The 102,341-nt window shown below is 43.4% G+C and overlaps 5 protein-coding genes and 4 long non-coding RNA genes across 14 annotated transcripts; 7 read left to right on the forward strand and 2 right to left on the reverse strand.

Annotated features, from left to right (window-relative positions):
- Window positions 1-1,163: 1,163 nt before the first annotated feature.
- Window positions 1,164-15,350, forward strand: LOC110490357 (store-operated calcium entry regulator STIMATE). Of its 2 annotated transcripts, none has more exons than XM_021563703.3 (8): window positions 1,164-1,663; window positions 3,129-3,177; window positions 3,375-3,470; window positions 3,812-3,933; window positions 4,951-5,063; window positions 5,835-5,918; window positions 7,587-7,709; window positions 13,852-15,350. In XM_021563703.3, exons 1-8 carry the CDS (start codon window positions 1,474-1,476, stop codon window positions 13,924-13,926), a joined length of 852 nt encoding a protein of 283 aa, XP_021419378.1. In that variant the 5' UTR covers window positions 1,164-1,473; the 3' UTR covers window positions 13,927-15,350. The 2 variants fall into 2 exon arrangements, with proteins under 2 accessions (XP_021419378.1, XP_090056597.1); XM_090200471.1 differs by having other exon boundaries at window positions 1,203-1,663; window positions 3,037-3,177.
- A 722-nt stretch (window positions 15,351-16,072) lies between these two features.
- LOC110490354 (inter-alpha-trypsin inhibitor heavy chain 5) lies at window positions 16,073-36,028 on the reverse strand. 4 transcript variants are annotated; one of them, XM_090200470.1, is made up of 14 exons: window positions 35,938-36,028; window positions 29,060-29,104; window positions 28,297-28,460; window positions 27,570-27,680; window positions 26,290-26,561; window positions 24,607-24,776; window positions 24,095-24,211; window positions 22,585-22,756; window positions 21,974-22,286; window positions 20,219-20,901; window positions 20,015-20,068; window positions 17,689-17,805; window positions 17,196-17,573; window positions 16,073-17,053 (listed from the first exon to the last, which is right to left on the reverse strand). In XM_090200470.1, the coding sequence occupies exons 1-14, from the start codon at window positions 35,938-35,940 to the stop codon at window positions 16,773-16,775; spliced, it is 2,880 nt and encodes a 959-aa protein (XP_090056596.1). In that variant the 5' UTR covers window positions 35,941-36,028; the 3' UTR covers window positions 16,073-16,772. The 4 variants fall into 4 exon arrangements, with proteins under 4 accessions (XP_090056596.1, XP_021419374.2, XP_021419373.2 ...); XM_021563699.3 differs by having other exon boundaries at window positions 26,290-26,564; window positions 35,938-36,027; XM_021563698.3 differs by lacking the exon at window positions 35,938-36,028 and adding an exon at window positions 29,214-29,574.
- A 910-nt stretch (window positions 36,029-36,938) lies between these two features.
- LOC110490758 (inter-alpha-trypsin inhibitor heavy chain H2) lies at window positions 36,939-49,320 on the forward strand. The gene is made up of 20 exons (XM_036944691.2): window positions 36,939-37,053; window positions 37,331-37,360; window positions 37,941-37,979; window positions 38,941-39,113; window positions 39,234-39,338; window positions 39,564-39,726; window positions 39,965-40,201; window positions 40,319-40,435; window positions 40,656-40,824; window positions 41,027-41,152; window positions 41,333-41,514; window positions 41,734-41,919; window positions 44,708-44,847; window positions 45,019-45,191; window positions 45,442-45,576; window positions 47,606-47,719; window positions 47,803-48,004; window positions 48,133-48,305; window positions 48,467-48,578; window positions 48,795-49,320. The coding sequence occupies exons 1-20, from the start codon at window positions 36,961-36,963 to the stop codon at window positions 48,943-48,945; spliced, it is 2,820 nt and encodes a 939-aa protein (XP_036800586.2). The 5' UTR covers window positions 36,939-36,960; the 3' UTR covers window positions 48,946-49,320.
- On the reverse strand, window positions 49,167-55,242 carry LOC110490355 (DNA/RNA-binding protein KIN17). Its single transcript, XM_021563700.3, has 12 exons — window positions 54,988-55,242; window positions 54,603-54,697; window positions 54,384-54,427; window positions 54,132-54,254; window positions 53,851-54,035; window positions 52,483-52,531; window positions 52,314-52,371; window positions 52,074-52,191; window positions 51,839-51,958; window positions 50,049-50,148; window positions 49,806-49,906; window positions 49,167-49,662 (listed from the first exon to the last, which is right to left on the reverse strand). Exons 1-12 carry the CDS (start codon window positions 55,099-55,101, stop codon window positions 49,600-49,602), a joined length of 1,170 nt encoding a protein of 389 aa, XP_021419375.1. The 5' UTR covers window positions 55,102-55,242; the 3' UTR covers window positions 49,167-49,599.
- Window positions 55,243-55,315: 73 nt separating this feature from the next.
- LOC110490356 (ATP synthase F(1) complex subunit gamma, mitochondrial) lies at window positions 55,316-60,582 on the forward strand. Of its 2 annotated transcripts, XM_021563701.3 has the most exons (9): window positions 55,316-55,373; window positions 55,939-55,973; window positions 56,161-56,292; window positions 56,709-56,916; window positions 57,052-57,195; window positions 57,393-57,457; window positions 58,380-58,535; window positions 59,692-59,788; window positions 60,368-60,582. In XM_021563701.3, the coding sequence occupies exons 1-9, from the start codon at window positions 55,333-55,335 to the stop codon at window positions 60,369-60,371; spliced, it is 882 nt and encodes a 293-aa protein (XP_021419376.3). In that variant the 5' UTR covers window positions 55,316-55,332; the 3' UTR covers window positions 60,372-60,582. The 2 variants fall into 2 exon arrangements, with proteins under 2 accessions (XP_021419376.3, XP_021419377.3); XM_021563702.3 differs by lacking the exon at window positions 60,368-60,582 and having other exon boundaries at window positions 59,692-59,792.
- Window positions 60,583-63,503: 2,921 nt separating this feature from the next.
- Window positions 63,504-64,395, forward strand: LOC149978125 (uncharacterized). The gene is made up of 2 exons (XR_016486800.1): window positions 63,504-63,603; window positions 64,181-64,395. It is a non-coding gene; the product is annotated as an uncharacterized LOC149978125 (long non-coding RNA).
- Window positions 64,396-67,316: 2,921 nt separating this feature from the next.
- LOC149978126 (uncharacterized) lies at window positions 67,317-68,208 on the forward strand. The gene is made up of 2 exons (XR_016486801.1): window positions 67,317-67,416; window positions 67,994-68,208. It is a non-coding gene; the product is annotated as an uncharacterized LOC149978126 (long non-coding RNA).
- Window positions 68,209-71,129: 2,921 nt separating this feature from the next.
- LOC149978127 (uncharacterized) lies at window positions 71,130-72,021 on the forward strand. Its single transcript, XR_016486802.1, has 2 exons — window positions 71,130-71,229; window positions 71,807-72,021. It is a non-coding gene; the product is annotated as an uncharacterized LOC149978127 (long non-coding RNA).
- Window positions 72,022-74,927: 2,906 nt separating this feature from the next.
- LOC149978128 (uncharacterized) lies at window positions 74,928-75,862 on the forward strand. The gene is made up of 2 exons (XR_016486803.1): window positions 74,928-75,027; window positions 75,605-75,862. It is a non-coding gene; the product is annotated as an uncharacterized LOC149978128 (long non-coding RNA).
- The last annotated feature ends 26,479 nt before the right edge of the window (window positions 75,863-102,341 follow it).

The following is a 102,341-nucleotide window of genomic DNA, read 5'->3' on the forward strand; positions in this document are numbered from 1 at the left end:
AGTAATTAATTAGATTCCAATTCCCTCCTCATTCCATAACTGGACAATAGTGGCTTGATGACTAGGACCTGGCCATTCAAAGTCGTTTTTGCTTATTAACACTATAAAGGCCGTGAGGGATCCCGCTTTGAGCCAATGAGCAGTTATTCTGACTGCAAAATAAAACTGTCTTATAAATATATTTCATATACTATTGCAAAAATAATCATTTGGTTGTGTGTTATGAAGGCTTGGGTAACATTAGAATATGTTACCCAATCAAACAAATCAAAGATCATTTTCATTGGTTTATGTTAGTGTAGGATATCAGTGTTGCACATTGGACAGTTATTCTTGGAAAAGGTGATATTTTGAAATAGAGCTAATCTCTTCAATTTTTAGAGTTATTCGGCAAAGGTAAGCGCTTTGGAAACCTCAGAATCGACTCTTTCTAATACTATATAGAAGTCAGAAGGTTTTACCTGCATACAACTCTGTAGGAGCCTCAGAGGATTTGAAAAAGTCATTTTCTGGTGCTCTGTTTCCCTGCCTCTGTGTCAATTCCAACTGAACTGCATAAACTGCACTGTCTCTTCATAATCAATTTGACAATTGACAATATGTTTATCCATCAGACTATTGTCAATTTAATATTGTTTTTAGGCTAAATCTGTTATTGTATTTGTGAAATTATTTTCAATATAGTTTAGGTGTAGTTTAGATCATCATCACCTAAGCAGGCTGACTGCTGGTGAATGACTGGCGTTGAATGAGCGGAAGAAAGAAATACATGTCCTTTTAAAACCGGATATAACACAAATTCTGTTTCTGAAATCGAAATTCTAAACACAAATGTATGCGATAAATAGACTTATTTAGGCATTAGTTTAAAAATGGAAGAAACATTTAAATGTAATTCATATGAAGTCAAAATGACTGCCTCGAGGCTTAGTGTTAAAGCCACTATTGTTATCTCTCATCATGTGTAGGACACATCATCTGACTGCTGTATTATAGATAATTCATATAACAAAGGTCGTCCATTTAGATTAAATTATAGGCTAAACTCTATACATGTGATTAGAACGTGGTAACTGTTAAAGAGCATTTCAAATGGCGCTCGGGACATTGATGGCCCCCTACTGCGGAGACTGGAGCGCGTGACCGCAATTAACAAAAGGAACAAAGACCGCCTGCGCTCGCAGAGATCCAAGGAATTCAACAGCAGGAGGTGACGTCAGAATCCCGTATTTTGCAGTTGATATGGAGTAGAACATTTAACCATGTTCCCGACTTTAGTTTTGGCATTTTCGGTGGCTTCCCCCCAGCAAAATACCTTTGTTTTAACTTCGCGAGAGAGTCATTGAGCAGTGATAGCATGACAAATTCGTTTTGTTTTTCTTGAGATTGGAAGGCTCCTAGATTTCTCCTCGCAAACAACAGGGGAAGTGCCCCTGTCCTTTGTCTGCTTCGGGTGTTTTTAAAGTATTCGACATGGACATTTACGGATACAATGGTGTTTTTCTGGTCAAAAGACCGTTTAATAATGCCGTTTTTGAGATTTCGAATATGTCAGACATTACGAAGGCGAACCCTCAGGGATGCGATAACGGGGCTTTGACAAACAGATTCGGAGTCTTGATTCAAGGGTTGCTGGCCATAGTTGCCTTCAGCACATTGATGGGTGAGTATCTTTCAGACGTGAACGTAACAATGTTTCAAGGGCTGAGCAGTATAATTGTATAGGATAACTTATTGTTTCGAAATAGCAGATCATGTTTAAAATAAAATACTTAGAAATCACTTTTAAAGGGAAAATCAAGGGTCTACTCAGCCAAGCACTGCTCTGGTATCCACTGCAGAGCTCCTCTCCATCTGTGAGCACGTGGCAGTTTGTTTGTTTATGCTATTTGACGTTTCATTCCGATAGGCTGCTGTTGCACTTTATAAGGCTGATAATAAATATAGAATTATATTATAATTCCATTTAAATAGTCTATTATAAGAATGTTTCCCATATCCTTTTATGTGCTAAGTTTTAAATATTCAGCGCCACGCTTAGCCATATGTCATCCGTGGCCCATCAACACAAATGTAAACGATCTCGAATGTATCCTATAACTACTAGACTATTGTATATTTATAAACTATCCCTAAACGATAAACTACTGGTAAACTATCTATAAACCCATTTAATTTATATTATTCTTATTATTGAAAATCCTCTTCAAGACCGGGGTGAACGTTTATGGTCTATGATGGAGCAAACTACTTTGAGAGGGTGGTCATAAAATCCTACAGAATACATAAATGCCTTTTTGAATATAAGAGAAGAGGCTCTGTCTATATCTCTATCTACAGCGAGAGGACATTTTGTAGTCATGTACTTTACAACAGAGTGATTTATGACAGAAAGGGGTCAGACTCTAAAGGTGAGTGGAGGATCAAATAGCTTTGACCTTCTCACAGTTACTTATTAGTAAGAATATCAATATTTAGCTGTGTGTGTGTGTGTGTGTGTGTGTGTATGTGTGCGTGTACTGCGTCAGCCAGAGTACCCAAGTATGTTAATATACTGCTGAAAATCAAGGGTCTACTCAGCCAAGCGCTGCACTGGTATGCACGGCAGAGCTACCCTGTCCATCTCAATGCCTCTCCTCCGCTTGCCAAGATGCAGCCATCTTTATTTAGAGTCCTCTTCCTCTTGGCTATTTTGGTGACTTCCTCCCATTGACAGACCACTGGCCCCACCTTTTGCGTGCCAGAGTTCTTAGATACAGTTGCTATCATTTTATGCCAGGCACCAATTCTGGCTTTGCATTCTAACCTTCAGATAGTTTTTGGGTGATAATGAGTCAAACTGCAGCCACAACATGATGATTGGTATGTGAACAGTCACACACTCAGACCTTGTGTTAGATGGGGAGAGAGGAACAGTGGGTTCCTGTTAGACACGTGGCCCTGAGCTACCAGTGTCCTGATGGGGATGGGTGGACTGAGGGAGCATGTGGTTCTGACTTGTTCCATTCTTTATCCATCTCTCCTGGACCCACAAAGGACATGTACACTCACAGAGATAGGAATTTTTCACTCTTCTATGGATGTCTCTCTCTCTCTCTCTCCCTGCGTTTCTCCATCTCTATCTACAGTGAAGAGGTTCCGTGAACCCGTAGGGATCAGAAGACCGTGGAGGATCTGGTGAGAGACCAGTGTTTTTTATCAGAGACTGTATCAAACCCCCAGGGAAGAACAGGAGACCGTTGGTTGATCACATGGCTGAGAATCAAAGATTCTATTAGATTTAGAGATGTTAATGTTTGTTGCTTGACTTATATATTTGGCTATTACAAGTCACCATGGTGATGACCATCCTACATTTCACCCCATCTCTACAGGTTTTACGACATGTCCAAGCAGGCCATTGGCGCTCTCTTTATCCACTTCGCCAATGTGTTCCTCTCCAACCTCACAGAAATGGACCCCTGTTCCCTGTGAGTCCATAGCTGTGATTGGACAGGTTCGCAGAAACCACCTTCCAATCTAAAGCCTCAACCAATCATTATGATAAATAAATAAGATGTTCTATTGTGACATACAGCAGACAGGTGCAGTGAAATGTGTTGTTTTACACTGTCATCCATAGTAGTATGGTAGCACTAGTGCAAATTAGGTGATAAGTCCCTTGCACAAGCACACATTGACAGATTTTGCACCTTGTCGGCTCGTGTATTCCAACCAATGGCCTTTCAGTTACTGGCCCAACACTCTAACCGCTAGGCTACCTGCTGCCCCATGTCAAATCACTGACTCACTTCCTGGTGGGTTTCCACAGGTATTTGATCAATTTCCTGCTCGATGCCACGCTAGGCATGCTGGTCATCTGGGCAGGGGTCAAGGTTGTCTCCAGGATCGTGGATTACAAGCAGTTCGCACTGCTCACCTTTGGAGAATACGGTGAGTCTCCTAGACATCTGTTTATGCTGTGTCAAATGTTTGGAGGTTGACCAAAGTTCAGACATCTACTGTTCTGTGTCGTTGGAGAGGGTTGTGCCAGTTAATTTTCAGAATATTTCAGGAAGGTTGACACTTCTTCCTTTCACCACTGGAGGCCACTGTAGGCTCATGAGAATATTGCATGAAAAACATCCTCCGATGGGCGATGATGACTTGTGGGATTAAGTTCTAGCCAATTGCTGCACTCGCTCTGTCCATAAGTCTTAATGGGGGAAAAAATAACCAAAATAAGATTTCAAATGTCAGTCTGTTAATCTACGGTTTTCCACAAAGTCATATTCTACTGTATCTGCACTTGGTTCTGTTTCATGTTTTTTTCCCCATTGATTATTATGATCCACCGGATTGTAAATGCAGCTGTGCCATGACCACTATTTTAGTGGGCTTTAGTTTCCATCCGATCTGTATCATTCTCTCTCTGTGTGGGGACCTTTCCCCCAAAAGCCTGCTACAAATACTGTCCCTCTGTCATAACTATTGGTCCTGAAAACTAAACAAATAGTAATAATTTTAGCCGTTTGTGTAGAGTTAGTTGTAAATCCTCTCTGTCCCTCTTAAAGAGCTGAACAACATGCAGTTTCTCTCTTATACCTTTCTCTCCGCTGTCTCACTTCTCTCTATGTCTCTGTCTCGCTGTCTGTGGCTCTCGTCTGTCTCTCTCTTGTCTTTCTCTCTGCTGTGTTCCCAGGTGCAGAGTGTTTGTTAATGACAGAGACATGTTCCTGTCTGTGTACACTGAGATGACCGAGAGATGCAAATAGTATTTAGACGTGTTTAGACCAGCGCACTGAGTTTGTGGGTGCTTGTCTGTGTGTATGAATGCCTCTATGGGGTCAATGTGCAGTGTGCTGTCGTCCTCTCTATCGCTGATCTTCCCTAGGTGACGATCTGAGTCCGTTGGTCAGTGCATGTGGTTTCAGTGTGGTCATTAAGTAATGGTCTGTTCTGTCTGACCAGGTGACCCTCCCCAGGCCGCAGCGTGGCTTGGTCAGTGTGGTGTCTACCTTCTCATCATGGTCCTGGAGAAGAGTGTAGTCAGCTTGGTGCTGCTCATTCCAGGATGGACCAACGTGAGTAGGCCCACAGTACCCACAACCACCTGCTCCAGGGACATGGGCTAACCCAGATCCTGAGAGAACTGAGAGACTCTACCCACTCGAGGGAGAGAGCGGAAGTGTCAATCATGTTCTTTCTTCTCGGTTCTGTGTTTGAAATCTCTGGTGACAATTTAAAGTCAACAGAAAGTCAAGGCTGAAAAAGAAAGGGAGGATGAAAGGTTTTGGAGAGAACAAAGAGAAAGCGTTGTCCTTTGAACAGAATGGGAACATTGACCTTCAGCCAAATGAATATCATCTAGCCCCTGGGATTAGGGTCTTTAGACAATTTGTTTGGTTGGTTATTTGACTGAGGCTGTGGATCTCCTGCTCAAACCTTCTTTGTGTTTTAGGGTCGTTGTTGCTCTGTTCACTGCTGCTCTCTTGAAGAGGGTCATTTAGTTTTTTTCAGTACACATTGCTTTAGGACACTGTGGCTTTTTCACAGGGAGAAGGCGGGGGGGGCACACAAACTGTCATTAACATACCGTAGCTCATTCCAGACAAATCGAATACTTTGAGATTTTTTTCTCTCTCTTTGACATGGTGAATATCACATTAGCTCCAATCTCACACATGTTCCACAGCAGAGAGCCAAAGAGATACTCGCTCTATTATAGTGCAAAATATTGACGATCTAAATGTCATTGGATGACAGTCTTTTGTGTAACGCGCCTGTTATTTTGCCCTGCCCAAATTGAAAGTGTGTGTTGTGACGCTGTGTTTCTCTGTACGCTACTGTTCCAGCTGCAGTCTGTGTTGCTGGACTACATCCCTAACCCTCAGGTGGACCTTGTGTTGGTCATGCTCGTCGTGCCCGTCATTGTCAACGTGAGTCTCAACCAGCCTGCAATAACACTCTACATAATGTTGTGTATATGTCAGAGGAGGCCGCTGAGGGGAGGATGGCTCATAATAATGGCTGGAATGGAAACCATGTGTTTGAGTCTGATACTGTCCTATTCATTCCATTCCAGCCATTACTATGAGCCGTCCTCCCCAATTAAGGTACCACCAACCTCCTGTGGTATATGTAAACGTGCCCCCAACTGTGTTTATTTTCAGCAAACTTAACATGTGTAAATATTTGTATAAATGTAAGATTCAACAACTGAGACATAAACTGAACAAGTGCCACAGACATGTGACTAACAGAAATGGAATAATGTGTCCCTGAACAAAGGGGGGGGGGGTCAAAATCAAAAGTAACAGTCAGTATCTGGTGTGGCCACCAGCTGCATTAAGTACTGCAGTGCATTTCCTCCTCATGGACTGCACCAGATTTGCCCGTTCTTGCTGTGAGATGTTACCCCGCTCTTCCACCAAGTCACCTGCATGTTCTCGGACATTTCTAGGGGGAATAGCCCTAGTCCTCACCCTCCGATCCAACAGGTCCCAGACGTGCTCAATGGGATTGAGATCCGGGCTCTTCGGTGGCCATGGCAGAACACTGACATTCCTGTCTTGCAGGAAATCATGCACAGAACGAGCAGTATGGCTGGTGGCATTGTCATGCTGGAGGGCCATGTCAGGATGAGCCTGCAGGAAGGGTACCACGTGAGGTAGGAGGATGTCTTCCCTGTAACGCACAGCGTTGAGATTGCCTGCAATGACAACAAGCTCAGTCCGATGATGCTGTGACACACCGCCCCAGACCATGACAAAACCGCCAGCTCCAAATCGATCCCGCTCGAGAGTACAGGCCTCTGTGTAACTCTCATTCCTTCGACGATAAATGCGAATTCGACAATCACCCCTGGTAAGACAAAACCGCGACTCGTCAGTGAAGAGCACTTTTTGCCAGTCTTGTCTGGTCCAGCTGTTGCTGGTGATGTCTGGTGAGGACCTGCCTTACAACAGGCCTACAAGCCCTCAATCCAGCCTCTCTCAGCCTATTGCGGACAGTCTGAGCACTGATGGAGGGATTGTGCGTTCCTGGTGTAACTCGGGCAGTTATTGTTGCCATCCTGTACCTGTCCCGCAGGGGTGATGTTCGGATGTTCTGATCCTGTGCAGGTCTTGTTACACGTGGTCTGCCACTGCGAGGACGATCAGCTGTCCATCCTGTCTCCCTGTAGCGCTGTCTTAGGCATCTCACAAGAAAGGCCTTTTTTTAGTTAGTTTTTAGTAAGTTTTCATAACTGTGACCTTAATTGCCTACCGTCTGCAAGCTGTTGGTGTCTTAACGGCCGTTCTACAGGTGCATGTTCATTAATTGTTTATGGTTCATTGAACAAGCATGGGAAACAGTGTTTAAACCCTTTACAATGAAGATCTGTGTTTTTTTTACAAATGATCTTTGAAAGACCGTTTCTTTTTTTGCTGAGTTTTGTATCCCAGACAGTGCACTACGCTTGTATTTTTGGATAGGAAACGTGCATAAAGTTTACAGAATGTAGGCTTACTAGGCTACACTGATTATACATTACATGGCCATTCTGCATCCACCACTACACCAGTTGTACTGACTGAGTTTGTTTTCTGTGTGACCCTCTGTAGTCCATCATGTTCTGGGTGGTGGACAGTCTGATGATGAGGAAGTACAAGAGCCTGGACGACTCCTGTGACCCCTCGACCAAGGTCGTCTCCACGGTGCCGTGGGTTACTGGCGACGAGTCACAGGTGAGTGTCGGTTAACTAGAGATGTCCCCGACAAAAAAAAAAAGCGAAAGGCGTCTGTTCTTTCGACCAATCATTGGTCAAATTTAAAACATATTTTTATTTTTTTACTTTTATATATATGTATATATATATATGATGCTTTAAGCTCACCGTTTGATGAAATAAGGCACAAATGACTGAAGAGGGAGACAGAGATCAAGATCACCAGAAGAAAAAGTTCACCTCCTCCTGCTCCTAATGGTTTTTCCAGATTCTGCCGTTACTCTCCTGAAGTTGCCGGTAATAGGCTACACAAGGAGTTTGCAAATTTCTCATGTGGAATGACCATTTATCTTACCATTTCTACCGATCTGCGTGCCAGTTATAGTTTTCATATGCATATTTTTATAATAACATCTTCGTACCTCAAAATCATTGTCATGTGGTTAATCAAAATTCTATTCAAATCTAAATGAAAATAATACAAACCTAAAAAGTAACTTATATTGCCATTTCCAACTATAGAAAAATAGCCTATAAAGCCAACAAATAAAAACAATGCTGCCTGCAGGTAGAAAATGTCCTGATAAAAGTATATCCAATAAAACACATTGGCCTGCCTGCAGCGAACGTTGAAACATTGTATCAACTATTTACTTGGGTCTGGCCTGAAACTCCTTGCAACGTTGTATAAAATATCTTGGGCCCTCAGTTGTCCATGCTAATGAGCTCGGGACAAACACAGCTGTAGGCTATTTGCTTAAGGGATAAGAAGTAATCAGTTTGGCTTATTTTATGTTTCCACTGGATCAGAGCATACCATTTATCCTGAGTGGTTATTGAAAGGGAGAGTGGTTATTGAAAGGGAGAGAGCTGGAAAGATTGTTTTTTAAATACATTGAGGAATTGTCATTTTCAATGGATGTGAAAACCTACTTTGTTTGAGGTGAAGAAAACATTACTTTGAGAAGCTCTACAGCTCATTAGTGATCGTGCATTAAGCCAATCAGAAATACTACCATATCCCCAAATGGGCACATTTATATGCCTACATTTGCACTCAGGCAAGGTAGCCTATAGGCCTACTTCTATGCTTAATCAGGTGCATGTCCTTACTCAACCTCGACAGGAACGCTCCAAACAAAAGACAGACTAAATGAACAAAACTCATAAATGGAATGAAATTAACCAAAACTTGTTTCTCTCAAGTGTAGCATAGGTTATGCGCTCTGCAAACAACAAACAACTCCAACAATAAGAATGGTAAAAATCTGAAATAATATATTTAATGCATTAAAAGACATTACCCGTAACCAACCAAACTTTTGTAGATTAGATATTATAGGAATGAACTGTAAATGTACTACTGGTGATAAACGGATGTAATGGGAAATTGATATCAACTAACAGTCAAATGCAAACAATTCACACAATGAATTTATGAAACAATGAATGTACACAAATTGTCAGGAAGGAGCCCATTCTGGAGGGAGACGTGCAGCCACACTCCTCTTCTTCTTGGACTGTGCCACCCCCACGGCCTCCGCAATGGATTAGTTCACTGAGATGGGCGCAAATAAGATGAGTGTCTCGTGTGCCACACCTGCTGCTGACCATTGTATAAAATCGAGCACACAGCCATGCAATCTTCATAGACAAACATTGGCAGTAGATTGGCCCATAGCGTAAAGCTCAGTGACTTTCAACGTGGCGCCGTCATAGGATGCCACCTTTCCAACAAGTCAGTTTGTTAAATTTTTGCCCTGCTAGAGCTGCCCTGGTCAACTGTAAGTGCGGTTATTGTGAAGTGGAAACGTCTAGGAGCCACAACAGCTCAGCCGCAAAGTGGTAGGCCACCCAAGCTCACAGAACGTGGACCGCCAAGTGCAGAAGTCATAGCACATAAAAATCATCTGTCCTCTGTTGCAACACTCACTACCAAGTTCAAAACAGCCCTTTGAAGCAATGTCAGCATAAGAACTGTTAGTCGGAAGCTTCATGAAATGGGTTTCCATGTCAGAGCAGCCGCACACAAGCCTGGAATCACGTTGCGCAATGCCAAGCGTCGGCTGGAGTGGTGTAAAGCTCGCTGCCATTGGACTCCATCTTGTAGTGTGACGGATGAATCTGGGTTTGGCGGATGCAAGGAGAAATCTACCTGCCCCAATGCATAGTGCCAAATATAAAGTTTGGTGGAGGAGGAATAATGGTCTGGGGCTGTTTTTCATGGTTCAGACTAGGCTCCTTAGTTCCAGTGAAGGGAAATCTTAGCGCTACAACATACAATGATATTCTAGACGATTCTGTGCTTCCAACTTTCCAACAATTCTGTGCTTCCAACCAAGTGAGGTCCATACAGAAATGGTTTATTGAGATCAGTGTGGAAGAACTTGACTGGCCTGCACAGAGCGCTGTCCTCAACTACCTTTGGGATGATTTGGAACGCTGGCTGCGAGCCAGGCCTAATCGCCCAATGTCAGTGCCCGACCTCACTAATGCTCTTTTGGCTGAATGGAAGCAAGTCCCCGCAGCAATGTTCCAACAGCTAGTGGAAAGCCTTCCCAGAAGAGAGGAGGCTGTTACAGCAGCTACTGCTCTGTGGCATCATGAAGGGACATCGTTTGATGATACAACATTAAGGCCCATGGGTGCCAAAGAGACTTTCCCACCAAACATCACCGTGACACTACATATCCCAATAGGACACTGGCTAAAGACGTGTGTTTGTTGAGAAAGACAAGAAACGAGATGGCTGTGAGAGTTATGATAGATGTTTGCCACAGTGAAGGGGGGGGCTTCTCCCCCCCCCCCCCCCCCCCCCCCCCTACACACACACCTACACACACACTGCTCTCTGGGTTGGTCTAAAGGGCAACTGGCCCACAGTTACTGTCAAGGAAAGACTTAAGTCAGGGAAAATCCCCCTTTCTCTCCATTTTTGTTTCTCTCTCTGTTTTCGCCCGTCAATTTGTCGTGTTGTTTCTCTGTGGGTCAGTTACCCAAGTTGGATTGTACCGTGTGGAATTGAATCAATGTCTGTCTTGTCCCGGCTGTTCTGGAAAATATGAGTGTCATAGCAATGTTATTGACATTCCTTGTTTGGTAAGACACGAGTGATGGATGGATGGCGCTAGATCGGACTGCCAGCTGTCACGTCGTTGAGTCAAGTGTCTTCTGTGTTTCATGTTGTAGAGTTGCTCCTAATCTGTTGAGATTGTAGTCCACCGTAAGTGTGTGATCACTTTGTTTCAATGGATCCATTGTGAGAATTGTATTTGGTGAGATAACAGTATGTGGTGAATAGTGATGTCATTATGATATTAGTTAACTGTCTCCAGTGGGTGTATAGTGTTGGTCTATTTGAGTGGGAAATCATGTACGGTATATTGGAGTAGTGAGACTGTCGACAGAAGCTTCCTGTGTTGGGGAATCAGAGAGAATTGACCTCCTACACAGCAGTCAATGAGTTACTGTACACTCTCCTCTCTCTCACTCTGTCCTCTCTCTCTTTCTCACCCTCTCTCTGGAGTCACAATGATTATGACAGACTGGCAGTGTTGCCCTCTCTCCCTCCTCGTCCCTGGTACTCTGCCAAGCAGCAACAAATCATCCCTTCATCCCGGGAATAAGTGACATTTGGAATTAATTTCCATTCAGTGATGTTATGGAAAGTGGAGTGGAGGAGGAGAAAAAAGAGGGAGAGAACTATGTCCATGGGAGAGAGGAGGGCATTGATTAGGGAGAGCTGTCGGAGTTTGGTTGGTCAATAGTCTGTGTGCAATGAGTTTGAGTTCAGTTCCCGACACGGTCTGTAGGATAGTGTTGGGGAATGGTTTCACCCATGGTCAGCTGTGGCCATATGGTGTTCAGAGAAGGCTGTTTACTTTTATCATAAACAGCCAAACATTTAGTTATTCTAGAGCTGTTAGTTATGGCCTTTCTGGTGTATGCTGTCAAACGGACTAGTTAAATGCCCTAACATCTCCAAACTGTTTCCTTATGGGATGAAACACAGACATAACATCGATAGACATCTTGGTCTGAGTGTACAGTATCTGAATGAAGATTATTTATTTGGGATTGGCCTCATATCGGTGAGAGAGGAAGGCTGGGAAAGCCCCCTTTCTGCTTCTTTCATGACAATAATCTCATCCAAGATGTCTGCATTGCGTGCATGCACACACTACCATAATCTCATCCAAGATGTCTGCATTGCGTGCATGCACACACTACCATAATCTCATCCAAGATGTCTGCATTGCGTGCATGCACACACTATCATAATCTCATCCAAGATGTCTGCATTGCGTGCATGCACACACCACCATAATCTCATTCAAGATGTCTGCATTGTGTGCATGCACACACTATCATAATCTCATCCAAGATGTCTGCATTGCGTGCATGCACACACCACCATAATCTCATTCAAGATGTCTGCATTGCGTGCATGCACTCACCACCATAATCTCATTCAAGATGTCTGCATTGCGTGCATGCACTCACCACCATAATCTCATCCAAGATGTCTGCATTGCGTGCATGCACTCACCACCATAATCTCATTCAAGATGTCTGCATTGCGTGCATGCACTCACCACCATAATCTCATCCAAGATGTCTGCATTGCGTGCATGCACTCACCACCATAATCTCATCCAAGATGTCTGCATTGTGTGCATGCACACACCACCATAATCTCATTCAAGATGTTTGCATTGCGTGCATGTACTACCATAATCTCATCCAAGATGTCTGCGTTGCGTGCATGCACACACTACCATAATCTCATCCAAGATGTCTGCATTGCGTGCATGCACACACTACCATAATCTCATCCAAGATGTCTGCATTGCGTGTATGCACACACTACTATAATCTCATCCAAAATGTCCGAAAAGTTTTTGGATAGCTTGACTTTTTCCACATTTTGTTAAATTACAGCCTTATTCTAAAATTGATGATGGAATTTTTAAAAATCAATCTACACACAATACCCCATAATGACAAAGCAAAGAAGTTTAGATTTTTTTGCAAATGTAATAAAAATAAAATAACAGAAATATTCAGACTCTTTACTCTGTACTTTTTTTTGAAGCACCTTGGATGTGATTACAACCTCAAGTCTTCTTGTGTATGATGCTACAAGCATGGCAAACCTGTATTTTGGAAGTTTCTCCCATTTCTCCTCCACAGATCCTCTCAAGCTCTGTCAGGTTGGATGAGGAGCATGGATGAGGATCCTTTCATCAAGGATCTCTCTGTACTTTGCTCCGTTCATCTTTCCCTCCATCCTGACTAGTCTCCCAATCCCTGCTGCTGAAAAACATCCCACAGCATGATGCTGCCACCACCATGCTTCACCTTAGGGATGGTGCCAGGTTTCCTGGCATTCAGGCCAAAGAGTTCAATCTTGGATTCATCAGAGAATCTTGCTTCTCATGGTCTGAGAGTCCTTTAGTGGCCTTTTGGCAAACTCCAAGCTGGCTGTCGTGCCTTTTACTGAGGAGTGGTTTCCGTCTGGCCACTCTACCATCTGCAGAGATGGTTGTCCTTTTGGAAGGTTCTCCTACCTCAACAGAGGAACTATGGAGTTCTGTCAGAGTGACCATCGAGTTCTTGGTCACCTCCCTGAACGAGGCCCTTCTCCCCCGATTGCTCAGTTTGGCCGAGCGGCCAGCTCTAGGAAGAGTGTTGGTAGGTTCCAAACTACTTACATTTTTAAGAATGACGGCGGCAACCCTGTTCTTGGGGACCTTCAATGCTGCAGACATTTTTTGGTATTGTGTGTAGATTGATTTGGTATTTTTTAAATTGAATCCATTTTTAGAATAAGGCTGTAACATAACAAAATTTGTAAAAAGTCCAGGGGTCTGAATACTTTCTGAATGTAATATGGTGGTTTATTATGCCATAAAAGGCTTTCCATAAAGTGTGTGAGGTTCTGGAATTCCGCTATGTTGTGATTATATATGGTGGAGCAGTGGCCTGGACAATATTCCAGACTGGGAATAAACTGGAATATTATAGCCTTGGGTTGGAAATAACAGCACACCAGACCTGGACACATTACCTCATCCTGGCCGACAGCTGCTCACGTATCTGTGTGACGATGTCTGTATGTTTGTGTATCTGTTCCTTGACGTGTTTCTACCTCATCCAGGTCCTGTTGCCCGTCGACACAGACGCTGAGGAGGAGGATAGTTCAACAATGGATCCGAGGAGGGTCCCACTCTAGCCTCCCAGTAGTGGGCATAATACCTAGCTGGGTGGAGGTGTAGCTCTGGTATCCTTCTCTAAAAGACCCTGACACACACGCTGACCCGCACCACACACAAACAAATCACACGCATTTGCTTTTTTTCATTGTACACATCCCAATGATGTCTTTGATGACTTGGCTGTTAGAGGATGTTGAATGTTATATTAACTATGCTTTATGATGGAGGGGGCTATACGCTTGGTGGGGGCTATAAAGTGTCTCGTAATGGAGATGATTAGAGAGCACAGTGATGATGATGAAAGAGTAAATCTGTCCTCTCTCACGGGGGGATTTTGTGAAAAGGGTGTTTGTTGATCTCCAAAGAGCTCCTTGACATACCGTATCAACTTCTAAAGAGTAGCGGTAAGGTGTCAGTACAATCTCCTCTGTTTTCCTTCATCATACAGATAACTGCTTAGTTCAAACCTCGACATGCATCATCTAATGATCTGTAATTAAATACGTTTTGGACCTGTAGTTTTCAGTAGAATCCCCTACTAGTGTCCTTGTCTCCTTTCCTCCTTTGCCACTAACAAGTGGAAGGGCTGGGTAGTTTCAATCATATGGATTTCAACGTCCACTCATATCAGTTGTCAGACTATTGTAACTCAGCCCGAGCAGTTGGACCTTAAAGTTGGAAATGTTTTATCTGAGTTGGACTGTAGTGGTCTGGTCTGGAACAGTTCTTCACACTTCTCCAGAGGATGTTTAACAAGGTGGAAAATGGACCAGATCATTTTATATTCCTCATGGATGTCCATTTGGGATTGATTTGGATGTATCCAAATATTTGCAATGTTTCTGATATGAAGTAAAGAGCTTTGTGATTTTGAATGTTCTAATGTATTTTCTTATTTTGTCTATTTGACTGTGTTCATATTACTTGTGGTTAAACCTGTAGTAATGGGAGATTTCCAAGTGGTATCCCAGAAATGATCACGGTCAATTCGGAGATTACCCCAGATACCAAAATAGTGTTCCGTTTACAATTGTATGTTCATTCTTATAGATCCCATTTCTCAATCATTGAGCTGTTAACTCTAACATGAAAATACAGTACTGCCATTTTTGTATTCATTGAGTTATGTTCCTGGAACCATTTTAATGTCTTAGTGATGTGAAAGATTCTGATTGTGAGACTGTCATTTCACGTGACCTCAAATGTTTGGAACAGGTACTGTGAGGACCTGCGCCACTACACTGTTTGCATTTATGCTAATTATTCACTGTTTTAGATCATTTTTTAAAATCTTTTTTTATTTAGCGTTGCTCCAGTCCATCATGTATGTGTTTGTGGAAACATCATTTTTAATTGTGACTGAAATAGTTTGAATGTTTAATGGATATCCACTTGAAAGTGCCATGTTGACATAATAAATTCATTTATGATATGAGAAAAATGTCTGTTGTTGGTCTTAACTGTTGTCACTCTTTGTATTATAATCATTTAAAGTGAAATTGTATAATAACAAACACGGGTGTTGAATTCCTTTGTTGGCTTAGTTCAGCCCGGTGGCCCCTGAGCTCGATGACAGACACCTGAGCGGGACGTGGAGTAGTACACCTCTGTGACCCCAAACTGATGACAGGAGGGATGAGGGGGTGGTTAGAGAGGGAGCTAGTCGTTGGGACATGTAGAGGAAAGGGTTAGTTAGGGGTGACCAGGTGTGATCCTAAGCAGTGTCGCAACATGATCGGGTTCACCTGTTTGCTTTCCCAGTTGGCACCTAAACCTAGCATGTAAAGAGCCTGTCTTCCTGCAATGACTAAGGCCTGGATTCAGTCCTAATAGAATTGTAGACAATGCGGCTGTTAAACGCAATTTCCGATTGAGCAGCATTTACCGTGAATGTGAGCCCTGTGAACATGAGGACATTGTCTTTAAAGCCCTTGATGGGATTGACTCGGTAGGATGGAGCACAGTACTAGTTTTGAGTGTGATTCCTGCTTGGGTCACATACAGCACATACTTTATACTGAATGTTTGTGTTAACTGTTAGTTACGTTCATAGAACTGTTTACTTTGTTAGTATTATGTTTCAAGTGTTCTTACAATCTAGAGCTGCTCAGAAAAAAAGTTGATCTTTACCAATAAATCTTGTTTTTACACACAAAAAGTTCATCAGGTTCAATAAGGGTTATATTTACAAGTACAAAATGACAGTATAAAATGATACAAGTCAAACAATGTCCTTATTACATTTATATTAAAAATAGTAAAAAAATATATTGAAGAATATGATGGTTGGTTATTCAGAGCAGGTGCACCTGAGGAAAAAACTGAAGAACAACAGGAAGCAGGCAATACGAAGTGGGTTGAAAGACATGGTTGGAGGGGGATGGGTGGCTGGGGTAGTAGCATAGAGAATGATAGAGGCCTCTAGTGGCCAAAAGGCGGTATTAGCATGGGCTGTGCTATTGAGGGCTTCAACCATTTTAATGGAGTCAACTGGGTCGGACTTCCAACTTCATTGGCTGATCTCTCCTGGTGACCCAGTTGGAGTCATGTCTTACTAGGTCATCAGGAGGGATCAGCCAATTGTGAAGAAGAAAATTGACTACTTTAAAATGGAGATAAACTCAATGACACTGCCCATGATGTCACAGACGCTATGTGGCACAGTTACAAAGATGAGTCCTCTAACACTATGGGTAGTAGAGTAGTGTTTGGAGTGTGAGTATGTGGGGCAAAAAGAAAGATGATTTAGAGGTTTAGTGTCAGAGGATATGAGAAGAGCCTGTTGGCTACTATAGCTGTACCTGGGTTATTGTTCCAGTGTGGGTGGGACATGTACATTGCTGGCTCCTTATTGGCTCCTGTTTCAGGCTCCGTTACTTCCGTGGGGCCAATCGCCCGTGTCAAACAGGTGAGACACCACATAGTCCTCATACTGTCCGTCGATCAGCTTGGCTGCGTTGTTCCTGGCGAACCAGCAGTCCACGCTCTGACGTCCGCTGTAAATACGCCGGGTCTTCTGGACCACCGGCACTGAACGCCCTTTGACCTTCAGGATGGGTGACCGTGCAGACGTGCTGTTGTCTCCTGTTGCTGTAGCATTGCCAGAAAGCTCTGCGAGTCCCACTTCCTCATACAGGAACTGACCTGGAAGTAGAATCAGAGAGGGTCAGAATGGAACAGAACCACAGAGCTATAGGCAAAACAATGGTAATCTTCACTAGGGCCCAATTCCATTTCGGCTCAAGCCCCCTTCCCCGACATCCCACTAGTAGTTTCTGATACCTACCCAGTAGTCCATGACAGTCATGTGACAGCCCTTTGCTGTTGGAGATGTAAAATCCCAGGTGGTTTCTCTGATGGGGAGCAGGGTTCTTGTACTGATGCACCAGTATGACGAAACTAATGGTTCCTCCTATGGTTACGGTCACGGTGGACTTTCCCACTATCGTCACCACAAGCCCGCCACTCTCCACGGAGACTGTGGTGTCGCAGGACAGGACCAGGCGGTCCTGTCCATCCAGGATGACCTTCTTGGGGGTGACCTCGATGTAGGAACGTTTGGGTCGGTTCACCACGATGGTAATGGTGCTGAAGTATGTCCTCTGCTGTTTGTGGCTGCCCGCTGGCGCCGGGGCGCCTATCAGCTTACCGTTTACTGTCACACCTAGACTCACATACACACACGCACGATCACACACACAAATAGACCACACGAATCATGAAAACACATAACCAAACATCAAACATAACGTCAGAATCTCTTGAGAGGACAGTCTTACCAGAGTGCTTGTGGTCAGATACCATTCTGAGAATGTGTCCTGGCTCTCCGTTGATGTTGAAACACACAGTCAGTTTACTGAGGGGGAACTCAACCACAAAGTGGGGATCGCCGTCCGCTGTGGCAAGGGGGTTGGTGTGAGAGAGACGGGTTGGAGAGACACTGGTATTGAATATGAGGGAATAGTACATCTATGCATACCTGGATTCAAATACATGTGTATTGAAGTATTTGTTATTGAAATACTTTTTTCTGTGTATTTGAGTATTTTCAAATACACAGCCAAAACAAGTACTTTTATTTGAGTATCTGAATAGTTATTAAAACCAAATAGTCGACCAAATTGTATTTGAAAGTTGTTGTTTTTTATTTTTTATTATTTAAAATACTGATATAAATGCTATTTTGAAATACCTGGGTTAAATGCATGGGAGTATGTTTGAGTCAGTGTATTTGAGTATCTGAATACTTGTTTGGAAATGTATTGAAAAGTATATGAAATAGTATTTGAACCCAGGTCTGTTAAATACAAGTTTCTGTATATTTCTGTGAATGTGAAGCACAAACGACTACACTGTATGTATGTATAATCAGATATCACCAGATACCAGTGTAGGCAGTTAGTTGTAAGCAGTTAGTTATCGGCAGTTAGCTGTCGGCAGTTAGCTGTCGACAGTCTGGACAAGAGGAATACCTATGTAAGAATGCTGTTCATTGATTACAGCTCAGCATTTAACACCATAGTACCCTCATTAAGCTCGAGACCCTGGGTCTCGACCCCGCCCTGTGCAACTGGGTCCTGGACTTTCTGACGGGCCGTCCCCAGGTGGTGAGGGTAAGAAACAACATCTCCACCCCGCTGATCCTCAACACTGGGGCCCCACAAGGGTGTGTTCTCAGCCCTCTCCTGTACACCCTGTTCACCCATAACTGCGTGGCCATGTACGCCTCCAACTCAATCATCAATTTTGTAGACGATACAACAGTGGTAGGCTTGTTAACCAACAATGATGAGACGTCCTACAGGGAGGAGGTGAGGGCCCTCGGAGTGTGTTGTCAGGAAAATAACCTCACACTCAACATCAATAAAACAAAGGAGATGATCGTGGAGTTCAAGAAACAGCAGAGGGAGCACCTCCCTATCCACATCGACAGGGCAGTAGTGGAGAAGGTGGAAAGTTAAGTTTCTCGGCGTACACATCACGACAAACTGAAACGGTCCACCCACACAGACAGCGTGGTGAAGAAGGCGCAACAGCGCCTCTTCAACCTCAGGAGGCTGAAGAAATTTGGCAAAAACACTCAAACTTTTACAGATGCACAATCGAGAGCATCCTGTCGGGCTGTATCACCGCCTCGTATGGCAACTGCTCTGCCCACAACCGTAAGGCTCTCCAGAGGGTAGTGAGGTCTGCACAACGCATCACCAGGTGCAAACTTCCTGCCCTCCGGGACAACTACACCACCCGATGTCACAGGAAGCCCAAAAAGATCATCAAGGACAACAACCACCCGAGCCATTGCCTGTTCACCCTGCTATCATCCAGAAGGCGAGGTCAGTACAAGTGCATCAAAGCTGAGACTGAGAGACTGAAAAACAGCTTCAATCTCAAGGCCATCAGACTAACATTTAGTGGCCTCTGCCAACATACTGACTCAAATCTAGCCACTTTAATAATTAAAAATTGGATGTAATAAATGTATCACTAGTCAGTTTAAACAATGCCACTTTATATAATGTTTACGAACTCTACGTTACTCATCTCGTATGTATATACCGTACTCTATACCATCTACTGCATCTTTCCTATGCCGTTCGGCCATCGCTCATCCATATATTTATATGTATATATTCCTATTAATTCCTTTACACTTGTGTGTATAAGGTAGTTGTTGTGAAATTGTTAGATTACTTGTTAGATATTACTGCATGGTTGGAACTAGAAGCACAAGCATTTCGCTACACTCGCATTAACATCTGCTAACCATGTGTATGTGACCAATAAAATTTGATTTGATTTGAGTTAGTTGTAGGCAGTTAGTTATTGCCTGGTAGTTATCGCAGTTAGTTGTTTCCTGCTTTGAGTGGGCCTGTGAGAGCTGAGCTAAGTAAAGATTCAGGAGATGAGAAAGCAGCAGCAATGACAGGTTCATTGATGTCTTCTCACGTTTCTTCTTTAGTCTACTGACCTCTCTCTGTCTCAGTCTCAGTCTCTGTGTGTGTGTGTGTGTGTGTGTGTGTGTGTGTGTGTGTGTGTGTGTGTGTGTGTGTGTGTGTGTGTGTGTGTGAGTCCCCCTCCCTCTAACAGAGCCTCAGAACCACTAACCTGATGTTTTGGAGATGGTTATAGATTTTTGGACTGGCCTCTTCACAACTTTACCTATAGACAAAACAGACTTTGATTTTCACAGGTTTTCAGTAGTCCAATACTTCCTCTCAGTTTCTATTTGTTGGCGTTGGCATCGATAACAGGAAGCATTTGATCAAACGGATTAAGTCAGAAACAAAAGCCTCAATCAAGCCTGCTAACCCGTTGTCTTGGTAATTCTGGAACTCTGTCCGCCCGGCTGGTCTTTCTTCAAGTGCAGGCTCTGGGCCGTGTCTTCCTCCCCTTCCGTCTCATCCGACAGCTCATTGGCTGAAGCAGCCTTCTTATTTGTCTCTGTGGTTACAGGGGTGGGGGTGGGTGTGTCCTCGGCCATGGTTCCGTCAGCCAGCATCTGAGGTTTTTCCACCACAAGGGAGGTGAGGGGCGTGAGGAAGTGATAGGTCAGGGAGAGGTCAGTTGCCTGCTGGGTATGTCCCTCTCTCTCCTTGCTGGTCTGGCTCTTCAGCCTGGACCTCAGCCCCTCCTTCACACTCAGGAAACCCCATACGCGCTCCACAAAATCATCCGCCACTGACCCTGTCGTGCCCGCCCCTGTATCCCCTGACCCCACCCCGGCCGCCGCCTCCTTCACGTGCCTCTCCGTCTCCACCTCCCTTTGCCGTAACGCCACGTCTGTCTCCAGGACGATGCTCTTGTCGCTGTTGCTGGCGGTGACCTGGACGTGCAGGGAGTCTGCACTTTGATTGGTCAATTTGCCGGCGATGACGATCTCTGAGCCGTTGAAATAATTGGTGAAGAGGTGCTGGGTGACGTACTGGACCGAGTCCTCTGTGTAATTCACCCTGATGTCAGAGAGCAGTGGAGTGCCTATCTCATCATAAAACCTAGAGGAAGAGAGAGGGAGGGAGGGACATGGAGGGAGGGAGAGAGAGAGATGTGGAAGAGTGAAAGAGGGAAAGTGTTACCATGTTATAACATGTTTTTAATTTAGCACCCAGTAGAGGTCTAGACCTCAGCTACTTCACTGTATCATGGACACAAGAATCAAGACATTGTGTGTACTACTCTCCGATACGCTCTAGGGGCCTCAAATGTCTGTGTGACTGTGTACACACACTCACCCCCCCAGAGATCCGGTTAGGGATGGTGATGTATTACAGAGAGTATGCCTGCGTCCCAAATGTCAACCTGTGGCTCCTGGTCAAACGGAGTGCACTATGTAGGGATTAGGGAATGGGGTGACATTTTGGACACAACCTGTGTGTGTTTGTCATGTGTTGGTTTTCCAGCCAGGCCTTGAACCGTAGCACAGTCAACCTCCTCACCTCTTTAACTGTGTGCTGACTCAGCTGGGTCTCTCCTCTGTTATTATCTCAGGAGGCTATCAATTAAGCCCTCAGACATACCCAGACGGCCCTTTCACAACACACAGTCACACACATTCCTCCCCTCACTCCTAAACAAACACTTCAGAAAAGTGGCCGGTAAGACTGTCGACGAATGTGTGTGTGTTTGGTTTGGTTTGAAAGATTGCAGTTCAAGACTCTGAAGAGCCTTCTCTCAGTATGTGTATCATTTGTTATTATTTCACTAGTTCCTATTCCTTTATCTCACCCCCTGACCTTCTCTATACCATTTGATTATAATGGATTATAAGGAATCAATTCTAACCACTTCTGCTTTCTCTTCTGCACTAGCTGTCTACTGAACATTAGGAACAACTCTCTCTCTATTTCCCTCTCGCTCCCTTTCTCTCTCTCTGTCACACACACATTCCTATATCTCCCCCCCTGACGTTCTCTATACCATTTGATTATAATTCATTATAATGAATAAAGTCTAACCACTTCTGGCTTATCCTCTGTACTAGCTGTCTACTGAACACTTCACACACACACGCACGCACGCACGCACACACACACACACACACACACACACACACACACACACCCGTACCCTTTGAGCATGGTGCTGGCGTCTGAATCCTCATGTATCCTCCTCATCATCCCACAGTTTTCCAGGGCCATGCGTTCCAGAAGCCTGTAGTCCACATCGTTCCCCATCCCAATGGTGAACACACAGAACTGCTCCTTCACCGCCGTCCGCGCGTTGCTGAGGATGCTGGGAGACTGCAGCTCGCCCACCGTGGGCCGCCCGTCTGTCAGGAAGATGATGAGAGACACACTGTGGTGGTTGGCGTCCGGATCTGCGTTCAGATAGTCGCTTAGCAATGAGGAGCCCGTCTGTATGCCACCGTTGATGTCGGTGCCTGGTAGAGGAGGGATGGAGAGTGAGATTGATCTTGGGAAATAGTGATTAGTAACAGATATATATGTAACTATGCCTTTGAGCAAGGCATTTAATGGTGACCCTGACCGTGACCCCACTCCCTAGGGCTGTCACAGGGGGAGTTGGAAACGCAAGAAACACGTTTCCATTACACCCTTGTAGAAGTGTGTAAAAAGGACAAATATAAGCACCCTTAAATGATTCTGATTAGGCCTATCAGTGAAATATCTCATCTTCCTCTATCCCAGAATGCACTGCTGTGTTTCTGTCTCTCTCACCTCCAGTGGGTTGGAGCATATAGATGAACTTCTTGGCGTCTCGGACGTTGAGAGGCGTGACGGGGACCAGGCGGTTGGGCTGCCACACCTTGATACGGTTGGAGAAGCTGACAAAGTTAAACCGGTCGTCTGGACGCAGGTCCCTCAGGATAGTGAACAGGGCATCCTTAGTCTGAGAGAGAGGGAGGGAGAGGGGCGAGAGACAGAGAGAGAGCATTTTTGTTTTGCTTTCATCAATAAATCAAATGATATCATTGTAATACCTTTGTCTTCGTGTAAAATCATTCTATTCAGTTGTGTTCACATGAGTGAACCAAACAGGCCTGGAAAACTTTTCCCGACGGGAAGAGACACCTTGTCACACAAAAGGCTGTAATAACAGCCATGGTCATGGTTTCTGTTAGCACCAATACTGTGGTAATCACCAAGATGTAATGTTTTAGTCATGGTTTTTGGGAGCAGTATTGTTGCCATGCTAACTCTGTAATGGTTGGACTTAACCTGACGCTGCCACTCAAAGACCCGGCCCTTTGGAACAGCTGTGAGATTCCATTTCCTTGGTCCAGAAACTCTGTTTCTCTCACCCCCTCAAACACACACAAATACACGTAAACACACACAGCTATTTACTGTATCCATGCTACAGCTTGTTTCTCGACTGTCCTGGGGTTTAGAAGTTGCACAGAACGAAAAGCCTACTAAATGAATATGAAATCTGGAGTCGAGTGGGTATGATAGAGTTAGAGGGGTTACCAGATGCCTATAGACTGTAGGGGGCAAGGGTCAGAGCCATAGACAGACTGAGGGCTCTATTGTAGGGGGAGATCAAAGCCCACTTGTTCACTACAGAGTGGTCCACTGGGGGTGGAGGGGAACGGGGGAGGGATCAAGGGGTGATGATGCTGCCATCTGGAGTGTTTACATTGCGCCAGAGACAATGACGTCTCTCCTCCATAGCATTCAATTCAATACGACTGCAATAGTGAACTTTGAGCATGTTTCCAGCATTTCAGAGTATACATCAATCAGTTTCTCTTTTCTGTTTTTGCCACTCTAAGTCTTTGGGTTTCTGGATCTGCAGTGGAGCAGCTGCTCAGATGAAGTATCAGATGATACCAGAGGGATTATAACGCAATCTCCCAGAAGGAAGGATCTGATTTTGATATTACCAGACCAGTGTTGGAGTATTGCGCCAGAGACCGGAGAGGGGGCGGACTGGGGGTAATATTCATCCTCCGCTGCTACACTAACTCAGGATCTCTCAGGATCTTAATGGCTTGATCCCAGAAATGTGAAGGACTAAAGTCAAACTAAAGTTGACTCCACCTGGAATTGATTAAAACTCACAGATTCCCCATAAGCTATACAGTATATATTTTTCATCATTGTATTCAGAAGGAAACCATGTTTAATGACAACAACAAAAGGAGAACGAGAGAACAAGATGTCTTGACCCTATCTAAGCATTGGACACTGGTGTGATGAGAAGGGTTTGACCGTAACCGGCTACCTGTCTGATCTTGGTGCCCAGCATAGAGGCGCTGGTGTCGATCACGAACACCACGTTCTTGGGCACCACCGGCAGATCCTTTGGGGCGAAGTAGTGCACAAAATGGCCGTTCAGAACCTGAGAGAGAACCAGAGAAATGTTAGACAGTTCTCAGTAGCCATGAGCAGTTAAACAGAGCCCACCAACACAGTGTCCACAGGGCTGCTGAACTGATTGTAGAGTGACCCGGGAGGGGGTGGATATGGTGCTGGAAAATGAATGTGTTGACGGTGGATGAAGGCTATGGGACCAGGATGTGTGAGAGTGTGTGTGAGAACCAGAGAGATGTGTATTTGTCCTGTTTGATCCTTGATTAATGCATGCAGTTTTCATGTATACTGTGAAGCGGAGATACATAGTTTAACATGTTTATATCTACCATGTCTGGACAGGCCTGGTCACGGCATGACACATTTACACTAATCGCGGGAGCGTTGGATGTGTGTGTGTGTTTTTGGTGTGTGAAATCTGACCTGTATGTCTCCTATCCCCAGCTCTCTCTCCACGTCATAGTGCACCACAAACTCTCCCAGCATGCCACTGGTGGTGATCTTAGCCTGCTGAACGATGTTGGGGCTGAAGGTGATCCTACAGAACGTCTTATTTTGTTTGATCACCGTGGAAACGGGAAGAGCAGGCTTGGCTGGTGGTAGGGAAACATTAAGTGTGTGTGAGAAAAAGCTGGGAAGTGTGTGTGTGTGTGTGTGTGTGTGTGCGCACGTGTGCACACGTATGTGTGTGTGTGTGGGGAGGGGTGTGCTGAACTAGTGATGCTCAACATTGCTCATAGGAAGGTTAAATAGATTGGAATCTGTTGGAATCTGAAAATGATCTAATGTTAGATAGAGTGCATTCGGAAAGTATTCAGACCCCTTGACTTTTTCCACATTTTGTTACATTGCAGCCTTATTCTAACATTTATTAAATAGTTTTTTCCCTCATCAATCTGCACACAATACCCCATAATGACAAAGCAAAAACTGTTTTTTAGAAATGTTTGTAAAGTTATAAAAAATATAAAGCTGAAATATCACATTTACATAAGTATTCAGACCCTTTACTCAGTACTTTGTTGAAGCACCTTTGGCAGCGATTACAGCCTCGAGTCTTCTTGGGTATGACGCTACAAGCTTGGCACACATGTATTTAGGGAGTTTCTCCCATTTTTCTCTGCAGATCCTCTCAAGCTTTGTCAGGTTGGATGGGGAGCGTCGCTGGACCGCTCTTTTCAGGTCTCTCTAGAGATGTGATCAAACAAGTCCGTTGTTCAAGTCCGGGCTCTGGATGGGCCACTCAAGGACATTCAGAGACTTGTCCCAAAGCCACTCCTGCTTTATCTTGGCTGTGTGCTTAGGGTCATATTCCTGTTGGAAGGTGAACCATAGCCCCAGTCTGAGGTCCTGAGAGTTCTGGAGCAGGTTTTCATCAAGAATTCTCTGTACTTTGCTCCATTCATCTTCCCTCGATCCTGACTAGCCTCCCAGTCCCTGCCTCTGAAAACATCTCACACCATGATGCTGCCACCACCATGCTTCACTGTAGGGATGGTGCCAGGTTTCCTTTCTTTTGCTTTCAGGTCAAAGAGTTCAATCTTGGATTCATCAAACCAGAAAATCTAGTTTCTCATGGTCTGAGAGTCCTTTAGGTGCCTTTTGGCAAAGTCTGTCGTGCTGCAGAGATGGTTGTCCATTTGGAAGATTCTCCCATCTCCACAGAGGAACTCCTGAGCTCCTCTTGGTTTTTGCTCTGACATGTACTGTCAACTGTGGGACCTTATATAGACAGGTGTGTGCCTTTCCAAATCATGTCCAATCAATGGAATTCACCACATGTGGACTCCAATCGAGTTGTAGAAACATCTCAAGGATGATCAATGGAAACAGGATGTACCTGAGCTCCGCTTCATAGCAAACGGTCTGAATACATATGTAAATAAGGTATTTGTAAAAACCTGCAAACATTTTTAAAAACCCGTTTTCGCTTTGTCATTATGGGGTATTGTGTGTAGATTGAGGAGGGAAAATATGTATTTAATACATTTTAGAATAAAGCTGTAACAAAATGTGGGGAAAATAAAGGGTTCTGAATACTTTCACACCTAGTATGGACAAAGCACAGACTCAACACATCCCACACATCCCACACTCAAACTGTACCAGGTGTCTTCGCTGCACTGGCACCACTGGCTACTGCCGTGTTGCTCTTGCCGTTGCGCAGTGGCAGCACCTCCAGGTGGGTGATGGTGGAGTGATCCACAATGGTGACGTCCACACTGAGACGGCTGACCAGCTGCAGGGGTCTCAGGCTGGTCACATGCTCATACCTCCCCAGCCTCCGCTGGAGCAGCTCCTCATAGGTCAGCATGAACATGGCCCGGTTACGACCTGGGATACTGGCCCCCATCCTGAACACCTCCACCTCTGGTTCGCTACTGAGGGAGAAGAGAGGAGGAGAGAGAGTTGGGGAGGGGAGAGGGGAGGAATGGAGGGAGAAATAAGAAGAATATAGAGGGAAAAAAAGGGAGAGAAATAGTTGGGGAAAGAGGAGGAGTAGGGAATGAGTCATTCCAAGTAGTGACATCATCAGTGTGGAAGGGCAGTGACTGCCAGGAGCACTCCTCACTGGACTCCGCACTGGACTAACCAATAAGCATTTCCATTCCTCTATCTATCTATCTATCTATCTCTCTCTCTCCTTCTTTATTTTCTCCCTCCCATTCTCCCTTATGCTTTCTATCACTCTCCTTCTCTCCCCTCTCTGTGAAAATGTAATACCCTCTATGTAAATCTGATTTCATTTTACAAGTGGGATTTTATGGACTGGCAAGTAGAAGCACAATGTAATTTCTTCCTGTCAGAGACTGGTCACAGATTTATGTGACAATAGTTCTTCATTTCCAGTCTCTGGAGCTATGATCGAGCCCTGCTGCTCAACTCCAGGCAGGTCAGAAACACATCTTCTGTGGTCAGGTTGGTGTTTGAAGTCGCACTCCAGTCTCCTTTTCACCTCGTTTAACACCTGATTTACTTAACAAAAGGCACAGAAGCTTTTCCTCTTTGGTTCTCCATTGCTCCTCTATTGTTCCCAAAAACCAGGTGGTCATAAAATCAACTCATTAAATGGCCTTACTCCATTAAGTTTTCACTTGTGACAAAATAAGCACTATTTTGTTTTTACCATAAGTGTGTGTAGATTACTGTATTTATATGTGGAGTTTTGTATTTCAACATGAAAAGTTCAAAAATAGCTGGGGTGCGTCTTTAAAATAGGCTTTTATATGGGATATGAACCTGTTTCTACTGGCAGAGTAGTAGCTAGTGACTCCAGAGGACTCTAGAGGTTGTACTGGCAGACAAGGTTAGACACTGGTGATTGGCCACACACACACACACACACACAAGAACACACTCACACACACAAGCACACACACTTTTACCTCTGTTCACCTTTCTCCTTGTTCTTGGGTTTGGCCTCACCCCCCTTCCCTTGTTTGACCTTCTTCTCCTTGGGCCTGACCTCACTGGGGTAGACACGCCCCCCAATGATCCTGTGTTCAGGGTAGAGGTCAGGGGTTAAGAGTGGAGATGATGATAAGGATCACCCTAGTAAGTAAACCTTACAGTTCAAAACTCTGTCTAAGAATCATTGGGGAAATCCTAATGTCATTGTGTTAGGCCTATATTACTGTGATACATAAAAGTAAACAGGCAAGCCTTTCACAGGCTTCTTCCGAGGCTTCTGGACCATGTCTCTCATGGTCCAGTGAACAATCTAGTAAATGGAGATGAATGAAGGCTTGTGACCACAACATAGTAAATTACCTCTGCACCACTGAACAGTCACAGGCCCCACACTAACCTCTCCCAGAGCAACAGAGCCCTCATAAACCAATACAATGATTGACTGGCCACAATGGTATGCCATGGGGAAGAGGGAGAATATGGCAAAGAGGGGTAGTAATCACACAACAATAAAGTGAGAAAATAAATGAGAAATCTAAATAAATTGAGGGGGAAAGATACATTGTAGTTCACTTGCAACACGTGTACACAATCTGAACCATATTAGACTGACATGATCTATTACCCAGAAGCATCTATCTAGGCTACAAGTAAAAATAAATAAAAAATACAATTACGCATCTGTTGCGTTTTGGCGCTTACATGGTAAAGTTCGAGACATAGGCGTTCTTGGGAATCAGGAACTGGAAGACGCCCTCGGCGGCGGCGGAGTGCCGGTTGAGCATGGTGCACGACACCGCGGTGAAAGCGTATCGGGAGATAATGGTGGTCTTCACCGACAGCTCCTGGATATGCGGTTTGGTCTCCTACGCGGTTGGACATCAACATGTTAGGTTCATGTTTATTGCTGATACCTTAGGTTTGATTGGTTTGTAATACATTTGGTTAATTTAAATCTGGCAGTGATTTATGTTTTTCATGTATCGTCGATGGGACAGCACAGCACTGCGTTCACGCACACACACATGCTGCGCACTGGCCACTGTTCCATTCCGTTCATTTCCAGTGGCATATCGTTCTAAACTCCTTATCACCACGTTGGCGGGATATATTTTATATGTTTAATTGTATTTCTGGATAGGATGTCCAGCGATTTCCACGTATCTGCAGTACAGCCCGGTGCGCTTGGCAGGTCTCTGCGTGTCACACCCAATGAGAGTTTTCGAGGATGACAAACTGCAGTGCTGAACTACCCATCCCTCTACTCTGCTTTCACGAAATACTTTTTGTGACATATTCTTCAATTGTTATCAATGAACAACAGTATGAAACATGCAGATCTCTGATAATTAATGCGGGTGATATTTAGTCTACAGTAGCCTAGTCAACACACACAATGACACACAAGAGCGCAAAAGATGCATACGGGCAGAAATGTCAAGACATTCAACTTTGTAATCTTTACCTTAGTAAGCATGGATTTCACCTGGCGAGGCACTCTACGGGGAGACTAAAATGGGAAACAAAGTAGATTTGTTAAATAGGGTTCCAATGACGCTCTCAAAATATATATATCAATGTTGCCAAATTAAATAGTTCAGAGTTGAAATGACACTCACAATATCCACATCAAAGTCGGGAGAAAGATCCTCCTCAATGTTAATATCCTCAAACAGTCCAAAAACATACGGATTGTAACACATCAGTAACGTCAAAAACAGCATGTTGACGTCCATATCCATTTACAGTATTAACGACGCCTGCGGGTCGTTCGGATCAGAGTGACCGAATTGTGAGACGATGGATGACTGAGGACACTTGACTCGCAGCGGCACGCCCACCCGCGGAGTCTTCGACCTCGACTGGATTTGTCGCGTCGGGGCTCGGGGGCCGGGGCTGAGAGAAAAAGCGCCTGACCCGAGTCACACACACAGGCACACAACTATTACAATGTGTACGCCACTCCAAAGCCCATCAATTACCTCTATAGTCTTCGTTCACAGTTGACCCCACTTTCACTTCCACCCCAACAAATCACTTGGACTTCAAGGGCAATGTGGTTCATTTAGCGATGTGTCACTGTCACGTTTGAACTCTCAAGAAGGTTCATAGTTTTGCTTATTAACTGCATTTATAAATACAAATGGCGTACACTTATGCAGTAGGCATAAGTTTTGCAAAGGCAAAATTATTTAACCTTAAAAGTGCAAACGGGTAAATTGAGCAAAACCTCATAATTTCGAAACCGTTTTGTTGTCCTTCTGAAATTGTATGACTTTGTCAAGCAACTATTTACAGACAAAAAACACAATTTACTATGATTTCGGTGTTAATATGGAGGAATGTACAGTAGTGGCCTAAAGTTTTGAGAATGACACAAATATTAATTTCCACAACGTTTGCTGCTTCAGTGTCTTTAGATATTCTTGTCAGATGTTACTATTTATTTTACCTTTATTTAACTAGGCAAGTCAGTTAAGAACAAATTCTTATTTTCAATGACGGCCTAGGAACAGTGGGTTAACTGCCTGTTCAGGAGCAGAACGACAGATTTGGCTCGGGGATTTGAACTTGCAACCTTTCGGTTACTAGCCCAACACTCTAACCACTAGGCTACCCTGCCGGAATACTGAAGTATAATTACAAGCATTTCATAAGTGTCAAAGGATTTTATTCACAATTACATGAAGTTGATGCGAAGAGTCAATATTTCTTGAATATTCTTGAATAATCAATGCTTGGAGTTTGTCAGATTTTTTTAGTTTTTTGTCCACCTGCCTCTTGAGGATTGACAACAAGTCCTCAATGGAATTAAGGTTTGGGGAGTTGCCTGGCCATGGACCCAAAATATCGATGTTTTGTTCCCCGAGCCACTTAGTCATCACTTTTGCCTTATGGCAAGGTACTCCATCATGCTGGAAAAGGCATTGTTCATCACCAAACTGTTCCTGGATGGTTGGGAGAAGTTACTCTCGGAGGATGTGTTGGTACCATTCTTCATTCATGGCTGTGTTCTTAGGCAAAATTGTGAGTGAGCCCACTAGCTTGGCTGAGAAGTAACCCCACACATGAATGGTCTCAGGAAGCTTTACTGTTGGCATGACACAGGACTGATGGTAGTGCTCACCTTGTCTTCTCCGGACAAGCTTTTTTTCCGGATGCCCTCAAACAATCGGAAAGGGGATTCATCAGAGAAAATGACTTTACCCCAGTCCTCAGCAGTCCAATCCCTGTACCTTTTGCAGAATATCAGTCTGTCCCTGATGTTTTTCCTGGAGAGAAGTGGCTTCTTTGCTGCCCTTCTTGACACCAAGACATCCTCCAAAAGTCTTCGCCTCACTGTGCATGCAGATGCATTCACACCTGCCTGCTGCCATTCCTGAGCAAGCTCTGTACTGGCGGTGCCCCGATCCTGCAGCTGAATCAACTTTAGGAGACGGTCCTGGCACTTGCTGGACTTTCTTGGGCGCCCTGAAGCCTTCTTCACAACAATTGAACAGTTCTCCTTGAAGTTCTTGATGATCTGATAAATGGTGATTTAAGTGCAATCTTACTGGCAGCAATATCCTTGCCTGTGAAGCCCTTTTGTGCAAAGCAATGATGACGGCACGTGTTTCCTTGCAGGTAACCATGGTTGACAGAGGAAGAACAATTAAAAGCACCACCTTCCTTTTGAAGCTTCTAGTCTGTTATTCGAACTCAATCAGTATGGCAGAGTGATCTCCAGCCTTGTCCTCGTCAACACTCACACCTGTGTTAACGAGAGAATCACTGACATGATGTCAGCTGGTTCTTTTGTGGCAGGGCTGAAATGCAGTGTAAATGTTTTTTGGGGATTCAGTTAAGTTGCATGGCGAAGAGGGACATTGCAATTAATTGCAATTCATCTGATCACTCTTCATAACATTCTGGAGTATATGCAAATTGCCATCACTGTATACTGGTGGTGTATACTGGAAAATGTAGACTCAATTGGGCTCTTTGTGATAGAAGCAACAATTTTGGCACATAGGTAAATTAATGTACCCTGGAAGATATAGATATGCAGCCGCCCCATATTTTGCCCCTGGGGACCTGACAGCCACTAAAATAAAAAGTAACTCACAACAGTGCCGGTGCCAGAACGAATCAGTTGGAAAGGCATTTGATTTCTATAGGCGGGCCTGTTTTTTTCGCGGGACTTCCTGTGTGCACAAGCTTGTGCTTGCTCAAATTTGACTAATGGGTGTTACAATAAAGACCATAGGCAGCTTGTGAGTTCAAAGTTTGGGGAAGCTTACAGTTTCTCCAATTTATCCTACCATTTCTACCAATCTGTGTGCCAGATTTGATTATTTTAATATGCATATTTTCAAGGAACAGTTTAATTTCAATAATAATGTTTTTGTATTTTCAAAATGATTGTCATGTAGTTACTCTTAAAAATCTTATTTAAAATCATACAAATCTAAAAGATAAATTACATTTATGCAAGAGCACCAGAAATTAGCACATGGAACTCAGAGATAGCCTATCGGCCAATGCAGTAGTAGGCCTGTAACTTCCATCATCAACTAAGTCAAATACATAGGCCTAGGGCCTATGGGTCGGCAGGTAGCCTAGTGGTTAGAGTGTTGGGCCAGTAACCGAAAGATTGCTAGATCAAATCCCTGAGCTGACAAGGTAAAACAAATCTGTTGTTCTGCCCCTGAAAAAGGCAGTTGTAAATAAGAATTTGTTCTTAACTAACTTGCCTAGTTAAAAAAAGCAGACAAATAAAAACACAGAAAATATCCTGATTAAAATGTAGGTTTCAATCACATTAACCTCTCTACTCCTGTTCTATATGTCTTGACTTGAGCTATTGCTAGGGAAGTGTATCAACTCGGAAGGTTGGTGTGCTTAGATCTCACACACTCCCTCAATGTTATTAGGATAGAGAAACAAAAATGGACAAATCTCCTAGATTATTCAGATCAACTTTAGGGGGAAATTCATTTGGTCATGTGCTTAAAAAGACAGTACATAAAACATGAGAACACAGAAACTACACAATAGAATTCCTTAAAAGTGCTAAAGCCACACATTGAAAGTGAAAGAGCAACATACTGTATATAGTGCATTGCGAAAGTATTCGGCCCCCTTGAACTTTGCGACCTTTTGCCACATTTCAGGCTTCAAACATAAAGATATAAAACTGTATTTTTTTGTGAAGAATCAACAACAAGTGGGACACAATCATGAAGTGGAACGACATTTATTGGATATTTCAAACTTTTTTAACAAATCAAAAACTGAAAAATTGGGCGTGCAAAATTATTCAGCCCCCTTAAGTTAATACTTTGTAGCGCCACCTTTTGCTGCGATTACAGCTGTAAGTCGCTTGGGGTATGTCTCTATCAGTTTTGCACATCGAGAGACTGACATTCTTTCCCATTCCTCCTTGCAAAACAGCTCGATCTCAGTGAGGTTGGATGGAGAGCATTTGTGAACAGCAGTTTTCAGTTCTTTCCACAGATTCTCAATTGGATTCAGGTCTGGACTTTGACTTGGCCATTCTAACACCTGGATATGTTTATTTTTGAACCATTCCATTGTAGATTTTTCTTTATGTTTTGGATCATTGTCTTGTTGGAAGACAAATCTCCGTCCCAGTCTCAGGTCTTTTGCAGACTCCATCATTCTTCCAGAATGGTCCTGTATTTGGCTCCATCCATCTTCCCATCAATTTTAACCATCTTCCCTGTCCCTGCTGAAGAAAAGCAGGCCCAAACCATGATGCTGCCACCACCATGTTTGACAGTGGGGATGGTGTGTTCAGGGTGATGAGCTGTGTTGCTTTTACGCCAAACATAACGTCTTGCATTGTTGCCAAAAAGTTCAATTTTGGTTTCATCTGACCAGAGCACCTTCTTCCACATGTTTGGCGTGTCTCCCAGGTGGCTTGTGGCAAACTTTAAACAACACTTTTTATGGATATCTTTAAGAAATGGCTTTCTTCTTGCCACTCTTCCATAAAGGCCAGATTTGTGCAATATACAACTGATTGTTGTCCTATGGACAGAGTCTCCCACCTCAGCTGTAGATCTCTGCAGTTCATCCAGAGTGATCATGGGCCTCTTGGCTGCATCTCTGATCAGTCTTCTCCTTGTATGAGCTGAAAGTTTAGAGGGACGGCCAGGTCTTGGTAGATTTGCAGTGGTCTGATACTCCTTCCATTTCAATATTATCGCTTGCACAGTGCTCCTTGGGATGTTTAAAGCTTGGGAAATCTTTTTGTATCCAAATCCGGCTTTAAACTTCTTCACAACAGTATCTCGGACCTGCCTGGTGTGTTCCTTGTTCTTCATGATGCTCTCTGCGCTTTTAACAGACCTCTGAGACTATCACAGTGCAGGTGCATTTATACGGAGACTTGATTACACACAGGTGGATTGTATTTATCATCATTAGTCATTTAGGTCAACATTGGATAATTCAGAGATCCTCACTGAACATCTGGAGAGAGTTTGCTGCACTGAAAGTAAAGGGGCTGAATAATTTTGCACGCCCAATTTTTCAGTTTTTGATTTGTTAAAAAAGTTTGAAATATCCAATAAATGTCGTTCCACTTCATGATTGTGTCCCACTTGTTGTTGATTCTTCACAAAAAAATACAGTTTTATATCTTTATGTTTGAAGCCTGAAATGTGGAAAAAGGTCGCAAAGTTCAAGGGGGCCGAATACTTTCGCAATGCACTGTACTTGACTGTCTATTATACGACCTAATGGCTGTTGGAATAAAAGAGTCCCCATATCTATCGGTTTTCATTTTCTTTCCCCTTGTCCTGCTGCTGCTGTGATTGAATTTTGAGTGAAGGGGATGAAGGGGATGAGTACTGTCCTGTTATATGCTTTCAAGTTTTGCGTACAGGGTGGAAGCTGAATCTGGATCTACATTATACCAATTATTCTTCCCGCCGTCTTAATCAAGCGCTGAATCGTTTCCAAACACGCATATCACACCAGATTACAGCATACTCTGCAGGAGACATTTATAGAACATGTGTAAGATATGGCAGTTTACATTAAAATGGTTCAGTTTGTGTTAAAAAAACATTCTCTGTTGGTTATTTTTATTTCTATTTATTTAACTAGGCAAGTCAGTTAAGAACAAATTCCTATTTGCAATGACAGCCTAAACCTAACCCAGAAGCTGGGCCAATTGTGCACCGCCCCATGAGACTCCCAATCACAGCTGGTTATGATACAGCTTGGAATCGAACCAGGGTCAGTAGTGACACCTCTAGCACTGAGCTGTAGTGGCTTAGACCGCTGTGTTTCTCACAAGTGTAGCAGGTTGTGAATTTTGCTAACAACATTCCACTCTGAGAATGAGAACCATAAATGACTGTAATGCATGCATTAAGAGTAGTAAATGTAACCAAATAACGGGGATTAATGCTACATTTACTAGGTCTACTGGTTACATATATAACCAGTAGACCTAACCAATCAAAGGGAAAACAATTCACAAACAGTTCATTGTTTCACAAAATGAAACAATGAACGTGCAAGAATTGGCGGCAGACAGCAGAGCACATTCTGGAGAGCAGAGTGCAGGCATTCTGGAGAAAGATGCCCATAGACGACTGGCCACCCCTCAAAGCCTGGTTCCTCTCTAGGTTTCTTCCTATGTTCCTGCCTGTCTAGCGAGTTTTTCCTAGCCACCGTGCTTCTACATCTGCATTGCTTGCTGTTTGGGGTTTTAGGCTGGGTTTCTGTGTTGCACTTTGTAACATCGGCTGATGAAAAAATTTCTTTATATATGCATTTGATTGGTTGATTGATATCTTCACAACACAGCCCTCCCCTTCTTCCTGCCTCAACAATTGAAATGATACTCCAAACACATATTTTAGATGCTTTCCACTGACAGCCACAACTCAAAAATCAGCTTGGCCTATTGCCATTCGCACTGCCCAAAGTGCTGGCTTCCCAAATAGACCCATGCACTTGTGATTTGAAACAATCCACAGCTATTTTTTAAAGGAAGCTAATGGTCATCTGTGGCTAAGTCAAGCTCTTTGGTAAAGCATTTTCAATTATTTTATTTAGACAGGAGTAATGATATAATTTTGACAAAACATCAATTTACTTTAGGGGAAGCCAGCATCTGAACAGTGCACTGTGCACCCACCAACTTTCCTTTCTAATTTGCAAGAGGCTGAAATCAGAGATCTGTCTCCATCCTATCAATGCGAGTCATTGTCCCAAAGGCTCGATTGCAGGTGACAAGCTTAGGTCTACATATTATTAGCCCTCTCACTTCGCCTCTTCCTCTCTGCTGAAACTAGCTCGCAGAACTGTGCTCCTGTGTCTTACCATACGTAGCCCATGTATCTGATGCTGTCTGGTCAGAAAAAGTATGAGTAGTCGTCTCAGCACCACACTCCCTCAAAAACTAAACCCAGTTGCATGATTCCCCCAGAGAGCTTGCGAGAGACTCCCTATGATTGGTCAATGAATAATTCAGGAACAGTGCTTCCACCTTAAAGGAATAATCCACTCAAAAACTATTTTTTTAAATGCATTAGTCCGCTTTTGATACAGTCCCAAAGTGTTTTGCACGTCAGCAGTCAAGCAATCAAGGGATTTTCATCATCACGATGATGTGGCAAGTTACAATGTGCTTTTTGAAAGTCCCATATCTTGAAAACTTGATTGCTCACATGCAAAACATTTTGGGACTGTATCAACAGTGGACTACAAATACCAAAATATAGTTTTTTAGTGGATTATTCCTTTAATGCAGTGCACACCCAGCATGGTGCCAAAGGTCAATTTGTTCCCTCTATTTCTGTTTTTGTTCTATTGTTATTGCACAGCAAAAATGGAATTGACGTGACCTCACAGTGATTGCCATGCAAAATGGCCAAATATGGCGCCAAATGGAATGTTTGAACCCTGTCTAAAGTCCAAACGTTAGCTCCACTGCCACGTGGCCAATCCACCGGTACTATTATGATCACATAGAGAGAGGAAACAACTGCTACAGCATGCCAGCGTTTAAATCTGTACATACCAGCATTGGAAACCCAGTTCTGATTGTCTGGGCGTGTTGCAGAGTTTAGGCCTACATAAATCAACGAGAAATCCAGCCGTAAACCGAACCTGTATGATCCCAAATATGCTGTGTTTACCCTCCTACACGGCAGGTCAAGTTTCAAAGTTTCCCTCTCCGGGTTACGTGAAACACAACAAATATTGACTAGGGCCAAGCGTCTATCAGCACTCGGTGGATTTTTAACCCTTATTTTTGGGATCTCTCTGCTGCCTCTTGGGTCCCGGCTGAAGGACTATATCTGGGAGTGTTAAACCTCAGGCAACACATACAGGCCTGGAACCATGAGACGCCTGGCTCTCCTCCTAGGCCTGCTGGCCCTACACCAGACCCTCTGCTTTGAGTTTGTGGTCGAGGGCGAGTGGGAGACGGAAACGGTGAGTTCATATTTTTCGATATCAACTGTTATACGACAACGAGATTGTTTTATAGATGTGTCTTAATTGCCTTAATGCTGATGGTCCCCAGGGAGAGTAGCTGCAGCTAATGGGGAGCCTTAAAAATACAAATGTGTGTAGAAACAGCCTTCTCTCTGTCAAATGTGTTTTTTGATAACGTTCCTTTAACAGAACTATATTTTATGCGACGTTCATGTGACTGATTAATGCACAACTTTTATTCTCTGTTTTACAAACGGCCCTTTTGTTCTACCAGTCATTAGAGAAACAACATGGACGATTTAAGGTGAGATGAAACTCGTCTTTTCTTTTTTCCCAAGCAATTTGTCTGAATTAATGTTATATAATGTCATAGTTTGCTATTCACAATCGTTAATAATCTTATTTTTATTCAATATGACATTGATTCAATAATGCAACATATTATGAGGGAAATGATCCTGTCTTGAGGTGGGTTTTTGTTTTTGCCCAGTTACAGAAATAGAATACCATCAACATGTAAAAGCAAGCAGTCTGCTTCATTGACCTCTGAACTATTGATAAAGGGGTTATGGACAGGTCAATGGATTGAACCCAATGACAGTCCTATAAGGCTTACTGACAATTCCAAATTTTTATTTAGAATGTCTATAGAATTGTTATGCCATGACCACCTACCTATAGTTACTGTTACATATGAAACTTTTCTTTCTGAGTGCAGTATGGGACAGTACAGATACTTCTGCATCTGCATTGCTTGCTCTTTTGGGTTTTAGAATGGGTTTCTGTAAAGCACTTTGTGACAACTGCTGATGTAAAAAAGAGATTTATAAAATACATTAGCTTGATTGATTGGTACAGAGCTGATTGTTTCTGTGTGTTTCCAGAGGGCGATATTGACCAGTGAGGAGCAAGAAGACTTTGAGGTAGGTTTCTCTCTCTGGTCTCTGCTTGATGTTTGACCCCTCTGTCCAATGTGGCAGAGTTTAGTCCTCTTATCTACTAATCAATGGTCCTGTTTGAAGAGAATCCGCTGACAGACAGGTTATTGACTTCACTCTGCAGTTGCTACATCCATTTAACGTTTCTGTGGTAAAATGTGTCATTTTCTTTCTCAGAATTCTCAGCCTGTTATACACTGACTACACCAAACATTAGGAACACGTTCCTAATATTGAGGTTCCCCTTTGCCCTCGGAACAGACTCAATTCATCGTGGCATGGACTCTACAAGGTGTCAAAAGCATTCCACAGGGATGTTGGCCCATGTTGACTCCAATGGATCCCACAGTGGTGTGTCAATTTGCCTGGATGTCCTTTGGGTGGTGGACCATTCTTGATACACACAGGAAACTGTTGAGTTTTAAAAACCCAGCAGCGTTGCAGTTCTTGACACATACCGCTGCGCCTGGCACCTACTACCATACTCCGTTCAAAGGCACTTAAATCTTTTGCTTTGTCCGTTCACCCTCTGAATGGCACACATACATAATCCATGTCTCCATTGTCTCAAGGCTTAAAAATCCTTTAACCGGGTCTCCTCCCCTTCATCTACACTGATTGTAATGTATTTAACAAGTAACATCAATAAGGATTTCACCTGGATTCACCTGGTCAGTCTGTGTCATGGAAAGAGCAGGTGTTCTTAAGGTTATTTATACTCAGTGTATAAGTAGATACTCCAAAGAAACATGCTTCCTATTCATTTTTCAGTCAGATATTCAGATTTGTAGATGGGAAAAAGAAGTGTCCCTAAACCACTTGTTTTATGTGGTTTAGATGTAAAGTTGTAGAGAGCTTGACTCACAATTCCTATGCAACGGCACTCGTCCCTAGTCGATGACATCACAGCCAAAGTCTGTCTCACGTTCTCCACCTCCCTATGTAGGCCATCCGGGGTGATGACATCACGGTTAAGAGCTACAGGGTGGAGAGCCGCATCACGTCGCGGTTCTGCCACACCACGGTCAAGAGCTCTGTGGTCAACTCTGGTCCAAATGCCCAGAGCATTGGCTTCAACGTCCAGATCCCCAAACGAGCCTTCATCACCAACTTCACCATGTGAGCAACTTTCTCAATCAGAATAAAAAGCACAATCTCAAATTTCAATCACAATCACACTGAAATACAATCCTCGACTTAATGGACAGAGCTGTGGACTATGTTGTGTGCTGTTTTTAGGAATGTGAATGGGATCATGTTTGTGGGCTCAGTGAAGGAGAAGACTGTGGCTAGGAACCTCTACGCTCAGGCTAGAGCCAGAGGGAAGGCCGCAGGCCTCGTCAGGTACCGTACAGCCCACAATGCACCATGGCCATGGTATTTAGTGTAGCTATACTGAAGAATAACATCTTGGACAATACAGGGAAATGGGTTCCCACCCATTTTTTGACCGTTATGAATCCTATGCCATTCATAATGGTCTATGCTGTGTGTAACAAACATTGTTGTTGCATAAGACCTTTCTAGTGTCCTGTGACTGACTATAGAGCTGGTAATCCTACACCACAGGGCTAACTCCCAGGACATGGAGACCTTTAAGACGGAGGTCCACGTACCTCCCGGCAGTAAGATAGAGTTTGAGTTGCACTACCAGGAAATGATGCAGAGGAAGCTGGGCTTCTATGAACACTCACTATACCTGCAGCCTGGACGCCTGGTGCCCCAGTTCCAGGTGAGAGAGCTTACCTGTGTGTGTGTGTGTGTGTGTGTGTGTGTGTGTGTGTGTGTGTGTGTGTGTGTGTGTGTGTGTGTGTGTGTGTGTGTGTGGTGTGTGTGTGTGTGGTGTGTGTGTGTGTGTGTGTGTGTGTGTGTGTGTGTGTGCGTGCCTGTGTGTGGTATTTAACGACTGTATTTGATAGGTCAGTGCCTCTGTGTCAGCATATTTGGGCCTTCTCCCTGTCTCTCTGCAGGTGGATGTGTATATCTATGAGCCCAACGGCATCGCCTCTGTGGAGACACCGAACACCTTGGGAGAGCATTTCAGCGGCATGGCCAAACTCACCTCCTCAAAGGACAAGGCTCACGTGGTGTTCAAGCCCTCGCTCCAGCAGCAGAGGAAGTGCGAGAACTGCACCACCAGCGCTATCGATGGCATCTTTACCGTCAAATACGACGTCCTGAGAGACAGCAATGCCGGGGAACTACATGTGGGTACACATACTGACAGAAACACATGTAGTAACACAGTCTTTGTGTCACTTTACTTTGTAACAGAAATGTAATACAGGAAGTATTGGTCACTGTTATTTCAATGTTTCTCCTAGGTTTCTGACGGGCATTTTGTGCATTTCTTCGCCCCGGCCAATCTCTCCCCCCTCCCGAAAAACATTGTGTTCGTCATTGACGTCAGTGGATCTATGTGGGGAGTCAAGATGAAGCAGGTGTGTGACGTAACCATAGAAAAACTCACAGGGGTCAATCTGTGCCCCATCAGTCGTACATCTCTCTTCTCTCACAACCGGCAGGGCCTGCCTGACAAATGCAACACCGCCCTTGTGTGGGTATTCTGTGAAACTGCACTGAAATGACTGTCCAATCTCATTTATGACTTTATCGCTCTCTCTTGCTCTATAACTCTCTCTCTCTCTCTCTCTCTCTCAGACTGTGGAGGCTATGCAGACCATATTGGATGACCTGACCATGGATGACTACTTCAGCATTGTTGACTTCAACCACAATGTGCGCTGCTGGAGTGAGGAGCTGGTTCAAGGCAGCACCATACAGGTGGCTGAGGCCAAGAAATACATCCAGAACATCAAACCCAATGGAGGTGAGAGAGAAGGGAGGGATGAAAGAAAGAGAGTGATAGAGAAAGAGAGAGATGTGGAGGATTATAAGGAAGTAGGAGGTTGCATGGATTTAAGTCATGGGGAGAGACAGAGGAAAGAGGGCGAGAGGACAGAGTGGTGGATAACGAAAGGTTGTCTGGATGTGTATCTGATTGGCTCTCACTGCTCTTTGACCCGATCCAGGCACCAATATCAATGAGGCATTGATGAGGGCGGTGCAGATGCTGGTGAAGGCGTCCAATCAGGGCATGATCGACCCACGCTCTGTCTCCATGATCATGCTGGTGTCTGATGGAGACCCCACTGTCGGTGAGACATCACACCGCTGCTGATCCCAAAACTGACACGGACTGACTTTTCATCACCCACCTCATACCACTTCACCCCCCTTCATTTTCCCCCTCACGCCCCATCTAATAACCTCTAGTGGTGTACTGCCCTTCATACTGTTATGCTACTGTCATCCACCATCTCTCCCTCTCTCTGTAGGAGAGATCAAGCTCAGCGCCATCCAGAAGAATGTGAAGAAGGTCATGAGGGAGGAGTTCTCTCTCTTCTCATTGGGCATCGGCTTCGATGTCGACTACGACTTCCTGGAACGCATCGCCATGGAGAATAGGGGCGTGGCCCAGAGGATCTACACCAGCCACGACGCCTCAGATCAGATACGGGTACGACAGACCTCTGTCCCTAAAACTCCCATTCATCCTTCTCTCCCTAATCCTGCATATAGTTACATCACTACTCCTCCTCCTTCCCTTCCCTCTGTTCATCCCCCTTTGTATGACTACCTCTCCTCTGAATTCTCCTCCTATTATTGTGTAAACACTCTATCTTCACTGCCTCTCTCACCACCATCTCTGACCTCCCTCCTCTGTTCTCCCCTCCAGCGGTTCTACAGCCAGGTCTCGTCTCCCCTCCTGAGGAAGATCACGGTTCAGTTCCCAGAGGACTCTGTCTCTGACGTCACCCAGAACCACTTTGACAAGTACTTCAGTGGCTCAGAGCTGGTGGTGGCTGGGAAGGTGCTGCCCTCTGAGTCCACTACTCTTAACAGCTTCACCACCGCATTCGCTGTGAGTCATACATACACATGCACGCATGCACACTCATACACACAGTGGTGGAAGATGTACCCAAAAGTCATACTCGCACTGAGCTAAAGGGTAGAGGTGCCGCTTTCAAGGTGCAGGACTCTAACACGGAAGCTTACAAGAAATCCCGCTATGCCCTGCGACGAACCATCAAACAGGCAAAGCATCAATACAGGACTAAGATTGAATCGTACTACACCAGCTCCGACGCTAGGAGGATGTGGCAGGGCTTGCAAACTATTACAGACTACAAAGGGAAGCACTGGGCGAGCTGCCCAGTGACACGAGCCTACCAGACAAGCTAAATCACTTCTATGTTCACTTCGAGGCAAGCAACACTGAGGCATGCATGAGAGCATCAGCTGTTCCGGACGACTGTGTGATCACGCTCTCCGTAGCCAACGTGAGTAAGACCTTTAAACAGGTCAACATACACAAGGCTGCGGGGCCAGACGGATTACCAGGACGTGTGCTCCGGGCATGTGCTGACCAACTGGCAGGTGTCTTCAATTACATTTTCAACATGTCCCTGATTGAGTCTGTAATATCAACATGCTTCAAGCAGACCACCATAGTCCCTGTACCCAAGAACACAAAGGCAACCTGCCTAAATGACAACAGACCCGTAGCACTCACGTCCGTAGCCATGAAGTGCTTTGAAAGGCTGGTAATGGCTCACATCAACACCATTATCCCAGAAACCCTAGACCCTCTCCAATTTGCATACTGCCCAAACAGATCCATAGATGATGCAATCTCTATTGCGCTCCACACTGCCCTTTCCCATCTGGACAAAAGGAACACCTATGTGAGAATGCTGTTCATTGACTACAGCTCAGCGTTCAACACCATAGTACCCTCAAAGCTCATCCCCAAGCTATGGATCCTGGGACTAAACACCTCCCTATGCAATTGGATCCTGGACTTCCTGACAGGCCGCCCCCAGGTGGTGAGGGTAGGTAGCTCAGTCCCCTCCTGTACTCCCTGTTCACCCACGATTGCATGGCCAGGCACAACTCCAACACCATCATTAAGTTTGCTGACGACACAACAGTGGTAGGCCTGATCACCGACAACGACGAGACAGCCTGTAGGGAGGAGGTCAGAGACCTGGCCAGGTGGTGCCAGAATAACAACCCCTCAAAGTCACCAAAACAAAGGAGATTATTGTGGACTACAGGAAAAGGAGCACCAAGCATGTCCCCGTTCTCATTGACAGGGCTGTAGTGGAGCAGGTTGAGAGCTTCAAATTCCTTGGTGTCCACATCAACAACAAACTAGAATGGTCCAAACACACCAAGACAGTCGTGAAGAGGGCACAACAAAGCCTATTCCCCCTCAGGAAAGTAAAAGGATTTGGCATGGGTCCTGAGATCCTCAAAAGGTTCTACAGCTGCAACATCGAGAGCATCCTGACCGGTTGCATCACTGCCTGGTACGGCAATTGCTCGGCCTCCGACCGCAAGGCACTTCAGAGGGTAATGCGTACGGCCCAGGACATCACTGGGGCAAAGCTGCCTGCCATCCAGGACCTCTACACCAGGCGGTGTCAGAGGAAGGCCCTAAAAAGACCCCAGCCACCCCAGTCATAGACTGTTCTCTCTACTACCGCATGGCAAGCGGTACCGGAATGCCAAGTCTAGGACAAAAAGGCTTCTCAACAGTTTTTACCCCCAAGCCATAAGACTCCTGGTTACCCGGACTATTTGCATTGTGTGCCACCACCCGATAACCCCTATTTTTACGCTTCTGCTACTCTCTGTTCATCATATGTGCATAGTCACTTTAACGATACCTACATGTACATACCACCTCAATAAGCCTGACTAACAGGTGTCTGTATATAGCCTTGCTACTCTTTTTTCAAATGTCTTTTTACTGTTGTTTTATTTCTTTACTTTCCTACACACACACACACACACACACACACACACACACTTAGCCTGTAAGTAAGCATTTCACTTTAAGGTCTACACCTTTTTTATGGGAGGGATGGCAGGGTAGCCTAGTGGTTAGAGTGTTGGACTAGTAACCGGAAGGTTGCAAGTTCAAACCCCCAGCTGACAAGGTTCAAATCTGTTGTTCTGCCCCTGAACAGGGTTCCATGGTTCCTACGCTGTCATTGAAAATAAGAATTTGTTCTTAACTGACTTGCTTAGTAAAATAAAGGGAAAAAATTAAGAAATACGGCGCACGTGACAAACTTTGATTTGATACCTTAATAGAAAATTACTTGAGGTAAAGTGAGTCACCCAGTAAAATACTACTGGAGTAAAAGTATTTGGTTTTAAGTATCAAAAGTAAATGTAATTGCAAAAATATACTTAAGTATCAAAAGTAAAAGGAAATGTATAAATAATTTGAAATTGCTTATGTAAACCAAACCAGATAGCCACACTCAGACATAATTAACAAACAAAACATTTTTGTTTAGTGAGTCCTCCAGATAAGACGCAGTAAGGATGACCAATGATGTTCTCTTGATAAGTGGGGGAATTTTAAATTTTCCTGTCCTGCAAAGCATTCAAAATGTAAAAAGTACTTTTTGGTGTCAGGGAAAATGTATGGAGTAAAAAGTACATACTTTTATTTAGGAACATAGTGAAGTAAATGTAAAAGTTGTTAAAAATATAAATAGTAAAGTAAGTACAGATACCGCAAAAAAACCTACTTAAGTAGTATTTTCAAAAAGTTTTACTTAAGTACTTTACACCACTGCATACACACTCACCTGTGTCCTACCCTCTCTCTGTCCCCCTCTTCTTCCCAGGATCGTCTGGACCTGTCCCTACAGACTGAAGCAGACTACCTGGAGCTAGATGCTGCGCTGGCCCAGCAGCAGCATGCCTTCACTGGCTTCGCCAGACAGATGTGGGCCTACATCACTGTCAACCAGCTACTGGCCGAGAGGTGAGAGAGAGGGACAAAGGGAGAGAGAGAGTTAAACACATCGTTATTTTCAATCTAAGGAGTGAATAAAAAGATTGTGCTATAAATAGCCAGCACTTTGACACAGACTATAGAGCATGAATAAACATACGGAGTAACGTTTTGTGAATGTTATATCCCTGTTCCCTGCAGGTCCCTGGCCCCCACTGCTGGTAAGAAGAGGAAGATCACACAGAGGATCCTGAACCTGGCTGTGGAGCACCAGTTTGTCACGCCCCTCACTGCCCTACTGGTGGAGAGTGAGGAGGCCAAGGAGAGGCTGCTCGCTGACTCCCCTAGGGACCCCAAACAGGGCTGCTGTGCAGGTGCCTGATCAAAATCACCTGAGTCCCCCCTTCTTTGGGCTTGTAAATGTACAAGAGAGTGAATGAAGCTATCCCAAACTCGTTGTGTGTGTGTGTGTGTGTGTGTGTGTGTGTGTGTGTGTGTGTGTGTGTGTGTGTGTGTGTGTGTGTGTGTGTGTGTGTGTGTGTGTGTGTGTGTGTGTGTGTGTGTGCGTGTGTGCGTGCGTGCGTGTGTGCGTGCGTGTGTGTGTGTGTGTGTGTGTGTGTGTAGGAGGATCTGGTATGGCTGGTCCCGGACAAAGGACTCCAATGCAGATAGTTCACAGCCTCCCCCCCTGGGTCCGGATGACCACACCTGCCCCCCCTAGCCACGCCGAGAGGCCCCTACCAGATCACATCACCATAGGTGACAATTACAACACACAAACACCTCTATACACATCTGTGCTACAGTATAATACTTCTCTACCTCTCCATATCACCATACATAATAAACACACATACACTGTGTTTTAAAGGGGCAGTGTGGACAAAAACGTGAATATCCTGTGTTTTATATTTCCACACTATGAGGTTGGAATAATGCTGTCCAATTGTGAATATTATGATAATGCACTGTTAGTGAAAGAGCTATTTGAAAAGTCTGCCTGAAATTTCAGCTTGTTTTGCTGGGTGGGGTTTTTGGACTGCCTGGTGACATCACCAGTTAATAAGTTAATAGACCAATAACAAAGAGAGTTTGCACTCCTCTCTGCCTATAACAGCTACTTTTCAGGTTACACATCCCTCCCATTAGGCCCCTCTCTCAGACCACTCCCAGACAGTCCTAGCTAAATTCTTGCTTGAGAAATTGCATTTTGCTAAGAAGCATTTTTTTTAACTTCAGTGTTGTGATGCAAAGATTCTAGAAAGGTGCATAGCACTTAGAATTTAAAAGTTATTGTCGGATATTATTCATCCTAATCAGACAGGTTTTTTATGGACGATACATTGGAGATAATATAAGACAAGTACTGGAAACTGGAAACAATAAAACACTACGAAAAATCTGGGAAACGATGCCCGCTATTCATACCTGACTTTGAAAAGGCTTTTAACAAAGTACGACTGGAATTTATATATAAATGCCTGGAATATTTCAATTTTCAACCCTAGGTGTAAAATAGTCAATAATGTCTAATTCTCAGAAAGTTTTAAACTGTCAAGAGGAGTAAAACAATGGCCATCGAAATGTTAGATATTAAAATCAGATCCAGCAATAATATCAAGGGCCTATTAATCCAGGGCTTAAAAACAAAGGTGTCATTGTACACTGATGATTCATGCTTTCTTTTAAATCCACAGTTTGGATCCCTCCACAGCCACAAAGATGATCTAGATAATTTTTTTAACCTCTCTGGATTACAACCAAATGATGATGTGTACCATATTATGCATTGGATCACAAAAAAATACAACTTTTACATTAGCGTGTAATTTACCAATAAAATGATCTGTTGGTGAAGTGGACATACTTGGTATTCATATCCCGAAAAAAAGCAATGATCTCGTTACAATGCATTTTAATAGAAAGTTAGCAAAATAGATAAGATCTTGATACTGTGGAACCTGTCTATTGTCTATTGTGGAAAAATCACCCTCATTAACTCTAGTCATATCCCAGTTTACCTATTTGCTTATGGCCTTGACTACTGTTTACATAGCAACTTGTTTTTAAAGTTATATGGACAAAGAATATTCCATTTTATTTAGAACGGCAAGCCAGACCAAATTAAATGGGCCTATTTATATAAATAATATGAATTCAGAGGACAATAATGATTAAATATTAGACCTCTCAATAAAGGCTTCAGTCATTCAAAAGTTGTACTTAAATCCAAACTGGTTCTCTATCAGATTAGTAAGGATGTCTTACCTCATTTTGGCTAAAGAAAATTGCGATAAATAAAAAAGTATACCAGTTTCATTTTAGGACCCAAAAAATGACAGCTGTGCCATATAGATTTGCAAAATAGTTGGGAAGAGATTTTCGATGTATTGATTCCATGGCACATGGTTTATGAACTGGTACAGAAAACAACGCTGGATTCAAAACTTAGAGTTTTTCAATTTAAATAGAATGTTATGCATATAGGGGATACAACTATCCCAGTAGTGCAGATTTTGCTGCAAAGAGACAGAATCATTAGATATTTTGTTTTAGTACTGTCCATATGTAACTATTTTTGTTTCTTTTTGACCATTTTAATTGAAAACAATCACAGTAAGTTACTTAATTGTTCCCAGAAATCATTTCAAATTGAGATAAAAACAGCTGCATTGGGCCATCAATATCACCTACCTCCCTACCTGGCAATTTTGCAGTGGGTAATACTCTCATGTCCATTGTGGGACCATAGTAACGGTTGTCTGTCTGTGTGTTTTCTGTGTGACAGTGGAAAACGACCCTCACTTCATCGTCCACCTGCCTAAAAACAACATGGACGTCTGCTTCAACATCGACTCAGAGCCTGGACACATCCTCAATCTGGTGTCAGACCCCGGTGCAGGTAAGTGTGTGTGTGGTTGCAAAAATGTGTGTGTCTGTGCTTGTGTCCTCTTAACTCAATCCTCCACCCTCGTTGTCCTCTAGGTGTGGTGGTGAATGGCCAGCTGGTTGGCTCTAAGAGGGTGGAGGAGAAGGAGAAGGTGAACACGTACTTTGGCACCATATCAGTGTTCTACCAGCCTGACGGCATCAGGGTGTCAGTCACCACCGACCGTATCGACCTGACTGACGGCAGGAACAACCACTCCTTCACCTGGGGAGCCACGGCCGACATCACCCAGGACAGGTAGGAACATGCACGCCCGCACACATAGACACACACGAACCGCTGGTCAGGCACCATCAGCCTGTTTTACTGTGGGAAGGACACGGTTTCCTGTTTGAACCACATGCTATGATCCCTGTCTGTTTCAGGGTTAAGGTTTCCATAGTGAAGGACTCCAAGGTGATGGTGACGGTGGATGACAAGATCACTGTGATGGTGCTGCTACATCGTGTGTGGAAGAAACACCCAACCCACGTGGACTTCCTGGGCCTCTATATCCCCAACAACAACCAGTACTCCTCTCAGGCCCACGGCCTTATTGGTAGGTCACCAAGAATACAATAAAGCTATAAGCTAATTACATGAGTTGACATATAGTGGCAAGATACCCTACATCACCCTTATAGTGAATCCTGCAACAGTATCCCAAAATTAAATTACAGCCTACTTCACTAGGTTTCACTGACCTGTGTGTGTGTGTAGGTCAGTTTGGCCAGGAGCCAGAGGTGAGGGTGTTTAACCTGCACCAGGGAGCTGACCCTCTGAAGAAGGAGGCCACCATGGAGGTGAAGGGCAACAAGCTGGTCGTCACCAGGTAAGAACACACACTCTCTTATGCACATCCCTGCTGCCAGGTAAACCACACACACCACTATAGGAATAACATCAGCATGTCACACATACTCAAGTCAGTAAACTTCATCTCTGTTGAGGCAATCCTTCCACCATATCACAGTGGGACATAGTGCATGTGAGTGCTAACACGACGAGGCTTGTAGACAAGGTTGTAACTAGTCCACGTGTGTGACAGGGGCTGGCAGAAGGACTACAGGCGGGATAAGAAACGTGGATCTGACGTCTTCTGCTGGTTCATCCACAACAGTGGCAAAGGCTTCATCGACGGCCATTACACCAACTACATCGTCCCGCGACTTGACAGCTTCCTGCCGCTCCCGCTCTGAGCGACCAATCGCAAGGCACACGGGGGTACCATGTAACCCAGGCAGCAAGAGACAGGGCATAGTTATAATGGATATCCTAGTCCACAGGTACAGGAGACACACACATTTTCAGCCAATTTGACTAGACACATGTGTTATTACCTGTTTTCATATCACAGCTCTGTCTGACAACTCTCGCTCTTTACAACAGGTTATAAAAAAGCAGTATCAGTATGTATAGCTGTGTGAATGTTTCTTTATTTTCATGAAGACTACACTGTCGGCTTTGAACTTTATGTACACACACACACAGACTTCTTAACCAGAACATTCCAATGACTGTTGTATTTCTCAGACCTCATTTTACATGGCAAAATACAAATGTTTTTCAATCAATACATAGGTCAATTGTGTTGTACTTCATTCAGTAAGTAATATTACAACATTCAAATGTATTTGTAGAGAACCATTTAATAACAATACAAAATAAAAATACAACCCCGCCCCCCAATCATTACTCGGCTAACTCAGGAAGTGATACCTCCATAGAAAATGCATTCTGGGATATTTACAGAGGGTAACTCTGACACAGTAGAGTCTCTCAGCTGATGGGCCTCTCGGTGGAAGGGTAGGGGCTCTTGGGTTACGCTGTCATGTAACGGAAGTCATGATAGATCAGGCCATTTTGGAGAAATCCTCGTAGGCGATCCCGTCCACCCTCCTCCCTTTCATCCGACCCTGAGGAAGAAAAACACACCCTTGTATGAGAAAATAAGAACCATTCATATCATCCCAAAGCAGTTGCCACACCAAACATCTATTCCAACACCAAACGGTAGAAACTGATGCATGACGAGAGCAATTTTGTGCCTGGTCCTTACCGAGTCAAGTGTGAGGGTGGCACTGAACTTTCTCTCGTCTATGGAGTCCAGTAGGGCCTCTGTGTCTCTGTACACACCGTTCAGAACCAGGACCCGTTTACCTGTGGGACAGATGAGTTAGACTTGATTATTCGATTTGGTAAAATAACAGGCCAGATTACAGATATCAAGTCAAATGTACAGTTTGAAAATTATCAATTTCCTGTGGACATGTGTGTGTAACCATGGCGAGAACTAGGTTACCTGGTGCAGGGATGACCGTCTCCAGGTGACTCTGGTCTAGTTTCAGTTTGTCCCCTGAGTCAATCATCTTCACTACGGCCGTGTATTTATCCTGCACCTCCTACAACACACAACAACTGTTAGCCTAAATACATACAGTTGAAGTCAGAAGATTACATACACTTAGGTTGGAGTCATTAAAATTCGTTTTTCAGACACAGTTTTGGCAAGTTGGTTAGAACATCTACTTTGTGCATGACACAAGTAAATTTTCCAACAATTGTTTACAGACATGTTATTTCACTGTATCACAATTCCAGTGGGTCAGAAGTTTACATACACTAAGTTGACTGTGCCTTTAAAAAGCTTGGAAAATTCCAGAAAATGGTGGCATGGCTTTAGAAGCTTCTTTTAGGCTAATTGACATAATTTGAGTCAATTGGAGGTTTTCCTGTGGATGTATTTCAAGGCCTACCTTCAAACTCAGTGCCTCTTTGCTTGACATAATGGGAAAATCTAAATAAATCAGCCAAAACCCCAGAAAAAAAATTGTAGGCCTCCACAAGTCTGGTTCATCCTTGGGAGCAATTTCCAAACGCCTGAAGGTACCACGTTCATCTGTACAAACAATAGTACACAAGTATAAACACCATGGGACCACGCAGCCGTCATACCGCTCAGGAAGGAGACGCATTCTGTCTCCTAGAGATAAACGTACTTTGGTGCGAAAAGTGCAAATTTATCCCAGAACAACAGCAAAGGACCTTGTGAAGATGCTGGAGGAAACCGGTACAAAAGTATCTATATCCACAGTAAAACGAGTCCTATATCGTCATAACCTGAAAGGCCGCTCAGCAAGGAAGAAGCCACTACTCTAAAACCGCCATAAAAAAGCCAGACTACGGTTTGCAACTGCACATGGGGACAAAGATCGTACTTCTTGGAGAAATGTCCTCTGGTCTGATGAAACAAAAATAGAACTGTTTGGCCATAATGACCATCATTATGTTTGGAGGAAAAAGGGGGAGACTTGCAAGCCGTAGAACACCATCCCAACCATGAAGCACAGCGGTGGCAGCATCATGTTGTGGGGGTGCTTTGCTGCAGGAGGAACTGGTGCACTTCATAAAATAGATGGCATCATGAGGAAAGAAAATGATGTGGATATATTTAAGCAGCATCTCAAGACATCAGTCAGGAAGTGGACTATGACCCCAAGCATACTTCCAAAGTTGTGGCAAAATGGCTTAAGGACAACAAAGTCAAGGTATTGGAGTGGCCATTACAAAGCCCTGACCTCAATCCCATAGATAATTTGTGGGCAGAACTGAAAAAGCATGTGCGAGCAAGGAGGTTTACAAACCTGACTCAGTTACACCAGCTCTGTCAGGAGGAATGGGCCAAAATTCACCCAACTTATTGTAGGAAGCTTGTGGAAGGCTACCCGACACGTTTGACCAAAGTTAAACCATTTAAAGGCAATGCTTCCAAATACTAATTGAGTATATGTAAACTTCTGACCCACTGGGAATGTGATGAAAGAAATAAAAGCTGAAAGAAATCATTCTCTCTACTATTATTCTGACATCTCACATTCTTAACTGATCCTAACTGACCTAAAACAGGGATTTTTTACTAGGATTAAATGTCAGGAATTGTGAAAAACTGAGTTTAAATGTATTTGGCTAAGGTGTATGTAAACTTCCGACTTCAACTGTATGATATTCTTCTATTGACTATAAACCTCTTGTAAGCTACTAAGAACACAAAACTGTCCCAATCACCCACCATGTGTGAAACTAATGTGTTACCTTGACGACTCCTTTCTTCTTGTGGTATTTCTCCCCCAGTCTCTTGGTAACAACTTTGATTACGATGCCGGGGTGCAGCCAGTGGTCCGCTCTCACAGACCTCTTCTTCTGCTCCTCCATCTGAACACAACACAGGGTCACAACAAAGGGTTACATGCGCAATTGTTTAACACAGAGTTAACTTGACAGTGCATCAAGTCAGAGCTGAGAGGGAGAACTGGAAACACTACCGTACCTCCATGATCTCATCCAGGGCTGACTTCTTCTTCTTCTCTTTGGCTTCTGAGGTGGAGGGAGCATCTTTCCTTTTCCCTGACCCTGCTGCCTTCAGGGCACTGGGACCCAGGGCCACACTAAGGGGAAGAGGTAGACACAGTGTTAATCAGAGTGAAATCCCCACAGTCATTTACTTTTGCTGTTTTGCATTGCCATTGATGACGGTGAGTCATTCTTACTGAGATCCAGGTTACTGTACCTGACTTTAGATGGGCCATCCGCAGAGGAACAGGAGCCCTTGGCCAGATTGAAGGTAACTGAAATATAATCAAAAATATAACCAGTGAGAGAAGAGCGGGCATAACGGTGTAATCAGCATAATTCCTGACCAAATGCATCATGAGCTATCTATATAAAAAATAAAATACTTTTCTCTTCTTCACTTTCTCGTTTCAACTCAGTGAAAACTGGTGCTTCCTGAAAAAAAAAGAGGGACAGATTGTTATGATTCCATGACATGTCATAGGTAAACAGTATCTTTGCTGAACAGCAGGGATGTGAATTCTGTCGGAGATTACATCTCTGAGCTGTGTGTGCGTGAGAATGATGTATGGTGTGTGTAGGCGCCTGAGCTGAGCCAGAGGGCAGACTGAGCATCTACCACTATCTGATTAGGAAAGGAATTTATGCTTTTTGTCCCCTCACTTTTGAAATCTCATTCACCTACTTATTAATTTGTCATTTTTTTGCTAGTAAAATGTCAATATTTATCTTTAGAAATGAGCTGAAATAGCAAATGAATATAACACAGCTTTGGATTTCACCCCCGTCTCAAAATAGAATGGTTGTGAACATTTGGAACATTACACAGGTGAGCTGGTCTTCTCCCGCTCCGACCACAGGCCTACATTGCAGCTTGCAAAATGTTTATAAAATTACAACTTTAACCTGTTCATGTAAAAATGACAAAACTGATTGTTTAAAGCAAAACCACCAAAACCATTTCTTAAGGTGAACCTGGCAATCGAAAGGCCCCAATCAGAAGTTAGATGTGCAATCAGAAAGATGAGAGTTGTGTCCACTCGGGTAGCCTATAGAACTCGAGTAAAACAACAACAAGTAAAACAATTTCCTACAGTGGTAACAATGACTCAACAAATTATATTGGTTGTCATCCAACTAATAAAGCCTAAGATTCAGAATTGCGAAAGCCATTTTACAAGCATTTGAATGCTGATTGTACAAATATTAGATCAGAGATAGGCTCTCTGGTGCAAGCTGCTCTGTGCACAGTTGTTTTTTTTTAACTAGGCAAGTCAGTTAAGAACACATAGAACACATACTTATTTACAATGACGGCCTAAGAACAGTGTGTTAACTGCCTTGTTCAGGGGCAGAACAATAGCTTGTCAGCTTGGGGATTCGATCTAGCAACCTTTGGTTTACTGGCCCAATGCTCTAACCACTAGGCTACCTGCCACCCTGTTTGGAGATCAATGACTGTCATATGAATTGACATGCTTAGTTAGATAGGCTACTGGAGGAAAGGACACATACATTCAGTCACAACAGATTAGAGGTATTTTTGAAAAAACGTCAGTGAACTGGGGGTTTGTATAATTTTAAAATTGATTTTATGATGCACTGTATCTTAAACATTTGTACCGGGTGCCGATGCGTATAAGTGAATCATTACATCCCTGGTAAACACAACCCTTGGCCAGTCCCTGTTCAGCAGACACCCGAGTGTAATATGACCTCCTAGTCAGAGGAGGGCAGTAGTGGTACTCTCTCACCTCTGGCTCCCTGCCTCCTTGGCCTCGGCGGACCTGCTCCTCTATGAACTTGGCACTGCGCTCCTGGTCATCAAGGTCCTGCTTCTTCTTCTTCTCCAGCTCCTCCTGCCTCCGGATGGTCTCTGGGTCGCGGTCGATGTACTGGATGTACCAGCCTTTGGGTGTCTCGTCCACCTTACAGAAACCTGGGAGAAGTCATCAGACACAGCAATGTCAGGGATCAGACAGACACAGACAAACACACATAACTTCTGTTCTGAGGGGTATGAGCGTGACAGTACCCTCTTTCCCCAGCCACTTGGTGAATTCAGTGAGAGTCTCCCACTGGGTGGAGTTCATGTGGACATGCTCTCGGTCATTGATGTACTCGTTATAGACAATGTTGTTTTGCACTCGCTTGGTTCCTGGAGGGGGGAAGAGAGCGAGAGAGCGATTCAGTCAGGTTGAGGTTTGTCTTACAGTCTCTTTATAAGTAGCTAGTGTAATATTGCATGCACTTATAATATATAGTTGCAGAAGAAATCAAATATTACCAAAGCGTCTTCTGATCAGCTCAATAAAGTCATTCTTGAACTCCCTTGGTGAGAGGAAGAATGGAGAGAGGAGAAAGCAAATAAGTCCACTGGTGGAACACCTCCCCTGACTCATCATCACACCATTATTGACATGTCATTTTAACATTGTTTTTGGAGACAGTGTTATAGAACACGACATACCAACAGCCAGACCTAAGTAAATGCAGATGGACTCACTGTGAGAAGTTGTCCATGATCTTGTTGGGGTCCTCCGAGGCCAGCAGCAGCTGTCTCTGGTGGGACTCGGACATGCAGTGGCATTTGAAGCCATTCTATGGGCAGAAAGGGAAAGCTAGTTCAACCTAAACTGGCTTTTGTCCCGGGCGTTACCGTTAGTGTGTAGAACCTAACTTCTGACATCCCTGATCAAGCTCTAGAGTTACTTTCCTGAGGACAATACAGTCTATCTAGCTCGCTAACTTACATGGTTAATTTACATTCTGTCCCAACGAGTTGGTCGTTTAGGAACGCTTGCAACATTTGGCTTGCACCTACTAGCAAATATTCCAAACGTTACGCTACATGACGTTAGATAGCTAACTTAGCTAGCCATCTTTCTTACCTCGTCTCGACATTGTTTCTGGCACATTTGACAATACCATCGCAATTTTTGAAGACCTTTTGCTTTGATCCTATTCCCGATCGCCTTTGGGCTTAGAAAACCCTCTTTCCCCATGTCAAATAATAATCGTCTACATATAAATGATTTAAATTCGAAATAAGCCTCGAACACGTTAAAACGTTGTTATGCACTTCTCCTTCCTCCTAAAAATCTGCCGCTTCCGTGGGTATTTCGTCATCATTTTACGTGTACTTTGAAGTAACGCGAGGTTTGTTTTTCCGTCCACAGCCTTCCATTTACTTGCGCTTGCGCAGTCCTGCGAGTCTGACCTTCATCGAAGTAATTATGTTCGCCAGGACCAGCGCGTTGGTGTTCCTCCCACAATGGTAACGTTTTATTAGCAAAATTACGTATATTTCAAAACATGATTTTGAGCATTGTGCTCATCGTACACATATATGACATATGTACGCCGAATGCGTTGACGAGCCATGTGAAACATTGCAAGGGCGCGCTAACCCGCAGGCCGCAGATGTGGTGTGTGGTGCAGAGTGAATGGTCAGGTTCAGCCTAGTGGCTAAACTGACATTAGCTTGCTAACCATGTCATTGAAGTGTGTGACAACTAACTAACGTTGATAAAATGGTCCTTTTAGTAATTCGTATGATGCTAGATGTTTTCAGTACAGCGTTCAGTTCTTGTCAAATTCACTGTCCCTCCCACTAACTAAGTTAGCATGCATTCTCTGGATAAACCTAACATGCTAACTATTATCTGGTGACATGGACTCTAGTTTAACGTTAACTAACTGATTGCTAGTATAGTTGTACAAACAACATTCATAGCTATTTGTATTGGTTTATAAACCCTGCATTGAGGATTTCCACGTTATGTCGCGAACTTGCAATGAGAATGTTCTAACTTACCTAGCTAATTCTGTTTGTTTTGTAGTGGGCAGGTCAGGAACATGGCTACCTTGAAAGACAGTAAGTGTTTACCTTGCCATCTCTTGAACTATTCTGTGTTACATAACATTCACCCTTGAGCTTCCTCTTTTTAAGTCTTATGCACAAGTGAAACTTTTGAATCATGATGATATTGTAGTTGTACGTCTCAATGTTATTGAACCTCAAATGTTTAGTCAGTCCGTGGCATCCATCTTTCCCATTCTAGTCACCATCCGTTTGAAGTCCATCAAGAACATCCAAAAGATCACCAAGTCCATGAAGATGGTGGCTGCTGCTAAGTATGCCCGCGCTGAGAGGCAGCTGAAGCCCGCCCGCGTCTATGGAAATGGTGCTGTGGGTATGTCATTGCTAACTCTGCATGTTCTCTCTCTCATATATATATATATCACACACACACTAAATTCTAAGGGAATGGATGATTTCTATGTGAAGTTCATCACTGTCTGTTATTATGGTCCTCTATTAGGACCATAGTGTGAAGGCAGGGGTAGGTCAGGGCCTGTATACATAGTCTCAGAGTAGGAGTGCTGATCTAGGATCAGTTTAGCCATTTATATCATAATGAATAAGATTACATGGACAGAGGGGACCTGATCCTAAATTAGCCCTGGTACTGAGGCGCTTCTTGAATACCATCCCTGTACTGTCAGGGTCATTTCACACACATTTATTGGAAATGTTTTTCTGGTGTTTGCCAATGGCATTCAACAAACCTGTTGACGGTCCCTCTTCTCTTGCCTGTGTGTCCTCCAGCCCTGTACGAGAAGGCTGAGATCAAGGCCCCGGAGGGAGTGGCCAACAAGCACCTCCTGATCGGTGTGTCGTCTGACCGTGGTCTCTGTGGCGCCGTCCATTCCAATGTGGCCAAGGCCATCAAGGCCAAGATTGCAAACCTCACCGGCGAGGGCAAGGAGGTGATGGTAGTCAATGTGGGGGACAAGCTGAGGAACATCCTGCAGAGGTACAGAATGATAATCAAGAAATACAGCCACTTTACTGTATGATGCCCACAGCAACAGGTCCAGTCTAGTGGTTTCCTTTGAAATTTAGTTTATTATCATGACAAGTGTTCCCTCCCTTCCTCCTCGCAACCCAGGACACATAGCAATTACCTGCTGCTCAGCTGCAAAGAGGTGGGCCGCAAGCCCCCCACCTTTACCGACGCTTCCATCGTTGCCACAGAGCTGCTCAACATGGGCTACGAGTTTGACCAGGGTGCTGTAATCTACAACAGATTCAGGTATGGATGGACTCCTTCCACAGCCACATTTCAGTGTCTTGTCTCCTCCAAATGGTTTCTTAATTGAGCCACTATAAGGAGATAACTGTTTGAATGGGAAGATTCACGTCAAGTCTAGTCCCATCCTTATCCTTCAAACTACATAGCCAATTATCAGAACAAGTCTTGAATGGATGTTATTTTCCCCCCTCATTCAGGTCTGTGATCTCCTACAAGACTGACGAGAAGCCCATCTTCTCCATTGATACTGTTGCTAATTCAGGTACAACACCATTGGTTTGAAGGTCGCTTTAATTCTTTAATCTAAGTTGTTGGGGGGGCTGACGAATGGAATTGTTTTAAGGTGGTCATACTATGGATCATTTAGCTATTTGATTTACAATTTTAAGACCCCTTTATGTTTCAAAAGAATATATACAAATAATATAGATTTTGGCCTTGACTATTAACGCCCATGGAAATGCATTGAATAACACATTCATACATGGCAAAAAGGACAGTCCAAAAATAAATCATAAGCGACAAGGTTTTGAAATATAAACAAAAACGTGTAGTTTTTTTTGGGGGGGGGGGGGGTAGGCACAACTACCTCTTATACTTCCATTTGTTTTTTTAAAACTAGTACCGGTTACCTTCAGATGAATCCCATGACACTTGTGGGGGTCATAGAGCAAAACGGAGAACACCATCGGGTTCGTGAGAATCTTCTTTCAGCAGTGGGGGTCCTATTAGTTTGTTGCCCAATCGGTTCAGACGCTACCAAACAGAAGTTGGCACATCGACAGTACTGACTTCATGTGAGTCTCCTGACATTTGTTGGGGGGGTTGAGGAAAAGGAAGACACTATTGTGTTTGTGAGAATCCCCTTTCCAGAGTGCTCATAATAGTTTTGTAGGCCAAACGTTTTCGCGAGAATAACAATTTTCGGAATGTCTCATGTTCTGCCACCTTTCACTGCAAATGTGGAAGTGCTACATCGGTGGATTGAGACGCATCCAATGAAGAAAAAACCCCATCTCCAACTTAAACTGACAGATTTTGATGGGGATGTTTTTGGTAAAATAGGTTGACGCACCGGTACATCAATCGACTAGGGGATAAAAATCGACCGACTGCTTTAAGATGTATGCCCCACAAAATGACTGACTGATATCATATGTCTTCTTTTTCCACTTCTGTAACAGAGAACATGGGCATCTATGATGACATTGATGCTGACGTGCTGAGGAACTACCAGGAGTTTGCCCTGGTCAACATCATCTACTTTGGCCTGAAGGAGTCCACAACCAGCGAGCAGAGTGCCAGGATGACCGCTATGGACAGCGCCAGCAAGAACGCCTGTGAGCATCTTCCTCCTCCCCAGCCTCTATAACAACTGGCTTATTGCTCATCTTCCTCACTTGTCTTTTAAATCAAATCAAATGTATTTATATAGCCCTTCTTACATCAGCTGATATCTCAGTGCTGTACAGAAACCCAGCCTAAAACCCCAAACAGCAAGCAATGCAGGTGAAGAAGCACGGTGGCTAGGAAAAACTCCCTAGAAAGGCAAAATTCTAGGAAGAAACCTAGAGAGGAACCAGGCTATGAGGGGTGGCCAGTCCTCTTCTGGCTGTGTCGGGTGGAGATTATAACAGAACATGGCCAAGATGTTCAAATGTTCATAAATGACCAGCATGGTCAAATAATAATCACAGTAGTTCTCGGGGGTGCAACAAGTCAGCACCTCAGGAGTAAATGTCAGTTGGCTTTTCATAGCCGATCATTAAGAGTATCTCTTCCGCTCCTGCTGCCTCTAGAGAGTTGAAAACAGCAGGTCTGGGACAGGTAGCACGCCCGGTGAACAGGTCAGGGTTCCATAGTCGCAGGCAGAACAGTTGAAACTGGAGCAGCAGCACGGCCAGGTGGACTGGGGACAGCAAGGAGTCATCATGCCAGGTAGTCCTGAGGCATGGTCCTAGGGCTCAGGTCCTCTGAGAGAGAGAAAGAAAGAGAGAATTAGAGAGAGCATACTTAAATTCACACAGGACACCGGATAAGACGGGAGAAGTACTCCAGATATAACAAACTGACCTTAGCCCCCTGACACAAACTACTTCCGCATAAATACTGGAGGCTGGGACAGGAGGGGTCAGGAGACACTTTGGCCCCATCCGATGATACCCCCGGACAGGGCCAAACGGGAAGGATATAACCCCACCCACTTTGCCAAAGCACAGCCGCCACACCACTAGAGGCATATCTTCAACCACCAACTTACCATCCAGATCAAGTCGTAGTCTTCCTGCCTGCCTCATAGCACACACAGTAGCTGTAGTCCTTTGTGATTATCTTCCTCAGTCTCCCTCTACTGCTTGATTGACCTAGTGTAATGCTTCTAGGGTTGCCATTGATATTACAATATCAGCTAATCTGGTTGCCAGGTCTGTGTGCCTGCACTTTGATGGCTTTGTTCTCTGATTCATATCAACCCTGGCTCTGTTCTCTCCCCTCCAGCTGAAATGATTGATAAGCTGACCCTCACCTTCAACCGTACCAGGCAGGCTGTCATCACCAAGGAGCTCATTGAGATCATCTCTGGAGCTGCTGCCCTGTGAGTACTGTTCACGATGTCAGTTTCTTTCTGCCCATCTTGCTCTTTCTCTGTTTCACTCTTTGCCCCTCTCTGTTTCACTCTGCCTTGGTGTTTGATCTGTCCCTCAGTAATGTTTTTGTCCCCACACACAAAACAACCCCACTCATTCTTAACCTTGATTAGCTACCTACGTCTTTGAAAATAATTTGACTCCTTGCATGAGCCCACCCATTCTTTGTCATTAAACATGGAGTTATTTTTAAGTTTGTTCACTAACCATTATTTTGTCACCCTTATTACTCCACTCCAACCCATCATGTTGGTATCAGGACCTAAATCATGTGATCGTAGGTAAAAGTCTCTAGGATACACTCACTGGACACAGAAAGGAAGAAAAACGTGCTATTCGGAAAACCATCCCACTGTAGTCTAAGATAGAATAGCTCCCTCTAGGGCCTAGAGTGTTCGATCATGTATCCTGTGTTTTGTTAATAGCAGATTAGAAAGCCTGTTATTCCCTCACATTTACTGTGATATTTTGGTTGGGTATTTTGATTTCATCCTGTTTATCTGAATGCGTGTTCTCTGTGGTTTCAGATAAATGGATGAGGTCCTCCTGCCATCCATCGCCAGTGGTTCTGGAATACATGCTTCTAAATACTTCAAACGGCTGTCGTCGAGAGTTTGTGAACATTTGTGCTTCTATTTGTAAAATATATGAGGGAAAAATTAACCTCTTACAGAGAAACATGTTCCCTTCAGATGTCCTCCTAGTTCCACTCACAATAAATCCTACTTGTGACCATGAAAAAGATGTGTTGAGATGTTTGAACATAAACCTAGGCTACAATTTTACATTGCTGTTTTGTTTTCCGCCAAATAAAAATGCATTTGAAATATATATATATTTTTTAATTCCCCCTAATTTCAAACAGTCAATTTATACATTTGGGAGATTTTTTTTCTTCTCTCGCCTCATGTAGCCTCGTTTCACTGCCAAAAATCAAATTAAACCATCTAGTCTTCAGTGAAATAACACCATGTCAAACAATTAACATCCAATTACATTAACCGTTACTCTCGCAGGAATTTCACTAACGATCTGTATGTTGCCAAACGTAGCTGCTGCTCTTCCCATTTGCTCGAAAATTGATAAATAAAGTAAGGTCCGCGTCCATAAGAGACACATACCAGCTCTATTGGTTGTACTGCCACTACTAGCAGTATTACACCTGCACCTGTCGACGACGCAAGTTGTTCTGCTTCCACGAGCACATCCAATGCTAGCATCAGTAATTCTACATTTGTTGTTAGCCCAGATAACATGGACACTGACAGTTGTGAATCTGATGCAGCTGAAGAGCTACTGCCCACTTACCCGGGAAAGCACCGAACAACAGACGGATGTGGGAACATCGAAGAGGCGCAAATATAACTACATTGATTTGTGGTTCACTTATATTGGGAATAGTGCCTTTCCTCAACCACGGTGTGTTTGTTATATGTGCAAAAGTACTATCTCACAACTCGATGAAACCTTCACCCTTGCGCAGACATTTAGAAACAAAACATGCCAATTTGAAAAATAAACCATGGGAGTTTTTCGAGTGAGATTTAAGACGCGTATAAAAGCAACATATACCATTAATAAGAAGGGGCTAGAAGCTACCGAGTGGCTAGGACAGGTAAACCCCATACTATTCTGCTGCCGCGGATATAGCTGGGGGGGAAAGGCCCAAAACACTATACAGACAATGTCGTCATCAAACGACACTGTTTCACGATGCATCAGCGACATGGCAGGGGATGTTTTGAAACAATGAATGCTTTGCATACAAGCCAGTGAATTCTATGCGTTACAGCTGGATGAGTCAACAGATGTGGTGGGCCTGGCACAGCTCCTGGTATATGTCCGTTACGTTTATGGGGGGGGGGGGGGGGGGGGGGGGTAAATTAAGCAATACATCCTATTCTGCAAACCACTGGAAATCAGGACAAAATGAGAGGATATTTTTAAAGTACTGGACAGCTTTGTGACATCAAATGGACTTCGGTGGTCAAGATATGTTGGTATCTGTACTAATGGCGCAAAAGCCATGACAGGAAGACATAGTGGAGTGGTAATGCGCGTGCAAGCAGTTGCTCCCGACGTCACTTCGGTACACTGCAGCATCCACTGAGAGGCTCTTGCTGCCAATTGGGTGCGCAATTACGCAGGTACTTTCCCGAAACGGATGACACAAACAACTGGATTCGTTATCCCTTTCATGCCCTGCCTCCAGTCCACTTACCGATATCTGAACAAGAGAGCCTCATCAAAATTGCAACAAGCGGTTCTGTGACAATATCATTTAATCAGAAGCCACTGCCAAATTTCTAGGTTGGGTTGCGCTCAGAGTATCCTGCCTGGCAAATCTCGCTGTCAAGATACTGATGCCCTTTGCAACCACATACCTATATGAGAGTGGATTCTCAGCCCTCATTAGCATGAAAACTAAATACAGGCACAGACAGTGTGTGGAAAAAGACTGAGACTCTCCAATACAACCCAACGTTGCAGAGTTATGTGCATCCTTTCAAGCACACCCTTCTCATTAACCCGTGGTGAGTTATTCACAATGTTTGATGAATAAAGAGCCAAATTATTGATTATTAATATATTATTATTTGTGCGCTGGTCCTATACGAGTTCTTTGTCAATTCCCACGAGCCTGGTTGTGACAAAAACTCACCCCCTTTCTTATGATTAATAAATGCATCGTATAGTGTGTGTCTGGCAGGCTTACAATGATGTCAAAAAACAACATTTGAGAGTGCGCTGACCCTGGTGCTACAGGGGGTACGGCAGATGGAGGTTGAATGTTTGAAGGGGTACGGGACTATAAAAAGTTAAATGTAGATCAATGTATCTCTCAAAAGGTTATCATTGCACTCAATTCCTTTGAAATAAAAGTTATGGTATTTGTCTACACTGAAAAAATATATAAACGCAATAATATCAAAGATTTTACTGAGTTACAATTCATATATGGAAATCAGTCGATTGAAATAAATTAATTAGGCCCTAATCTATGGATTTCACATGACTGGGAATACAGATATGCATCTGTTGATCACAGACCCTTAAAAAAAAGAAGGTATCAGAAAACCAGTCAGTATCTGGTGACCACCATTTGCCTCGTGCAGCGAGACATCTCCTAGGGCTCAGGTCCTCTGAGAGAGAGAAAGAAAGAGAGAATTAGAGAGAGCATACTTAAATTCACACAGGACACCGGATAAGACGGGAGAAGTACTCCAGATATAACAAACTGACCTTAGCCCCCTGACACAAACTACTGCAGCATAAATACTGGAGGCTGGGACAGGAGGGGTCAGGAGACACTTTGGCCCCATCCGATGATACCCCCGGACAGGGCCAAACGGGAAGGATATAACCCCACCCACTTTGCCAAAGCACAGCCGCCACACCACTAGAGGCATATCTTCAACCACCAACTTACCATCCAGATCAAGTCGTAGTCTTCCTGCCTGCCTCATAGCACACACAGTAGCTGTAGTCCTTTGTGATTATCTTCCTCAGTCTCCCTCTACTGCTTGATTGACCTAGTGTAATGCTTCTAGGGTTGCCATTGATATTACAATATCAGCTAATCTGGTTGCCAGGTCTGTGTGCCTGCACTTTGATGGCTTTGTTCTCTGATTCATATCAACCCTGGCTCTGTTCTCTCCCCTCCAGCTGAAATGATTGATAAGCTGACCCTCACCTTCAACCGTACCAGGCAGGCTGTCATCACCAAGGAGCTCATTGAGATCATCTCTGGAGCTGCTGCCCTGTGAGTACTGTTCACGATGTCAGTTTCTTTCTGCCCATCTTGCTCTTTCTCTGTTTCACTCTTTGCCCCTCTCTGTTTCACTCTGCCTTGGTGTTTGATCTGTCCCTCAGTAATGTTTTTGTCCCCACACACAAAACAACCCCACTCATTCTTAACCTTGATTAGCTACCTACGTCTTTGAAAATAATTTGACTCCTTGCATGAGCCCACCCATTCTTTGTCATTAAACATGGAGTTATTTTTAAGTTTGTTCACTAACCATTATTTTGTCACCCTTATTACTCCACTCCAACCCATCATGTTGGTATCAGGACCTAAATCATGTGATTGTAGGTAAAAGTCTCTAGGATACACTCACTGGACACAGAAAGGAAGAAAAACGTGCTATTCGGAAAACCATCCCACTGTAGTCTAAGATAGAATAGCTCCCTCTAGGGCCTAGAGTGTTCGATCATGTATCCTGTGTTTTGTTAATAGCAGATTAGAAAGCCTGTTATTCCCTCACATTTACTGTGATATTTTGGTTGGGTATTTTGATTTCATCCTGTTTATCTGAATGCGTGTTCTGTGGTTTCAGATAAATGGATGAGGTCCTCCTGCCATCCATCGCCAGTGGTTCTGGAATACATGCTTCTAAATACTTCAAACGGCTGTCGTCGAGATTTTGTGAACATTTGTGCTTCTATTTGTAAAATATATGAGGGAAAAATGAACCTCTTACAGAGAAACATGTTCCCTTCAGATGTCCTCCTAGTTCCACTCACAATAAATCCTACTTGTGACCATGAAAAAGATGTGTTGAGATGTTTGAACATAAACCTAGGCTACAATTTTACATTGCTGTTTTGTTTTCCGCCAAATAAAATTGCATTTGAAATATATATATATTTTTTAATTCCCCCTAATTTCAAACAGTCAATTTATACATTTGGGAGATTTTTTTTTTTCTCTCGCCTGAGTAGCCTCGTTTCACTGCCAAAAATAAAATTAAACCATCTAGTCTTCAGTGAAATAACACCATGTCAAACAATTAACATCCAATTACATTAACCGTTACTCTCGCAGGAATTTCACTAACGATCTGTATGTTGCCAAACGTAGCTGCTGCTCTTTCCATTTGCTCGAAAATTGATAAATAAAGTAAGGTCCGCGTCCATAAGAGACACATACCAGCTCTATTGGTTGTACTGCCACTACTAGCAGTATTACACCTGCACCTGTCGACGACGCAAGTTGTTCTGCTTCCACGAGCACATCCAATGCTAGCATCAGTAATTCTACATTTGTTGTTAGCCCAGATAACATGGACACTGACAGTTGTGAATCTGATGCAGCTGAAGAGCTACTGCCCACTTACCCGGGAAAGCACCGAACAACAGACGGATGTGGGAACATCGAAGAGGCGCAAATATAACTACATTGATTTGTGGTTCACTTATATTGGGAATAGTGCCTTTCCTCAACCACGGTGTGTTTGTTATATGTGCAAAAGTACTATCTCACAACTCGATGAAACCTTCACCCTTGCGCAGACATTTAGAAACAAAACATGCCAATTTGAAAAATAAACCATGGGAGTTTTTCGAGTGAGATTTAAGACGCGTATAAAAGCAACATATACCATTAATAAGAAGGGGCTAGAAGCTACCGAGTGGCTAGGACAGGTAAACCCCATACTATTCTGCTGCCGCGGATATAGCTGGGGGGGAAAGGCCCAAAACACTATACAGACAATGTCGTCATCAAACGACACTGTTTCACGATGCATCAGCGACATGGCAGGGGATGTTTTGAAACAATGAATGCTTTGCATACAAGCCAGTGAATTCTATGCGTTACAGCTGGATGAGTCAACAGATGTGGTGGGCCTGGCACAGCTCCTGGTATATGTCCGTTACGTTTATGGGGGGGGGGGGGGGGGGGGGGGGGTAAATTAAGCAATACATCCTATTCTGCAAACCACTGGAAATCAGGACAAAATGAGAGGATATTTTTAAAGTACTGGACAGCTTTGTGACATCAAATGGACTTCGGTGGTCAAGATATGTTGGTATCTGTACTAATGGCGCAAAAGCCATGACAGGAAGACATAGTGGAGTGGTAATGCGCGTGCAAGCAGTTGCTCCCGACGTCACTTCGGTACACTGCAGCATCCACTGAGAGGCTCTTGCTGCCAATTGGGTGCGCAATTACGCAGGTACTTTCCCGAAACGGATGACACAAACAACTGGATTCGTTATCCCTTTCATGCCCTGCCTCCAGTCCACTTACCGATATCTGAACAAGAGAGCCTCATCAAAATTGCAACAAGCGGTTCTGTGACAATATCATTTAATCAGAAGCCACTGCCAAATTTCTAGGTTGGGTTGCGCTCAGAGTATCCTGCCTGGCAAATCTCGCTGTCAAGATACTGATGCCCTTTGCAACCACATACCTATATGAGAGTGGATTCTCAGCCCTCATTAGCATGAAAACTAAATACAGGCACAGACAGTGTGTGGAAAAAGACTGAGACTCTCCAATACAACCCAACGTTGCAGAGTTATGTGCATCCTTTCAAGCACACCCTTCTCATTAACCCGTGGTGAGTTATTCACAATGTTTGATGAATAAAGAGCCAAATTATTGATTATTAATATATTATTATTTGTGCGCTGGTCCTATACGAGTTCTTTGTCAATTCCCACGAGCCTGGTTGTGACAAAAACTCACCCCCTTTCTTATGATTAATAAATGCATCGTATAGTGTGTGTCTGGCAGGCTTACAATGATGTCAAAAAACAACATTTGAGAGTGCGCTGACCCTGGTGCTACAGGGGGTACGGCAGATGGAGGTTGAATGTTTGAAGGGGTACGGGACTATAAAAAGTTAAATGTAGATCAATGTATCTCTCAAAAGGTTATCATTGCACTCAATTCCTTTGAAATAAAAGTTATGGTATTTGTCTACACTGAAAAAATATATAAACGCAATAATATCAAAGATTTTACTGAGTTACAATTCATATATGGAAATCAGTCGATTGAAATAAATTAATTAGGCCCTAATCTATGGATTTCACATGACTGGGAATACAGATATGCATCTGTTGATCACAGACCCTTAAAAAAAAGAAGGTATCAGAAAACCAGTCAGTATCTGGTGACCACCATTTGCCTCGTGCAGCGAGACATCTCCTAGGGCTCAGGTCCTCTGAGAGAGAGAAAGAAAGAGAGAATTAGAGAGAGCATACTTAAATTCACACAGGACACCGGATAAGACGGGAGAAGTACTCCAGATATAACAAACTGACCTTAGCCCCCTGACACAAACTACTGCAGCATAAATACTGGAGGCTGGGACAGGAGGGGTCAGGAGACACTTTGGCCCCATCCGATGATACCCCCGGACAGGGCCAAACGGGAAGGATATAACCCCACCCACTTTGCCAAAGCACAGCCGCCACACCACTAGAGGCATATCTTCAACCACCAACTTACCATCCAGATCAAGTCGTAGTCTTCCTGCCTGCCTCATAGCACACACAGTAGCTGTAGTCCTTTGTGATTATCTTCCTCAGTCTCCCTCTACTGCTTGATTGACCTAGTGTAATGCTTCTAGGGTTGCCATTGATATTACAATATCAGCTAATCTGGTTGCCAGGTCTGTGTGCCTGCACTTTGATGGCTTTGTTCTCTGATTCATATCAACCCTGGCTCTGTTCTCTCCCCTCCAGCTGAAATGATTGATAAGCTGACCCTCACCTTCAACCGTACCAGGCAGGCTGTCATCACCAAGGAGCTCATTGAGATCATCTCTGGAGCTGCTGCCCTGTGAGTACTGTTCACGATGTCAGTTTCTTTCTGCCCATCTTGCTCTTTCTCTGTTTCACTCTTTGCCCCTCTCTGTTTCACTCTGCCTTGGTGTTTGATCTGTCCCTCAGTAATGTTTTTGTCCCCACACACAAAACAACCCCACTCATTCTTAACCTTGATTAGCTACCTACGTCTTTGAAAATAATTTGACTCCTTGCATGAGCCCACCCATTCTTTGTCATTAAACATGGAGTTATTTTTAAGTTTGTTCACTAACCATTATTTTGTCACCCTTATTACTCCACTCCAACCCATCATGTTGGTATCAGGACCTAAATCATGTGATTGTAGGTAAAAGTCTCTAGGATACACTCACTGGACACAGAAAGGAAGAAAAACGTGCTATTCGGAAAACCATCCCACTGTAGTCTAAGATAGAATAGCTCCCTCTAGGGCCTAGAGTGTTCGATCATGTATCCTGTGTTTTGTTAATAGCAGATTAGAAAGTCTGTTATTCCCTCACATTTACTGTGATATTTTGGTTGGGTATTTTGATTTCATCCTGTTTATCTGAATGCGTGTTCTGTGGTTTCAGATAAATGGATGAGGTCCTCCTGCCATCCATCGCCAGTGGTTCTGGAATACATGCTTCTAAATACTTCAAACGGCTGTCGTCGAGAGTTTGTGAACATTTGTGCTTCTATTTGTAAAATATATGAGGGAAAAATGAACCTCTTACAGAGAAACATGTTCCCTTCAGATGTCCTCCTAGTTCCACTCACAATAAATCCTACTTGTGACCATGAAAAAGATGTGTTGAGATGTTTGAACATAAACCTAGGCTACAATTTTACATTGCTGTTTTGTTTTCCGCCAAATAAAAATGCATTTGAAATATATATATATTTTTTAATTCCCCCTAATTTCAAACAGTCAATTTATACATTTGGGAGATTTTTTTTTTTCTCTCGCCTGAGTAGCCTCGTTTCACTGCCAAAAATAAAATTAAACCATCTAGTCTTCAGTGAAATAACACCATGTCAAACAATTAACATCCAATTACATTAACCGTTACTCTCGCAGGAATTTCACTAACGATCTGTATGTTGCCAAACGTAGCTGCTGCTCTTTCCATTTGCTCGAAAATTGATAAATAAAGTAAGGTCCGCGTCCATAAGAGACACATACCAGCTCTATTGGTTGTACTGCCACTACTAGCAGTATTACACCTGCACCTGTCGACGACGCAAGTTGTTCTGCTTCCACGAGCACATCCAATGCTAGCATCAGTAATTCTACATTTGTTGTTAGCCCAGATAACATGGACACTGACAGTTGTGAATCTGATGCAGCTGAAGAGCTACTGCCCACTTACCCGGGAAAGCACCGAACAACAGACGGATGTGGGAACATCGAAGAGGCGCAAATATAACTACATTGATTTGTGGTTCACTTATATTGGGAATAGTGCCTTTCCTCAACCACGGTGTGTTTGTTATATGTGCAAAAGTACTATCTCACAACTCGATGAAACCTTCACCCTTGCGCAGACATTTAGAAACAAAACATGCCAATTTGAAAAATAAACCATGGGAGTTTTTCGAGTGAGATTTAAGACGCGTATAAAAGCAACATATACCATTAATAAGAAGGGGCTAGAAGCTACCGAGTGGCTAGGACAGGTAAACCCCATACTATTCTGCTGCCGCGGATATAGCTGGGGGGGAAAGGCCCAAAACACTATACAGACAATGTCGTCATCAAACGACACTGTTTCACGATGCATCAGCGACATGGCAGGGGATGTTTTGAAACAATGAATGCTTTGCATACAAGCCAGTGAATTCTATGCGTTACAGCTGGATGAGTCAACAGATGTGGTGGGCCTGGCACAGCTCCTGGTATATGTCCGTTACGTTTATGGGGGGGGGGGGGGGGGGGGGGGGGTAAATTAAGCAATACATCCTATTCTGCAAACCACTGGAAATCAGGACAAAATGAGAGGATATTTTTAAAGTACTGGACAGCTTTGTGACATCAAATGGACTTCGGTGGTCAAGATATGTTGGTATCTGTACTAATGGCGCAAAAGCCATGACAGGAAGACATAGTGGAGTGGTAATGCGCGTGCAAGCAGTTGCTCCCGACGTCACTTCGGTACACTGCAGCATCCACTGAGAGGCTCTTGCTGCCAATTGGGTGCGCAATTACGCAGGTACTTTCCCGAAACGGATGACACAAACAACTGGATTCGTTATCCCTTTCATGCCCTGCCTCCAGTCCACTTACCGATATCTGAACAAGAGAGCCTCATCAAAATTGCAACAAGCGGTTCTGTGACAATATCATTTAATCAGAAGCCACTGCCAAATTTCTAGGTTGGGTTGCGCTCAGAGTATCCTGCCTGGCAAATCTCGCTGTCAAGATACTGATGCCCTTTGCAACCACATACCTATATGAGAGTGGATTCTCAGCCCTCATTAGCATGAAAACTAAATACAGGCACAGACAGTGTGTGGAAAAAGACTGAGACTCTCCAATACAACCCAACGTTGCAGAGTTATGTGCATCCTTTCAAGCACACCCTTCTCATTAACCCGTGGTGAGTTATTCACAATGTTTGATGAATAAAGAGCCAAATTATTGATTATTAATATATTATTATTTGTGCGCTGGTCCTATACGAGTTCTTTGTCAATTCCCACGAGCCTGGTTGTGACAAAAACTCACCCCCTTTCTTATGATTAATAAATGCATCGTATAGTGTGTGTCTGGCAGGCTTACAATGATGTCAAAAAACAACATTTGAGAGTGCGCTGACCCTGGTGCTACAGGGGGTACGGCAGATGGAGGTTGAATGTTTGAAGGGGTACGGGACTATAAAAAGTTAAATGTAGATCAATGTATCTCTCAAAAGGTTATCATTGCACTCAATTCCTTTGAAATAAAAGTTATGGTATTTGTCTACACTGAAAAAATATATAAACGCAATAATATCAAAGATTTTACTGAGTTACAATTCATATATGGAAATCAGTCGATTGAAATAAATTAATTAGGCCCTAATCTATGGATTTCACATGACTGGGAATACAGATATGCATCTGTTGATCACAGACCCTTAAAAAAAAGAAGGTATCAGAAAACCAGTCAGTATCTGGTGACCACCATTTGCCTCGTGCAGCGAGACATCTCCTAGGGCTCAGGTCCTCTGAGAGAGAGAAAGAAAGAGAGAATTAGAGAGAGCATACTTAAATTCACACAGGACACCGGATAAGACGGGAGAAGTACTCCAGATATAACAAACTGACCTTAGCCCCCTGACACAAACTACTGCAGCATAAATACTGGAGGCTGGGACAGGAGGGGTCAGGAGACACTTTGGCCCCATCCGATGATACCCCCGGACAGGGCCAAACGGGAAGGATATAACCCCACCCACTTTGCCAAAGCACAGCCGCCACACCACTAGAGGCATATCTTCAACCACCAACTTACCATCCAGATCAAGTCGTAGTCTTCCTGCCTGCCTCATAGCACACACAGTAGCTGTAGTCCTTTGTGATTATCTTCCTCAGTCTCCCTCTACTGCTTGATTGACCTAGTGTAATGCTTCTAGGGTTGCCATTGATATTACAATATCAGCTAATCTGGTTGCCAGGTCTGTGTGCCTGCACTTTGATGGCTTTGTTCTCTGATTCATATCAACCCTGGCTCTGTTCTCTCCCCTCCAGCTGAAATGATTGATAAGCTGACCCTCACCTTCAACCGTACCAGGCAGGCTGTCATCACCAAGGAGCTCATTGAGATCATCTCTGGAGCTGCTGCCCTGTGAGTACTGTTCACGATGTCAGTTTCTTTCTGCCCATCTTGCTCTTTCTCTGTTTCACTCTTTGCCCCTCTCTGTTTCACTCTGCCTTGGTGTTTGATCTGTCCCTCAGTAATGTTTTTGTCCCCACACACAAAACAACCCCACTCATTCTTAACCTTGATTAGCTACCTACGTCTTTGAAAATAATTTGACTCCTTGCATGAGCCCACCCATTCTTTGTCATTAAACATGGAGTTATTTTTAAGTTTGTTCACTAACCATTATTTTGTCACCCTTATTACTCCACTCCAACCCATCATGTTGGTATCAGGACCTAAATCATGTGATTGTAGGTAAAAGTCTCTAGGATACACTCACTGGACACAGAAAGGAAGAAAAACGTGCTATTCGGAAAACCATCCCACTGTAGTCTAAGATAGAATAGCTCCCTCTAGGGCCTAGAGTGTTCGATCATGTATCCTGTGTTTTGTTAATAGCAGATTAGAAAGCCTGTTATTCCCTCACATTTACTGTGATATTTTGGTTGGGTATTTTGATTTCATCCTGTTTATCTGAATGCGTGTTCTGTGGTTTCAGATAAATGGATGAGGTCCTCCTGCCATCCATCGCCAGTGGTTCTGGAATACATGCTTCTAAATACTTCAAACGGCTGTCGTCGAGAGTTTGTGAACATTTGTGCTTCTATTTGTAAAATATATGAGGGAAAAATTAACCTCTTACAGAGAAACATGTTCCCTTCAGATGTCCTCCTTGTTCCACTCACAATAAATCCTACTTGTGACCATGAAAAAGATGTGTTGAGATGTTTGAACATAAACCTAGGCTACAATTTTACATTGCTGTTTTGTTTTCCGCCAAATAAAAATGCATTTGAAATATATATATATTTTTTAATTCCCCCTAATTTCAAACAGTCAATTTATACATTTGGGAGATTTTTTTTCTTCTCTCGCCTGAGTAGCCTCGTTTCACTGCCAAAAATCAAATTAAACCATCTAGTCTTCAGTGAAATAACACCATCCAACATCCAATTACATTAACCGTTACTCTCGCAGGAATTTCACTAACGATCTGTATGTTGCCAAACGTAGCTGCTGCTCTTTCCATTTGCTCGAAAATTGATAAATAAAGTAAGGTCCGCGTCCATAAGAGACACATACCAGCTCTATTGGTTGTACTGCCACTACTAGCAGTATTACACCTGCACCTGTCGACGACGCAAGTTGTTCTGCTTCCACGAGCACATCCAATGCTAGCATCAGTAATTCTACATTTGTTGTTAGCCCAGATAACATGGACACTGACAGTTGTGAATCTGATGCAGCTGAAGAGCTACTGCCCACTTACCCGGGAAAGCACCGAACAACAGACGGATGTGGGAACATCGAAGAGGCGCAAATATAACTACATTGATTTGTGGTTCACTTATATTGGGAATAGTGCCTTTCCTCAACCACGGTGTGTTTGTTATATGTGCAAAAGTACTATCTCACAACTCGATGAAACCTTCACCCTTGCGCAGACATTTAGAAACAAAACATGCCAATTTGAAAAATAAACCATGGGAGTTTTTCGAGTGAGATTTAAGACGCGTATAAAAGCAACATATACCATTAATAAGAAGGGGCTAGAAGCTACCGAGTGGCTAGGACAGGTAAACCCCATACTATTCTGCTGCCGCGGATATAGCTGGGGGGGAAAGGCCCAAAACACTATACAGACAATGTCGTCATCAAACGACACTGTTTCACGATGCATCAGCGACATGGCAGGGGATGTTTTGAAACAATGAATGCTTTGCATACAAGCCAGTGAATTCTATGCGTTACAGCTGGATGAGTCAACAGATGTGGTGGGCCTGGCACAGCTCCTGGTATATGTCCGTTACGTTTATGGGGGGGGGGGGGGGGGGGTAAATTAAGCAATACATCCTATTCTGCAAACCACTGGAAATCAGGACAAAATGAGAGGATATTTTTAAAGTACTGGACAGCTTTGTGACATCAAATGGACTTCGGTGGTCAATATATGTTGGTATCTGTACTAATGGCGCAAAAGCCATGACAGGAAGACATAGTGGAGTGGTAATGCGCGTGCAAGCAGTTGCTCCCGACGTCACTTCGGTACACTGCAGCATCCACTGAGAGGCTCTTGCTGCCAATTGGGTGCGCAATTACGCAGGTACTTTCCCGAAACGGATGACACAAACAACTGGATTCGTTATCCCTTTCATGCCCTGCCTCCAGTCCACTTACCGATATCTGAACAAGAGAGCCTCATCAAAATTGCAACAAGCGGTTCTGTGACAATATCATTTAATCAGAAGCCACTGCCAAATTTCTAGGTTGGGTTGCGCTCAGAGTATCCTGCCTGGCAAATCTCGCTGTCAAGATACTGATGCCCTTTGCAACCACATACCTATATGAGAGTGGATTCTCAGCCCTCATTAGCATGAAAACTAAATACAGGCACAGACAGTGTGTGGAAAAAGACTGAGACTCTCCAATACAACCCAACGTTGCAGAGTTATGTGCATCCTTTCAAGCACACCCTTCTCATTAACCCGTGGTGAGTTATTCACAATGTTTGATGAATAAAGAGCCAAATTATTGATTATTAATATATTATTATTTGTGCGCTGGTCCTATACGAGTTCTTTGTCAATTCCCACGAGCCTGGTTGTGACAAAAACTCACCCCCTTTCTTATGATTAATAAATGCATCGTATAGTGTGTGTCTGGCAGGCTTACAATGATGTCAAAAAACAACATTTGAGAGTGCGCTGACCCTGGTGCTACAGGGGGTACGGCAGATGGAGGTTGAATGTTTGAAGGGGTACGGGACTATAAAAAGTTAAATGTAGATCAATGTATCTCTCAAAAGGTTATCATTGCACTCAATTCCTTTGAAATAAAAGTTATGGTATTTGTCTACACTGAAAAAATATATAAACGCAATAATATCAAAGATTTTACTGAGTTACAATTCATATATGGAAATCAGTCGATTGAAATAAATTAATTAGGCCCTAATCTATGGATTTCACATGACTGGGAATACAGATATGCATCTGTTGATCACAGACCCTTAAAAAAAAGAAGGTATCAGAAAACCAGTCAGTATCTGGTGACCACCATTTGCCTCGTGCAGCGAGACATCTCCTAGGGCTCAGGTCCTCTGAGAGAGAGAAAGAAAGAGAGAATTAGAGAGAGCATACTTAAATTCACACAGGACACCGGATAAGACGGGAGAAGTACTCCAGATATAACAAACTGACCTTAGCCCCCTGACACAAACTACTGCAGCATAAATACTGGAGGCTGGGACAGGAGGGGTCAGGAGACACTTTGGCCCCATCCGATGATACCCCCGGACAGGGCCAAACGGGAAGGATATAACCCCACCCACTTTGCCAAAGCACAGCCGCCACACCACTAGAGGCATATCTTCAACCACCAACTTACCATCCAGATCAAGTCGTAGTCTTCCTGCCTGCCTCATAGCACACACAGTAGCTGTAGTCCTTTGTGATTATCTTCCTCAGTCTCCCTCTACTGCTTGATTGACCTAGTGTAATGCTTCTAGGGTTGCCATTGATATTACAATATCAGCTAATCTGGTTGCCAGGTCTGTGTGCCTGCACTTTGATGGCTTTGTTCTCTGATTCATATCAACCCTGGCTCTGTTCTCTCCCCTCCAGCTGAAATGATTGATAAGCTGACCCTCACCTTCAACCGTACCAGGCAGGCTGTCATCACCAAGGAGCTCATTGAGATCATCTCTGGAGCTGCTGCCCTGTGAGTACTGTTCACGATGTCAGTTTCTTTCTGCCCATCTTGCTCTTTCTCTGTTTCACTCTTTGCCCCTCTCTGTTTCACTCTGCCTTGGTGTTTGATCTGTCCCTCAGTAATGTTTTTGTCCCCACACACAAAACAACCCCACTCATTCTTAACCTTGATTAGCTACCTACGTCTTTGAAAATAATTTGACTCCTTGCATGAGCCCACCCATTCTTTGTCATTAAACATGGAGTTATTTTTAAGTTTGTTCACTAACCATTATTTTGTCACCCTTATTACTCCACTCCAACCCATCATGTTGGTATCAGGACCTAAATCATGTGATCGTAGGTAAAAGTCTCTAGGATACACTCACTGGACACAGAAAGGAAGAAAAACGTGCTATTCGGAAAACCATCCCACTGTAGTCTAAGATAGAATAGCTCCCTCTAGGGCCTAGAGTGTTCGATCATGTATCCTGTGTTTTGTTAATAGCAGATTAGAAAGCCTGTTATTCCCTCACATTTACTGTGATATTTTGGTTGGGTATTTTGATTTCATCCTGTTTATCTGAATGCGTGTTCTGTGGTTTCAGATAAATGGATGAGGTCCTCCTGCCATCCATCGCCAGTGGTTCTGGAATACATGCTTCTAAATACTTCAAACGGCTGTCGTCGAGATTTTGTGAACATTTGTGCTTCTATTTGTAAAATATATGAGGGAAAAATGAACCTCTTACAGAGAAACATGTTCCCTTCAGATGTCCTCCTAGTTCCACTCACAATAAATCCTACTTGTGACCATGAAAAAGATGTGTTGAGATGTTTGAACATAAACCTAGGCTACAATTTTACATTGCTGTTTTGTTTTCCGCCAAATAAAATTGCATTTGAAATATATATATATTTTTTAATTCCCCCTAATTTCAAACAGTCAATTTATACATTTGGGAGATTTTTTTTTTCCTCTCGCCTGAGTAGCCTCGTTTCACTGCCAAAAATAAAATTAAACCATCTAGTCTTCAGTGAAATAACACCATGTCAAACAATTAACATCCAATTACATTAACCGTTACTCTCGCAGGAATTTCACTAACGATCTGTATGTTGCCAAACGTAGCTGCTGCTCTTTCCATTTGCTCGAAAATTGATAAATAAAGTAAGGTCCGCGTCCATAAGAGACACATACCAGCTCTATTGGTTGTACTGCCACTACTAGCAGTATTACACCTGCACCTGTCGACGACGCAAGTTGTTCTGCTTCCACGAGCACATCCAATGCTAGCATCAGTAATTCTACATTTGTTGTTAGCCCAGATAACATGGACACTGACAGTTGTGAATCTGATGCAGCTGAAGAGCTACTGCCCACTTACCCGGGAAAGCACCGAACAACAGACGGATGTGGGAACATCGAAGAGGCGCAAATATAACTACATTGATTTGTGGTTCACTTATATTGGGAATAGTGCCTTTCCTCAACCACGGTGTGTTTGTTATATGTGCAAAAGTACTATCTCACAACTCGATGAAACCTTCACCCTTGCGCAGACATTTAGAAACAAAACATGCCAATTTGAAAAATAAACCATGGGAGTTTTTCGAGTGAGATTTAAGACGCGTATAAAAGCAACATATACCATTAATAAGAAGGGGCTAGAAGCTACCGAGTGGCTAGGACAGGTAAACCCCATACTATTCTGCTGCCGCGGATATAGCTGGGGGGGAAAGGCCCAAAACACTATACAGACAATGTCGTCATCAAACGACACTGTTTCACGATGCATCAGCGACATGGCAGGGGATGTTTTGAAACAATGAATGCTTTGCATACAAGCCAGTGAATTCTATGCGTTACAGCTGGATGAGTCAACAGATGTGGTGGGCCTGGCACAGCTCCTGGTATATGTCCGTTACGTTTATGGGGGGGGGGGGGGGGGGTAAATTAAGCAATACATCCTATTCTGCAAACCACTGGAAATCAGGACAAAATGAGAGGATATTTTTAAAGTACTGGACAGCTTTGTGACATCAAATGGACTTCGGTGGTCAAGATATGTTGGTATCTGTACTAATGGCGCAAAAGCCATGACAGGAAGACATAGTGGAGTGGTAATGCGCGTGCAAGCAGTTGCTCCCGACGTCACTTCGGTACACTGCAGCATCCACTGAGAGGCTCTTGCTGCCAATTGGGTGCGCAATTACGCAGGTACTTTCCCGAAACGGATGACACAAACAACTGGATTCGTTATCCCTTTCATGCCCTGCCTCCAGTCCACTTACCGATATCTGAACAAGAGAGCCTCATCAAAATTGCAACAAGCGGTTCTGTGACAATATCATTTAATCAGAAGCCACTGCCAAATTTCTAGGTTGGGTTGCGCTCAGAGTATCCTGCCTGGCAAATCTCGCTGTCAAGATACTGATGCCCTTTGCAACACATACCTATATGAGAGTGGATTCTCAGCCCTCATTAGCATGAAAACTAAATACAGGCACAGACAGTGTGTGGAAAAAGACTGAGACTCTCCAATACAACCCAACGTTGCAGAGTTATGTGCATCCTTTCAAGCACACCCTTCTCATTAACCCGTGGTGAGTTATTAACAATGTTTGATGAATAAAGAGCCAAATTATTGATTATTAATATATTATTATTTGTGCGCTGGTCCTATACGAGTTCTTTGTCAATTCCCACGAGCCTGGTTGTGACAAAAACTCACCCCCTTTCTTATGATTAATAAATGCATCGTATAGTGTGTGTCTGGCAGGCTTACAATGATGTCAAAAAACAACATTTGAGAGTGCGCTGACCCTGGTGCTACAGGGGGTACGGCAGATGGAGGTTGAATGTTTGAAGGGGTACGGGACTATAAAAAGTTCAATGTAGATCAATGTATCTCTCAAAAGGTTATCATTGCACTCAATTCCTTTGAAATAAAAGTTATGGTATTTGTCTACACTGAAAAAATATATAAACGCAATAATATCAAAGATTTTACTGAGTTACAATTCATATATGGAAATCAGTCGATTGAAATAAATTAATTAGGCCCTAATCTATGGATTTCACATGACTGGGAATACAGATATGCATCTGTTGATCACAGACCCTTAAAAAAAAGAAGGTATCAGAAAACCAGTCAGTGTCTGGTGACCACCATTTGCCTCATGCGGCGAGACATCTCCTTCACATGGAATTGATCAGGCTTTTGATTGTCGCCTGTGGAATGTTGTCCCACTCTTCAATGGCTGTGTGAAGTTGCTGGATATTGGCGGGAACTGGAACACGCTGTCGATCCCAAACATGCTCAATGGGTGACATGTCTTGAGTATGCAGTCCATGGAAGAATTGAAAAATGTTCAGCTTCCTGGAATTGTGTACAGGTCCTTGTGAAATGGTGCCATGCATTATCATGCTGAAACATGAGGTGATGGCAGATGATGAATGGCATGACAATGGGTCTCAGGATCTCATCACGTATTGATGCATTCAAATTACCATCAATAAAATGCAATTGTATTTGTTGCCTGTAGCTTATGCCTGCCCATACCATAACCCCACCGCCATCATGGGGCCATCTGTTCACAACGTTGACATCAGCAAACTGCTCTCCAACATGACACCATACACGCTATTTGCCATCTCCCTTGTACAGTTGAAACCGGGATTAATCCGTGAAGAGCAAACCACTCCAGCGGAGTGGACATCGAGCATTTGCCCACTGAAGCCGGTTACAACGCTGAACTGCAGTCAGGTCAAGACCCTGGTGTGGAGGACGAACACGCAGATAAGCTTCCCGAGACAGTTTCTGACCGTTTGTGCAGAGATTCTTTGGTTGTGCAAATCCACAGTGTCATCGGCTGTCTGGGTGGCTGGTCTCAGATGATGCTGCAGGTGAAGAAGCTGGATGTGGAGGTCCTGGGCTGGCATGGTTACATGTGTTCTGGGACTGTGAGGCCGGTTGGACATACTGCCAAATTCTCTAAAACAACATTGGAGGCAGATTATGGTATAGAAATTAACATTCAATTCTCTGGCAACAGCTCTGGTGGACATTCCTGCAGTCAGCATGCCAATTGCACACTCCCTCAAAACTTGAGACGTCTGTGGAGTTGTTTTGGATGACAAAACTGCACATTTTAGAGTGGCCTTTTGTCCCTAGCACACGGTGCACCTGTGTAATGATCATGCTGTTTAATCAGCTTCTTGATATGCCACACCTGTCAGGTGGATGGATTATCTTGGTAAAGGAGAATGATGACTAACAGGAATGTAAACAAATTTGTGCCCAAAATTTGAAAGATATGTTTTTTTGTTCGTATGGAAAAGTTTTGGGATCTTTTATTTCAGCTCATGAAACATGGGAGCAACGCTTTACATGTTGCGTTTATATTTTTGTTCAGTGTAGATCAACATTTTTCAACACGTCGATATTCTATGTAACAAAGAAACAATGAATGAACTGGTTATTCAACGAGTTTGTGTGATATCTAATGTATATCCCACCTGCATTTATCAATATTGTTATCCCACTGATATAACTGTTCTGTTAAATACAGCCGATGGTAATGTTTATGTTGGTCATTTTGTTGCGGAACTTGATTCTACGACTGAAATGGGATGAAAGGTTAAGTACGCTTTTCATTGATGGTATCCGGGGCTGCAACGTTTCGTCAGTTCATTTATGAACAGTGCAGTCATACACAATTTACTCACTGTGTAACCAATGAGTTATTAAAGATTTATAAACCATCTATACTTGTCATTGACCTATTGCTATATAACCTTAATAAATAAAGGGTTCTCATTATTCCTGTTATTTCAAGAGTTTTTGTTGTTGCTGTAGTAGGTCTTGTAAGCGGTGTTAGTTTTGTGATATCAGATGACTCCTGCTTAGCAGCAGAGTCTCAGCCCAGCGTCTTAGAAAAATAAAGCCGGATGCTATTTCTTGTCTGTTATTTTTACACCTTTAAAAATGAGTGCAAAAGGTGCTCTTAAGAGCTTAGCGCCAATACTATGCTAACACATCCATAAGAGTTTATATTAACCAGTGTGTGTCTGTCCCACTCTATAGCGCCTCTTTTGAGTGTAACCTCATCTGAGTGGGGATGCTGTGTCTTCCTGTCTCGGTCCAGACAGGGCTAACCTGTGTGTCACTGCCTGCCGTGTGTAAGAATGTCTGTGTATACCTGTCTGTACATGAGTGTTACAGTGTGTGTATTGCCACGTGTCCTCAGGAGTCCAGGAGGGTTCCGGGAAGGAAATGCAAGGTTTCGACAGTCGCCATGGTAGCAGACTGTATTGCCAACCCTATTTGTCATGTCTTTAATTGTTTGTGTCCACAAGCATAGAAGGATGCTAAAGGAATTCCACTACCTAAAAATAGTGAAGCACCCTTTTGCTGGCTCAAACATCTGCCCAATCTGTTCAAATCAAATCAGACTTTATTTGCCACGTGCGCCGAATACAACAAGTGTAGACTTTACCATGAAATGCTTACTTACAAGCCCTTAACCAACAGTGTAGACTTTACCGTGAAGTGCTTACTTACAAGCCCTTAACCAACAGTGCAGTTCAAGAAGAAGGAAATATTTACCAAGTAGACTAAAGTAAAAAGTAATAATAAAAAGTAATACAATAAGAATAACGAGGCTATATACAGGGGGCACCGGTACCAAGTCAGTGTGCAGGGGTACAGGCTAGTTGAGGTAATCTGTACATGTAGGTGGGGGCGAAGTGACTATGCATAGGTAACAAACAAACAGCGAGTAGCAGAAGTGTTGGGGGGGGGGGGGGGGGGGTCAATGTAGATTGTCTGGTGGGGATTTTTATGAAATGTTCAGCGGTCTAATGGCTTGGGGGTAGAAGCTGATGAGGAGCCTTTCTCTATTTGTGCATACCTTGTCTCTGCGCCTGTCAAGGCTCTGGACGCATAAGCGACGGGTTGCCATGTGTCGTCATGCTGTTGCAGAAGAACTGCTCCCAGGCCAAACTGTGACGCGTCTGCAGAAATCCTTGTGCTTTTCTCTGGATCTTCTGTGATTGTCTTCTTTAGGTTTTTGAAGCAGTTTTCCTGTTCATGGGACCATTCCCATTCATTTTTCTGTTCCAGAATACATCTGAGTGGAGCGGACTGTGCTGACAGCTGAGGTATGAACTTTGCAAGGTAGGTGATCATGCCCATGAAGCGTCTCACATTGTCCTTGTTCTTCAGGCCCTCCATGTTGTTGATGGCTGATGTTTTCCTCGGTTCTGGTTTGACTCCATCCTCAGAAAGTACGTCTCCCACAAAGGTAAGTGTTTTCACACCAAACTCCCATTTGTACTTGTTTAGTTTTAGGTTGACTTTCTGTGTCAGGTCCAGCACTTGTCTCACTCTCGCATCGTGTTCTTCTTTTGTGGACCCCCAGACGATGATGTCATCCATCATAGTCTCCACTCCTGGAATGTGCTCGAAGATGATGTGGATTGTCTTGTGGTAGACCTCTGGAGCTGAGAGAATCCCATATGGTAGACGAAGAAATCTGTACCTTCCCTCAGGTTTGTTGAATGTGCATAGCCTTGAGCTTGCATCATCTAGCTTCATTTGCTACAATCCTGAAGAGGCATCAAGCTTACTGAACCACTTTGCTCCGGCAAACTGCGACATTATCTCTTCTCTGGTTGGCAACTTGAAATGCTCTCTCTTGATTGCTTTGTTGAGATCTCTCGAGTCTGGACATATCCTGAGATCGCCGTTCCTTTTCACCACAATAACCAGTGAGGTTACCCAGTCTGTAGGTTTATCCATTTTTGCGATGACGTCCATCTTTTCCATGCGTCCGAGTTCCTCTTTGAGCTTTTTCCTCAGTGCAAATTAAACCTTTCTGCATGCATGCACAACTGGAGTAATTTTGCCATCAGTACATACAGTGCCTTGCGAAAGTATTCGGCCCCCTTGAACTTTGCGACCTTTTGCCACATTTCAGGCTTCAAACATAAAGATATAAAACTGTATTTTTTTGTGAAGAATCAACAACAAGTGGGACACAATCACGAAGTGGAACGACATTTATTGGATATTTCAAACTTTTTTAACAAATCAAAAACTGAAAAATTGGCCGTGCAAAATTATTCAGCCCCCTTAAGTTAATAATTTGTACCGCCACCTTTTGCTGCGATTACAGCTGTAAGTCGCTTGGGGTATGTCTCTATCAGTTTTGCACATCGAGAGACTGACATTTTTTCCCATTCCTCCTTGCAAAACAGCTCGAGCTCAGTGAGGTTGGATGGAGAGCATTTGTGAACAGCAGTTTTCAGTTCTTTCCACAGATTCTCGTTTGGATTCAGGTCTGGACTTTGACTTGGCCATTCTAACACCTGGATATGTTTATTTTTGAACCATTCCATTGTAGATTTTGCTTTATGTTTTGGATCATTGTCTTGTTGGAAGACAAATCTCCTTCCCAGTCTCAGGTCTTTTGCAGACTCCATCAGGTTTTCTTCCAGAATGGTCCTGTATTTGGCTCCATCCACCTTCCCATCAATTTTAACCATCTTCCCTGTCCCTGCTGAAGAAAAGCAGGCCCAAACCATGATGCTGCCACCACCATGTTTGACAATGGGGATGGTGTGTTCAGCTGTGTTGCTTTTACGCCAAACATAACGTTTTGCATTGTTGCCAAAAAGTTCAATTTTGGTTTCATCTGACCAGAGCACCTTCTTCCACATGTTTGGTGTGTCTCCCAGGTGGCTTGTGGCAAACTTTAAACAACACTTTTTATGGATATCTTTAAGAAATGGCTTTCTTCTTGCCACTCTTCCATAAAGGCCAGATTTGTGCAATATACGACTGATTGTTGTCCTATGGACAGAGTCTCCCACCTCAGCTGTAGATCTCTGCAGTTCATCCAGAGTGATCATGGGCCTCTTGGCTGCATCTCTGATCAGTCTTCTCCTTGTATGAGCTGAAAGTTTAGAGGGACGGCCAGGTCTTGGTAGATTTGCAGTGGTCTGATACTCCTTCCATTTCAATATTATCGCTTGCACAGTGCTCCTTGGGATGTTTAAAGCTTGGGAAATATTTTTGTATCCAAATCCAGCTTTAAACTTCTTCACAACAGTATCTCGGACCTGCCTGGTGTGTTCCTTGTTCTTCATGATGCTCTCTGCGCTTTTAACGGACCTCTGAGACTATCACAGTGCAGGTGCATTTATACGGAGACTTGATTACACACAGGTGGATTGTATTTATCATCATTAGTCATTTAGGTCAACATTGGATCATTCAGAGATCCTCACTGAACTTCTGGAGAGAGTTTGCTGCACTGAAAGTAAAGGGGCTGAATAATTTTGCACGCCCAATTTTTCAATTTTTGATTTGTTAAAAAAGTTTGAAATATCCAATAAATGTCGTTCCACTTCATGATTGTGTCCCACCTGTTGTTGATTCTTCACAAAAAAATACAGTTTTATATCTTTATGTTTGAAGCCTGAAATGTGGCAAAAGGTCGCAAAGTTCAAAGGGGCCGAATACTTTCGCAAGGCACTGTATTTGTGTTCTCCTGGTTAACATCCAAGACCCTCAAACACATCCTCATACTCAGCCAGTAGCGATTCTTGGTCACTTTCAGTCTGTGATGTCACTACATACACTCTTTTCAACAAATGGAGCTTTTCACATGCATCGATTCCTAGAATAGGCTGTACACTCTTTTCCACAATCAGCAGCTGTGCTCTGAACTGTTTTCCTTTGTGCTGTAAAGTTACTATGCAGCTACCTTTGACTGGTACGTTCTCCCCAGTATAACCAGTGACCTTAATTTTCACCGGGTATATTTTGCTCTTCACCTTCAGTGTTTTGTCGTCATCCAGCGATAACAGGTTTACCTGTGCTCCAGTATAAAGCTTCAATGGTATTATAGTTTAATTCACAGTCAATGGCACAATCCATTCAGCATTTACTGCATTGCATATTTCCACAGAATCAACAAAGAATTCTCCCATCTCCTCGACTGTGTGAACCTTTTTCTTTGTAGCCTCAGCTTTGCAGCATTTTGAGAAATTATTATTTTTCCCACAGTTGTCACATGATTTTCCATATGCAGGGCATTTTTTGGGCTTGTGGATAAATCCACATTTTCCACATGTAATGTTTTGATTTCTCTCTTTTGCTTGTTTTTGTTTAGTAAGGCGTTGTGTGTATTGGTCCTCTCTTTTTATTGCATGGACTGACGTCTCATCCCTGCGCAGCTCTTTAGCTTGTGCTCTGGTGGTTTCAGCTGCTCAACACATATTCACTGCTTTATCCACAGTTACATCTTGCTCACGCAGCAACAGACTATCCTGTCTTTCACTAGTGAGTCTTTCAGATTTTCAAATTCACACGTTTTGCTCAGTGTGTTCAGCTCAGCCAAATACTGGTCAAAACTGACTCCCTGTTTCTGATCATGAGAGAAAAACGTGTATCTGTCACGTTCTGACCTTTATTTCCTTTGTTTTGTCATTATTTAGTATGGTCAGGGCGTGAGTTGGGGTGGGCAGTCTATGTTTGTTTTTCTATGATTTGGGTATTTCTATGTTTCGGCCTAGTATGGTTCTCAATCAGAGGCAGGTGTCATTAGTTGTCTCTGATTGAGAATCATACTTAGGTAGCCTGGGTTGCACTGTGTGTTTGTGGGTGTTTGTTTCTGTGTCTGTGTTTTTCACCACACGGTACTGTTTTGGGTTTCGTTCATTCCACGGTTATTGTTTTTGTATTCAGTTGTTCATGTGTACATTTTTGTATTAAAAGAACCATGGACGCTTACCAAGCCGCATATTGGTCCTCTGATCCTTTTCGCCTCTCCTCTTCGGGATGAAGAGGAGGAAATCCCTTACAGTATCTCTCAAACGTCATGTTCTGGCTTGGTACAAAGTACTCCTCAAATTTAGCCAAATCAAATCAAATCAAATTTTATTTGTCACATACACATGGTTAGCAGATGTTAATGCGAGTGTAGCGAAATGCTTGTGCTTCTAGTTCCGACAATGCAGTAATAACAAGTAATCTAACTAACAATTCCAAAACTACTGTCTTGTACACAGTGTAAGGGGATAAAGAATATGTACATAAGGATATATGAATGAGTGATGGTACAGAGCAGCATAGGCAAGATACAGTAGATGGTATCGAGTACAGTATGTACAAATGAGATGAGTATGTAAACAAAGTGGCATAGTTTAAAGTGGCTAGTGATACATGTATTACATAAGGATACAGTCGATGATATAGAGTACAGTATATACGTATGCATATGAGATGAATAATGTAGGGTAAGTAACATTATATAAGGTAGCATTGTTTAAAGTGGCTAGTGATATATTTACATCATTTCCCATCAATTCCCATTATTAAAGTGGCTGGAGTTGAGTCAGTGTCAGTGTGTTGGCAGCAGCCACTCAGTGTTAGTGGTGGCTGTTTAACAGTCTGATGGCCTTGAGATAGAAGCTGTTTTTCAGTCTCTCGGTCCCAGCTTTGATGCACCTGTACTGACCTCGCCTTCTGGATGATAGCGGGGTGAACAGGCAGTGGCTCGGGTGGCTGATGTCCTTGATGATCTTTATGGCCTTCCTGTGACATCGGGTGGTGTAGGTGTCCTGGAGGGCAGGTAGTTTGCCCCCGGTGATGCGTTGTGCAGACCTCACTACCCTCTGGAGAGCCTTACGGTTGAGGGCGGTGCAGTTGCCATACCAGGCGGTGATACAGCCCGCCAGGATGCTCTCGATTGTGCATCTGTAGAAGTTTGTGAGTGCTTTTGGTGACAAGCCGAATTTCTTCAGCCTCCTGAGGTTGAAGAGGCGCTGCTGCGCCTTCTTCACGATGCTGTCTGTGTGAGTGGACCAATTCAGTTTGTCTGTGATGTGTATGCCGAGGAAGTTAAAACTTGCTACCCTCTCCACTACTGTTCCATCGATGTGGATAGGGGGGTGTTCCCTCTGCTGTTTCCTGAAGTCCACAATCATCTCCTTAGTTTTGTTGACGTTGAGTGTGAGGTTATTTTCCTGACACCACACTCCGAGGGCCCTCACCTCCTCCCTGTAGGCCGTCTCGTCGTTGTTGGTAATCAAGCCTACCACTGTTGTGTCGTCCGCAAACTTGATGATTGAGTTGGAGGCGTGCGTGGCCACGCAGTCGTGGGTGAACAGGGAGTACAGGAGAGGGCTCAGAACGCACCCTTGTGGGGCCCCAGTGTTGAGGATCAGCGGGGAGGAGATGTTGTTGCCTACCCTCACCACCTGGGGGCGGCCCGTCAGGAAGTCCAGTACCCAGTTGCACAGGGCGGGGTCGAGACCCAGGGTCTCGAGCTTGATGACGAGCTTGGGGGGTACTATGGTGTTGAATGCCGAGCTGTAGTCGATAAACAGCATTCTCACATAGGTATATAGGTATTCCTCTTGTCCAGATGGGTTAGGGCAGTGTGCAGTGTGGTTGAGATTAGTGTGGTTGAGTGTGGTTGAGCCATTAGCACAGTCAATGTGAATTTTGCCTCGTCTTGCTGAAAGCTATTGTAAATGTCCAATGCATCCTCTCCAATAACATGCAGAAAAATGGAAGCTTTCAATTTGTCATCTCCCCCTGCACCACTGGCTGCTCGGTAGATATTGAATCTGCTTGAAACGTTTCCAATTGTCAGCTAAATTGCCTGTTAACTGCATAGGAGTAGGAGGACTAAGCCTATCCATGACGGAGAACAGGAACAGTGTCAATTTCTCTTACTTCAGTATGTTGCTCATCAACTTGCTCATCAACTTGCTCGTCAACAGATTCCAATGCAGCCTCTCTCTCGCTGCTGTCACTCTCGCTGCTGTCACTCTCGCTGCTGTCACTCTCGCTGCTGCGGCTCGAATCAACAGATTCCAATGCAGCCTCTCTCTCGCTGCTGTCACTCTCGCTGCTGTCACTCTCGCTGCTGTCACTCTCGCTGCTGCGGCTCGTTGTCCTCGCTCTTGCAAGCTAGCATCTTCGACTACTCACGTCACTTGACTTGTGGTAGAATGTTCCATTTTCGTTGCGGAAATTTGCAGAGTTACACCTTTCTTTTCTCTGTCTCGTCATAGCGACTACCAATCTGACATGTTTGTTCCTTATACAGTGCCTTGCGAAAGTATTCGGCCCCCTTGAACTTTGCGACCTTTTGCCACATTTCAGGCTTCAAACATAAAGATATAAAACTGTTTTTTTTTGTGAAGAATCAACAACAAGTGGGACACAATCATGAAGTGGAATGACATTTATTGGATATTTCAAACTTTTTTAACAAATCAAAAACTGAAAAATTGGGCGTTCAAAATTATTCAGCCCCTTTACTTTCAGTGCAGCAAACTCTCTCCAGAAGTTCAGTGAGGATCTCTGAATGATCCAATGTTGACCTAAATGACTAATGATGATAAATACAATCCACCTGTGTGTAATCAAGTCTCCGTATAAATGCACCTGCACTGTGATAGTCTCAGAGGTCCGTTAAAAGCGCAGAGAGCATCATGAAGAACAAGGAACACACCAGGCAGGTTCGAGATACTGTTGTGAAGAAGTTTAAAGCCGGGTTTGGATACAAAAATATTTCCCAAGCTTTAAACATCCCAAGGAGCACTGTGCAAGCGATAATATTGAAATGGAAGGAGTATCAGACCACTGCAAATCTACCAAGACCTGGCCGTCCCTCTAAACTTTCAGCTCATACAAGGAGAAGACTGATCAGAGATGCAGCCAAGAGGCCCATGATCACTCTGGATGAACTGCAGAGATCTACAGCTGAGGTGGGAGACTCTGTCCATAGGACAACAATCAGTCGTATATTGCACAAATCTGGCCTTTATGGAAGAGTGGCAAGAAGAAAGCCATTTCTTAAAGATATCCATAAAAAGTGTTGTTTAAAGTTTGCCACAAGCCACCTGGGAGACACACCAAACATGTGGAAGAAGGTGCTCTGGTCAGATGAAACCAAAATTGAACTTTTTGGCAACAATGCAAAACGTTATGTTTGGCGTAAAAGCAACACAGCTGAACACACCATCCCCACTGTCAAACATGGTGGTGGCAGCATCATGGTTTGGGCCTGCTTTTCTTCAGCAGGGACAGGGAAGATGGTTAAAATTGATGGGAAGGTGGATGGAGCCACAGGACCATTCTGGAAGAAAACCTGATGGAGTCTGCAAAAGACCTGAGACTGGGACGGAGATTTGTCTTCCAACAAGACAATGATCCAAAACATAAAGCAAAATCTACAATGGAATGGTTCAAAAATAAACATATCCAGGTGTTAGAATGGCCAAGTCAAAGTCCAGACCTGAATCCAATCGAGAATCTGTGGAAAGAACTGAAAACTGCTGTTCACAAATGCTCTCCATCCAACCTCACTGAGCTCGTGCTGTTTTGCAAGGAGGAATGGGAAAAAATTTCAGTCTCTCGATGTGCAAAACTGATAGAGACATACCCCAAGCGACTTACAGCTGTAATCACAGCAAAAGGTGGCGCTACAAATTATTAACTTAAGGGGGCTGAATAATTTTGCACGCCCAATTTTTCAGTTTTTGATTTGTTAAAAAAGTTTGAAATATCCAATAAATGTCGTTCCACTTCGTGATTGTGTCCCACTTGTTGTTGATTCTTCACAAAAAATACAGTTTTATATCTTTATGTTTGAAGCCTGAAAGGTCGCAAAGTTCAAGGGGGGCGAATACTTTCGCAAGGCACTGTATAATGACAAACTGGGGCATAGGTTTAACTACTTTTAATGAACATATACTTCAGCTAAACTCCATGTTTAGCCATGCAAGGCATTCTTTAACCCTCTGCCTCCCGCACAGCCTGCTGGGTAACTTAGTGTAAATGTTATTAACACATAACAGACACCAAGGAACTTGAAACTCTCGACCCTCTCCACTACAGCCCCGTCGATGTTAATGGGGGCCTGTTCGGCCCACCTTTTCCTGTAGTCCACGAACAGCTCCTTTGTCTTGCTCACATTGAGGGAGAAGTTGTTGTCCTGGCACCACACTGCCAGTTCTCTGACCTCCTCCCTATAGGCCGTCTCATCGTTGTTGATGATCAGGCTGTTGTGTCGTCAGCAAACTTAATGATGGTGTTGGAGTCGTGTTTGGCCACACAGTCATGGGTGAACAGGGAGTACAGGAGTGGACTAAGTACACACCCCTGAGAGGCCCCCGTGTTAAGGATCAGCGTGGCAGATGTGTTGTTGCCTACTCTTACCACCTGGGGGCGGCCCTCCAGGAAGTCCAGGATCCAGTTGCAGAGGGAGGTGTTTAGTCCCAGAGTCCTTAGCCTACTGATGAGCTTCGTGGGCACTATGGTGTTGAATGATGAGCTGTAGTCAATGAACAGCATTCTCACATAGGTGTTCCTTTTGTACAGGTGAGAAAGGGCAGTGTGGAGTGCGAATGAGATTGCGTCATCTGTGGATCTGTTGGGGCGGTATGCGAATTGGAGTGGGTCTAGGGTGTCCGGGAGGATGCTGTTGATGCGAGCCATGACCAGCTTTTCTAAGCACTTCATGGCTACCGACGTGAGTGCCACGGGGCGGTAATCAGGTAGGCAGGCTATCTTGCTTCCTTGGGCACAGGGACTATGGTGGTCTGCTTGAAAGATGTAGGTATTACAGACTCAGTCAGGGAGAGGTTGAAAATGTCAGTGAAGACACTTGACAGTTGGTCCGCGCATGCTTTGTGTACATGTCCTGGTAATCCGTCTGGCTCAGCGGCTTTGTGAACCTTGACCTGTTCAAAGGTTTTGTTCACATCGGCTACCAAGAGCGTTATCACACAGTCATCCAGAACAGCTGGTGCTCTCATGCATGCTTCAGTGTTGCTTGCTTCGAAGGGAGCACAAAAGGCATTTAGCTCACCTGGTATGCTCGCGTCACTGGGCAGCTCGTGTCTGGGTTTCCCTTTGTAGTCTGTAATAGTTTTCAAGCCCTGCCACATCCGACGAGCGTCAGAGCCGGTGTAGTAGGTTGGTTCGTCTGAAGGCATAGCGGGATTTCTCATAAGCGTCCAGATTAGTCTCCCGCTCCTTGAAGCGGCAGCTCTAGCCTTTAGCTTGATGCGGATGTTGCCTGTATTCCATGGCTTCTGGTTGGGATATGTACGTACAGTCACTGTGGGGATGACGTCATCGATGCACTTATAGATGAAGCCGATGACTGAGGTGGTGTTTTCCTCAATGCCATTGGATGAATCCCGGAACATATTCCAGTCTGTGTAGCATCCGCATCATCTGACCACTTCCGTATTGAGCAAGTCACTGGTACTTCCTGCTTTAGTTTTTGCTTGTAAGCAGGAATCAGGAGGATAGAATTATGGTCAGAATTGCCAAATTGAGGGCGAAGGAGAGCTTTGCATGCATCTCTGTGTGTGGAGAAAAGGTGGTCTGGGATAATTTTTTCCCTGGTTGCACGTGACAAGCTGGTAAATATTTGGTGAAACTGATTTAAGTTTGCCTGCATTAAAGTCCCCTGCCACTAGGAGCGCCGCTTCTGGGTGAGCATTTTCTTCTTTGCTTATGGTCTTATGGAGTTGCTTGAGAGCGGTCTTAGTGCCAGCTTCGCTTTGTGGTGGTAAATAGACGGCTATGAATAATACAGATGAGAACTCTCTTGGTAGGTAATGTGGTCTGCAGCTTATCATAAGGTACTCTACCTCAGGTGAGCAATAACTCGAGACTTCTTTAATTTTAGACATCGCGCACCAGCTGTTATAGACAAAACAACACACACCCCCACCCCTCATCTTACCAGAGGTAGCATGTCTGTTCTGCCGGTGCGTGGAATATCCCGCTAGCTCTATGTTGTCCATATCTTTGTTCAGCCACGTCTCGGTGAAACATAAGATGTTACCGTTTTTAATGTCCCGTTGGTAGGATAATCTTAATAGTAGGTCATCAGTTTTATTTTCCAATGATTGCACGTTAGCAAGGAGAATGGAAGGCATTGGGAGTTTACTAGCTCGCCTCTGGATTCTCAGAAGGATCCCCGATCTGCGTCTCCTTTTTCAGCGTCTTTTCTTCACTCAAAAGGCGTGGATCAGGGCCTGTTCCAGTGAAAGCAGGATATCCTTCTCGTCGGACTCGTTAAAGGAAAAAGTTTCTTCCAGTCTGCGGTGAGTAATCGCTGTTCTGATGTCCATAAGTCATAAGAGACGGTAGCAGCAACATTATGTGCATAATAAGTTTAAAGATAAGTTACACAAAACACAAAAAATAACAAAATAGCACAATTGGTTGGGAGAATGTAAAAAGTCAGCCATGTTCTTCGGCACCAGTTTCCTGCCCGTTCTTGGTAAACTGATGGAGAAAATTGTGTTTGAACAAATACAATGCTATTTTTCTAAAAACAAGAAACCTACTGACTTTCAGCATTCATATATGGAAGGGCACTCAACTTGTACTGCACTGACTCAAATGTCTGGTGATTGTCTAAAATAAATGGGTAATAAGATAGTTGGAGCTTTATTGTTAGATTTCAGTGCAGTCTTTGATGTTATTCATCATCATTTGTTATTGAGAAAACTCACTTGTTATGGCTTTACATCACCTGCCGTCACATGGTTGGAGAGCTACTTATCCAATAGAACTCAGAGACTGTTCTTCAATGGAAATGTCTCTAATATTAGATATGTACAGTGTGGTATCCCTCAGGGCAGATGCCTTGGGCTGTCACTCTTATCTATTTTTACAAATGATTTGCCACTTGTCTTACACAAAGATAAAAATGACTTTGTACGCTGATGATTGCACACTCTACACATCAGCACCTACAGCCAGTGAGCTCATTGAGACTCTTTGCAAGGAGTTACAGTCAGTGCCAGAATGGGTAGTTAAATACATCAAAAACCAAAAGCATTGTATTTGGTTCAAAGCAGTCTCTTAGACCTAAACCTCAACTGGGGTTGTGCATAAAGTATGTGACCATAGAACAATCTAAACTCCTAGGAGTAACATTGGGTGGTCAGTTCTCAAGGTCAAGTCATATTGACCAAAGGTCTTGTGAAGATGGGGATAGGTCTGTTATAAAAAGATGTTCTGAATTTTTGATGCAAATATCAACTGTACTAGTTGTTCAGGCTCTGATGTTGTCCCATCTTGATAACTGTCTGGTAATATGGTCAGATGCAGCAAAGAAAGGCCTAGAAAAGCTGCAGCTGTCTCAAAGCAAAGCAGCATGCCTTGCCCTTAGCTACACATACAGAACTAACATCAACAACATGCATGATAGTTTTTCATGGTTGAGGGTTGAGGAGAAATGCTTCTCTTCTAGTTGAGGAGACTACTTCTCTTCTAGTCTTTTTAAGAAACATTTTGGTGTTGAAAATGCCGAACCACTTGTATAATCTATTTGCATACAGTTCACACATACATACATGCATACATACATACATACATACATACACACATACTGTACATACATACACATATACTGTACATACATACATACTGTACATACATACTGTACATACATACATACTGTACATACATACATACTGTACATACATACATACACACATACATACATACTGTACATACATACATACATACATACATACATACATACATACTATACATACACACATACATACATACATACTGTACATACATACATACATACATACATACTGTACATACATACATACATACATACACACATACATACATACATACGTACATACATACGTACATACATACATACTGTACATACGTACATACATACTGTACATACGTACATACATACATACATACTGTACGTACATACATACTGTACATACATACATACTGTACATACATACATACATACATACTGTACATACATACATACATACTGTACATACATACATACATGCATACATACTGTACATACATACATACATACGTACATACATACGTACATACATACATACTGTACATACGTACATACATACATACATACATACATACATACATACATACTGTACATACATACATACTGTACATACATACTGTACATACGTACATACATACATACATACATACATACTGTACATACATACATACTGTACATACATACTGTACATACACACATACATACATACATACTGTACATACATACATACATACATACATACTGTACATACATACATACATGCATACATACTGTACATACATACATACATACATACATACATACATACATACATACATACATACTGTACATACATACATACATACTGTACATACTGTACATACATACGCTACTATGGGTTTCTTCACGGTACCCAAACCAAAAACAGATTTAATGCGTCTTTCAGTTATTCATAGAGCCATGTCATCGTGGAATGCTCTGCCACCAGAAGTTATTCAGGCAAAAAGCAAGTTTAGCTTTAAAAGACAAATAAAGCAGCACTCCTCTAGTTCAAATCTAACTGCACTGCATATACGAATATGAATATGTATACAATGCCTTCACAAAGTATTCACACTGCTTGACTTGTTCCACATTTTGTTGTGTTACAGCCTGAATTTAAAACGGATTCAAATGAGATTTGTTGGTCACTGAGCTAGACACAATACCCCATAATGTGAAAGTGAAGTTATGTTTTTCCAAATTAATTAAAAATGAAAAGCTGAAATATCTTGAGTCAGTAAGTATTCAACCCCTTTGTTATGATACGGCTCAATAAGTGCAGGAGTAAACATTTGCTTAACAAATCACATAATACGTTGCATGGATCATAGTGTTTTAACATGATTTTGGAATGACTACCTCACCTCTGTACCCCACACATACTGTAAGGTCCCTCAGTCCAGTTGTGAATTTCAAACAGCTTCAACCACAAAGACCAGGGAGGTTTTCCAACGCATTGCAAAGAAGGGCACCTATTGTTAGATAGGTACAAATACAAAAAAAGCAGACATTGAATATCCTTTTGAGCATGGTGAAATTATTCATTACATTTTGGACAGGGACAGTGTATCAATACACCCAGTCACTAGATACAGGCATCCTTCCAAACTCAGTTCTTGGAGAGTAACTGCTCAGGGTTTTGACCATGAGGCCAATGGTGACTTTAAAACAGTTACAGAGTTTAATGGCGGTGACAGGAGAAACTGAGGATGGATCAACAAGCAATTTGACAGAGCTTGAAGAATTTTGAAAAGAAAATATGATCAAATGTTGCACAATCCAGGTGTGGAAAGCTCTTAGAGACTCACCCAGAAAGACTCAAAGATGTAATCGCTGCCAAAGGTGCTTCTATAAAGTATTGACTGAGGGGTGTGAATACTTATGTAAATGAGATGTATTTACATATTTCCGTATTCAACCCCATATTTCCTTTTTAATACATTTGTACAAATTTCTAAAAACATGTTTTCTCTTTGTCATTATGGGGTATTGTGTGTAGATAGATGAGAAAAACATATTTTATCCATTTAGATTTGAATACATTCTGACGATACTATACATGAGTAGTGTGTAAATAGTATTTTTGTTGTCTCTTGGTGTCTTTCCAATATATAACTATTAAAAAATGTAATATCTTATGTTGTTCTTTTCTACAACCGTTTTGCACTTTGTCATGTATTTGTACGTTTTATGTGGACCCCAAGAAGAGTAGCTGCTTCACGTACAGTAGCTGTCGGGGATCCTACTAAACTAAACTCCCCACGTCTCCGTAAGTAAAGAAAGTAAGCCTTGTCCGAGGTAGAATGACCCACATGTCCTTAGGGTGGACATTATAGCCTGGTTGTGTGAAGTGTAGGAAGAGGATGTTTGTGTGGTCTTCTCAAGTTCTGATTTGCCAGGACGCCACACAGCAGGATAGAGAGGTGTGGTATTGGTGGTGGTGGGGGGCCAGTCCAAATGGACAGAAAGGTGTGTGTTATTTGTGTGATGTAAGGAGGGTGTGGTCCAGACTGGCAGGATGGCAGACAGTGATAGTTAACTGGGCCTGGAGCCAGAACTCAGCTGGGTGTCTCTCTCTACTCTATTCCATTTCCACTGCTCTCTGACTCAACCTCCTGCAGTTCAGACAATGTCCAGCGGCTAGCGCTATTTGATAACAAATGCGTGCCTTCCATAAATGTATAGACGCAAGTTAGCAGAGCTCTGATTCAACAAGGGTGTCAGAAGAACCTTAGTAGATCTCTGATTCAACAAGGCTGTCGGTAGAACAATAGTAGATCTCTGAATCAACAAGGCTGTCAGTAGAACATTAGTAGATCTCTGATTCAACAAGGCTGTCAGGTGAACATTAGTAGATCTCTGATTCAACAAGGCTGTCAGTAGAACCTTAGTAGATCTCTGATTCAACAAGGCTGTCAGGTGAACATTAGTAGATCTCTGATTTAACAAGGCTGTTGGTAGAACTATAGTAGATCTCTGAATCAACAAGGCTGTCAGTAGAACATTAGTAGATCTCTGATTCAACAAGGCTGTCAGGTGAACATTAGTAGATCTCTGATTCAACAAGGCTGTCAGGTGAACATTAGTAGATCTCTGATTCAACAAGGCTGTCAGTAGAACATTAGTAGATCTCTGATTCAACAAGGCTGTCAGCAGAACATTAGTAGATCTCTGATTCAACAAGGCTGTTGGTAGAACATTAGTAGATCTCTGATTCAACAAGGCTGTCAGTAGAACATTAGTAGATCTCTGAATCAACAAGGCTGTCAGTAGAACATTAGTAGATCTCTGATTCAACAAGGCTGTCAGTAGAACATTAGTAGATCTCTGATTCAACAAGGCTGTCAGCAGAACATTAGTAGATCTCTGATTCAACAAGGCTGTCAGTAGAACATTAGTAGATCTCTGATTCAACAAGGCTGTCGGTAGAACAATAGTAGATCTCTGATTCAACAAGGCTGTCGGTAGAACAATAGTAGATCTCTGATTCAACAAGGCTGTCAGTAGAACATTAGTAGATCTCTGATTCAACAAGGCTGTCGGTAGAACAATAGTAGATCTCTGATTCAACAAGGCTGTCAGTAGAACATTAGTAGATCTCTGATTCAACTTGGCTGTCAGTAGAACATTAGTAGATCTCTGATTCAACAAGGCTGTCAGTAGAACATTAGTAGATCTCTGATTCAACAAGGCTGTCAGCAGAACATTAGTAGATCTCTGATTCAACAAGGCTGTCAGGTGAACATTAGTAGATCTCTGATTCAACAAGGCTGTCAGTAGAACCTTAGTAGATCTCTGATTTAACAAGGCTGTTGGTAGAACTATAGTAGATCTCTGAATCAACAAGGCTGTCAGTAGAACATTAGTAGATCTCTGATTCAACAAGGCTGTCAGGTGAACATTAGTAGATCTCTGATTCAACAAGGCTGTCAGGTGAACATTAGTAGATCTCTGATTCAACAAGGCTGTCAGTAGAACATTAGTAGATCTCTGATTCAACAAGGCTGTCAGCAGAACATTAGTAGATCTCTGATTCAACAAGGCTGTTGGTAGAACATTAGTAGATCTCTGATTCAACAAGGCTGTCAGTAGAACATTAGTAGATCTCTGAATCAACAAGGCTGTCAGTAGAACATTAGTAGATCTCTGATTCAACAAGGCTGTCAGTAGAACATTAGTAGATCTCTGATTCAACAAGGCTGTCAGCAGAACATTAGTAGATCTCTGATTCAACAAGGCTGTCAGTAGAACATTAGTAGATCTCTGATTCAACAAGGCTGTCGGTAGAACAATAGTAGATCTCTGATTCAACAAGGCTGTCGGTAGAACAATAGTAGATCTCTGATTCAACAAGGCTGTCAGTAGAACATTAGTAGATCTCTGATTCAACAAGGCTGTCGGTAGAACAATAGTAGATCTCTGATTCAACAAGGCTGTCAGTAGAACATTAGTAGATCTCTGATTCAACTTGGCTGTCAGTAGAACATTAGTAGATCTCTGATTCAACAAGGCTGTCAGTAGAACATTAGTAGATCTCTGATTCAACAAGGCTGTCAGCAGAACATTAGTAGATCTCTGATTCAACAAGGCTGTCAGGTGAACATTAGTAGATCTCTGATTCAACAAGGCTGTCAGTAGAACCTTAGTAGATCTCTGATTTAACAAGGCTGTTGGTAGAACTATAGTAGATCTCTGAATCAACAAGGCTGTCAGTAGAACATTAGTAGATCTCTGATTCAACAAGGCTGTCAGGTGAACATTAGTAGATCTCTGATTCAACAAGGCTGTCAGGTGAACATTAGTAGATCTCTGATTCAACAAGGCTGTCAGTAGAACATTAGTAGATCTCTGATTCAACAAGGCTGTCAGCAGAACATTAGTAGATCTCTGATTCAACAAGGCTGTTGGTAGAACATTAGTAGATCTCTGATTCAACAAGGCTGTCAGTAGAACATTAGTAGATCTCTGAATCAACAAGGCTGTCAGTAGAACATTAGTAGATCTCTGATTCAACAAGGCTGTCAGTAGAACATTAGTAGATCTCTGATTCAACAAGGCTGTCAGCAGAACATTAGTAGATCTCTGATTCAACAAGGCTGTCAGTAGAACATTAGTAGATCTCTGATTCAACAAGGCTGTCGGTAGAACAATAGTAGATCTCTGATTCAACAAGGCTGTCGGTAGAACAATAGTAGATCTCTGAATCAACAAGGCTGTCAGTAGAACATTAGTAGATCTCTGATTCAACAAGGCTGTCGGTAGAACAATAGTAGATCTCTGATTCAACAAGGCTGTCAGTAGAACATTAGTAGATCTCTGATTCAACTTGGCTGTCAGTAGAACATTAGTAGATCTCTGATTCAACAAGGCTGTCAGTAGAACATTAGTAGATCTCTGATTCAACAAGGCTGTCAGCAGAACATTAGTAGATCTCTGATTCAACAAGGCTGTCAGTAGAACATTAGTAGATCTCTGATTCAACAAGGCTGTCAGTAGAACATTAGTAGATCTCTGATTCAACAAGGCTGTCGGTAGAACATTAGTAGATCTCTGATTCAACAAGGCTGTCAGTAGAACATTAGTAGATCTCTGATTCAACAAGGCTGTCAGTAGAACATTAGTAGATCTCTGATTCAACAAGGCTGCCGGTAGAACAATAGTAGATCTCTGATCCAACAAGGCTGTCAGTAGAACATTAGTAGATCTCTGATTCAACTTGGCTGTCAGTAGAACATTAGTAGATCTCTGATTCAACAAGGCTGTCAGTAGAACATTAGTAGATCTCTGATTCAACAAGGCTGTCAGGTGAACATTAGTAGATCTCTGATTCAACAAGGCTGTCAGGTGAACATTAGTAGATCTCTGATTCAACAAGGCTGTCAGTAGAACATTAGTAGATCTCTGATTCAACAAGGCTGTCAGGTGAACATTAGTAGATCTCTGATTCAACAAGGCTGTCAGTAGAACATTAGTAGATCTCTGATTCAACAAGGCTGCCGGTAGAACAATAGTAGATCTCTGATCCAACAAGGCTGTCAGTAGAACATTAGTAGATCTCTGATTCAACTTGGCTGTCAGTAGAACATTAGTAGATCTCTGATTCAACAAGGCTGTCAGGTGAACATTAGTAGATCTCTGATTCAACAAGGCTGTCAGGTGAACATTAGTAGATATCTGATTCAACAAGGCTGTCAGTAGAACATTAGTAGATCTCTGATTCAACAAGGCTGTCAGGTGAACATTAGTAGATCTCTGATTCAACAAGGCTGTCAGTAGAACATTAGTAGATCTCTGATTCAACAAGGCTGTCAGTAGAACATTAGTAGATCTCTGATTCAACAAGGCTGTCAGTAGAACATTAGTAGATCTCTGATTCAACAAGGCTGTCGGTAGAACAATAGTAGATCTCTGATTCAACAAGGCTGTCGGTAGAACAATAGTAGATCTCTGAATCAACAAGGCTGTCAGTAGAACATTAGTAGATCTCTGATTCAACAAGGCTGTCGGTAGAACAATAGTAGATCTCTGATTCAACAAGGCTGTCAGTAGAACATTAGTAGATCTCTGATTCAACTTGGCTGTCAGTAGAACATTAGTAGATCTCTGATTCAACAAGGCTGTCAGTAGAACATTAGTAGATCTCTGATTCAACAAGGCTGTCAGCAGAACATTAGTAGATCTCTGATTCAACAAGGCTGTCAGTAGAACATTAGTAGATCTCTGATTCAACAAGGCTGTCAGTAGAACATTAGTAGATCTCTGATTCAACAAGGCTGTCGGTAGAACATTAGTAGATCTCTGATTCAACAAGGCTGTCAGTAGAACATTAGTAGATCTCTGATTCAACAAGGCTGTCAGTAGAACATTAGTAGATCTCTGATTCAACAAGGCTGCCGGTAGAACAATAGTAGATCTCTGATCCAACAAGGCTGTCAGTAGAACATTAGTAGATCTCTGATTCAACTTGGCTGTCAGTAGAACATTAGTAGATCTCTGATTCAACAAGGCTGTCAGTAGAACATTAGTAGATCTCTGATTCAACAAGGCTGTCAGGTGAACATTAGTAGATCTCTGATTCAACAAGGCTGTCAGGTGAACATTAGTAGATCTCTGATTCAACAAGGCTGTCAGTAGAACATTAGTAGATCTCTGATTCAACAAGGCTGTCAGGTGAACATTAGTAGATCTCTGATTCAACAAGGCTGTCAGTAGAACATTAGTAGATCTCTGATTCAACAAGGCTGCCGGTAGAACAATAGTAGATCTCTGATCCAACAAGGCTGTCAGTAGAACATTAGTAGATCTCTGATTCAACTTGGCTGTCAGTAGAACATTAGTAGATCTCTGATTCAACAAGGCTGTCAGGTGAACATTAGTAGATCTCTGATTCAACAAGGCTGTCAGGTGAACATTAGTAGATATCTGATTCAACAAGGCTGTCAGTAGAACATTAGTAGATCTCTGATTCAACAAGGCTGTCAGGTGAACATTAGTAGATCTCTGATTCAACAAGGCTGTCAGTAGAACATTAGTAGATCTCTGATTCAACAAGGCTGTCAGTAGAACATTAGTAGATCTCTGATTCAACAAGGCTGTCAGTAGAACATTAGTAGATCTCTGATTCAACAAGGCTGTCAGTAGAACATTAGTGGATCTCTGATTCAACAAGGCTGTCAGCAGAACATTAGTAGATCTCTGATTCAACAAGGCTGTCGGTAGAACATTAGTAGATCTCTGATTCAACAAGGCTGTCAGCAGAACATTAGTAGATCTCTGATTCAACAAGGCTGTCGGTAGAACATTAGTAGATCTCTGATTCAACAAGGCTGTCAGTAGAACATTAGTAGATCTCTGATTCAACAAGGCTGTCAGTAGAACATTAGTAGATCTCTGATTCAACAAGGCTGTCAGTAGAACATTAGTAGATCTCTGATTCAACAAGGCTGTCAGTAGAACCTTAGTAGATCTCTGATTCAACAAGGCTGTCAGCAGAACATTAGTAGATCTCTGATTCAACAAGGCTGTCAGTAGAACATTAGTAGATCTCTGATTCAACAAGGCTGTCAGTAGAACATTAGTGGATCTCTGATTCAACAAGGCTGTCAGTAGAACATTAGTGGATCTCTGATTCAACAAGGCTGTCAGTAGAACATTAGTAGATCTCTGATTCAACAAGGCTGTCAGTAGAACATTAGTAGATCTCTGAATCAACAAGGCTGTCAGTAGAACTTTGCCCCATCTCTGGATTACCGACCTCTGCCTGACCTGACTCTGAGCCTGCCTGCCGTCCTGTACCTTTGCCCCTGTTCTTGTAATGAACATTGTTACTTCGACACGGTCTGCATCTGGGTCTTACCTTGATATCTGATAGTAGTACCAGGTACAAAAAAAATCCTAACAACTTAACCTAAAACACACTATTGATTTTTTTCCTCATAACAGCTGATGTAAGTTCAGCGTCTGGTACATCCGTTACTAGAGCCCTAACCTTGATTATTATAAGGTACAGACCACAAACCAGTTAAGAGGGCTTAATGTACTTACATACATCTGTGACCTGTGTGACGTTAGTGAGCCTGGATAAATGTTTCTCGTTGGCGTCGCATTTGTGTGTGTGTGTCTGTGTGTGTCTGCGACTGTGTGTGTGTGACTGTGTGTGTGTGACTGTGTGTGTGTGCCCCCAGCAGGTCTTGTTTGTCTATTGTGTTTGAGCTTGTTATTGTTTACTCCTGTGGGAAGGAGGAGCGATAGCATCTGAACACTGAAATTACAGCGATGCCAGTCCCTGATAAACGAGGAACACAGCCTCACATCTCCCCTCGCAGGCACAGCCCAACGGTCCCAGATCACATAGGAGGCACTCTGGATTTCTGGTTTTGGGAATTTTGGGACCGCATTGGGGATTCTCCTCCTCCTGCCTGGGCTCAGGGTTTTGGGTGTGGAATAGAGGAAGGACTCAGAACTGCTGGGATGTGTAGGGATCTATAGTAGTTTGTCTCACGCTACAACGACACACAGAACATTCACCACTGTGTGTGAACATTCAGACATGAACATGTCTGGATTAGCTCGGTGTGAAGGGGTGTGTGTATGTGTGTGTGCATGCGTGCGTGTGTGTGTGTGCTATGTTAAAACCTGCATGTGATAATAATTATATAGATGAATATCCATGTGTGTGTGTGTGTGCGTGTGTGTGCATGTGTGTGTGTGTGCGTGTGTGTGTGTGCGTGTGTGTGTGTGCGTGTGTGTGTGCGTGTGCGTGTGCGTGTGTGTGTGTGTGCGTGTGTGTGTGTGTGTGTGTGTGTGTGTGTGCGTGTGTGTGTGTGTGTGTGTGCGTGTGTGTGTGTGCGTGTGTGTGTGTGATGGTGTGTGTGTGCGTGTGTGTGTGCGTGTGTGTGATGGTGTGTGTGATGGTGTGTGTGTGCGTGTGTGTGTGTGCGTGTGTGTGTGTGTGTGTGTGTGTGTGCGTGCGTGTGTGTGTGCGTGTGTGCGTGCGTGTGTGTGTGTGTGTGTGTGTGTGTGTGTGTGTGATGGTGCGAGTGAAGACATCTGAACGTTGTTCGGGGCCCTGCTCCTCTCTCTCTGTATTCAATTCATCCTCGTTATCATTATCACCCTCGTCTCATTGTGGCGAGACGGAGGAAAATGATTAGAGGAACAGGTGACAATGGAGGGAGAGACTTCTGCCGTTACCCCGGGCACTGGCACTGTCAGGTGCAGCAGCATTACACTCACCAGAAGAGAGAATGAATATAAAAGTGTCTCTTCAGAGAGGAGAATGGCTTTCGTTGGAGCCAATCGACTTTACATCTCTCCCTCCTTTCTATCCCCCCCCCCCCCACCTTCCCCCATTGCTGGCTCAGGGGCAGTCACAGAGGTAGAGGGAAAGAGCTTAGTGCTGAAAATACACATTGAGGA

The sequence above is a fragment of the Oncorhynchus mykiss genome, chromosome 15, assembly GCF_057628025.1.
Source record: "Oncorhynchus mykiss isolate SJ-2025 chromosome 15, ASM5762802v1, whole genome shotgun sequence".
Classification (NCBI taxonomy): domain Eukaryota; kingdom Metazoa; phylum Chordata; class Actinopteri; order Salmoniformes; family Salmonidae; genus Oncorhynchus; species Oncorhynchus mykiss.

Coding starts and splice junctions, on each gene's coding strand:
- LOC110490357 (XM_021563703.3), top strand. CDS start 1,474: ATGGACATTTACGGATACAATGGTGTTTTTCTGGTCAAAAGACCGTTT. Junction 5,064..5,834: donor TCATTCCAGGATGGACCAAC/GTGAGTAGGCCC, acceptor CTACTGTTCCAG/CTGCAGTCTGTGTTGCTGGA. Junction 5,919..7,586: donor TCGTGCCCGTCATTGTCAAC/GTGAGTCTCAAC, acceptor GACCCTCTGTAG/TCCATCATGTTCTGGGTGGT.
- LOC110490354 (XM_021563697.3), bottom strand. CDS start 29,336: ATGGATATGGACGTCAACATGCTGTTTTTGACGTTACTGATGTGTTAC. Junction 26,565..27,569: donor AAGGAGAAAGGTGAACAGAG/GTAAAAGTGTGT, acceptor CTTCTCCCTCAG/TAGCGAACCAGAGGTGGAGG. Junction 24,777..26,289: donor CAGTGCAGCGAAGACACCTG/GTACAGTTTGAG, acceptor CCCTACCACCAG/CCAAGCCTGCTCTTCCCGTT.
- LOC110490758 (XM_036944691.2), top strand. CDS start 36,961: ATGAGACGCCTGGCTCTCCTCCTAGGCCTGCTGGCCCTACACCAGACC. Junction 47,720..47,802: donor GGTGTCAGACCCCGGTGCAG/GTAAGTGTGTGT, acceptor GTTGTCCTCTAG/GTGTGGTGGTGAATGGCCAG. Junction 48,306..48,466: donor TCAGGCCCACGGCCTTATTG/GTAGGTCACCAA, acceptor GTGTGTGTGTAG/GTCAGTTTGGCCAGGAGCCA.
- LOC110490355 (XM_021563700.3), bottom strand. CDS start 55,101: ATGGGGAAAGAGGGTTTTCTAAGCCCAAAGGCGATCGGGAATAGGATC. Junction 52,372..52,482: donor AGAAAGTGAAGAAGAGAAAA/GTATTTTATTTT, acceptor ATTATATTTCAG/TTACCTTCAATCTGGCCAAG. Junction 51,959..52,073: donor CCCTGGATGAGATCATGGAG/GTACGGTAGTGT, acceptor TGTTGTGTTCAG/ATGGAGGAGCAGAAGAAGAG.
- LOC110490356 (XM_021563701.3), top strand. CDS start 55,333: ATGTTCGCCAGGACCAGCGCGTTGGTGTTCCTCCCACAATG. Junction 55,374..55,938: donor TTGGTGTTCCTCCCACAATG/GTAACGTTTTAT, acceptor TTTGTTTTGTAG/TGGGCAGGTCAGGAACATGG. Junction 58,536..59,691: donor CAGCGCCAGCAAGAACGCCT/GTGAGCATCTTC, acceptor TCTCCCCTCCAG/CTGAAATGATTGATAAGCTG.